The following is a 141,146-nucleotide window of genomic DNA, read 5'->3' as shown; positions in this document are numbered from 1 at the left end:
AGGTTGTCCACACAGACACACGCACACATGGATGCACGCGAACGTATGCACGCACGCACGTACGCACACACACACACACACACACACACACACACACACACACACACACACACACACACACACACACACACACACACACACACACACACACACACACACACACACACACACACACACACGACCTCCCCATGATCAACTGGCTCCACCTCCCAATGATCAACCACCACGACCCCTATTATTAACCAGCATGACCACCCCATGATCAACCACCACGACCCCATTACCTCGTACTGTACGGGGTGAGGGGGGTAATTGGAGTTGGTGCACCACACACTGATGCTTGGACCTCTGTCCACCCTGCCCACCAATGACATCAGTGTGAATACTAACACACACCCCACCCCTTCATAGACCTTCTCAAGTAAAGTGTGTGTGTGTGTGTGTGTGTGTGTGTGTGAGAGAGAGAGAGAGAGAGAGAGAGAGAGAGAGAGAGAGAGAGAGAGAGAGAGAGAGAGAGAGAGAGAGAGAGAGAGAGAGAGAGAGAGAGAGAGAGAGAGAGAGAGAAGATGCAGCTGGTTGGGTGAGCCCCGTGTGGTGGTGTGAAATGCAGATGAGTAGAAGAAGAAGGAGAGAGATAAGTGCAATTGTCTGTGGTGGGTTTTTAAACCACAATAAATTGCAATAGCCCCCAATTTCATCACGTCAGCTAGATAAGTGAGAGTTGCCTCAATGTACTATTTTCATATTCATAGAATATTCATTCATTTTGTAAATCAAGCATACTCATTCCTCAGTGCTGGGCTCCTCAGCTCACTATGGGATATGCTATATTTAGTATGCTTTAGTATGATGCTGTGCTATGTTGTTTTGATCTGTGTTGGAAAAATAAGTAAGTATAAGTACAAATATGGGCCAATGTTGGTGCCTTGTTGACAAAGGACAGCTCCAGAAAAAAACTGAGACACAAAAAGAGGACATGCATTGTTGAGGAAACTGCTGCAATGTTCTGTTGGCACTTTGAGATTCACACATCAAATAAAGCTCTCTATTCTTCTTCTTGTCATTATCAACATCATAACATTATTCCCATGTCATGCACAGAATCGGAGGAGCCACACATGGTGGAGGAGCCCATAACGCATCGAAAACCACTGAGATTGGATAACAACGGCAGTGGGAGACAGCAGACCGCCAGGGGCCACAGTGTGAGAACGAGCTGTGGGATGATGTCATCAATAAACTAGACCAGCGACTGCTGGTTTCAGCCCACTACAGTGAGGGGCGGCGGCGGGGTGGATCTATCGCATGTAATTTAAGGATTCAGCCGGTTCGGTCCTACAAGAGGGATGCAATGGGTATTCAAAATAAAAGGAAATTATTTGGTTGTTCGTCGAATCAATGCCAGAATTGCTCGTTAATCGATTGATTTGATTACGAAGAACTTACATTGAGTGCCGACCGTGTTTGTTAAGCACCATAGCTTTTATTTGTATTTCGCTTCAGGCAAAAAGAAAGCATCCAGCTGAATAGAGTTAAGATAATCAAGTTGATTAAAAATAAAAATGTAAAATCAATACCTGTATTCATAAAGGCATATGCTTATTGCGTTAACCCATAGGCTAATTAATGGTTAGACATCTGATTCCGGGGTTGAAATCAAGTGCTTACAGTCTTAGGTAACAACCTACATTAAAATAGCATCTTCCTAAAATAAACCCTAATTCTACAATCTTTTGACGTCAGCGTCACTCGGTGGCCATGCAGAGTATTACAACAACACCAAGGTACACTTAAAGGTGCCATTACATGCCACGTGTGATTAGCCGTTACAAGCCGTTTTGGAAATCAGCCCCTGAAGACATCACAGGTGTGCGTGTCCACCTAGATGTAACGTCTTGTAACGTCTAATCACACCACTACTGGTGGCATGTCATGGCACCTTTAACCACTCAGGGTGTCCCATATAGTGTAGGGGACTGATGGCTCCCCAGGGAGAAAACAACTAACTGTTTTGAGACACACGTTTTTACTCAACAGCAAGACGTTGTGTCCCAATCTGTCGAAATGTAGGCTACCATTAAAACGAACACAAATGCTCAGAATAAACTACAAACTCTGTTAAAAAGTTGTTACTGTTTATTTACTAGAACTATGGTGCATACGTAGCATGTATCGTACATACAAATACAATTTTGGAATCTGCTCAGTAGCCTATATGCCATACAAGCCGTGAAGTAAAATGATAATGTTTTTAAATAGGCCTAAATCTTGCATTAGGCAATACTCATAATATATTTAAGAGCATCTTAAGGTTAAATATTTGATAAGTTTGATGTTTTTGTCTAAAATAATTGTGGTTGCCAATCAAAACTATTTCAAAACATAATAACACAGAACTTAAGGACTCTGGCAACCATTTACTGCAATTGGAATAATGAAATAGCATTCACATAAAACATTACAGAAAGGCAATTGTATTTTATTCAAATAGTGAACCAGATACAGTATGTATAGTATAATAATTGATGATGTCCTTTAACTAAGGATCTCTTAAGCATGCTATTAGAGTCCAAATGTAATCAGTATGTTGGCATGCATTCGGGGAAAAAAGACCCCAAATCTTTCACTGAAATCCATAACAATAGTTCAACAGAATGCAAAATCATGCTCACATCACAGGTGACCATTGAACCTGCCCGTGTCTTCAACGAGTGCATGGGGAGATAAGCTAAAGGTAACGTAGGTAGTCTTAAACAATACAATTACAGTTTGCTGTAACAGATATGGCACACTTGCCCAATGTTGGTGTTGGTTGGGGCCAAAATGGACGGACCCACCGGAGCAATCTTGTCTTTTTAAATTCGTCCCCATGAACAGAAGAGCACAGGATGCAAACTTTAGCTTTAACGTAAAAGTTTTTTACATATGTATATATGTCAACTGAGGTAGCCTTTTTATTATAACATGGACAGTTTTGCAGAATATTTTTGGATAAATCACGGCTTATTTGTGGTAACATTGCGACTTATTGAGTTTCTCAACAAAATACCATAATCCTTTAACTCTTTGTGACCGAGACCTTAAAACGCCTCAGAAAATGCAATGTTAACAAAAATAATCATTCTTTATCACGGTAGCTCGTTAATACTGCGGTGTTTAGTCGATGCTTCAAATAAAATGTTGAACAAAAAATACATTTGAATTGGTCTTGACAGTGCACATCAGCCTCTCCTCTGACTGTGCACATTCGTTTATATGGCAGGTCTACAGGGCACACACTCGTACCGTACAGAGAAAGAGACAGTTCATAAAATGCATAGTAATATTTAAAAAAAACACACAAAACGTAAAGTAAAGAGTGACAGGCAACGAGACAAGGGACAACATCCCAGCTAGTCCGCTAAAGTGCTGACATGGCCAATGTGTGGAAGCATTCGCTGTATAAATGCATGTCATAGTACAAATAAATAATGTGATGGTGTTCTTACAGAAAAAATAAGATAAATGATGAATCAAAACAATTGACTGAATGAGATTTAACAGATGTAGGGCTCAATCAATAAAACTGATGATGGTCAACAGATTTATCCAGTTGGAAATAATTGCAGAGTGTATTCATACTAGATTTTGATTATTTTAACATTACTAGAGATGTCATGCATAGATTATTATTATTTTTTACAAAAGGTTCTGCAGCTTCACAAAGGCCTTCTCAAAATCTATATTGGAGTCAGGCCAACTGTTTACGAAATACATTTAAAAAAGGGTTTAATAGATTAAAGGTCTTAAAAGTTACTACTCTTTACAAAATACAGTTGAACATACTTTGATGTCTTTTCTTTTGGTTTGTTTAAAAACATCCGTCATTTACATATTACATAACGAAAACACGTCTTTCAAAACACAAGATAGAAAGCAGTGAAATATTTTTCCCTTTTCCTTCCTTTGCAGCATCATTTAAAAGGAAGAGCAGCTTTTGATAGCTGTCCGTGATGTAATATACACAGCGGTCGCTATACCCTCCTCATCTTAATACCACTGGCATCAAATACTGCCTACATCAAACACAGTACAGAACCAACATGTGCCTTCCAACCCGATCTCACATCATGCCACAGCACACAGACTGAGTCAAGCTCAGTCAAATGGCAAAACAATCACCGGCCCGTGTGTGTATTGGCATGACGTGCTAGTGCTTAGCTTGGCACTAAACGTCAGTAACAGTTGACTGTTACTGTAGGATTCATGACAGGTGACGTTTGGCTGCAGATGACGCAAAATTCCTTGACTCAACTTTAGCACCAGAATTTCTAAACAAAAATACGAATCTTGCGTGTTGGTTGCGTTTGCAAATTACATATTTTTTTATAATTTGATGTTAATTCTGAATTGTAGATGATAACCCTTTAATTATTTTGCAAGTGAATCACATAATTGGACATTTGTGTTGAGGTGGTTTTAAGTCGGGTTAATCAGAACTCATGACTTTAGAGGAAAGGGGAATCTTACTTGGTATGCAATGCTGCCATGGTGATTAGCAAAGTCTTTAGTATTTAGTCAAATTTAGACAATAAATAAATCCATGTTATTATTTTGAAGAGTCTTCAACAAGCTTATTAAGAAGATCATCGAAAAATATTAACTCGTTAAATATTAAATCGGTAATTCGGTAACTATAAACGTTCAGTTAATACTAGAGTAAAGGGTGGCCTACCATCACTTAAATTAAATAAACTGTACAATCCCTTCACACCTCCCTCAACATATATATATATATATATATATATATGTCACAAAACCTGGCCAGAATGGCAATCAGTAGGAGACTGTGGATCGGACAATCACTGTCAGTGAACCTGGGCTCAGTCTTTCGTTACAACGGGAAGAGTTTTGTGTGGTTGCTGTAGTTCTCCTACTCCTTAGCTGTAAAAGAAATCCACTAAAACACCACAGAGGGCGGCGTATGAGGTTAAAGATCACGAAATGGAGCCATCCACGAGTGGTGCGGATCTACAATACAAACACGACCACAGGACCGCTGATACCAACCGGGGGCGGGACTACAGAGGCATGCAGTGAGGAGAGAGGAAGAGAGGAAGAGAGGAGGGAGAGCAGAGAGCAGAGAGAAGAGGGCCACAACTTCCTCATCGGAATTCCTCCAAAAGACAAAATGGGAATCCAACCTCAAACCCTTCCTTTTAAGGAATATCGGTCCCACACTTGTTTCCAACTGTTAACTGCTACTGTGAATCTCGCATCGCCCCTTCTGCTGTGGTATGGCACGCTCCAGCCCAAAGAGGAGCCGTTCCGTGGGTTGGTGAACGTGAAGAAAAAAGGGGATGCTGGGTGGTGTTGTCGTCTGCTGGCAGGGAGGGGGACACGCCTCCTCAGAGCCTCAGGAGAGAGCCACGTCCTGGCCTACGAAGGGCAGGTCCATACTCATCACACCATCCTCCTGTTTCCTAGGAGACAAACACGAGTAAAGGGGGTTTGGTGTAGTGTCGTTATGGTTACTTGCCAGGTTGCTATTTCTCAGCGCAATCTCAGAGCAAGCAGTAAAAAACGATTGAAAAATGGTCACATCGGTGTGTGACCAATTATCAATCGATCAAACAATCACAGGGAAACTACAGCTCCACAGAACCCTGGGGAAATCAGGTTTCCTGGGCCTTGTCACATACTGTGATATGCCTGCCTTGACACATTTTGTATCAAAGCTTTACAGGCAGATTGGGAGCAGGGTTAGAGACCATATTACCGCCAGGTCCAGCAAACAGCTAGAGCCATGAAACCTCTGATAGAGACATCCAAAGAAAGTGAGTAAAGAGTAAAGAAAGTGTGAATGATCAATTATAAATGATCAATGATCCATGATTGGTTATCTGTGATTGAGCTCTGTCTGACGGGGGATCTCCTTACGACAGCACGGGGCCCGGGGCGGGCTGGCTCCCGCGGTCCTCCCTGCGGCCCCAGTCGAAGGGGTTCCCGAAGGAGCGCTTCCTCAGCATGGTCCGCACCAGGATCTGAGGGCGACACGGAGACACAAGCAGCACCAGCAGGTCGTTACACCTCCAGCTACGGCAGCCCTGTTACACATGGTGGACTGTCTTCATGCATTCATCCTTTCAAATCCTTCAGATGACAGCGAGCGAAGATCTGCTGTGGTTGAGGGTAATAACACGGTTTCAGCTGCACATGATTCTAATACATGTCCTCACTGATGTTTGTGTGTTTTTTTGTTGTAAACAGCAATGCCAGGGCTTCACGTTTCAGAAGCAAAAGGGTAAAACGAGACGAGACCAGAACTGTTGGGAGTTGGGAAAGCCCGCCCCTGTTAGATTTACACATTTAAACTCCAGTTTAGTGTCTATGTGGGTCCATAGTCATAAATGTATGGCTGCATGAGCTCCATGTATACAGCTACACACCACTCCCACCCGGCCATGCTGTAAACATTGAGGTTGTGAGTCATCATTGACAGATGCAAGTCGTAAGGTCTGTTATTTATTGTGATGTCGTGACGACGCAGTGTTGTGGCGTTGTGATGTCACGATGACGTCACGCAGCAGCAGCCGATCGGTTGGAAGGCGGAGATTTACCGTCCTACAATAACTCTTTCAGCCCCGCCCCCAAACATCTCAGTCCACCCGTGACAGAGGACAAGCAGAAGACTCAGGCACACAAACGACGTGGTTCAGTGGAGGACTCACCACCGTGGCCAGACTGGGGATGTGCTTCACCGAGTTCTCCACCTCCTCCTCCGTCACCTCGATCAGCAGGCAGCAGTGGTCGTCGTCCAGAGGGAGGGGCTCTGTGCCGTGCCTGGTCACCCACGGGTGCACCTGGACACACACACACACACACACACGCTCTACTGATGGGCCCTGCAGAGGTTCACCGTGCCGTGCAAAGACAGCCCACAGCCCAACCCATAGCAAAGCAGCTGGGAGTGAGAGAGAGAGAGAGAGAGAGAGGGAGAACCTTGATCTGAGGAACGGAGATCCTGGATTCCGGGTTCTTGTCCAGCATCTTCAGGAGCAGGTCCTTCACGTCCTCCGATATCTCAGTGCTGACAGGGAAAGACAAATGGAAAACCAAAACGCAGCCCGAGTTACCTTAAACTTCAAACCACTGAAGGCATGAAACGTCGTTGACGTCTATGTTTTAAGGCTTTAATGGCCTTACTGGGAACCGACACTGCATACTGATTTAGCTACGTGTGTATCCCACGGGGGTAACATTGCCTTGCCTGCATAGGCTGTAAAATTGTATTTTTCCGAAATACGCTTCCGTAAAATCATTCCAAAATTTACTTTTAGCACATTTCTAAACTTTGTCACCAGACGCCGTTCTGACGAAACTCAATCGGACAGAAATGTTCCCTGTCGCATAATGGAATAACCACTCCAGCATATTGTGTCCTCGCTTTGGTTTGAGTGTTTGGTTTGGTTCAGTAACAACGTGTTGCTTCAATCTACGTATGGAAATATGCAGCTGGGAGAGGAGGGTCATAGCCAGATACATATTCTAGTGGATCTCTTCCGGTGGGAGCTCACACGCATGGGAAGGTCTACAGAAATGTCACGCGTGTGGTTAAGTCTACACAAATCTCACGGGACATCAATTCCCCGGGCGCTCTGAGCACTCACTGTGGTGGAAGCTCCACCGGCTGGCTCTTGATCTTCTGGTGGAGACTCAGGATGCGCTCGTCCATGAATGGACACTGGGAAGAGAATGAATAGGAATTGTTGTTTTTTAAGTTGCTGTCAGCCATTTTTGCTCAGCCCACTTTGTTTTGATTCACTTGTGGTTTGATTGAGTCTCCCGGTTGTCATGCGGTAGGATTCGTAGCGATGAGAAACGATTGCTAATTGCAGCTTTAATCAGTTCAGGCTTTAAAAATAAAATATGAAAGTAACATTGATATTTATTTGAGTTCATAGTATAACTTTCCTCAAATGTTTTGTTTCATGGTGGTGCTCTCATTGAAAATAATTTTTTTGTCAAGATTTATAATGTGAATTTAAGAATTGGCATATAAGTGATACATAATTCACAAGATAGATGAAGTGAACGTGTGAACCGGGTTCCGACTTACCACTCCAAAGAGGAAACAATAAAGAGTCACTCCCATGGCCCAGATGTCCAGGGCCTTCATTATGCATTAATGAGGGAGGAAAAACATTTGCATTAACAATAGTCATTTCATGTAACGCAAATTATTTAAGTGGAGGATTCATATCGATTTCTATAAATGTTTTTACATATCGGTTTACATCTAGATAGGAAGAAATCGTACATGTGGGGCTTTAACTACATTTTGAAACGTAAATCACGGTCAAAGCGTTAAAAATGTCTGCTACCTATCCAAAACTTCATTCATCGTTTTTGCATGCCGCACCCTGCAATCCACAACACCACCACTAGGGGGCGCCAGCGACTCGGCCACATATCTACCTTGCCGGAGAAGTTCTTTCTGGTCTCCGACAGGGTCTCGGGGGCGAGGAAGGCGGGGGTCCCCACCGTGCTGGTCAGCAGAGCGTCAGCCCCCTCAAACTGGTTACTGACCCCGAAGTCAGCGATCTTGATGTGGCCGTCTTCCCCCACCAGCAGGTTGGAGGGCTTGATGTCGCGATGGATGATCTTCTGGTAATGCACTGCCGATGCAGATATAAATATAATATATTATTATGTAATAATATATCACATTATTATATTATATACATATAGTATTGTAGAAATGTATATTAAATATATATATATTATTTTGACACATATATATAGGCTAGCCGCTATATATATATATATATATATATATATATATATACACTTTTTTATTTTATAAAAATGCATTTTTGCTGGTTAAAGCGGTTTAAAATACCATCGTGGACAATTGTGGATGCGCTTGCAAGAACAAAATACTAAAAACAATACGGAACAATGCATCCTCCAGGTTTGCTGCAGCGGCCTAGTGGACAGGGACTCCTGATCCCCGCCTGCCACCACAGTAAACAGGTGGAGACATAGCGTGTGTAGCATATGAACAGGTATGATAGTATGATAACAGGAGGAGGGCTTGGAGCATAATGTGGTTTCCCTCCGCACGGGGAACAGCATGCGCTGACATCGGTCATTGCATCTGATTTGACTAAAAATAGACTTTAATCTATGAAACCCAATGGCGCCAGTCTCCCTGGAGACGGCTTATTATTTTATTACTTTTCAATAACAGAGCAGCTAGTTGTCGGCAAGACAGTAGACAGTGCAGCCCGTGATTTATCCTTCAACTACAGATGTAAAATCACTAGTGTCACTAGTGAGAACGCTTAGAGTTTGAGTGTGTGTGTGTGTGTGTGTGTGTGTGTGTGTGTGTGTGTGTGTGTGTGTGTGTGTGTGTGTGTGTGGAGAAGACAGGAGATTGAACTCACGGAACTCCATTCCCCGGAGAAGGTCCTTGAAGTAGAAGCGGGCTTGGTCCTCGTTGAAAGGCTTTTCAGCCGGAACTTCCATCACAGCCCTGGAAGCACACACACACGCACGCACGCACGCACGCACACACACACACACACAATCAGATACACACACACACACAATGTTTTATTTACTGGAGGTGGATCGTATATCGAACTTGACCATGGGTGTAATAAGAGCACCTACCCTTTCTTCACCAGCTCAAACACTGTAAAAGAACAGAACATGGTCTTAACATCACTTCACCAAGGCACCCAATATCCATTACTTCCAAAAGCTGTGAAGAGATCTATGTGTAATAGTGATTTTCTTGTGTGTGTGTGTGTGTGTGTGTGTGTGTGTGTGTGTGTGTGTGTGTGTGTGTGTGTGTGTGTGTGTGTGTGTGTGTGTGTGTGTGTGTGTGTGTGCGAGCGTGTTCAAATTACCCATGTACAGATGGTCCTCACCGGGGTCATCCAAAACCTGGGAGGAAAACAAACCAGAAGTACTGAGTGGAAATATCTCTCTGCCATTCATTAACAAACACACACACACACACACACACACACACACACACACACACACACACACACACACACACACACACACACACACACACACACACACACACACACACACACACACACACACACACACACACACACAATCTGGTATCCGGGATTCGAACATTAACATCCTTGATTGTTGATGTATATCTTCACTGTTTGTTCCACCACACTCTCTGCAGTCTCTCTGGTAAGTGAGCTGTTTGAGGTGGTTCAGGCTGGCCTCTACAACCTCTACAGGGAAACTCTCAACTACTACATCTGCATATGAAGTGTGCTCTTAAGTCAGTGTTGATTAACAACACATTTAATTAAATTTCCCTTCTTCTGTATCCTTATGTCATAACCATGGGAACACTATATGTCTTTCTGAATATTTTTCGCTCGTTATATTATATTATCGATATATTACATTTTGAGCTGCAAAATAATAAGACACGGGGCCCTGTTCATTTATGCTACTAACAAGTACGCCCAAATACATCTACATTTACATTTAGCAGACACTTTTATCCAAGGCGACTTACAATAAGTACATTTGTCATAAGAAGTGAAACAATATATCGCGGTCGGTACAGTAAAGATGTTCATAGAACCAAGTGCAAGTACTGACAATTGCCAGGCTAACCCCATTCCTTGTATACAGCAGTGATAGCTATCTGCTGCAGATGCTACACAATTAAGTACAGTCAATGAATACAACGTGCATTAAGTGCGTTCATTAAGTGCCAGGACGTACAACAGACAATAGTACAGACTTCTTTTTAACCTCACCTCCACTAGCTTGACCACGTTAGGGTGGTCCAGCTTTTTAAGGATGGCAATCTCCTGGTATACCCTCTCCAGGGGTCCTTTGGGTTGAGGTGTTCCCTCAGGGATTTTAGCTCCTCGCGGCGGAGGTCTTCCTGTTGGGATGGAGAAGAGAGGAGGATGAGAGGAGAGGAGGACAGCAAATGAGGAGAGGAGAGGAGAGGAGTGGGGAGGGGGAAAGAAAATGAGGAGAGGAGAGGAGAGGAGAGGGGAGGAGAGGAGAGGAGAGGAGAGGAGAGGAGAGGAGAGGAGAGGAGTGGGGAGGAGCGGGGAGGAGAGGAGGACAGAAGATAAGAGAGGAGAGGACAGGACAGGGCAGGACAGGACAGGAGAGGAGACGAAAGTAGAGAGGACAGGAGGGGAGCGGGGAGAAGAGGGGACAGGAGAGGGGGGCTTCATGCATCAGAGGAGCATCCTTCCTGTCTAGTGCGTTAACCATCTGCCTCTGGCTCAGGACTTACGTGGGAACCCGGCCTGTCTCATCAGCTTCTTCTTGGAAAGCACTTTCATCGCCTACAGAGCGGAGGGCAAGTGGTGCAAACACAAAAATACAGATTAAAATAGGCTTTGATACAGCGACGTTAGATGCCCTATATGTACGGATAATATTGTTTTCTGAACAATTTCCTACAACAAAAGTACTAGATGCTTTGCAGTGTTTTGGCCCATTACATACAAAATAAGGGAAAATCATACTGTATAATGGTAATTCAACTTTCTGTTTGATAGTTTATGCTCAGCTCCTGAGTGTATCTTGGGCCTTACAGCATGGAGTATATCGGCTATATTATTGTCTGCTTAATCCTGTGCTGTTAAAATTGGTGGCAGTAGATACAGAGACAATAGACTGAAAAGCTTGACTTAATGAGCTATCGGAATAGGAACTGCATGCACAATTAACACGTTGTACACATCCATAATGTGTGAGAGAGGCTGACTCACATAGTACGTGTTGTCATCTTCGTTGTAGGCCAGCTTGACAACACCATAGGAACCCTATTAGAGAAGAAGAACCAAAGATGTTCACATCCAAGTACACACACTCAAAAAAAGAAAACACCCACACACACACAGGCTCCTTCACTATCCTGAGCTGATATGAAGGCAGAATATCTGTGGTGATTTCCAGCTCATGAGAGAACGTGAATTCAGACTCTCTTCCCACACATACAGGACACTTCGGAAAGATAGACAAACAACAAATCAGACCAAAATGGGCAGAGAGGAAACCCGACCCGGTGTGCTTGTGGGAGGAGGATGCTGCTGCATTTTGGATGCAGAAACACCTCTAGGATCATGAACCATTAGCCGCACATGAAGAGGAGGAGCCAGGTGAGTGAGGGAGTGAGGGAGGGGGAAAAAAATCAGAATTGTCGTAAAAGTTTAGGAAAAACTGATACCTTGGGTTCCCTAGGTGAACATTGGAGGGCCGCTGTCAAAACCAACGTCACACTCTCTCGAGCTAGGGTCTGCAGCCAATAGAAAACTAACACTCTGTAAAAGCGTTTTTAGCCAGAAGTAGCTGACTTCTTGTACTTGACAATTTCAATTTCTCCCATTTAGACGATTTATTCTTTTCACTCACACTTTGCATGACCTCATGGAACCATAACTGGAAAAAGCTGAATTTGAGCAGTAAGAGTTAGAGTTAGTCTCTCTCTCTCTCTCTCTCTCTCTCTTCTCTCTCTCTCTCTCTCTCTCTCCTCTCTCTCTCTCTCTCTCTCTCTCTCTCTCTCTCTCTCTCTCTCTCTCTCTCTCTCTCTCTCTCTCTCTCTCTCTCTCTCTCTCTCTCTCTCTCTCTCTCTCTCTCTCTCTCTCTCTCCTCATGCACGGACGCACGCACACAGCCAGCCTGATGAACACCTTGGAGACATCTATTTTTACAGGCTCTCGTCCTGCTTCCAGCTCTGCCATCACGTCCGGGTGGCTTATAAAGACCCTGGGAAATGAGGGCAGGAACCAAACCAGAGACACTGAGGCCCATCCATGGTGCACACTGTGTGTGTGTGTGTGTGTGTGTTAGGGCTGTCAAAATTGCTCAAAAATGACGTTTGAATATTCCCTCTAAAAAAAACACATATATTCGAACTATTTGAATATCTATATTTGCGCATTATGTCAATGACGCACATTACGTCAATAACAGGACAAACTAATACAACGAGACATAACTACTTGTATAGGTAGTTTATTTAAGTTTAAACATATTTGATAATATATTACCTACACAAAAATAAGACCGTAGACCTCGCTCTTGCTCGCTCACTCGCTCTCTTTTTCTCTCTCTCTCTCCCGCTCCCCCTCACTCTCTACTGGTTTAAATAAACAACAACAATAAACGAATGCTGAGTGCTGATCAAGAGTTTTGTGCAAGCAATTTAAGGTCCTGACTCAAATATAACATTAATTGAAGTGCAGTGCACCCACTCGCAAAGCAGACAGCTGCGCCGCGTGTGTTGTGTTTTTCCACATTTTAATATTAATTTTCACCTTTGAATGTCTGTTTTTAAAAACTATTTGAATATATATTCAAATTTAGAATATTCATTGACAGCCCTAGTGTGTGTGTGTGTGTGTGTGTGTGTGTGCGTGTGTGTGCATAGTCAGTGTGTGTGTATTTTTGAGCACATGCATGTGTGTGTGTGTGTGTGTGTGTGTGTGTGTGTGTGTGTGTGTGTGTGTGTGTGTGTACATGTGGGTATAGTCGGTGTGTGTGTGTGTGTTGTATGAGGGTACCTTTCCGATCTCATCTTTCAGCTTGTACTGGTTGAGTTGCACACAGTCCTTGGCAGGAAAGAAATCATGGGAAGAAATCACATTTAAAATGTGCAATGCACCATTAATATTCTTTCCAGCATTATCATTGTTATCTTTTTTAGCATTATCTTTTAGCATTTTTATCCTTTTTCCCATTAGCCTTTCACATTGTCATCCCTTTTAGCATTAGCATTGTTATACCATAATGTTATTCACCTCGGCATTAGCCTTCAGCGCTAAAGGCTAATGCCGAGGTGGATAACAAATGTTTGTTAATTCCGAAAAAGATGACAGCAGATCACCCAAGATCACCCAAACCACAGACACAAAAGTGCTTCTCGGGTGATGAGATTAAAAAAAACCAGCACACGAATCAAATGTGTTCATCATAGCTCTCTAACATGCTGAGTATTTGAGGATTTAGATATGGTTTTGTTTTGCAACAGCACTCTTGGAAGCCAGACAGCTCACACATACCCACACACCAATTAATTAATGCGGTTTTCATTCAACTGTGTAATATTATGCTTGATTTGCTTGCAGTGCTGCCAGAATGTTTCCTAAATATCAGTTGGCTTATGCAGAGACTTAAGAGACTTAACGAGAGCAATACAACCTCTAATGATGTTACTGAGGGGTATATGTATTTCATGGTCCGTGGGGTACTTCCATCTATTCATAAATTAAACTTTTTTCGGCTGAGATAAGATTTCTTATTTATCACAGATTGAATGTCATATATATATATATATAAATATATAACCAAGCAAAATAATTAGATGGCAGGCTTAGAGGTTTGGTAAAGGTTTGGAAAGTGACATTTAGATTTAGAAGCAGACGTTGAACGGTAAAACGTAGCGTGCTAATCTTAAGACTGGACAGCATCGTAGCAAGCGTCCGGCAAAGAGCAAACACATAAAAAAAACATCCTGATGGATAATTTTACCGCCTGCCGGCTGGTTAGATGAAGAGCTACCAGCTGTTTGAGGAGCTAACCCTAAGCCTAACTGCCGAATATGACATGATATGACAGATCTATCAGTCACATCTCACTGCCTTCCTATCAGATTTGCTTAAAATAAGCTGAAAAAGAAGAAGAGAAAAATAAGATAGGAACTTATAATAATAACTATTATTGTTATTATTTATAATTTTAGTGGTACTACATGTTACTGAAACAATGGACACAGGGTACTTTTGTAAATAATGTATATGAGATGATTCTTCTTCATGGTTTGCTTTATGGTGGGTCAGCTGCTTTTAACCCTGGAGACCTGAGGAGACAGTCTGCTTCTTGATGCTCATCAAGAGTGGGAAACTCTGCCCTCCAAATGCCACGTGCTAATAGGAGCGTAATGTTCAACCATAACAATTGAGCGCTCTTTTTAAAGTATGTGGATAGGTCCAAATGGACTGTTGTCTATTTAAAAAAATCGAAACCATGGTATGACTTCTCTCGCAAGCTCATGTTTCAGTTGCTTCTGCAGATAAGGTCTGGCTCCCCTCCCGTACTAAAAGACTTCAGCGCGGTGCGCGTAGGAGCCAGGGATGGTGTCATTGTAACACTACAAGGCGTGAGATGGTTATTGTGTGTGGTCCAGGTAGCGCCGGCGTACCTGGAGGTCGGTGATGGAGACGCGGTGCGACTCCACGGTGGGCCGGCGGGGGAGCCGCGGGGAGGAGTGGGGGGAGGTGACGGGGGAGTAGGGCAGCGAGGGGTAGATGTAGCGCCCGTCGAGGCCCGGGGAGCCGCAGGGGGAGATGGCGGTCTGCGAGCGCTCCTGGAGGGACAGCTTCCTGTCCGACAGGTTGAGCCGTCCCCTCGGGGGTGCGGCCAGCAGGGCCCCCCCGACGCTGTGGGACAGCAGGAGGTCGCAGGAGTCAGGGGCCAGCAGCGGCCGGGCGGGGTCCGGGGTCTCAGAGCTGTCCATGTCCTCCACCTTGGGGGGAACACAGAGAATACAACGCCACATTATGAATGAGGGATCCCATCAGCTCATACAACTAGCTGACATTTTGCTAATATATCACAGATATAACATACAGATCGGTTTAAAAGATCAGGTTATTGCTGTAATGGTTTGATTTTTGGCATTCAAATGGTAATAATGTAAATTATTCAATGTCAATAACAGCAGATGTTGTAACTACGCGTAGCAACATCTGTTATTAGTGTTTCCAAACGTGTGTGTGTTGATTGGTTCTTATCCATCTTATACATCAGTGTCTTTTGATTAAGCCTGAAGCTAATGACATGCAATGCTGTTTGCACATGCATGACTATCGTTTCTCTCTTTCTATCAGCACTGGTAAAATGAGTAAGCTTAAATAACAAGTTAATATATTCCTAAAGCCACAGCTACAGCCACAGTGCTATATGTCAAACAGTTGAAGACATAATCCACACATTTTATATTATCATTTCTGTATCAAGGCATGACAATTGTTCACGACCCCAAAAGACAAACGGCAGAGAGTTACGCACAACCTCACAGCTGCTGAGAAAGTGTAAGAATGCTGAGGGCAAAACCTTTCCCTCTAGATTTAATATCATATCATATCTTGTCAGGGTTGTCAAGACAATGACTTCAGACAAAATAGCAAAGGTTAAATACTGTAGCCTCTGTAGCCCCCGTTTTTTGATTGAAAGGGATGCTGGAAAACTAGTCTGGGGAAATCGTTTGCAGAATCTTTGGAAGAAAAACAATATTTAATAATTTAACTACGACAACATGACGTGAAAGATGAAGCATTTCAAGAGCCAACAACAAATGGGATCCCATCCTTCATCAGTCTTTCCTCCCCTGCGAGTAGTTCAATAAACAAACAAATTGAGGCACAATCCCAAACACTACAACATTGTATCCTTAAATATTTATTTTCAAAATAAGTCTAGTTAAGTCTAGAATAAGTCTAGAAAGCAGCACCAGAAAACGATGGTACTCCATTGAGTCCCTCCCCATCTCACCTCCTCGTCCTCGGCATGGGGGTCCGGCAGGCTGGGCTCGTACTCCGTGATGACGATCAGGGACTCCATGGGGTCGGGGTGGGACGGAGAGCCGGAGAGCACACTGGTCAGGGCGGGCGCCGGGCAGCTGCACAGCAGGTCAGGCAGGGGCTGAGTCGGGGTCTGCTGGGCGGGTGGAGGGGGCTGGCTGGGGCCGCAGGGCACCGGGCGCTGGGTGGAAGACCAGGAGGACGTGCGGCAGGGGAACATGGTGCTTCGTTAGCCCGAGGTGTGGAAGCTCTGCTCCATCAGCAGGGCGGCCTCGGGGGACAGGGCGAAGGAGCTGATGCAAATGGGAGATCCGATGAATTAACAGCTTGCTTTGTATTCAAATGGGATTCTACACAGGCATGTGTGTTGCATGTGAATGTGAATTCAATGGCTACATGAGAAGTGTATTTGTTAAACAAGAAACGGTTCTGCTTGTAATGTGTGTTATACAACCTGGTTAATTACAATCTCCACAATTCTTAATCAATGTATTCACATAGTTTCCTGAAGGACGTTTCCAGAGAGAGCGAGAGCGAGAGAGAGAGAGAGAGAGAGAGAGAGAGAGAGAGAGAGAGAGATAGATAGATAGATAGATAGATAGATAGATAGATAGATAGATAGATAGATAGATAGATAGATAGATAGATAGATAGATAGATAGATAGATAGATAGATAGATAGATAGATAGATAGATAGATAGATAGATAGATAGATAGATAGATAGATAGAGAGAGAGAGAGAGAGAGAGAGAGAGAGAAACAAGAACATGGTGGCTCCAGTTAAATACAGAATGACAAGGCCAAGCGTGGGAAATACACCTACGGCAGCTCTTATTTTATCTAAAGCCCACAGAGAACGCTGTTGCTGATTAGTCCAAAGTCGCCTAGCCCATAATCTCGGATCCAGCAGTCCTTAAGTCTGATTTGTGAGACTACCGTGCATCATTGTTGACAAGAAAAGCTAGATCTCAAGAACACTTCCATACCTTAGTTTCTTTAGGCAGTAATGTCACAATTGCTACAAAGAATTTTCCTTCATTTTCTTATTTTCAAAAAGGTATATGTAACAATTATACCATATGTATGTTCCTGGGAAATGAATAGCATTAGGCACATTTTGAATATGTAATTAACTTTATTGCCTATGATAATATGCATCTGAAATGAATCTTTTAAACAAAAGGCCAACATAAGCAAAGTGCAAACAAAGTGCAAAAAAAAAGAAAAACCCCAAACATCACTGGATGCCAACATATTGCCACATCAGAATTTTGAACAACAACCAATCGGAATTTGTAGATTGTATTGAATCGAATGTAGCGTATATCACCTCCGGAGGTAGTTATGACAACCGTTCCTGCCTGTTAAGAAAAGTCAATTTTTCCATTCTGATTTCACAACCGTTTTCAATTCACAGTTTGAATAGGGATTCAAAACACTCAAGGTCATTTAAGTGAGAAAAACTACAAATCCACAAGAACTCTGTATTGTGCCAAACTGCAATTATAATAATAAAAAAATTTTTTTTAAAGAAGATGCCCTTTGATGTAGGCTACAGCAAAGTTTCCTCGATGTAACTTAGCAACTATCTCTTCAACATCAATGTACGGTAATGCTACTGCAATAGCCAATGTTTGCTATCATTATGTAGAATCCAGATAACATGCCTTCATGTCTTATCACTAGCCTAAGCCACTGTGATCAATAAGTGAGTCGAGAGAGAGAGAGAGAGAGAGAGAGAGAGAGAGAGAGAGAGAGAGAGAGAGAGAGAGAGAGAGAGAGAGAGAGAGAGAGAGAGAGATGTGACTCTCCATTTCAGTGACCTCCACTGGCTCCCTGTAGTAGCTTGCATCAGATGCAAGACAATGGTACTGGCCGACAAGGCGGTCCACAGAACTGCCCGTGCCTAACCCTAACACCCCTATTCAAGTGCTCCGCTCAACTACCTCAGCTGGATGCCTGGTACCGCCATCGCCAAGAGCAAGCAAAGGTCGAACAACAAAGTCACAACTCTTCTCTGTTTTCACACCGTAGTGTTGGAATGAGCTCCCTGCCGATGTCACGACCGCAGAGTCACTCACCAGTTTCAGCGAGAGACTCAAGACTTGTTCAGAGGTCACCTGGACTCTGCATAGCCTCCCCCCTTACCCCCAACCGCCCCTCCTCCTCCCTTACTTTCCTATTAGTTTATATTACGTTTAGGTAAAAATTGTAATTAGCATCTTATCCTGGCTATCTTTGTTAGGGAATGGGTTAACAAAGTAGTTGGCACTAACTGGACCATCAGCAATGTATTGTTGTTTGTCTTTCTTCTGACAAATGTACTTATTGTAAGCTGTTTTGGATAAAGGCATCTGCTAAAAACCCTAAGAGAGAGAGAGAGAGAGAGAGAGAGAGAGAGAGAGAGAGAGAGAGAGAGAGAGAGAGAGAGCATAAAGAAATAGTAGGCTACAACATAAAATGTCTAACTGCAATCGAAATCCCTGGATCTCCCTGATCCGACTGAGTAGCATTGGAGCATTTGAGCTCTGGGAAACGCAAGCAGAAGCTGCTTTACTCCAGATGCTGTCCTGCGCCTCTTACCATAACAACAGTCACATGACCCAATGCTGCTCGCCATTCAGAAAGTATCAAGGGGTTGTGGCTATTTGGGTTCCAGTAATAACAAGCACAACCAATCCTACAAGCACATGGTCATCTGGAGCACGGAAGTATTGTCAGGCTCATTCAAAGGTCAACCGATAACACTAGCTGATTTGCATAGCTAAGCAGAGATAAGCTGTGAATGCACTGATGAGTTTCCGTATTCACGCAGAGTAAAATTGGGACAGTGTTTAATTAGTGTGATTCAGGGAACCAAATTATTTCGGTTGGTCGGAGTTGTCTGCCAATATCAATATCACTAGATCAGTGGACATGCTAAAGCTAAAAATACATTTAGTTCATTAATGTGATTGCGTGGATTTCTCATCTGTCCCTGGCTTCACCCTAAACCATTACAGTCAGTAATGGTTTAGCCTAAAAATCTTTAAATACATTTGCACATTGTGAATGTGAATGATGGATATGTTGCCGTTGCGGATACAGCTGTTCCATATTCAGTCAGATGGACTCGCTTCCCTTTTAGGCAAACGAAACTCATTTCCTACAAATCATTTACATTATTAACTAATCCGATAAACCACTGCAACGACGGAACCAAACGTTCCGTTACACTGGGTTAAATGTGTATTTCATACCACAGCCTCCTATATTCAAAAGACGGATCGTATAACTATTCGCTTCAACTTTGTAAAGGTATCCAAAATTATATTTTATATCGCCGTAGAACATGACCTTTAAAACACATTAGGCTAGAGGTAATACGTCTTCACACGACTTCTGTCAGCGTCGTGAGAGATCAAACGTCATATTTGTCCAGGTTAACACATCCTAGTGATCGGTCAGGGGACCAGAGACCTCTGACAGCGAGGGGCTAGCAGGCTGCCAGATGTCAGCAGCACACAGATGTGGTCGGGATGGGGATGAGGATTCAGAAAATCATCCACAAGACTAACTGTGCAAGTAACTGTCATGCATTACAGATCGAGGAGCCATTAGATGTAAGGAAGATCGAAAGGGTACCTTTTCGTAGACCCACAGTAGATCTTAAGAATTTTCCAAGCGAGGCTGTATCGATGGTGCTGTAGCTTACTAGCTAGCAGGCTGCTGGTTCATGAGGAGGGAGACCGCCAGCGCTGTGCTGATGGACCAATCAGCGCAGACGCGCCCTGGTAGCGATGGAGTCACGGCACGCCGCTTTTAAAACCAATTCCACAACTAAATTCTGAACAGAAATAGCATTGGACGAGTCAATCTCGGAAAGTCCCCTTTGGTTTCGGAATAGAACGAAAGGCCTGAGGCAGTTTCGGGGGTGACAAATGTCGTGTCGACGCCCCCGTGTGGCACAGAATTGATTCGGTCGAACGTTCGAATTTACTTTAAGGTCATTTTTGGCCAATTTAAGTGTTTTTGGTATGCAATTCTTGATCCACTGTGAGAAATAAAACTTGTGCACCGCAGAAATGACAAATCTTGACCAATCCTCTGGATCTTGATAATTAGACAAGCACCATGAATTAAATAGTTTTATTGGAGAGATAGGTGGGCTAGTGAGGAGGCTTCTATATGGGTCAATAGCCCCCTGGGGCGGGGGGGGGGGTCCTAATCCAGCCTGATTGGGACTCTGAAACTGAAGTTCTGGATATCATGACAACTGTTTATCATTGCAAATAACTTTTTGATATTGATCAGTTTGCTGGTTGTGATTGACTACTGCAAACAGAGCATGTCCCTGATACAGTCACTCATTTTTAATCCCTGGGGAGGTACCTGCATGACAGAAATGAAATATCTGGGGATGTTTTAATGAAGAAAAAAAAAGTGTACAAGTTAAAAGTTTTATTTAAAAAAAGAAAAATGCAGAAATCTGCAAAGCACGTTGTTACATTGACAAAGAAAAACCAAAAGTATGACAATTGTTTCCAACGTCGAAGGACAACAAAAGAAACGTCTGTACAATGCAAAAATCCTCAGTTGACCGCTGCAGCAGTTATCGCCTTTTCTGGAAGATGTTGCCTCTTCCCATTCCTCCACGACCCCGACCTCTGGCCGCCACTGTACAGAAAATAAGCATTAGCACATGAATATGTGCAATAAGCAAACACTGACATGAAATCAAACCCCAATAATACACCATCCATGTGGTCTGACTATCGAAAGCAGAGATCCAAATACTGGACAGTCTGTGGCACTCCACTTCTACAACACATCCATTTCGGTCAGAACAAGACAAACCACAGTAGAAGCAGCCACACACACCTTGAGCTTTGAGAATGGCTGCCTTGCCCCTCCCGGCCCCTGATCCCTGGTTCTTGTTCTTCATGCTCTTTAACATAGGAGCATTCTTTAACATGTCTGGTAGGATGAGGAAGCGGATCTTGCTGCCACGGATGTAGACCTGCTCCAGCTGGGCTACTCTCCCATCACGGTAAGTCACAGTGATGTTGGACATCTGAGTGGGAGATAAAGGTCATGTTATTAGAATGAGGGAATAATAATGAATGCAATGTTAATTTTCCACTTAAACAATTAGCCAATGACAAAAGTAACCCAACATCATTAGAATAAAATAAATGTTTTAGCAGTAAAGGTCCTGGAGTTTTGGCCATACTTACAAAAATCATTCCATAAAACACTGAAAAACAAATGTATCAAATAGTGCCGCTACATATGGTGTACGACCATGTTATACTCCACTGCAATGACTACATGTAAAGTTACAATGCATCCTTTACACCGCAGTAGAGTAACTTATTATTATTTTTTTAAGATTTATTTTTTGCATTTTTCAGCTTTATTATAGAGAGAGACAGAGAGGAAAGTGTGGAAGACAGAGGGGAATACATGCAGTAAATGACCCAGGTCGGATTCGATCCTGGGTCTCTGCGATTAGGACTGTGCATAATATATGATATGCGCCTTAGCCCAGTGCTCCACCGGGGCGCGCCCAAGAGACTAACTTATTTTATATTCACCAGGTATAGGGTGAAATGGAATTCATGGGAAAGCTATAATTAAGCATCAGCATGTCAAACAGAAATGTAGATAATAGCTTCACACATTCAATTTTAAAGCTACAACTATTTCACTTTAACGATGACCTGCATCATCACATCTAGAGTCAGTCAATAGTAGTCGAAAAACAATAAGCTTGCCCGATTTAGTTTGATTAAAAACATTGCTTTTGATTCTGTTTTATGATACATTACAAGTCTACCTGAACAACAACTATTGCACTCCTAGACGTCCCTGGAAGGAGGGCTCTTTTCCCTGGTTTCCTCCCTTGGATTCAGAGGTATTCCCTCTCCTTTAGATGCTTTGGGGCTGATGAAAATTACCTTCGAGTGGGTACTTGTGATAGAGGGCTAAAGAAAGAAAACATACCTATATTCTAAGTGTATGGTCTCAAGTATGGGTCTTGAAAAGATGCTAAATCAATACCATGCATCAGCATGTTGTAATATCCCCTACATTATAAGCACATCTATAGAACTTTAAATAAAGCACAAAAAAGCAAAACATTAACCTCCACCACTATGTAATGTTAAGACAGCCACCATATTGAGTCCACATCATTTGAAATTATGATTCTTATAGAATTAACCCCACCCACATCCATCATTTGGGTTGTGGGATGCTTTTCATTCCAACTTTGTCAAACATCGCATACCATCAGAGGTGACTTGATGGGAAGCAACCATGAACAGTTTGAAAGGATGGCTCAATTTGGTACGGGTCAGCCTTGGTAGAATAATACAACCAATATATTGAGCAACACAATGCAGATGTATATAACGTACTTGGCAGTTCATGTTGTCTTCGGCTTCAATGAGCTTGCCCCTGTACACCTCCCCAGTGTTCGTCTCACAGGTCACGATGTGTCCCTCCGCTTCATGGAGAACCTTGATGGGCACGCCGATAGACATGTTGTCGGTCCTGTGGGGGGAAAATCAAAATACATGGGTTACTTTGTTAGATTTCCTTTGCTTTTTACTTAAATGAGCCCATTTCAGTGGCGAGCTTGAACGTAACCAATATTAAAGTTAAATCCTTAGATACGTCTTCATGTTCAGTGCTGCAGCTTGATCACAGAATGGTTTATTTCAGCTGGATAGATGACGGGTTAGGCCAGCATATAGTGAAAACACAGTACGACGTAGGCTACACAAACTACACTAGTTCGTATTCTTTCTAAATATATGTATATATGCACGGACACCGATATACGAACAGGGCACAAAGACGTACTACTAGATACGGGTGCTTATCATGTGGAAGAGTTAATAATTTAATTCATTTGCATCTTGTAGTGAAACGTTAGCGACACTGAGCTACTCGGCTACACCTCCAGAATGAATGATAGCTGAACCACGTAAATATCTACCCTTGATAAGAAAAATAGTTAGAAGACAATTTATAATATATACAATCACACAAATAAACATAACACATACCTGTTTTACGTATTTGGAAGCGTTTTCTTTGTTTTTCGGTGAAGTCGTCTACACTGCGGCAACGTGCAGACGTCGATTTCACAAACGCTTTTGAGCTTTTTCCGCCTTCCCAGAATGCCCGACGAATGTAACCACTTCCGGGTGACACACCGAGCTGGCTACTTGGGACTTGTAGTTTTTAAAAGTTGCGGCCATTGATAAACAATGCAAACATAATATAAATTGGTATTACAATGTATACAGAAAATCGACGCCAAAACTATGATATAGGTGAAGCTATTCTAGTTTCAATGTATTTTATTCTGGATAAGAGCAACAGCTACTCAGCTGACGAGTGTAGGTATACTATGTACACAATTAGTTCCCCATGAGGAACATAGATATATCTATGAGGAACACCAACGCCTCTAGTCCAAATCATACGCGATTTGCCCAATAGGTGGCACTAAATCCCAACATAACAGCTCCACACATGCGCGCACACACACAACACACCCCAATTAAACAAAAATACTAAAAACACAATTCAAGTCAGATGGTGACTAGAGACGATGGTGTGATTAGACTAGTAGGTCTACTCACCAGAGTATCCATCGTTATTCAGCCTCCACTGACCAGGCTGGCCACATCAAAGCCTTCCAGTCAACACACAGTCGAACAGCTCAGTCTTAACAGAATCTTGGGAGCATGTCATTGGAATGTTATTTTGCTGGTGGTAATGGTGTTATTATCATTGTTTAGTAATTAATCGTTTAATTATTTGTCATCATGGGAAGACATTGTTGTGTTTAGAAACAGAACAACATAAGAATCAGCCACATAATTTCTCATTTCAGACGTGGCAAAACAATGTTTTCATTAGCCTAGGTTAAGGTATATGTATGTTAATTTAAGTTTTTACTCTCAAAATGGCTGTGTATCTCCAAAAAATATCCCATGATGCATTTCTATGCACAATCCCTTTAGCCTGGTGGTGGTTGCTTTTTACAATTTAAGGTTGTGAATATATCCTTTAGGCCTATAATATTCAAATAGAACAACTTAAACAAGTAGAAATGTTGGAACACCAAATTGAAAGACTATTTTATTTTTGATTTCAATGAAAGAAAGGCTGTATATTGTCTACTTTTCCTTTTTTTTCTATTATCTACTTAACACACACGACAGTCACGTGAGTGACATCATCCTCAACAAACTCATCCAACTCAGACAATACACAAATCCCGTGACACAGTAGCTTCTCTATTTGCATTCTGCCTCAACCACGAGTCGGTAACAGGAGGAGAATGGTGTGACTACGAGTAGAGGAAGCGGAGGGTGGCATCGCATTATACATCTTATGACAGCTAATGACACAAAGTCTACGCTATGAAAGGTAACCACTGCACTGTGTTTCCATTATACTTAAACCAGTGTCATCTTTCTGCAACTGAATGAATAGCTCAATAGTAGTGTATATAAAATAGTCACCTTGTGATTGAACAGATTTTGACTTGTAGTGAGATCAAGAAGTCCCTTTCATGTAATTTTTAGGACAGACGTTTAAAATACATTTATAATATACATTATAATGACTCATTATCATTTCTCCTGATAAATGAAAGCACTATTACAGTACTCCTTATATCACAGTACTCTTCTTCACAGCATTTTACATAATCCTCTGTCTGTACGAGCATTTATGCCTTGATGGCGTCGTCACTAAGTCCAGGAGGCTCTCTCCAGAGTCAGGGCCGTTAGATTCAAATCCTTCAGCTCATTTGACACTGTAGGATTTAGAAAATACTGACTGTTACTATTGACTTCTAGTTTGTTTCATTAAACCAAGCAGATAGGAATACATGATAAATACAATACTTTTTAAAGGGGACATATTATACCACCAGGTGTGAGTGTGATTAGCCATTACAAGCCGTTTTGAAAATGTGATCTATCCAGCACACATCTATGTGGACACGCCCATCTGTGATGTCAGAAGCGGCACATTTTCAAAACGGCTTGTAATGGCTAATCACACCTGGTGGTATAATATGTCCCCTTTACTAATAAAAACTTAGGCTAACACCATTTGGCTCCGTTGAGAACATAACCTGTATTTACAACACTCAAGCAAGACAAATTAAAAAAATAAAACCCTAGCTGGATGATCTAGACTCTCAGTTATCTGTTCAGTAAAGTTATCATGAATATAATAATTGAAAAAGTAGGATGGAAGAGACCGTTTGCTTTGCTATTAAGCAGCTTAGCATCGAGGGACGCGTACACCGTGCGACTATAAGTGGGGTGCACATGTCGAAAGTTGTTGTAGAGAGGCGTGGCGTCAGCTTCATCCTCCTCACTGGCATAGATCCCGGAGTTCAACCGCTCCAGCTGAATGGAAACAGAGTCGCTAACGCATTACATACAATCCAAGAGCGAGTGAATAGCAGAGAAAAATGCATGCAATTGCTAAATCCATCAGGGGACCACGATGAAGTTGAGGTGTGGTGGACCTACCTGGGACCAGGAGATTTGGATGGGCACCTCAAAGAGAGTCCAAACCACTGCTTGAGAACATGGAGGTGTGGTGAGGCTACCATGGTAACGGTAGTACTGGCTCATGTGTTGCTGAGGCAAAAGGCCAATCAGCGGAAAGGGTTTGATTGAAGTGGTTTGACCTAAGACGAGGATACAGACCCGAGTTCAGAAGACATCATATGCAACGTACAAAGAGAGAGAGAGAGAGAGAGAGAGAGTGCACGAATTTCGTTTTTTTTTCGAACCTTTGTAAGCAACCGATGACAGTTTTTTGGCAATATGTCCAAATTGCTCATGGTCTGCATACGCCACCTGGTGAACAAAACATAAACCAGCACAATTACAGCATCAAAAAAAGTAATAGCCTCAATAGATCACCTTCACAGAGTCAACGCATTTCAGCTCACATCAACGAAGACTCCGAGAACCGCCAGGCCGGTGGGGTCTCCCAAAGCCACCGACACGTTGGGGTGGGTGGACTTCATGTTGACGATGTGCATCTAGAAAGCCAAAAGGAGTGAGCGGGTCATTCGCCACGTCGCACAGGAGGACAGCGTCTCTCCGCCGGGAGCGTTGCAGTGTGCCGTACCTCCATAGGGTATCTGTGTCCGTCCACCATGTGTTCAGATCCGTTGCTGGAGGGGCTACCCCAGTGGAAGTGCAGCTGAATGGTGTGGTACACCCCAGGGAGACCCCCGCCGCTCACAGACAGGCCCCCGCCCACATCCAACACCACTGGGGGGGCCGACACGTGTACACAAGATATACACACAGACACACACACACACACACAGGCATGCAAACAAAAAAGAAGCATGATATAAACGTATACACACACACAGACCCACACACATAGATGCACACAAACACGCACAGGCATGCACACACAGAAGCATGATATACACACACAAATAAGCATGCACACACATGCAGAGAGACATGTGCGCACATGCACGCACACACACACACACACACACACACACACACAACACAGCCCAATTACACAAAAATACACAATTCAAGTCAATGGTGTATAGAGACTACATGGGACTAGTACCTACCAGAGTGTCCATCGTTATTCAGCCTCCACTGACCAGGCTGGGCTACATCGAACCCTTCCAGGAGGAATTCTCCCAGTGAGTAGCTCCTGGTCATCTGAGAGTCCAGGTTGATCGGAGAGTGATGCGTTTCCAGAAGCGGGTGACAAGAAGGGAACAGGTCTCCCCATGCGTACGGATCTAACCACGAGAACCACAAGAACAGCTCAGTCTTAACAACAGGACTGTCTGAATAACGGCTCTGTCTTAATAGAAGCTCAGTCTCAATAACAGCACAGGCTTAGTAACATGAGGTCTTCACCACAGAACTGTCTAAATAACAGCTCAGTCTTAATAATATGGGGTCTTAACCACAGAACTGTCTTAATACCAGCTCAGTCCAGACAACAGAACTGTCTTAATAGCAGCTCAGCCTTAATAACAGTACAGTCTTAATAAGGTGAGGTCTTATTAACAGCTTAGGTCTTATTAACAGCTCAGTCATTTTAACAGCTCGGTCTTCATTTCTGCTATAATTTGGATGTTGAATATAGTAATACTATTTGCATTTGGGACTTTTAAAGCTCTTGTTTCTTGTAATTTAGTTAAACAGAAGAAAAAGACTCACCACAATGGCCTTCATCGTAACAATATTCCTCTACTATAAACAAGAAGGATTGAAGATTAAATTAGTTGATTGTGATGAAAGAACTTTTTGATTTCTTCAGGAATCTATGTTTATGTGTAACAGAAACAATGACCAACATGGAATATTCTTTTTACAGAAAGACAAGAAGTTGAATATGGTTTTTGGGATACCTGTGACGATAAGGAACGATTCTTACCCGAGTCGGAATAGCCAATCAGAATCATTAGCACGGCTATGGTCACAATCATCTTAGGTGTCCTTGGCTCATCAACCCTTAGACGTGTCACACTAGGAGGGTCTGTGAGCCCCATCTAAGCACCTGTCTGTGAGCTCCGTCTAAACTCACAGCCTTAAATAGGAACCAAGGGTAAAAAACGTTGAGGATTCGGATCCGTCTGATCAGTGGAGTGTGTCACTGACGGGCAAGTGTCTCGTCTCTTCAACAGACCCATTGATGCCAAGAATACGCCCCCCCCCCCCCCCCCCATTACAGACACACACACCCACACCCACCCTAACACTAACTCATTACGGATGCCCCCATCCTGTGCAGCAGGCTACTCGAGCAGCCATTCATCTCCCTTGAGAAGTCAGATGTTCTGCAGCACAGTGTATTCAAATAAGTCCAATCCAAACTAGGAAGGATTATTCATGTATTGTTTTACCATTTGTGACGTGTGACATTTTGGGGTTTCATGAATGGAAGTATATTGTGATTGATTCAAACAGAGTTACTCCTCTATCCTCATTTTTTCGTTTTTTTTTCTGTTACTTTTTAAAAGAGAAATGGTGTTGTAAGTGGTATTCAATGTGATAAAATAAATGGTTTCATCATTTACTTAGAGGATGTGTGGAACATGCTTAAGTAGTACATAAAAGACAAGCTCCTCATTTTAGAAGAGGAATTTTGGCATTCATGATGCAAGCAGGCCGCACACTAATGTAACTCAGGTGAGTTACATATGCTTTGCGGCCTACAGCACTACATGGATCACTATATCATTTCATCACTGCAGCTATAGGTTAAGCTCAAAATATGTATCATTCTTACAAGTATATATGAAGATATTTGTAAGTATGAGGGTCTAACTAATTAAACCCATCCACCCGTGGCTCAATGAAAGCCAGGATAGATTTCTCTTTAAATCAATCTGGCTTTACTGGCGGGCGAGAAAGAGTGGTCAAGAATGTGGCACAAACATGATGACTGTGCAGAACAGGTAGCTCGGGCCTGGTCATAAAACCTATCGATTCACTGGGGAACTTCCCCTCCACTAAATTAAAGTTGGCCTACATCTGCAATAATGCCCTGTTTAATTTGATAATTAATCTTCACTGTAAAATAACACTGGGACACAGGGCAGCGGCCGAGCCTGTTTACTGCCTGCCTCGGAGCCATGAATGAGTCGATTCTGTCAGCGGCACACACGCGGCACGCACAGAGCCCCGCTATTATTAAGGAACTATTGTTCCCAGCAGGGTAGCAGGGTTCCCCGGGTCACGAGTCAGAGTAAGGTATATCGGCCGGCTATAAATAACTTCAATCTGTCTATTGTTGTAGCTGGAAGTGATCGAACACGACGGAGACCCCAAACAGAGGGGGGGGGGGTTCCTGCTCCCCAGGTTAATCCCTGGGACACTTGGTCGCTGGCTGACTGAGGGACTTCCTCCACGGGTGGTGCACCTTGGGGCCACTAGATACGGCGAGAGGAGAGACACGCCAGGGCACGCCAGGGTCTCACCTCCGCAGGTTGAGTCAATTGAAGTCCCGGCCACACAGAAAGTTGTCCTTCATGGTGCAATTTATTTGGCATTTGATTAGATGTACATCGACCTCAGGAAAAGTACAAGACCAAGACCAATCTCCTCCCCCCCCCCACACCCCACGCATTGAACACTTTGCCGTTTAAAAGCTTTGAAAGGAAGGACAGTTAGGATGTATCATTGGAGGAACCGTACATAAAGCGTTTCAAATCAAATCAGGTACTTCTGACACCACCATAGCCTATCACAGGAAAACTAATGAAAATAAAACTAGTGTGAATACCGTTTAGTTGTTTTTTGGGGGGAGGGGGTGCGATTGGACTGCACACAAACAATAAACCATGGGCAAACATCTTGATTCATGATTTAACCTAGATGAGTTTTACTTACAATGCTTTCAAAAGAAAAATCCCCCAGCATGCCTTAAGATAATCACATGCTCCATATAGAACATAAGCCCCTGAAAGACCCAATCTGAAACAATACACCTTCTCCTGTACACACATGCAACCCCTTCCACAATTCATGAAGCTCACTGATAATCCTCTGTGGATTGTCGATGCCAAAACATATTTTAAATAAACTTATAAGACGAACAGAAAAGACGCAACAAGATGAGCATACATTCAGAAATGAGAGTGTCACACCCAAACACAGGCACTCTTTTCTCTCTGTCTCTTAGGGGCCTCAGAAATACACGCACACAGAATGGCAAGCCACGTTTAGAAAGGCATAGCGTTGCTGGTGGTTATGTATTCTGTCTATGGCCAGGCCATGAAATCCCTGAATTTGGCTGCTGAATGACAAACCTCAGAGAGGCGATTTTGTTTTTGTGCTTTTGCGTTTTTTGTATTAACGGGCCGGGCCTTAGTGCCGTTCGGCAACAGGAGTATAAAAACACAACTGCAAAGCATCGGGGGCCTAGAAAATATAAATTCACCTGTTCAATTAATGCATTGTGATAACACAGCATTAAAAGGGGCATTCCAATGTAGATCATGTCCACTTCGGTTTTTTTCAGCATTTCTTTCTTATTTTTGTTTAAATAATAAGCAGAAATAATATGACCAGGAGAGATAACATAGCCACCAATGCTTAACAGAACTACAATATCAGGTATTAGGTAATCAGGTACAATATTCAACATATACCCATGACCATTAGGCAGCCTAAGTAAACTTGCAAAAAAAAAACTAAGATGTACCGCTTAAAAATAATATACATGAAAACCACATACAAAATTTTTTAAACAAGACAATAATTGTTCTGTTTTTGGTGGTGGCTTACACATCCTTTGTTCAGCAAACTTGTTGGCCAAAATGTAGTAGTAGTATTGTAGTGACGGTATGAGTGCAAAGAAAAATAAGCTATATTCCGAAAAAAGATTGACATATCAACATTTTTTGATAAACACTGTGGACGCAGCTAAAGCCAACTGTACCCAGTTTCTCAAGAGGTACAAAAACATCCGCTCGCGACTACAAAACTCACGTATTACCCCCCTCCCCCCCTGACTCCAAATGCACACTTATAAACCTGGATGACCTCTCGCTGTATGTGGAAATGCTTTTCTACTTCTCATCAGGTAGCAATCAGGGATGTGTTAAACAGTGGCGGGACACTAAAGGAGCAGGAGCAGGGGCCGATGTCCGGTCCGCAGGCCAAGACTCCAAACATGTCTACTTTCACAGCGTTGGGAGACAAAGAGGCAGAGAAGAGAGAAACACCCGCAGGACCCGACTCTTCCTCCTTCATTCTTTCACCGTGTGTCAGTTTCTGACCAACGAGCGGAACATAAAGTCGACAGGCACAGAACTGAAAAGGGAAGGGGGGGGGGGGGGGGGAACTTGATATCAACAGTTCTTAACATGGCGCCTAAATCTCTAAATCTCACATTGCAAAAGCTTCGTCCGGTAGAAATTCAGGAGTCGAAGCTCGCACACACAGCAACTGCAGCATCTTCTGGACTGCACAAGAAAGAAAGAAAGAAAAAAAACGTCTTCTTGGGATCCTCTTCTGGATGACGGGGTCCCGGTTAGAGAGGACCCACACACCGGCGGCTCCTCACAAACCACCACGAATGAAAACTGCGACTGCATTATGACTCTCCTACACCTGAAATAATAGTTTTTGTTCGAACCTCACCCACCGACTGTACAAACTCCATTCTTTTTTTCTTCATCATCTTTGTTGCCGTTGACCCCTCGCCTAAATATTAGACCAGGCCAGTCTGCTTTCGCACTGAGCCGGCTCGCTGGCTCCCCCTGCCGGCCAGTCCAGGGTACGGCCGCCGGCGCCCGCCTCACACCACCGTGCTGAGGGACAGGCCGGCGCCGCAGTCCACGGCCACGGTGGTGTGGGAGGGGGCGTGGCCGTCGGTGGGCGTGTCGGGCCCCACCAGGAGCGTGTTGCTGTCGATGGAGTCCTCCCGGTGGCCGGCGGGGGGCCCCAGGGCCTGCTGCGGCGGGGCCGGGGGGACCTGGGGGATGGCCACCTGCAGACAGCGGGCCATGGTGTTGGGCTGCCGAGCCACCACGGGGACAGCGTTGCGCACTGGAGGGGGGATGGAGGTGAGCAGGACGGGACAGGAGCGGGGAAAAACGAAGAGATAGAGATTAGCTCAAAAGATACATGTATATATATTTGTAAGAATGAGTGTCTAACTAATTCAACCGAAAGCCATTTTCGAATTCTCTTTAAATCAATCTTGCCTGAGGAGAGAAAGAGTGGAGAGAATGTGGAATGAGTGGTAAAATGTTTTCTAAAAACCCAAATCATGCTTCACGAATGGCCATTTAACACTTGGTTTAATCCAAAGCAAATTTGTGATCATTTCTTTTAGATGGCACAAGGAGCAGGTAAGGGTTTAGGGGGGGGCATCCTGCTCAAGACTGCCTACAGCTCAGGTCGACCGCGGTCATCGGGGGTCTGGAACCCAGAGCCTCGGCGCCACTGGCCCCTCCTGGACCAGAGCTCCCCCACCAGCCGTCCTTACCGAGCTCCATGTAGAGCAGGCTGTCGGGGTCGATGGAGGCCTCGTAGGGGGGCGGGGGGTCATCCGGGTGGTGGAGGTCCGGGTACTTGTAGGCGGCGTAGGGGGGCGGGGGATCCTGGAAATGGAAAGCGCCGCCCTCGCCGTCGTCCGACAGGTGCAGCGGCGTGAGCCCCGTGCCGAAGGCGTCCGGGCCGCAGTCGAAGCCGGGCACGCGGCGGCCCAGGTTGAAGTGGTGCACTGGGGCAGACGAGGAGAGAGCCCGCCGTCAGACATTCAACCCCGCCTACGACCCCGCGACATTTGTGGATCATTTTGTCATTGTACTACGATATTTTTTATAACTTATTAATTAAAGTTACGTTTTTTTTTACGACAGAAATGTACGAAAAATGTGTGTCGCTGTGCCCCTCTCTTATTATTTATATGCTTTCCGATTTACTATCGTAAAATAAGTAACAATGGCTCAAAAGTAGCGGAAAAGGTGAATCCATATTATGTAGTTCTCGGGGCGTACATGCTGAAAGGCTTCACTACGGGACGCCAAACCCCTGAAGTGTCCGAGGTTCCTTACGGTTTCCTCCGATGAGAGTCTCGATGCGTTCGCGGCGGCGCTGGCGGAGCCGGTGCACCATGAAGAGCAGCAGGGAGAGGATGAGGAAGGAGGAGATGCAGCTGACGATGAGCCTCATGCCACTGGCCATGGAGTCAAACAGACTACTGCCGTCTGGGACCGCAAGAGAGGACAGGGTGAAGCAATGATGCATTTTAACCCTGTAAACAGTCACAGGTGAACTATATTCTGAATTACAACTGGGCTGTATAATCGTAATAACATCATACGCTTTGTCACCGTTGTTATGAGAAGGAGCATCAAATAGTGGACTGGTAGTTTGAAAGAACTTAAAAATAAAATGCTGATTACCACTCAATCAATTCATAGCACAAGGTGTGTAAGGTCTTACAAAAAAAAAGAACAAATAAATACAAATCGAATATACAAAAAGACAGATACATTAACAGAACCTAGTACACAACAATATATAAAAGGAAGAAAAAAAGATAGAGATGCAAGAAAAAATTGAAATATCCCAACAGAATCTAGCTTATACTAATGCCACCGCATAATCAAAAGTCGGCTACATAAAAATGTAAAACGCCATATCACCAAAGGTTCAGCACTGACCCGTCCACCAGCAGTGAGGTGTGTGCAGTGCCTGAACCGTCCACTAGTAGTCAGCATTGTGCAGTATACCTGGTGTGCTACCCAATGCGGTGTGTGTGTGTGTGTGCCATACCTGGGTCTAGGCACGTGAACTTGCAGCACTCCTTGGGGTCCTTGCGGAAGTTCTGGCAGCTCTGCGGCCGCTCGCACAGCGCCGCCACGCACATCTCCGGCTCGCCGTCGTGACACGTGCAGCTCAGGCACGGGTCGTCGCCCTTGGGCGTGAAGTAGTAGCCCTCATTCACCACGTTGTCCTTGATGTCCACGCACGTCTGCCCTGTGGCCGGGGAGAGGACAAGAAGGAATTTATTTTCTGATTCTTTGTAATGTTAATATTTTTGTGTGGCCATTGTCAAATACTTGAAATGTTATAGCTGAAATGTTGGATATATTTAAAGGTGACATATTATACCCCCAGGTGTGAGTTTGATGTATGATGTATGCTGGATAGATCAGTCTACCAGCCTACCCAGTGGACTGTAGCAAACGTTGCTCACCTATCCAGCACACATCTAGGTGGACACGGAAGGTTAACACTATTGGTTGACTCTAAGGAGGGTAGGTCCATAGAGAAGGGAAGGTGGGACCGCTGACCACAGCACAAGGGCATTGATTCTAAGGAGGAAGGTGGGACAGCTGACCAGAGCACATGGGATAACATTTTGACGACATCGCTCACTTGTGAGGTGGCTGAATCAAGCACAAAGGTCAATGAATAGTCGACTCTGGGGAAAGGCAGGATGGCAAGATAATACGCGAAGGAAAGAACAAGGCCTAAGTTATAAAATGAAACATGTCGATTTTTCCATCACAGCACCCATTCCCAGTATCCCCAGTATCCCTTTTGCATTGGGGGTTCTGCCAGGAAGCAGAACGCTACGTAAACCTCCCCGAGTCCACCAATCGGTGCACGACGTACTTCTCTTGCACAGGAAGGGGAACTTCTTGTAGCAGTTCTCGGCGTTCCAGCTGTGCAGGCCCCGCTCGTTCATGCTCTTGCTCTGGAAGCGTTGCAGCTGGCCGCAGAACACGTTGTCCTGCTTGGGCGCGCCCTCCTGGGAGAAGCTGGGCAGGCTGTCGGGGGGCAGGAAGGCCTGCATCAGCCCTGGGGAGGGAAACACACCCGCACCACCCGCGGTGGTCAGCACAACTGGGGGGCAACAGGGAGCCGGCCGGGCCGAGAGGAGGACAGTAGATGCTAAACGACACGTCTGCATGTTGAATAACATGAATAAATGAATAATGTAAATGTAGATCTTTGTCATTGTTGTTAAGGTCAGCCAGTCAGAGCCGATTTGGATTTTCTTTAAAAGGTTTACCTTTATAGGCCACTTCCCAGTGCCCAACCAGGGAGTGGTTTTGAGTGGTGATAACATACTGGTAGCCGACCCAAAACCTACGAAAGAAAAGTTAGATCCACGTTTCAGTAAAACACTAATATATTAATTGTTTGATCTAAAATATGCAGATGAGTTGTGGTTCTCGTGCGCACCACTAGATGGGAGTACAGGGGCCAGTGAGGTGCCAAATCCCTAGCCTGGGTTTTGGATACATGCAGACCTGGGGCAGGTCCAGAGGGGCCTGGGGTCTGGATATACATGCAGACCTGGAGCAGGTCCAGAGGGGTCTGGATATACATGCAGACCTGGGGCAGGTCCAGAGGGGCCTGGGGTCTGGATACATGCAGAGCTAGGGCAGGTCGTTGGGGGTCCCCCCAGGTCATGCGGACCTGGGGTGGGGGGATGGTAGCCCTTGAGAACATTAACAGGTTTCCGCTTGATGGCTTCCCTACAAGAACCTACTATGCGCTAAACGAAACCTAAACATCCCATAATCCATGTCACACATTCTTGTTTTCACATGATTTCTGTTCAACGTCAACATGTCTTATGTAACTCGACTCAAATGGTAGCTATTGTTGTTGCCGGGGACATTCAAACTTTGAACCAGTAAACGGTTCCTTATGAACCCAACTACTCACTTCTGCAAGTATTCACACAAAAGGCAGAAATGAAACACAAACACGAGACTGCAAACTCAACCTTTTTTCACAACACTCACTTGCACTGATCTCTGGTCTGCTCGCAGACCTTGTCGTCAAACTCCACGTCGATCTTGAGGATGAACTGCAGCTCCTCGTCGGTGACGAAGGTGGCCAGCGAGCCGTTGACCTTCTGGCAGGTGTCCACGGCCTGCCAGTAGTTCTCCTTTCGCAGGAACACCTTGTAGCAGCTGGCCGTCTTCTCGTAGTGGTGCCAACCGCTAGGGCACTTCTCTGCAGAAAGGCGTATTTTTGGATGAAGAAAGTTAATAAAAGCGAGTCTAAGGGGTTGAAGGCTTTAAAAAGGTGCTGTAGCCAAGATTCAAGAGGTATAATTGGAGTGGTGATTTGTTAAGAAATGGATAAGCAATTCGTCAGCTATGAGTGAGTGAAATGTGCTGGGATAATATCAGCTTCAGGTCGACCGCGCCTGCCTCTGCTCTCGTCTTATTTCTGACCCTTCAGGGCATCTCTCCCCTGACCCGAACCACGATTCAGGGAAGCGGTCCCTCACAGGTGTGTGAAATGCAACACTTCTTAATGGCCAAGAAACATCTGGAAGGAGGCGGCTTTAATGGGGTTGTGTCTCTACAAAATCCTGCCGTTCTCTGCTCTCTCTCTCTCCCGCTGTCCAACGGTCCCTACAGCAGCTTCACCAGGGTCCTGATGTGTGAGAGAGCGGACGGTAACTCTTACTGTTGAAGCGCGCCGGCTGGGCCACGCCCATGACATCCTCCACCTGGTCCACGCTGCTGCCGAAGCCAAACCGCTCCTCCTTTATCGCTGGGGGAGAAGGTTACTTGTGTTAAAACAAGGTGTATATTGGGATGGGTAGATTAATTGGGCCGTATACAATTCCAACCTAGGAAGTGTGTTTTTGAGGTGATATTTCAACGCAATTGGTTCGGTATTGTATAACAAGCAGTAAAAAGTTGTTATTCTATTTGATGTCATCAATAAAATCCCAATCTCCAACTGATATATTCTACAAATAACAAATGCTGGCCTTTCTCTTTGTTTACAAGAATCTCACTATTGACGCTCCCAAAACCCGTCCCACTCACACCACCAACAGAGCTAGGGTAGTTCATGTCACACATCCAGTTAGAGTGGACAGAACACTGTCGGTGAGTTTGATACGCCTACTGACTGGGTGGGGCTTAATCTTACACATTGCGACATTCACAGTAACGTGCTGCTTTCACATTGCATCAAAATGTGTTGCTTCTAAATGGTAAAAACAGGTTTTAAACCGTATTATTATTATTATGTAGCAACAGCTTTATATATATATATATATATATATAAATTAAATCACATAAATGTATTAACAATTAATCAAATGAACATTTACATTAAGGGTATTTAGCAGACGCTTTTATCCAAAGCGACTTACAATAAGTACATTTGTCAGAAGAAAGAGAAACAATATCTCGCTGTCGGTACAGTAAGGATGTTCATAGAAACAAGTGCCAAGTACTTACAATTGCTAGGTCCACCCATTCCCTGTATACAACAAAGTAGCTAGGATAAGATGCTACACAATGCTAGGTACTATTTTTAAGTCCCAGGATGTACAAAATACAATTAGTGCACATCGGGGTGTTTTTAGGAAAGTAAGGGAGGAGAAGGGGCAGGGGGGAGGCTATGCAGAGTCCAGGTGACCTCTGATTAAGTCTTGAGTCTCTCGCTGAAGCTGGTGAGCGACTCTGCGGTCCTGACATCGGCAGGGAGCTCATTCCACCATTGCGGTGCCAAAACAGAGATGTGACTTTTTTGTTCGACCTTTGCTTGCTCTTAGCGATGGCGGTACCAGGCGTCCAGCTGAGGTAGTTGAGCAGAGCGCTCTAACAATTTCTAAATACAAAAATACTCCACCATATTCAAAGTACTCAACAGGGTTGTAGTACTGTGAAATCGACTAAATAAAACCGTAAATTTACCATAAACTAGTCTAATCAAAACGTTTTCTTACCACGGCTTACTTGAGAAACGCTGTGGCAGTTTCTAAACACAACAATGAACAAACAACAACAATGTTGTCATCATGTGATGACAAATCCTGTCACGATTAATTACTATACATGACCAAAACACCATAACTACCAATAACATTCCTATGCTCCTATACTTCTAAAATGGCAGCAGTCTTGTAAATAGAATGATGGTTTGGTGGCCTTGTGTCCACAGTTAGTCATCGCCCTCTGCATATTAATAATGTTATGATTGAATGACACTTCTGTTCATCTGTTCATCTTTCAGTTGAAATGACAGTAGAGAGCAGAATAAAAAACAGTCAGAGTGTACACGAACACATAGACAGCAGCTACAGCCTGAAGCTTACATGCTGGGCTCAATCCTGCACTATTTCCTCGTTCAGACGATAATGCTATGGCAGGCTGGGTTTAAGACAGGGAAACAAACAAACAATGGGATTTCCGTCAACAGCTTAACACTGCTATCTATCCATCTATTTGGAGACATAAATACCCTCCCCCACAGAGACAGGCAGCTGGTGTCTGAATTATCTGTGCCTTTTGCTCCTTCCTGGTTATTTTAACCCTGACCAACCATTTGAGGGATGAGGAATGTGGAGCTTTGCATCACTTATAGTGATCACCCTAAGTGAATACAGAGACTGAGGCATTTAAAGGAGCGGATTTTGGTATTTTGCTCACAAGGACTATCACAGGTAGAATAAGAACAGCAGGGATTGAACCTAGAACCTTTGTCTGCCGAGTCACCCTAGGCACTCGACTACCCTTCCCCTTATGATGGCTTAATCACATGATCACAACAACATAGATTCGATTTACCTACATAGTCCTACAAGTACAAGCATGCAATAGTGAGGCAGTCAGCATCAGGATTTTCCTGCATTGAACCCTTGAGCATAATATTAATATTCAATAAACATGGTCCATTCCATTTCTCCTTACATCATTTTCCAGAGGTCAACATAGTTAGCCTCGAATTGACCTATTTTAAAAACAAAAACATGACCGTTGGAAGGTATGCAGAAGATGATTCTGACGGCAAAATGGACGTATCAAAATAGTGACTCACGGTGACAATCCAGCTCATCGCTCTTGTCGTCACAGGCGGTCCAGCCATCGCACTGCCAGTCCAGCGGGATGCATTGAGTCTTCCCACTGCGACAGGCAAACTGGCCCGCGTTGCAGCGATGCTCTGAAACACAGGCACACAAGCGTTACAGACAATCCCCTAGTCTGAGGCAAGATTAAAAACACCAGCTAGTGCGTGTGTATGTTTGTTTTTGTGTGGGATGTGGTTATGGATATTGGATAGTTGGTTGCATTCCCATTCAAAGAAGTAGAGACACTAAACTCATGAATGATGTGATGTAAACCAAAACCGGCACACAATGTTATCCATTTCGAAATATATATTTTAGTGCATAATATACTTGCTCATTATGTTGACGAATTGTGAGTCGGGGATCAGAGGACTAGTGTGTTATTAATTTACCACTGTGTTGCCATGGCAACAGTAATGGTCATGGCGTCCCCTAGACCTATATAGCCCCTCTCTTGACCACGTGTTAACGTATCCCTTAGTAACAGGGGGTTCATAAGTGGGCCAGTGGTTCAACAACATGGGGGGTTCACATGAGACATATTACTGCAGCAGTCTCCCGCAGCAGGCTGGTAACATGGGATCAAACCACTGATCAAGCAAGTCCAAATAAAATGTTATATTATATATCATGTTGCTATGAAGTTATTGTTTGTTTTGAAATCTGAAATTAATTCCTTGTTAGACTGTAACAGGGATTTATTTTCCCAGATGCTTGTCTCAAACATCGGGGAAAGATTAATTAATTTCAGTTGCACAACTTCACACAATTAAATTCTTGCTTGATTCAAACCGTTATTATTCAGCACTGTTTTAGATCGCCACTTAATGGTGTTGACAAACAGCTAGCCTGTTACGTACAATAGTCAAGATGGACTTTTGCATATTAATATATTATAATTAATTTATTCAAATGAGGCAGCAAAGGCAACCAACTTCTACTTTAGTATTACATATGCACAGCTTACCTGCCAATAATCTGGCTACAGCAAGCTGCGGACCTGAAACAAATCAAATTAAAATAAATAGAATGCTACCATCCTTTATTTAAATCTGTTCACCTTCAGTGGTGCTTATTTATACACTAATCTGTATTGAAGCAAACCATAAAAAGGCAAGGAGCTTGTCTGAGTCCCCCACTGACTGTCTTGTTTTTATTTAACAGTGTGGAAATCCTGTTGTTTTTTTACCACCCCATTTAACAAAATGGGCCTGCCTTCAACACCCATGTCTTTGTTTCAGAATTCCTGCTTCTTCTGTGTTTTTAAAACCAGCCAAAACTATTTAAGGGTAATGGTTGTTGTTTCAGCAGCCTGGTTGACCTAAACTATGCTAGCTTGGATGCGCCAAGAGTACAGCAGAACTTGGACAACACTACCCACTTTATCTAGCGGTATACGCCTAGCTGTTGTTGATCCATGAGGCTTATACAGTTTGACATGACCAAATTATGTTAAATTCAGCAAGGGGTGGTGTTTAACTTCATTATGGTGCAAGATATGGTTTGTGAAAGGACTGATGGTAGGATAAGGCCTCATTTATAGGAGATGTCCAGCTCGAGTCCTGGAAACTAATTAGATGGATGATGATGGATGATTTTAGCTTTGTAGATTCTACATTTGTAACTTCTGTATGAAAAGGTACATAACCCAACACTGCATGTGAAAATGTATACAACTAGGCATTGACATTATGTGCTTTTGGGGAAAGTGATACGTTATATGTGCAAAGTCACAATGTAATGTCATCAGAAAAAAATGCTTGTTTAGCAAGTTTTTAGCAGAGCCCGCAGCATCGCTCCTAAAGCTGAACATTAAAAAGTGATTGAGTTAATTAACTCCTTAGTCATTTTCAGGTTAACTGACAGCCAACTGCCATGTTTGTTTTGTAGTTGTTGGGGAATATATGACACACAACATGTCGAATGGAAACAGGAAAAACCTCTGAAACACAGGGCAATGCTTCCAGCCGTCCTGCAGGGAATTAAACATCATCTTCTATTCATAGCATAAAGATACAAGTCTATTTGAAGTTTTTAGTACAGACCACTACCTCTCTACTACAGTGAACGCATCAAAAATTCTTTGCTATGTTTGCCCATGTTCTGAATTAGATCAATACATGCATCCAAAGTTGACAAAGTATGGTGGGCACTCTGTACAATGTTTGGGTACATGGCTATTCTGCAAATGTTCTGAAAAATACATCAACTGGTTTGTTTCCAGGACCTCAAGGGTATTGATCAAAGCCTTGCGTAATGGACTCATGAAGTATGCAACAGCATCCATCCATCAGTTAATGCAGGCACAAAGAGAGACGGTCACGGTAGTCTTTCCAATAGATCTGCACCAGGATCATAAATCATCTGCTGATGACTATGACAGCTCAACAACCGCATTGGTAAAGTAGCTGTTCTTTCTGGTGAACCATGTCTGTCCATCAAGTTTTTATTGTGTTCATACTACAAACAGAAGAGCAGTCATGGTAACAAGACAATGCCTCTAGCTATTCTTGTGTCGTCTGAATCTCCTTTGACGGTCGCAAAGCATCTCCATGTTGTAGAAAACAAAGATGTGTTGTAATTCTATTGCTACACACCCTCATTGCGTCACGAATTGAAATTAAACTGAAAAACAAGGACATTTGGTGTTTTGCCCTGACCTACTGTGGTGCATCCCCTTCAACTTTGCTAGGGGACATGATATAACACCATATTACTTTGTTATTGACCAAACGAGTTGGCATATCAATCCAATGTCAAAGTTATTGGCTTTTGGTCTACAAATGCTCAAAGGTAAACCCCAAACAAAACTTCAGAAATGATAGAATCTGAAAGGCTGCCTCCTATATAACTACCATATTTTCACGCTGGGGTCCAGTCATGTTATCATCCGATCACCATTATTTATCCCCTGTTCTACACCGAGGGATTAATGGCTTAAAAGAGGACGGATGAAACGACAATGAAAACAATCATTAGTTCCGGCCCTCAACATTTGTATCCCGCAGGGCAATAAAGAGAGATTGTAAAGTACGACACACAGCTGCAACAGCATGCAGAGGTCAGCCAGATACCATCCATCAGCTGAGCATGTAACCCCTCTGGGTGATCCCCGGATATTGGGGATAACCGTCCATATGATTATTGAACTGAAGGTCCTGCCCTAAACATGTGCTTTAAATAGGTAGATAAACCCATGAGCATGCAAAAGCAGGAGCCGTGGGGAGTATTAACGTCGCTTGCAACCCCATGGGATGGAGATGCTTGCCTGTTTCATCAGTAACCCCTTCTTGGGTCTTGAAATATGTGCACTGTGAAACTACATGAGATTGTTTGACTATCGTGTGCTTTAAAAGACAGGTGATTTTGGATTGGTAAACTGCTGCTACCTTGCCCAAATAAGCACTTTTACTGACATTCAAGACACAACATGTAGTCATTATACGGACAGCTTGATCTTCTGGCATGTATGCATATTTGCTTTTAAGCCAAAGGAATAACATCACGTGCTTATCTTTTTGTTTCTAGATGATCTAGGATTTTTTGTAAGCGTGATATGGTTGTCCAATCTCTGTCTTTCTTCCGAGGCTTCACACATCTAGATAATACCTCATATTTCCATCATAAATTATTTTCTATTATTGCATGTTTTATTTTCTGACAACTGATATTATCATGCAGACATAGCTGTATGATGCATGTCAATACACAGCTCATATGCATCATAACAAAAGCACCATCTTTAACCTTTGGTACAGTCTTGGCAACACGCGCCCTGCTCTGCAGACGCACACCGCGGCATGAGGAGAACCTCGAGTCCGCTGCTCTCCGGAGGAGGCCGCGCTCCTCATGCACACCGCTGAGCCGCAGTTCGTTTTCCCTTTTCGTGCATGTTGACGTCAAGCACGTGAAAGCCAGCGTGTGCGTTAGGCGTTAAATTACCTGTCTTCGGTGGATCCGTTTGCGCGAGGGCGAAGAGAAGAGAGAAGAAGACGAAACAGCTGCTGTCAGCCTTCGGCAACATTTATCCTCCATTCATAGTAGCTCGTCTACTCAGAAATAAAACACCCGAAAGATCCGCACAGTGGCCGCCCACCTTCAACCTGTTAGCGCCCAAATAATAATACAATTAATGACCGTGTATCCATTTGAGGTCCGTTAAAGCAGCAATGCGATGTAGTCGGGTCTTCCTGCAACACGCTCAACAGACACTCGTAGATTAAAGTTAATCTACAGAGGCGGCTATGGCTAGCTTGCTAGTGTACGCCTACCGTCCTCCCTACTGAACCAAGATGGCGGCGTCCTCCCATCACAACAACCCGACGTCGAGGAGCCCAACGCGCAGCAGAGCGAGTCATCTGGGGGAGGCCTGGGCGGAGTTCATCGCACACAATCGCTGTGATTCAGGGAATGCATAGGGGAATGCATTTCCATTGGGGATGTGGTGTATGAGCGTTACATAAAATCTGGGTCTGTCGGCCTTGCGTTTACACCCACGAGTGAGTCATGTAAATGTTTTTGCTGGCCATTTTTAAAAGGAGGATTTGCTGAGGCACGTAGAAATCACATATAAACACTAAGAGATAAATCCCTCCCTGAAACTAGCGGTTCAAATATTGAGTTTGAAACCTTCATAAATGTTTTCGTGGGTTTCAGGGGTACAACAGTATTCTCATACATGCCATCCAAAGACTTCCATAAACTCAAATTTATGGAATAAATAATAAACTAAGTGCATCATTCTACACACATGAGCGTGACCCCCGAATCGTTCTAACTATTGGCTGAAGGCCTGTTATAATGGTATATGCACAGTATTTGAAGTCACCATGTATTGTAAAGCAAAGCTTTTACAACTAATTAAACGTTTGTGGATAAAGGTGCTCTAATATGCACTCATACATATCCTGAAATACTTAAAATTAGGTCACATTGTAGATAACTAAAACAAAAAAACTTTATTATTCACACAAGGTGTAACGTTTCCATATGAATAATTGCATATTTTGAAAAACATCAATGAAATGTCTTTAATTGGGGCCTCATATTTAATCTTTAAGGAAAAATGGCAGTGGGGATGTCATTTGATGTGTGTAAAAACACATTTCTGAATGTTTACGAATATTGTTGCAGATGGGGTAGGGTTGTTTGTTGTAACTCAACTGATTGTGGTTTGTGCTACAGCTACGACACAGAACCATTATATTCTGAACCACTCCACAGCACTTTTATTTGAAAGAATAATAACTTATGAAACAATAATAAGCATGCCTAATGTAAGCAGGACATATATTATTTTGTTGTGACACTAACATCTACAAAGGAGGCCTAGGCAGATGGAAAAATGCAGGTGGAAAAATGCATTCATATTAAAGAATTGAGTGTTCAAAAGGTTCAGTTAACAAAATCACGTAAGCGAGTAAAAGATGTACAAATGATTCACCGTATTCAAGTTTCTCCACGGCAGAATATCGCTTAGATTGGCATGATCCGAGCGCAAAACGAGGTCTCGAGCCCTGCAGCGGTATTCCTGCGGAAGTCGTTCCCGTTAGAAAAAGTCGGCCGCTTTCCGTCGCTTGGGCAGCTGCAGCAAATCGTCTGTGAGTGAGGACGTGTCCTGTGAGCTGGGGGTCTTGCCCTTGGTGGGCGTGGCTATGGGGGTGGAAGGGCCGCTCAGGGGGGTTTTGCAGCCGCTGGCACTGTGTGACGGGGACGGTGTGTAGCTCGCCCTCAGTGCTTTGTCCGTGTACTTGCTGGAGGTGCGGTTGACGAGTCTCTGGAGGGCTGGCGTGAGAGCCGGGCTGAGGCCTTTGGGAGTTAAACTGTGAGGAAGAAAAAACAGGAAGAATAGGGTGAGATGATATTAATATGTCACCGTGCGTTTCAGTGTGGTTATTGCCACACACAAGGGGATTAGCCTACGCAAAGCTTCAACCGAAAAACATTACACGCCGGGTGTTCTCCGGGTCATCATGTTCCTCATTTGGGGAACATGTATACATGTATGCTTGTGTTCCAAATGATAAATCACCTGATCACCACACTCTGATAAACACTGTCGGATGTTAATTTACCATTCTTACATTTTCAGCTTGATGTTCAAAACCATTGGTTAAGCACATGGCATAAATAACTATGTATGACACAACAATATCTTATGTATGTGTTTTTTATTTAAACTGTCAAAATCTCACAGTGTTGATTTTTATGTGTCCAGTGTATGAGCTGTGTTATTCAACTGTATGGTTCACTTGGCAACAAACAAATGTTACGTTTGCGCAGAAACAAAATCTCAGTGGCTCAGTACTTTAGGTCCTGTCAAAATGCCAGCGTGATTTATCACAGTCATCCATCTACCGTCATTGATTTATGTTCTGCAGAGTGCTGTCATGTCAAATCAGATTTGTGTACAGCAGGGCACGGCAACGGCACAACAGTGAACATTTTTCGTTTGATGAAGTGCCGATGGTTTTTACCTTGCGAGGTTCTCTGACACTTTCCTCAAGGCCTCCTGCTTCTTGGCACGGGTTTTGGCAGCGGCCTCGTTAGCCATCTTTAAACCCAAGCGCTCCCTTCTCCCCGGCTCTGGAATCTGACGGAATACAACACAGAGACAGGGTTGGCGTCTGAAAAACCTTTCAATCAATTAAGAACTCTGATTCAAGTAATCATTCTGTGAGACTTCCTGTGCACCTTAAAGGAGGGGCCGTGGTTTCTTTCTGCGTACGGGGTGTCTGATCCGTCCAGGCGGAAGGGGGTGCTCTCGATCTCTCCCCAGGTCATCAGTGGGGAGTCGGCTACACCTTAACCGATGACATAGTTCGGTAAAGTTAGTGTCATTTGACAAAAGGTACGACTATTGTGTTAGCCACTGGCGTTTTCGGATGCAACTCAAAGCGTCATTTCGGCAGCCCCTTACCAGGTGCTGGGGAGGGAGATCCTTCAAAGCCGTATCCGTTGACCATCGGGGAGTCATTGCGGATGAGATCTTTCCCATCTGGTCCCACTTTACCCTGTTTAAACTGGGGGGGGCAAAAGATTACATTAGCTGCAGCCGGGCGGGATGCTTTTTCGCCATCTTGTGCATTCCTTCTAACAGTGCATTTTTTATTAACAAGCGCATTCACGTAAATAACCCCGTTATTGGACATAAACAGTTCATGGTAATAGACCATCTGACATGCATACAGGTCTTAGACCGTGGGTATGGAAGACAGAAAAGCCTTGTATATAATAAATGCAATATATGCAGTAATCTGATTGCTTGAACTTGGTATTTTTTCCTTTTCTTAAACAGTCGATTTTTTTCCGGTTTATCTACAACAAACCTCTGCACTTTTCATGAAAACACATTTGCGCGTACCTGTGCATTGAGGGCCGCAGCCTGCTGAATCTGGGTTTTGTTGAGGGCTTTGCTGAACGGGTCTCCGACAAAGCGAGTGTTCAGGTGAACCACCTCCCGTGGCTTTTTGAACAGAGTGTCATCTTTAACCCCTGGTTAAACCAAAATTATATATAGATATATATGCAGAATTACATACAATAAATAATGTATTATCTTTTTCTCAGTACTTAAATTCCTCAACAGTTTTTCTCACCTTCAGGGTAGTACATTAGGGCATTCTTTGCTTTGTACTCCCAGGTCTCCAAGCCAGCTTTTACACAATCGATGGCCATCTTCTCTGCTGAGGGTAAGGCCAGGTTTTCTTCCCGGCGCTAGAGAAAGGATCGTCCCATTTCGGAGTTATACAACATGTATCATGAGCATTCAACTATGCATTTTGTTCTAATTAATATTTAAGAAATACTTGGAATGCACATACCTGTTTGTACTCAGCCTCTGCATCGTATAACCATGAATGTCTCAGCTTCTCCTTGTCTTCTGCCAGCTCCATGATCTGCTCAAATGACGCATTGTCCTCGCTGGTGTTCTTGGCGAGGAAACGATCCAAGCAGGGCAGTTCTTTTTTCTCGTTGCCTTCTGCGGAAATAAAGGCAGTGGCAAGAAGTCTGTTGTTAACTATGTGGAGCATTTAGAGTGTATTGTGTCTCAACTGGTAGCAAATAATAACAGGGAAATACAATAATTTTACATGTTATATCACATCCTAGAAAACTCCTCTTTTACCATTAAAATAAGTACTGACTGATCAAATGGTTTGAGTGAATTTACGGTCCTCTTTTAGGTCTAGCATGTTAGTGTCCCATCACCATATGGACAAAACGTTTTTATAAAGGAAAAGTGAGAGTTCCACTCCCACTTTCTCATCGCCATCCAATCACACCTGGTCCTCAGATCTCTGTGTTTATGGTGTGTTAATCTTTACTGGCATAATAGCATGCATAATAGCATGCATCTCAACATCCGATAAACCATCTCACCACCACCAACATCACCAACTATGAACAACCACATCAACATGGACTGTATGAGCCCTCTACTCACCTCCGTCTCCACTCTTGATGCTTGGGGCAGTCCTGCCACTAATAGAGGATGGAGATCCAGCATGTCCTAACGGAGTGTCAAAACTAGCGGGTGTGACATCTTGACAACATAAAAGAGACAAAGAAACAATAAAATTGTTAAATACACCCCAACACCTTGTCAGAGAGGTCCATGTGTAAAGAACAAGGACTCCACACATACTCCCTACACCTAACCCTTAAGCCTTATTCTCTTGTTAGGTACAATAGTAAGTAGTAGTAACGATTCTTACATGGGGTGGTGGACCGTGGTGTCGACTTGTTTAAAGATGAGCCGTAACGGATGGAGATCTCTCTCATCCGTCCCAGGTCGCCACATTCCTCTGCGTCCAGGTAGTCCCTCTGGGCTTGGAGTCTAGTGACGTCTGGGAAGAAGTCCCTCTGGATAATCTTCTCTAAACTCTGCGAATGACAAAGCAAAAGGTTGTTTGGAACCTTGACACAACATCGACCTACAAAACGACTATATTTATCAACCCATCTTACAGCCTGATCTTAGCAAACACATTTAACCAGGAGCAGACAACGCCAAAATACTGACACCACCGGGTGAACCCTGTCCATGAATACATGTTGTGAATAACAATAAATGTGTACTTTAAGGGTTAAATTTTAATACTTGATTGGCCAAAGCAGGGCGCTAAACTAGAATGTGTGACGTTATGCAAGACCTGCTTCATATAACGTTCAACAAGATGGACCAATCAGAAATGGCGTCAGTCATATCCGCTCAACAATAAATCCACTAAATCCACCACAGTTACCTCAATGTATTCCTCTTCTTCCAGAACTTTCCGATTGTATATCCCCTGCTCTTCGGGCTGCTGTCGCAGGGCCACCGTGTTCAGATTAGCAGCGACCAGTGTCCCACACAGTGCTCTTCTAACACTTGCGCTGCCCTCCATTGTTGTCGCTGTTTTTGGCCTGTTGGCAGGTCAATACACTACTCGAACGCAACGCGATCTGATATAATAAACGCGGATTCAACTGTCAATCGACTAACAAAAAACAGAAGGATATTAGTGTCCGACTACACGCACTCAACAGCTCGCTTTAACTAAAGGTACCTTAAGCTAAAAACAAGCAGCTACCGTGTTGCTCGTGTTCAAATGACGCACACGTCTACATCTGCTGTCGTCACCGGAAGTTTTGGAAAGTCTTAAAGGAACAGATCACGTTTTACTTATATTCAACTTATAACATAATAATAACTCTGCCACCACATTTATATTATATATTATGCCATATTATATTACACTATAGCCTACTACAGCAGCACAAAAACAACAGGCGAAATGTAAGAATCATTTTATTAGCATTTCATGACATAGCTAATTAACATAATTATAGATGAGATCCACCTTCAATCGGAATTGTTTTCGACCTATATATCAAATCTCAAATTTGAACCAGCATGTGTGTGTGTGTGTGTGTGTGTGTGTATGTGTGTGTGTGTGTGTGTGTGTGTGTGTGTGTGTGTGTGTGTGTGTGTGTGTGTGTGTGCGTCTTCTTTAGTGTTATTACAACTTTATACACTGTTTTGTTTTTGTCTAACATTCTGAGTGTAATTCAGAAACAGTTTAGTTATAGATATGTCAGTTATAGATATACACTGTGTATCAAAACAAAAACGTCTATATGATTACATTAACTGCACACATTTAGGATCTACTGAATATCGAAAATCATGAATATATTTAATAATGACTTTGTTTATGTAAATGTCCCTGTCCAGTGTTTGTGGTATTTTCTTTGCACAATTTGGCAGGATTCTTTTTCTCTTCTTTTTAACATGGGGTTGGAGGTATGCACACGCACACACACGCGCACATGCACACGCACACATTTCAGTTTTCAGTTTTTCCCACACGAAAAGTCAATCTTTTCTGGCGCCGCCACTTTGCCCTTCGGTTTTTAAACCATACCTGTTGGGAGAAACAGAGGCAATGTTATGTGCTGATGTATAATAAATTCACATTCACCTGTATTTACTATTAAATGGTAGAATTGTATCACATTGCTGCAAATCCCACTAAAAAATTCTGGAGTAAGATCAAACTGTACTCATACATTTCCAAAACCTCTCCGCCCCCCCCCCCCCACAAATATAAAAGAAGACGCATGTGTAGATACAATAGACTCAGCACCTCCACCCGCTCCTCTCGTAGCAGTGCCCGCTGGGCCAGCCTCTCCCTGGTGTGGACGTCTGGGTACTGGTTCTGCAGGAACAGCTGCTCCAGAGCCTCCAGCTGGTCCTCTGTGAAGATGGTGCGGTGCCGTCTGGTGCGTCTTGGACCGTGCGTGAGCAGCAGCCCTTCTCTGTGAGCGTCTGGCAACGACCCCACGGACCAGCCATACTGACACGCTGTGGGCAGGGAGAGCGGGTTCAAAAGGAGCTCATTATAGGCACTGTTTTACACAGCCTCCCAAACAGCATTGACTCTGCAATTCACTAGTATTTATTCACTAATAGATATAGACACATAATGTGGTGGAATCTGCTAGACAACAATAGGGCAGGATTATATGGTTTGACTCTCCATTGGATTTGAGCCAAAAACCAAAAACCAGACACAAGAGTTTCTTGACTTACTCTCATGAATGAAATCCGAGTGGAAAACCTCCCCACAGTGGAAACAGCAGCAGCAACTCAGGCAGCAGGTGTGATGGACCGTCTCGGTCGGTCTGCCAGCGGTGCTTCCGTCTGCCTTCTCCTTCAGTCCAAGGGCAGCAGAGTCCAACCGATTCATCTCCTCGTTACTCTTGTCAGGGAACTTGTTGAGAATATTTTCTATTGTGAATGGAAACTTCTGACGTGCCATGCCGAATAATCCTTTCATCTCCCAGACAAGAACAGAAAAAGAAAATATCCCAAAAGAAGAAAATGTGATGTTTGAATGTTTGAATACGACGCTTGTATTTTGGCGATGCTTAAAGCTCAGCTTCTCGGTCTGTCTCCACTTTGGTCAAGAGTGTGTCTGTCCCTTATAGTGAAATGTGGGGGAGGTGGGCTGGTGGGGTGACCATAATCCTCCCCATGGACAGGACAAATTGAATGTTTGAAACCTAATTCCTGGCTAATCTGGGCAGTTTTGTGAAGAGGTTATGGAGGACGGCAGATCCAACTAATCTCGCTCCTTTCCTTTCTCTGAAAGAAATCAGATTTCACTGCATAAAATGAGAAGTGGAGAGCTTCTTAGATCCGTATTGTTGTGGGTGGGTTTAGAGGAAAGGCGATTGCCTGGTATTAGAAACCTGCAGGGTTTAAAGATGAATGCTCGGCGGGGCCCAATAATTGTATCTTCTGAATTAGAGGATTAGTGATTCAATGTATTTCCTAATTGCACTTCCCTAGTCAGCTTTATCATGTGTAAATTAGAACCAGGTCCAATCCACGTCCACGTCCAATCCAGCCAACTATGATCATAGTGCGTGATAAAATACATTGACCTGTTTTGTTTGAGTCTCGAAGAACCTCACGATTTGTGTTGTACCACACAATCATCTTTTATATGCTTTATCATTCAAGAGTGAGATCATAAATGAACTGACATAGTATTGAACATAAATTCTTAGTCTTTGATATCACTCGTCCACTTGTCCATGTCTTATCTGTGCCATGCAGTCTGCTGGACAACATGCACGGCCGAGGCAAAGCTCACACAGGTTACATCAGCCAATCCTGTGATTTCATATGAGATGATAGACCTTTCTTCCTCTTCTTCTGGAGTATTAATGGATTTTCACAATCTGTCTTAAGCTCCTCTTATAAGGTGCTGGAGAACAGATAACAATAAACACCACCTCCCCATCCTTTTCTGTTGGGTTTAATAGCGAGCAGATTGTTGATGTATAGTTTGCTGAGAATTTGAGATCACTATCTGTAGTTTATTGTGATTCTCAATAGAGCGAATTGTAGCACATCCACTTGGGGTCAAATGGTGCAGAATTCATTACAGGGGGATTAATATGATAAAGGCTTGTTTTGTTGTTGTCACTGCATTAGTTGGCACACACAATACATCCTTGAAAACCACATCAGGGGCCATCCAAAGTGTGGGATGTTAAATGATACTTTCAAAACAATTTTTAGGGGGTTGTCTGAGTAAGGCTTTGCTTTATTTCACATGTATGACCATATTGCATTTAACAAATGGCATCTATTTTAGTCTTTGGTTGTTGGTTGGCAAATAAATCATTGTCGTGTAATTAAGACAAATAAAACAGGGAGATAATAACAGACTCATAATCATATTTATATTCCTCTGGCCTATGTTGGATTGGGAATGTAGAAACTAAAAGTTGTTGCAATCAGGCACACAAGAGCAGCCTGATGTAGGCCTAGTTCACTCAAGCAATACATATTATGCTGCTGGAAACAGTACAAATGTATTTGTGATGTTTTAGCTTGGGACAATTTATGAAACATAGAAAGCCGGCAAATAATGAACATGATATTGGAAGCAACAGGACCTGAATGCAAATAGCTGTGTTTATGAATTGCGACCCCATGTTGCGCCCCCAGCCGACTCAAATGCGAACTGCCGCGAGCGGCAGCTTGCGCTCGCGATAACGTGCAGCTGAGCAGAAACTGGGCGGAAAAGGCGGGAGAAGATTACCGCTTCCGCGCGCGCGCAGCACGGCACAGCCACAACAACACGGCAGACGGCAGGACGGCAAAATGGACGATAAGTTGATATTGTCTGTATTTAATTTCCCCGAGCTCTATAACGTAACTTTACCGACTTACCGCTGCACAGAAACTCGAATAAATGCCTGGAGAAGCATCAGCACCCTGGTGGGGGTCCCATGTGAGTGTTTAAGTGTCTCTCAAGTAACTAATAGTTGTTATTTTGCCTAGCCAAATTCTAGAGTGCACGAGTTAATATAACTGATTCAGAAAACAGGCGCTTAAGTTGGCGCTTTGATTCTATTCAATGGCTTAGATGTGCATGTTGCCTGGTGGTTGTTTTATCTGTGCGAGCAGCAAAGCGGTGGATGGTACGCGCATGCCGTGCTAGCGGTAGCCAGGCGGCTCCGCGCGGTAGGCCGCGCTCCGCCAACACGGATATTCCGGTTCTACCGCGCGGCGGTCCGCGTGTGAAGCAGCACGCCGCTCTGCTAGACTTTGTATTCTAAGAAGTGTCAAACGTTGAACAATCGATTTTGGTAAATATTATCGCATATGAGTCGTATGGGAACTATGCTGATTATTTTAGTTTGTCAAAGTAACTAAACGATGTTAGTTTTGGTTACTTTTTGATGTAACTTGAGGCCCCACATGTCCCCAACGAGGCGCATGTAATCAGTAATCATGTACTTGCCCAGGACATAGTATGATTTGAGAAAGGATGGATACCGGAGTAACGACGCTACACATTCTAACTCGAAGGAAAGATAAATCGTGACAATTAAATCAATATTTTGTCATTGTCATAGTATCCTACTTGATAAGCAGTATACATGGATAAAGAGCAACTAGTATTACAAATTCTTGGATTGTATAACAGTATTCACAGACCTGACCATCTACTAAAGTTTCCTGTTTCCCAATTTCCTAAAGGCGTATCACAAAGTTTGTCCTGGATAATAATATTGTTTTGCTTCTGACCCTCCCAGCTGATGAATGCAAAAGAAGATGGAAGAATTTGAGGGACCGTTATTTAAAGGAGGTTCGAACGGAGCTCAAAAGCAAGCAGCAAGGGGAGCTGGTTCCCAGTCGATGGAAATATAGACAGCGGCTTAACTTCCTTGCCCCTTTTACCGGCACAAGGAACGGCATATCAGAGAACTTCATCAACAACAACGGGGAAGACCACTCCCCTCCTGACCTCGACTCCCTGGCCGCAGACAGCCCCATGTCCCCTGCCCCAACGAGGAGGACCCGGGCCATCGCAAAGGCCCCCGCGACTCAGCCAGAGTCACAGTCCCAGGCAGCGTTTGCGACGCCGTCCTCCTCACCTGAGTCGCAGACCAACCAGTGGGGGACGCTTGGAGGTACTGGGAAAAAGAGAAAGGACTTGGCGAAAGAAACATTGGCCTCTGCTGACGGCGTGTCACCTTTGAAAAAGTCAGTTGGCAGGACACAGGATGAGGACGAGCTGTTTCTGCTCAGTTTTGTTCCCACCTTGAAGCGCCTTGCGCCTCAAAAAAGATGCGAGACCAAAATGAAGATCCAGCAGATCCTGTATGAGGCTGAATTCAGCCTACCAGAGCCTGCTCTAAAGAGAGAGTCAAACAAGAAAATGACATGAGAAGGACAGTTGGATGGGATTTTTGTTCGGTATTTGCTCTTTGAGTTCTTTCAAAGAATGTTTATTTTGTCTTATTTTGGCTTGTTGTTGATTTTAGTAATGATCATTTGAAATCCCAACGCATCATCTCATATTAAACTAGGCGCAATGTTGGGATTTGGTTTCAGGATTAAACAAAACTTCCCATGCACAAATCGCATATTTCCTTCATTTTTATTCAGCGCACATTGCTTTTGAAAGAATCAGACATGTTCATTTGTCAAGCAACTTTTCAACAATTGAACTGTATTTTCAACTGTATTACTTTATACATCAGTGACTGTTAAAGCGACATTACACCGAATACTGTTAAAACATACTGTTACACTTTCAGTTTTCATTAACCCATCTTACGTTTTTGGTTTAAATCAACTAAATAAGTGAATCTGTAGGCCTATATGCTTATCATTTATTAATGGGACTTTTTGGAAAACTGAACCCCAATAGTGGACAATATTTACATTTTGCTAACAAAGGTTGTGATTTAAAGTCCATATTTTTATAGAAATCCAAATAAGCTTATTGCTATATTAAAATGTGTGAGGCATATGTGAATGGCTCCGATATCCTTTGTCATCTTTAAATACAGTTAATACAACAAAGTTAAGTTATCAGAACATTAATATTTTAAATAGGTGTTGATCAAGAGGATAGCTGAGTTAAAAACGCGCATACTTGAATAAATAATTCAAGCATACCACATTGCTAAATGACTACTGTTGTTTAATAATACATACCATATTCCAGACCTGCTTTCTAGTTTTTAAATTGGGATAATAAATAGTCAATGTAACAATTTTCCTTTATGCCCAACTCTTCCCCTTAGGATATGTAGCACTTATTTTGTACCAGATTAGACCAAAACATGGAAAGTAAATTGTAGGCCTCTGTAAAAAAAATACATCAACTGATATACCAAGGAGTTTTTATTTCGATTTTATGTTCTGACCTAGTTATCAGCCATTGTTATACAGTCCTGTTTTACTCAAGTAAAACCTGAAACATGAACAAATATCCCCTGGTTTACAGTCTGGCACTAGATATTAATAGTGACTGATTTCCTTCAATTTGGCAGTTAAAGGTTGTTTGTGACTATGTTGAGACTACATTAAGTTGAGGTTCCATAAAGAAATCTGCTGTATCAATGTATAAGACTCAACTGAAAACTCTTTAGTGCAAATTATTAAAACGTTTGTTTTACAATAAAATTCATTTACAGAATTGGCTTGCTCTTATCTGTCCCGTTTCATTTTATTACCTCACATTCGTTGAGAAATTGATTCTACAGTTCATTGAAATGTAAAAGTCAAAATCAATCTGGACTGAGGCACGTTGAGAAAACTCAACTAAATTCTAAACAATGAGCAGCCAAATAATCTACAGTTTCAGGTAGTGGTTAGACAAGCAACATATTGCACCCTTTTCACAGGAAAGAATTCAATACGGTGACCTCATACATAAATTGAAATCCACACAATGAATGCATGGTATGTTTTTTCCTTCCAGTGGATCTTGTTTTTGCTGTTTGTCCAACACAATGATGTGTATTTGGTATGCAGTCCATTAGGCAATGAGCAGCCAAAACATAATCACCAGTGCCACAAAGAGGAAGAGTCTCGACAGAAACTGCTCATCCGTGTGTTGTGGTGTCCCTGGGGCCGCTATAGGGTAGAATCACACATTTAAATTTGGTTATTTGGTATCTTAACACAGTATGAAATGTAACATTTAACCTATTTTTGATTAATGTGCAAAACATCCTTTGAGGTGAAAAAGAACACTTAATATTATGTATAAAATAATTTGTATTATTGTGAAAAACTCAACTACCTGGTGGGGGTCTGCCATCATTAATGTTAAAAGCAGTGGCGAAAATACCAAACGGGAAGGCACCGATCCCAAACGACATCTGAAATCCTCCATCTCCAAATCCGAAACCCTGAAAACCCTACAAAACAATGATTCAACATTAACATCAACATTAGGTCATCATTTCATTTTCCATCAACATGTTCACAGTTTTCATGTTTAACAAGGAGAGATCTGATGCAATAGCCAATGCTATTTTCCGTTACTCTCAGGGCAGGCTTTAGCACCTCAGCAGGATCTAATAGGTCCCAATGGGAAAGACATTTCTTTTGCTAATGAATTAAACGTCACTTTACACAGCAGCAAGTGCATTATCCAATGCGGCCAAACAGTTTCATCACTGGGCCCGCAATTAGATGGTTGAAATATACATGCTGCAGCTATTTAAGCAATAAGCCATGAGAGGCTGTGATTTAAGAGCAGCTAGGGGAGTCGGAGATACTTCCGCGTTACGGTCATGCTCGCGGTTCCATTCGAGGGTCTGCGTCGGTCTAGCATCCTACCCATGCGTTTCCGAGGAGAGGAAGCGCATTAGGAAAGAAACTTGAATTTTCATCTCTCCCAAGCGTTCTCGCCTGGAGTTCAATGATTAAACAGTTTCATAGAAGAATTATATATATGTGGGTAATGGGGGATCTCTTCGGACAATCATGCATCCATTTTGTTAACTGGAGAATGCTGTACACATAGCACTTGCTATGTGTACAGTCCGCAAGGTCAGGGATTTTGGTCATCCGCATAGGGGTACGCACGGGACAGGGTCACGATTCAGTAGGAACGTCAGCAACAACATTGTCAGAAAGAAGCCCCTGCTGTCATTTCTTTCTGCCATGATCTCAGAATCAACAAGATAGTTACCTCCTTGAGTGTCGCCTTGTTTTATATATATGTAATATTATATTGTATACATTATATCTCTGGCTTGAAAAAGTGTAAGTCTGGTACAACTGCAGGTTACTAAGACTGTATCTATCTACTGAGTAAGATTTCACTACATAAACAAAAAGCAACATAAAATGTGATAATTTATTGAAAATCCCAAGTATTTTCCCTCAATACTGGAATATGGTTTCAAACAACAAAGGTAAGCATACTTTGAGCGGCGCATTAATACTAATAATGAATGGATATGCGGGCCACAAGTGTGTGTTTATAGAGTTTACGAGCCAATCAGAATCAAGGACCGGAACCTTTCGTTTAATAAATGTATTTTATTAATTTTTTGGTAAGTTAATGTGGTGGTTTATACTTAATCGTAGGAAACTTACGCCACGGTTTTCAGGCTCTGGCCTCTGTCCTTGTGGTCGCGGAGGTGTTCGTTCCCTACAACAGAAGAACATTTGGTTGAGGGGACGCCCACAGGAACGTCAACACACACACACACACACACACACACACACACACACACACACACACACCATAATGATGTAACCTATTTCTTACTTATGTTGATAATACAAAAAACAAGTGCAACTGCGATTGAAGATATGAAAAAGCTTTAACAGGGTGAACTCTACCCACCTCGGGTCCTGCTGGGCAGTGCTTCCTCGCCCATACAAGGGGATTACTTTGTCTCTGCTGATGCCAGCTTTGCACACTGGACACACTTGTCTGTTTGGCCTGGTTTCCAACCACTAAACAAATACAGTGAATATTAGATTATATTAGGAAAAATGGTTAGGACAGTTTTCTGCTAGAATACATACCTTCATAATAACAATTGAGGTCAACTTACCTGATGCAAGCATGGCCAACTGATTGAAGAGATGAGAAGGATTGGGAAAAGAGAAAAATTAAAATGAAATTCCAAACAAAACATTCTTCAAACGTAATTTAGGAACGAATCGGTGTTGTTAACGAAACTAGTCATTACAATTGTACCGACTATGTTTGTCTGTTGTCGGTTTTGATAAGTTTGCAGAATCATGTATACTTTGCATTAGGCCTATAACGTACACACTACACAGGAATATAAAGTATCGCATGGGTTCTGTTCTTAAAGTGTGCACTATTACTGTGTTCAGTGAAAGGCACTGATGATGACGATAATAAAGTAACTGTACGCCTACCAGAAAAGATGCCCACAAAGGCTGATCACTGCATCTTTAGACGTGTCCAGGCAAATATTACACTCGAAGGTGCTGTCCTGGCTGCCACTGTCATTATTCACGTTGGCCCCGCTGGTGCTCGGGTTCGGCGCTTCGGTGGGAGCGGCGCCGGGAGGTGGTGGGGCAGCAGTCGCCATGAGATCCAAGGTCCAGTTACACGTATGTGGGGGTGTTGTGATCTGTCCCTAGACCTTTAAAGCATGTCAATACGACTGGTGTCCGATACTGGTGCTAATAGCTTGACAGAAGCGGATAAGTTAAAAGTATGGTGTTCCTCCAGACGGGCCGAACAGTCAGTGAAGTGTACCTGTTAACATAAACTTGGCTAGCGTTAAGTTAGATACAAGATACACCAATTATTGGTGGTTGCTAGCGTGCTAACTGAAGCTAAAGTGAGCAAACCAAGGTGTTAAAATTCCCGTTTGGCTGATAAAAAAGAAAACGTATCACGGTAAAATCCAAGCGTCCGTATAACGCGAAGCGACACCTCAAACATAACCATTGATCAATGTTATGGACATAAAGTTAAATTCTTGCGACAGATTGCATCACAGTTCCGCTGCATCGCCACGGAGATAGCAGTGCTGCGTTCATGTACCAGCGGACCGATTGTCATTTTCCCAAACCAGTTTAGCTGAATATTCCAGTTAGTTATGTTAAACGGAAATATAATTGTTCCTCATGATTTGTTTCTAGATGTAAATGTACTGGTATTTCAAAGCTTTGTTTGGAATCGAATAATGTCAGAAGTTAACATGTATGAATCAATGAAAGTCAATATATTCGAAATGACGTAACTATACATCTTTTTTTAAAAGCATGTCTTAAATATGCTTTGAGCTCTGACATAAAAAAAAAGTGATATTGTCTTCCAGGGAATACTGGCATCGATATCAATGCCGTGGTTTATAACGTTGTTTTTGGACTTGAACGCAACATTCGTATGTAGTCTAGTCACCGAGCCGCAGCGCGTGTCTTGTAAAAATAATAATAATGTCGAAGGACCGAGTTTGTGAAGGGTTATCACGGCTGGTATTTACTGAAATAGTCTTAGATGTTTCATAAGCCATAGTCACAAAGATTGACATAAAACGTTTAAATGTTGCATGAGGAATAAACCCCATTATTTAAAAAAAGAATGTTGACATATTTCCAAGAGGGTCTTAATGCAATCGACTTTTGGAAGCCTACTTCCGACACTACATAAAAAGAAAGTTAACTAACTGCCATTAACAGGAATTATTTGCCTGGTTAATTATTTATAAACATTTTATTGGAGTAATAACAATAACAACAACGTAAAAATAAAACATTGTTTTGGTATTGATAGCTCGCTGGAAAATGACATTATTGGTAACACAATTACTAAATGTATACAGACTTTTATAAACGTAGGCTATAAATAATAATAACGTATCTCAGTAAATATGGAATTCGAGTTAGGCCTACTCCTAAAGACCTAGCAGTTGTCTTCGATGCAATACCTTCTGCTCTTTTGAGGACTTTATGTAATCTTATGTAAGATGGTGTAAGGATCACAGAAATAAAAAAATACTAAAAGTCATCGTGGTCGTACACAAATTGTACTGAGGTCAATGTGGGGACATTTTTGAATTGTTTCCGTTTACATAAGAGCCTAAATATTATATTTTACATTGTCCCATGTAGTACCCTAAAGTACCCCTAGGGTTTCCAGTAACCTTCAAAATAAGCCCCTCCCTTCGCTCCCTGTGTCGTTGACTAGGCTGAGCGCATGACCGGTGCAGACCAACACAAGAAGCCGATCGAGCCAGTCGAAGCCACTAATCGTTCCAGTGTTTTTCTTAGTGCGTCATTAACTTCAAGAACATGGCGGGTGTTCTCGCCAAGAAGTGCATCAGCCCACTGATGCTACTCAACAGGACGCTTTCAGCCCCCGAGTTCAGAGCCCAGTGCTTCTACCACGAGAAGGTAACGTTTCCTCTGAAGCATGGCGTGTTTTGTAACAGCGGGTCCAATCTAGTAGTGAAAATGGGCTGTCATAGTAATGGTTGAAATGTTGTTATTCTGGAACGCGTTGGTTTGTTTGGCTACATGAGTACCAACACGATAGGGAACAAGACTCCCTGCCATTGGGAACAAGCTTTTTATATGGTTAATAATAAATATAACCCTAAGCCTCTCTGCCTTAGAGAGGGGTCAACCTATAAATTGATGTAGCTTGAAGCTGTTGATCTAATCAGATTAGTCCACGTTAATCAATGTGGCGTAGGTAATAAATGTATTGTTTTGTGCGTCAGGGGACATATTAAATACCAGTTTCCGTTTTCTGCAAACTTTTAAAGTAATGACTGGACTTAATTGTACAACTATTAGATCTATATTCACATGTGCATCGATAAATGACTAGGTTCTAGTATCTCACGTTTTCATATACATGTTAAAAAACATTAACAACCTAAAACATGCTGTTTTAGGTTGTAAAAGTTATAGATTAGACATTTTTAGTAGTAGAACTGTAGACCAGCAATCTTAACCCCCTACTCGTTCAATTCTGAACGGTGTAAGTAAGTTAAACCTAACAGAAAAGGCCTACATGTGTATTGTTCAAATCGAGAAATCAAATTCAAAATCAATATTCATAACAGAAGTATTTATATTCTAAAATATGAAACCTCGTTGTCACTATGACTTGGCAGAAAATTGGGGCGATTTAGTGGAGGGGAGAGGATGTGCATAATGGAGCCTTATCTTTGTTTATTTAATTTACTTTATGTAATGTGGTTGCATGCCAAGGCTACAACGAACCCTGGTGCTGTATTATTTGGATGTACCGGTATGTCCATAACTATGTATGCGTTTTAGTTTCTTGAAACTAGACTAGTCCGGTTTATGTTGGGGTTTACTATGTGTGCTATATACTGAAACAGAACTCTCCCCTTCACGTATCAAGGTGGTGGACCATTACGAGAACCCAAGAAATGTCGGATCCTTGGACAAGAAATCCAAGAATGTGGGAACAGGTTTGGTGGGTGCCCCAGCTTGTGGAGATGTGATGAAACTTCAGGTATACTGCAAAATCCAATTTTCCTTTTTATATATATACAGAATTACCGTTTTCCAAAGACATTATTTTACATATACCCATTTGTTAGTACAGAATTTGAAAAAATTGACAATGATTCAACAAAACCTGTACATTTTCCTGGTGAAGTATTTGTTTGTTATGGTTTGTTAACCTGGATCTCTATGTGACAGATTGAGGTTGATGATCAGGGGAAGATTGTGGACGCCAAATTCAAGACCTTTGGCTGTGGCTCTGCTATTGCATCAAGCTCCCTGGTCACAGAGTGGGTGAAGGGCAAGTCTGTAAGTATGGGATATGGGACTGTTATTGGGTTGATGTTGGGATCAGTATTTATTATTCGCTATAACTAGATTGTTAAGTTAGTTTTACAATAATTTCCTTGTTAAGAATTTGATATAACATTCATCATTACATTTTTTCAATGTTTATATATTCAGTAAATAACAAACAAAATCAAGTGTCTATAAAATTTATATTCATGCTTTTCTTCATGGCTTAGCTTGATGATGCGTCGATGATAAAGAACACAGACATTGCCAAAGAGCTCAGTCTTCCCCCGGTGAAACTGCACTGCTCTAGTAAGTATTCCTGTCCCTCTTCCACCATGTTGTCTACCCTGCCTTCCCATATTCTACCATCTTATGCAGTCTATCTCCTTTCGTAATCCTCCTCAGTGCTGGCCGAAGATGCCATCAGGGCTGCCCTGGCTGACTACCGGCTCAAGCAAGAATCAAACCAGCAGATGGCAGCAGAGGCCACTAACTAAGCGTATTCCCCACCCAGGACGCCCCTTCTCCTCACCCAGGGAAACCTAGCAGTCCTGCCTCCTTTTTTTCCACTAGAACACGACATTATAGGGAGTAGTTACCTTTCAAATTATACCAGCGTCAAGAGTTATTCAAGTTCTTTGTGGCATTCCTACCATCCGTAATCTTTAGCCTGTCACGTAAACGCACAATGTAAACACAGATGGGGTTAATGGTTCAAAAGTCAAGCCTTACTTGAAAAAAGCGGTTGGATGTCAAGAACGAATAGCACGCTAGCAAACATTTGCAAAATTGTTTTGCTTTTAATTTGTGATGCAATGTTGAAGGTGTTAAAAAGAGTGGAAGAGTAACATGGTGACACCCAGAGTACTTCCTTCCTGCATTGTCATATCTAACCCCTATAGCAAATTCAATGTTCAATAAAATACGAAACATTTATATTCTTGTGTATCTTATACTTTTAGAGCAAATGTGTTATTACTATGTATATATTAAGATAAATGCTAAGACCTGATAAAAGATTAAAAGGCTGACTCAGTTGTGTTTCAGAACGGGTCACATACAAAATAAAAACTGACATTGAAAATTTGCATTGACGCAACACAGGAGGAAGTGAAGAAATCATGAAGAAATCATAACAATATATTTTGAAGCATCTATCACGGTATACCTCTTTGAAATTGAATTTTTCTTTTACTATTTAGTTCAATATTCTGCAGTTTGATCTCTTACACATGAATAATACATTCAAACATAGCTATGAATGTTGTTTATTTTTGGTGCATGCATATAAAAGCCCTCTTAAGGAAAATTTACCAATTCAGTATTTTCTCAGACGTAAACTTGGATGGACGTCAAATATAGTAGGCCCTGGTAGAATGCTCCCTCATAGAAAATGTTCAACTGAAATAGTTTGATTCATCATTCAATTTGGTTATTTAAAATCAAGAAAAAAAAGATGCTCTATTTGTTTGAGTATTTTCTTTATCAACAAGCTCATGGCTGTCTTTCATATTAATACGTTTGGGACGGTTATTTATGGAGAGCCGTTGGCGTCCCATTTCAACAAAAAACTTATTCACAATTGTAACGTGTACTAAAAGTACCAGAATGAACAGATCAAAGAACATTGTGAACAAACACTTTTGAATTCTGGCCGTAATTAGACATTGACTTGGATCCTGGGATAATACTTGCTGTCCGACCGTCCTCGGCCATCGCATACTCCATTCTCCCTATTAGTGATTTCCTCAGGGTTTGTTTAAATTCCTTACCAATAAACACGTACAAAAAGGGATTGATGAGGCTATTCACAGCAGCTAAAGTAACTGCCACAACCATTCCTGTTTGGACTACATACACATTGTGCTTATGCATGTTTAATTCAAGAAGAACAAATGTATGAAAGGGAATCCAACAGATGAAAAAGGTCAAGATGAGTATGACCATGACCTTATAGGGCTTAGTGGTTTTGATGGTTAATCTTCTCAGCTTTATACACAAGATGATGCTGCAGCTTACAATGATCACAAAAGGAATAAGGAACCCGAAGATGAATCGGGTGAGCACCACTACTTTGCTTACAGAGAAGGACTCATAATGGACATAGCACTTTGTGACATTACCGAGGACTCTGATGTTTCTGTGGAGCAGTGAAGGCAAAGTCAGGGTAGCAGAAAGGATCCATGTGAGGACTAGCATTCCGGATGCCATCTTGATTGTCCTGTGGTTCTGGGACCACGTTGGAAACATTGCTATCACACAGCGGTCAATGCTGATCAGCATCAGTACAAAGACGCTGCTGAACATGTTGAAAAACAGTGCGGAGGAGGTGAGCTTACATAACGCCAGTCCAAAGGGCCAATTCGAGGTCATCACATAGAATATATCCATCGGCAGACAGGCACAGAACAAGAAATCTGAAATGGCCAGGCTTAGATAGAAGGTAGTATTAACAGATCTTTTCATTTTCCAGCCCGAAATCCAAATGACCACAGCATTTCCACTGAGGCCGACCAGGGCAATGATGATGTTGATTGTCAAACTACTGTATTTCCAAAAGGATGTGTTGTCTTCTAAAGTTACTATAGGCTCTGAAGTTTCATTGCCTGGAGTGTAATCCGAGTAGTCGACATAGTCCTCCAATACTTCCATTGTGTCTTTCAACAAAGTCTTGTTGTTTAAAATAAGAGCCAACTCCCTTATAATATGGTATGGAAGGATTTCACAAGTGCGGCAAGTGGCGAGTCAGTTCCTGGATGTAGTTTCAGTTCCTCCAGGCATCTTTCATGAAACAGCAATTTCTATCCCCTTAGTTCCCCTAGGTTGAGGTAATTTGGTTGTCTCTGACGTTAAAGAGTGTGACAGTTATTTCAAACAGCTTCAATTAGACCTTTATGCAGTTGAACTATTTGAACAGACTCTCCATTCTAAAGATTATCAGAGTTCAGAGATCAGAGTAAGCCCCCCCCCCCAACAGGCCTTCTAGCTTTAGCATAGGTCAGCCTAGCTTTGTGGAAGATTCTGGTCATTTGAAATCAGTACACAGGAAGGTGTAGGAGGTAGGGAGACAGACAGGTATGACAACAAGTATGACTAAAAATGCTTCTAAAATACATTGCCTGCCCGAGCTTTAACTGAGTATGTTGTTTAAGAAAGATACTGTGTTCTCAAGTGTGATGACCCTCTTTCTCTGTCTGCTGGTTCTCCTGTTTGCTGTTCTCTTGTTTACTGGCTCTCCTGTTTGCCTATCGGTGCAGGGAGCCAGTAGCCGTGGCTCAAAGGGTTGTCAGCTGATGTGGTGCAGTCAGCATTCTACGAGGAACAACATGATACAACAGGATACAGTCATAGACAGATGGTTTATCCAATCACCGGCCAAGTACTTTATGAAAGTGCCTGCCCCTATCCACCAGTTTCCATGGATGTGTTCAAAGCCTCTTGTGAATCAGGTAATTATTATTTTTTTGTTTTGATTATCTTTGACAACAATGCAAACTCAATTCGTTGTTTTTGGTTCTGCATTCTATTTCAATTTAGTTAAGATTCAGTTTCGTGTTTATCCAGGCTCACTTATTGTTCTCAAGATTTCTTGTAAATATTGTTGTCTTGTTTAGATGTTTCCTTTAAGTGCCCTGCAATTAGGTGAACTTGAATTACATGAGTGAGCTGTATGTTTGCATATTTATGTGTACACACATCATAGACTCACAAATAAAGTACAAAATGAAAATACAAACTATTATGGCAATACCAGTTATATATATTTTTAATTTTACATAAAAGCCTAAATAATGCTTTTGAACGTAGGTTTATGTTTATAGAAATGCTAAGACTTAATACAATATTAAAAAGTTGTATTGAAAGGCTAACTCATTTGCATTTGGGTAGTGGTCACGTTTACTAAAAATACCAGCACCTCTGAAAATCTGGAAGAAACAGTAGGTAGGTAAGAAGTGGATTAGTAATCATCACACAATGTAATTGTGGTGAAGCAAGCGTCTTGTCTAGTAGGCATATATCTTTTAAAAATGGAATTCATAGTTTGACTATAGGCATTTATTTATTTAAAGATTCTGCAGTGTGGTCTCTTTCACATGAATAAACATGAATAAACGAACAAACACATCGTTATATTTGGGGAGTGTAAAAGCAATCTTTAGAAAAATAGAACAATTCTGTGTTTCCCAGAGGCAAACTGTTGGGTGGACATAAAATTGAGTAGGACCTGGTGGCATTCCCCCTCATAGAAAATATCAAACTGAAATAGTTTGACGCATGAAGTCCATTAGTAATGCAGGTCAGTAAACAACGGTACAGTCACGTCTATTTATGGAGAGCCAGTGACGTGCGGTGACGTCACATTAAAAAAGAGCAACAATTGATATAATTCACTATTGCAAAAAATGTGTACTAAATTACCAATATGAACACATTTAGTATTTCACATTGTAAAATAAAATATATGATAGATTAATGAATGGCTTTTTTTTTTTTAGCTCATCATAATTGTAATCCTGACTTAATTTGAGTGGAATATTGCAGAGTAGGCCCCTGAACCCACGTGACTGGAAAACACGTGCTTTGACACTGATGGATTCGACACAAAACCAAAGCTTATATACAGTCATATGATTGACGCACGACATCATTAAAATGAAGTTTTCTCCCCATTGATCAATTGGAGTGTAGGAGAGTCACATTGAATGAGCGGTGATGCGGGTCTGTTGTCTGGCTGGACTGGTGAGGGGTCTGCACCAGACCGAGGTGAGTCCTCTGGATAAACCCCCGGTTGCCCAGTCTGTTTCGGAGCGATCTCCTGTTCACGCGTCTCTTCATCGCTGGCTTCAGTTTCCGAGGGCCGACTCGTCTCGGCTTCTTCCGGTGCCTTTTCTACCAGACGGTCGCCATCTGTTGTTTCGATACTGGAGTTCGCCTGCGTGGCTTCTCCTCCCTGGGGAGCTTGTTGTTTGTTGGGTGTCCGGAGACCCTTGACCGCCCTCATGATGTCCTGCTGGAGCCGCTGGCCGGAGTCCACAGGCTCACTCTGCTGCCCTCTAGAGGCCTTCTGTGGCACCTGGTCGAAGCGTTTCACCCCTCCGTCCTTGTCCCTCTCCTCCACGTACATCTTCGAGGGGAAAGAGCACGGGTAGTATGCATTGATCCTCAACTTCCGCTTTAAGGTCATCGCGATGCAGACGATGAGGAGCACAAAGACGGCGACCGAGGCTCCAGCGACGATATAGAGCAGGTTGCTGTGGAGGAATTCCACGACCTGATCCAGAGCGGTGGTCTCCCCGTCCGTCTGGCCAGGGGTGGGCGTAGTGCGGTAGTCTGGGAGCGGGCTGCTTCTGGTGGTCAGCTGTGAAGGACCTGGGGCCGAGGCGCCGTTCTCTTCCTCTGTGGCGCTCCCCTCTGCTAGGATCTGGAGAGGGAATGGCGACAGGCCGATCCCGTGTGGAGCCATCGGATGCATCATCAGGCTCTGTAAAACCAGAAGGTGATAGCATCACTAAATGCTTTGCAGCGGAAATGCTTTAAGAAAAAACTATATTTTTTCTGCACTTATTGATGATGAAGTTGACTTTATTTGAAATTCGTGAGGGATCAGACAGAGCCCCACATTTGCAACATGTCACAGTGAATGCAACATTCATGGCGGCAACGTGGCTATGTAGGTGTATATTATGTTGAGTGATAATAAAAAATGTGTTACAGCAAAGGTTTATCTATAATTATAATCAACGTCATTATAGGGCAGATTCCACATAAAATCGTGTCATATCTTTCTCAAACTAATGAATCGACCAGCAAAAAATGTAAGCAGCCCTCCAACTATTCCTGCTGATCCCAGCAACTTCCAGAAAAAGTGTGGGGGGAAAAAGAACGATAGTCAACAGTAAACGTATAGAATCTTCAGCGATGCAACATCTGTTCATCAAAACCCCTCCCCACCGCTGTAGTCACCGCCGCCCGGTCAGACTCCACTGTGAACCCTCAGTCATCATGGGTCCTTTTGGACTACACTGTGAACCCTCAGTCATCATAGGTCATTTTGGACTCCATCTGTCTGCAAGCTGCTTCCTGAGGTGCAACTCTACACTCATCAGGACGGCAGGGCTGGAGTCACTCATACAAAGCATCCTGCCTCCACAGACGTTCCCCATTCACACCGGGCCTTATGGAACCCTTCCTCTCCGCCGAGAAACTGCACACACACAGACATTAGATTACAAACAGACACGAGCAGGTCTACACTGCAGTGATGTTCCCCATGTTGAATCATTTAATCATTGTCCAACATTTATTTTGGTATTAACGGTTGTAAATTAATAAAGAAATGAAAATATCCTTTGAAACTAAAAATAAAAACTATATATATATATACAGTATATAAACAACTTTCCCACTTTGTTCTATGTTCTTTGTCCTACTTTGTGGTCCACCAGTCATGTAAAACCATGGGATTAAGCCTGGATGGCTCTCCTCCACCCTGGGGCCACATGCCTGAACCACTCAGCCTCAGGGCCCCAGTCCCGCCACCCTAGAGCCTGACTCGCTTCTTAGCCATCATCTGAGGTGGTATCAAGACCTCCAGCACAGACCACCAACACACAAACACGCTGGGCTTTGAACACATCACCCAATACAATAGAGGGAAAAACACTATAACCCAGTGTATTTAAAAAGTATAGTGTACTCACCCACCAACAGAGCCTGTTTCTGCTACGGCAAAGAAGGAGTGGGTATAATACAAAGCGTCTTTGAGAAACACACACTCACACACACACACACACACACAAAAGATGTCCGCCTGCTGCAGCAGTGGCACACAGCTTCGGGTTTCACAGGGGAGTCTGCATCTGGATCCTGGAGGAGAAGCCGTCGAGGAGTTACAGATCCCTCCTTCCCCCTCTGCTCGCAGGCCTCTCCTCCCCCCTCCCTCTGGCCGGCTGCCTTGTGATTCTCCCGGAGTGGAGGGACTGGCTGAGGACCGGTCGGCCGACAGATTGTTCCTGTTAGGTAGGAGGTGAGAGTATGCTGTGTGGGTGCTGGGTGCTTGGGGGGGGGGGGGGGGGGGGGGCTGGCTTGAGCTGCCCCAGGCACTGAACCTTGGGAGGGCCAGAGAAAATAAATACAGAAGACAGAAGACTGAGCACAAATGACAATAGGACTCTTGACTCAGGAAACACGTTAAAAAAGACATAGGAAATATTGACGTGGAACTAATTCTTAAAATATGTAGTAGTAGCTGTGGATGAGATCGCCCTCTAAATTACCAAATAGTTGTAATAGAAGTGCAATATGTCTGCAATATGTTCCACCATCAGTTATTTTCCACTACATCATGGATGACTCAAATTATTGTGAGATTACACACACAGTCACAGACAGTGTTCTGGACTTCCCCGTCCTGGTAATTCTCTTAATAGGGGTTTGTCTTTGCTTCTGCAATAGAGACAGGCTAGTTTTGACTTAGAACATACCTGCTTTTGAGAGAGAGAGAAAGAGACACAGACAGACAAACACACACACTCTGGCAGCTCATAATAGGGTTAGCTATTAAGAGCTGCAGTATAGTTTTGAGCTGCCGTAATCCAGCTAATACAGGAAGGGGTTAATGTTTCCTGTGTGGACATACCTCCGGTAATAGCCCAGAGACAGAATTGGCGAGGACACTAGTTGAAGACTTTTCTAAAAACAACACAGAGGGTTTCTGTGGAGGCCCAGCCAGTTTGTGTGACCACTTTAGGGAAAAGAAACGACTACGGATGTTTGTTTACACTAACTAACTGCAATATCCGAGCGTGTGTGTTTGGGAAGTTAATTAATCAAAGTTAAGTCAAACTTTATATGGTTACCAACCATCTGAGATGTACTATTGATACTCAGTAGACTGTGTACACCAGTGAGCATAAAAGGCTTCATTTGTTTTACAAGAAACATACCATTAAGGTTTACTCAGATTGGGTATATGTTTGACAGGCTGTGTAACTGACAATATTCACAACACAAGTTTTTTTTACAAGGCTGTATTATAAGCCGCATGCGTTTATTTCTGTGAAAGGAAGTGGATTTCAGTTAAGCTCAGGGTCAAAATAAAACCTTTGATGAAGTCAGACATTGAGGAAGCCTGGCAGGATATTGAGCTCATACTTATGACCTCTACAGCTGCTACAGTGTTGCTCTTAGCGACTTGATTCAAAGGAAAGCAAACTTTGTGATACATGTCAAATTGAAGTTGAACATAATAGAACAGAATACCTTATAATACTAGATACACTTAATACAATACAGTAATATAATACACACATGCACAGCATTGTATAGTTAATGTTTTTGGTAAATAACTTAATATATGTAAATGCTGTGCATGGTTAGTTCTGTGCTTGTGGTTTCCTGCCTCTTCCTCTACAGGGAACACATGTGCAAGAGCATTTAACCGCAAAACATCGACTATGAAGCATAGGGACCTTATTAACACACTACTTTTTTTTTCTGAAACAGAGATGGCTTATCTTAGTTTTGGTGTCACTTAAGTTAACAGTTGACATGATTCAGTAACAGTTACAAATACAAATAATAACAACTATAACTATAATATATAGCTATAAACATCAATATAATGGGAGAGCGAGTCTATCCGTTGACCCTAGGACACGCCGCTCTGAACGAGGCGCGAGAGTCGCCAGCGCCTCGCTCCGCCTCCCTAACCTAAACCATGCGGTCGCCGTCCGGCAGAAAGCTATTGAGAGTCAGGTTGTCCCCGCTGTCCTCGTCGCTGTCTTCCGGACCCGTCAGCAGCGTCCGGTGGCCCTCCAGGTTTGCGTCGGTGCGGCCGTTGGTGTGGTTGTGGCCGATCATCATGGAGGAGAGGCACACCATCTCCGTCCCGTGCTGGCGATCCAAGCGGTACCTCCGGGACAGCTTGGTGCAGAGCACCACTGTGGACACGACGAAGACGGTCAGCAGGGCGGCCAGCAGGGCGATGACGACGAGACACTGGCTGGCCACGCCGCTCGGGCTGCGGGGGCATTCCAGGTCCCCGGGCCGAAGGGGCGCCGTCCTGTTGGTGGTGGAGGAGGGAGTAGGACAGGGTTGCTTGGTTACTGGTACCGGAGTCGCTGTCGACTTCACGGTTGTGGTGGGTGATGAATTGATAGAGAGGGGTGGGATGATGGACAATGTGGCGTTTCTCCTCGTACCGTTGGTAGAGTGGGCCCCCGTGGTGGAGGGCTCTCCTGGTGTGGTAGAGGGTGGGATGGTGGTTCTCGTTCCATTGGTAGAGTGGGCCCCCGTGGTGGAGGGCTCTCCTGGTGTGGTAGAGGGTGGGATGGTGGTTCTCGTTCCATTGGTAGAGTGGGCCCCTGTGGTGGAGGGCTCTCCTGGTGTGGTAGGGGGTTGGAGGGTGATTCTCGTTCCATTGGTTGAGTGGGCCCCCGTGGTGGAGGGCTCTCCTGGTGTGGTAGGGGGTGGTAGACTGAGGATGTCCTTTGATGAGGTAGAAAACAGGGTCTTTGTAGGAGGGGGCTCTGTGGAGTTGGGTGTGGTGGTGGTGATGTTTGGCCCCTGCGTTTTCGCAGGAAGGAATGTGGAAGTATGACCTGATGGGGGACCAGGGGTGGAGAACGTCGGGTGGATAGTTGCTATGGTGGTCTTGATCGCCCCTCCATCCGTAGGAAGGATCGGGTCAGAGCTTTGGTTGTCGGGGCTGCTGGCGGTGTAGTGATACTCCACTGCGAGCAAGAGGAAGACGCTCCAAACGGCGAGCCGAAGCATCCTTATGTTGAATGACTCCATGGCTCAGTGAGAAGTCTGCCGAAGAACGAAGCCACAAGTATTTGAAGTCAACATATACACACTAAAAGAGTTTTGATTGCACAGTTCTCATCTCAATGCTGAAAATGTGTGAGATTTCATTGAGACATGTCACTTCCAGTAACAGTATCATCTCATAATGAAGTCCATAGATTTGTCATAGGTATGTCTAAATATGTCCCGCTTAGAACACAAGATTCTGAAGTTTCAATATCAAATAAAAAGACTTCAGCCACATTCTCGTTGGTATTAGTTCCATAATGCATAGCTTGGCATATTGTTATGCAAACAAAATAAAAAATAGGGGAATCTAATTTGGACACCCATTAAACCCCTTGAATTGTAATAGCCCCCATTTGGGAAAACCATGAAGTGAAACACTCACCATTATGAGGAAGGACCATAAGGTAGCTTGACAACAGCAGACTGGTTTCAGATATCCAGAGACGTCCTGTTTTTGGTGGCAGTTGATTGTTGAGAACTGCCTGGTATAGGAAATAGGAAGTGTTGAGTTAAGCAGTATTATGTGATGGGCAGAGTCATAGAGAGAACACACACACACACTTAAAGTAGCTATTTGAAAAAGTGTGCAGATTAACTTAAACCAGCCAACAAATAAACAAGACTTAAACGCTGCTGTTTAATTTATCAACCCTTCATCATTGGACTAAATAAAACCACCACATAAAAAGATAAACAGACAACAATGCACTCAACTCATAGCTACACTCATGTAATAACAGTTGATTAAAGAGGATTCAAATGTTGCTTACCTGAATCTGTGACAGTTAGCAGAGCACTGATGGCATACACCGGCTAGAATAATCAAGCTCCATTTCAAGAAGTCTGCTACGCATGTTGTGAGCGGAGTCTGTGCCTTCCTATAGCGAGCAGGAAGCAGTCACACACTGGTTTCAACGTACTCGTGTTGAAACCGTCAACACAAGAGTTGAAATACACAAGTGAAAACCCGGTGTTGTTATCGCACTTCCTGAAAGCTTTTCGTGATCTCGTGCCATGCCACTCTTGCCATGCAGTGGATGTTTGTGGGGCGGGGAAAGAACAAAAGCCATTTTTTTTCCCAGGTGTACAATCTTTATTGTGTGAACAGAATATCATCAGGGAGTCAGGGGATGAAACAAGAGCTGAGGGAGTGCATCCTTCCAACACTGAGGAGGATTGACAAGAGGCTCCACCAATACGTAGACGTTAACATTTACACCAGAGAGAGGGAGAGAGATGCAGTGCTATAAGGCTGTCACGCCCCCCCACCCGCCCTCTCCCCTCCAACCCAGAACTCAATAATAAAAATAAAAAAAATCCTACAAGAGCTAAATTGTTTCAGAAACACTTTTTTCCCCCAGGGACCTCATATTTAAAAACACAAGTGGGCAAAAAGGGGACATTTTAAAATCTATCGTCGTGTAAATGGTTCTGTGTTAGGAAAGGAATGTACAACGGGAGAAACAAAAATAAGTAAAAGCAGTGCATTTAAACCACATACAATTCAAATTTGGCAACGCAAAGAAAAAACAAAAGTATGGTAATACTGATGTCTACATGATAATACATACTAGCACCAGAATCTTCTGTAATCGCACAAAAAAAAAAAAATACACATACACAGAAACAGCAACTCTTCAAATGTGTTCATCCATAGTAAAAAGTGGACCTGAATCAAACAGTTTTATCTCCCGTGTTGGAGGACAAATGAGGAAGTGTGACGTGTCATGGGAAAGAAACGAAAAAAAAAACTAACGATAGACGCCATCTTGGAATGAGAGCTTGGTCTGACCCCAGGGGGGGGGGGGGGGGGCGGGGGGGGGGAATGAAGCCCAATTGATTTCACCCTTTCGGCCCTGGCTCGGCCGACCTCGTCTCGTCTCTCCACGCCGACTCCCCCGTGGCCACGGCGTGGCCCCCCAGGGGAGGGGGGGGGGTGGGGGGGGGGGGGGGGCTGATCACATGGCCACCTTGGCGATCTGCTCCTCCAGCTTGGCGATACGCCGGTCCTGCAGGATCACGCGGTCCCTGAGCGACTTGAACTCCCGCAGCACCTCCTCCAGCTTGTCCTCCCCCTTCTGCGGCACGGGACACAGCAACGGGACAGAGGGTGAGTGTTACGGGCCTATGGCTGCGTGGAGGATACGGTCGCTCTTAAAAAAGGGGTGAGGAAACCCCCTTGTTTGGGCAGGAGAACTCCTGCCTCAAAGAGTATAGGAGCCGTCCTTAAAGGTCCCATGACATGCCACCAGGTGTGAGTGGGATTAACCGTTAAAAGACGTTTTGGAAATCTGCCCCTTATGACATCACAGGTGGGCGTGTCCACCTAGATGTGTGACGGATAGCTGAGTAACTTTTGCTACAGTCCACTGGGGTAGGCTGGTAGACTGATCTATCCTGCACACATCTCGGTGGACACGCCCACCTGTGATGTCATAAGGGGCAGATTTCCAAAACGGCTTGTAACGGCTAATCACACCACACCTGGTGGCATGTCATGGGACCTTTAAGGTTTGAGAGGAAAACAGGGGTTCATTAGTAGCAGGTAGGCGGTTCGATTCCTTTGGATTAAGAGCCTGAAACAAATTTGTAATCTGATTGGACGCCATTCGAAGGAGAGCAGAGCCACGTTTTATGTCCACGTTTCTGTGGCTATACCAAGGTCAGCCTCAACAATAGGTTGGGCTTCAGCACTGTATACAACCTCATCACAAAGAAAGAAAACATATTTTTACATGAATGATTTGTTTCAGTGAAAAAAGCGCTTTTGTATCGTTTAAATGTTTGTATTCAGTATGAAGCTGTAACAAAGGTATTCATCATTGTAGGGTGCACCTTCTGCTGGGGGATTTCCAACTTCAAGCAACTCGTGGCTAGTGGGGTTCACTTAGAGTATCAACTCTTTAACTAGTGTAACCAATAAACTTGCTGATTTTTGTGTAAACTGAGCAATAAAACTGAAAACAAGCCTACTAGATCTCCCCTATGAAAGATGGGGATAGAGTACAGTAGAGAGTTGATTGTATAGCTGTGAATGGGAAACATAGCAAGGTTAAATGAGAGATCGGACCGAGCTTACTTGGGTCTCTTACTCTGGACTTTATTAACCAGAGACTGAAAGCCATCGTAGGAGGGAACAAGAGTAATAGCCCTATCATAGAAAACTCTTGGATCACCCAACAGCCCCAGACGCCATAGGAATACATGGGCACTGAGTGCTCATCACGCGCTGACCACTGTAGCCGTTACGATGCTCAGTGACCTCATGTCTTGGCCCTCATCAATGCTGTATGAACCACACATCATCCATATGATTATGAACTCACTATGGGGGCGGGCTGCGGGGCCTGGGGTCCGGGGGTCTTCTGGGGAGCGGGAGGGTTTGGCGACACCTTCAGCTCCCGGTTCTTAGTGGCGACGTAGCCGTTCTTCAGCGAGATCAGGATGGGGTTGCCGTTCTTCCCGGCCCACCACTCCTCCGCCTCCACGGCGGGGTCCGGGCCGGCCGTGTCCGGGTACAGGTCGTCCTGGAACAGGTCAGACTGGGGACCAAAGCCACAGCAGCCAGAAGGGAACAGGCAGGATATCCCGTTATAGAAGAAGGCCGAATAATTGTCAATTCAGTGCAGGATGTGAAAAGTATAAATAAATGGCGTCGTTACCTTCCGGGGCACAGTCATGATGATGGGCTCACACTTCCTCTCATGCAATTTATAAAACCTGAGAGAAGCGGATTTTGATGAAAATAAAAAACATCCAAAATGCATCAGAAACAGATTCAATGTTATCAGTAATACAATTCAAATTTCCTCTTGAATGTTATTTATAAAACCTGAAGACGTAAATTTTTATATAGATATATATAGCATCTCAGATTAATCGACAATCAAATAAAGAAAAAATGGATGCAAATATGGCGAGAAGCATGAGCTGCACGCCCAGATGAGCGTGACTGCCCTCTGCTGGCGAGGCCAGCGCCATGTCACCCTGAGCGTACCTAGCAATTTCACATTTGTTGACGTCGAGGCCTCTCTTGGGCATGTAGCCCATCCCACGCTGAGGCTCCTTGGACGAGAAGGTGTTGAGGTAGTGCACGTACGGCGACTCGTCCGTGATCTCAAAGTACCGAATACTGCTGTCCCCCTGGTGGAACAGGATTGGCACATACACAAACAGCATATCAATTAGATGCAAAAACCCTGGAATTGTGGATGCCTTGCTCTAATGGAGTCAATCGGGACCATCAGAGAGCTGCATTACACGGTTGGAAATGTTTTTGTTTTTTTTGCTCACCTTTCCGCACAAGTACACGATATTGGTGTCCGGGTCGTAAAATGGCAGAAGAATGCCGTTGCTGGAGTCCATCTCCTGGACGTTTATGGGCTCATCCATGTTATCCTGAGGACCAGGGGTTTGGGAAAGGTTAGGAATGCTGTGGGTCCGTTTGTACCATTTAGCAGACCCTTTCAGCCAGAGCGCTGTGTGGTTCATCGTTATCAATGAGCAGAAATGAGTGATGCTGCTGGATCATGGATGCATACCGTTAACACTGGACAGCAGCGTTCAAACCTGCCGTCCATATACAATTTTCAGGCCCACCTGTACCCTCCTTCAGACGCCCGCTCACACACATACACACAAATTCTTTGAGAAGCAACCTACGGTTCTCCAGAGAGCCAGCTGGCGCTCGCTCATGCGGCTGAATCCAGTGGTGAAGATGCTGCCGTCTGCCAGGAAGATGGCTCTCATTGGTCGAGCTCCCTCGTGGGCCTTTTCCTTTTCCTGGAACCGAATGGTTGAACACGTCAGGGGTAGGACTGATTTAAGGGGAAATTATTAATTAATGGATCTTTTACTTTAGAAAAAAAGGCCCAATATGAGATCAGATTTAATAATTATTATTTGTAGCGATATACTAAATACTCGAGACACCTTACATGAATATAAAAGTAAGTCATTTGCTAAAAATGGCATTGTTAAAAAAAAAAAGCGATAATAATTTCACTTTTACAATGATTCATTTTTAAAGTTGACTGATCGCATACAAAACAGGGTTAGTGAAACAATGCCCCATTCATAAATGTACACAGTTGAAAAGAAAAAGGTGACACTTAAACCGCTGCCAGCGAGATCAGACCTCAGTCCAACTCCCCGTCGGCACTCGCCAGACTCACCACGATGATCTTCCCCTTGCGCGGGTCGATGACGCGCACCGTCTTGTCCTTGCAGGCGGTGCAGATCAGGCTGCCGCTGCGGCTCCAGCAGGCGCTGAAGATGACGTCGGGGTGCATGTCGTCCAGACGCACCAGGGCCTCGCCCGTCCCCACGTTCCAGATCACCACCTGGTTGTCACAGCCTGGGAGGGGCAGCGTGTGTTAGTTAGTTAGCTACCGGTCAACAAAGTTAAAGGTGCAGTGTAGTGAGTGGCCTCTAGTGGTGAGGGTGCAGAATGCAACCGACTAAATACATTGAAATAAACACTATACTATTACTGTAACTATACACATATAAGCACTGACTAGCTCTGTGGGAAAATTAAACCAACTAGTGTGACAATACAAACTGATTTGTTTTCCACCAGTTATCTGGGAATGGATGAAGGGACTTTTTATTGACTGATGGAAACCATAAGAAACCATTTTGTTCAGTCCGAGGCCTTTAGATGGGCTGGGGTTGGGGGGCTTTGTTGCGTGTCATGACGTACCTGCGCTAAGGAGGACGTTACGAGCCGTGGGGTGCCAGGTCACAATGCCCACCCTCTTGGAGTGGCCCTCCAGGACCACAGCCGGCTGCGACAGAGGTTCCTCCAAGCCGTTCTCGGGTATCTGCCACACCTGGGGAACGGGGAGGCGGTTACCATGAGGACTACCCCAAAGACTGAAGTGACCCACCCAAACATTGAGGAAAGAAGATGACTGCATAATTTATTGGGGGGGAATAGTATCCAAGATGGTAGTTCCCAGGTAAAGTAGCATTCAACGCAGTAGAGTAATTTAAGTAAATGTAGGAGTTTCTAAAGATAAAAAGGAACCCAATCCAGGAACTGCCGCCTTACCATGACCTTGCAGTCTTCAGAGCCGCTGGCGATGACCAGGTCGTTGTGAGGACACCAGTCGATGTCCAGCACGGGGCCCGTGTGACCGCACACGGTGGGGTAGGTCTTGTCTATGCGACCCGTCTGAAACACAGCACACAGGGCTTAGACCGAGCCAGTCAACGTACAAATGGAGGATTTGGATTCCTTCAAAGAGAGGAACCCAAATCACATCCTTCTCTAGTAACATAATGCATTAGTTTTCTGGCGTTTAGGTTATTCGGTCCGGTTGTCATTTGACAGATGAAACATTTATTTGTCTACAACATAGACACATACATAACAATGACACTATGGGTTGACAGAACACGACACCCCAGTTATGAGTTAGGATCAATGAGTGAAATCAGAGGAGCATCTGTCTAACAAGACTATATGCTCTCCTTCGTTTGGCCTTCATTGATAATCAATGGAAATTCCCCACAATCAATTTCTGCAGAGATGTCGGCTGTGTCCGTGTCGGCTGACATGGCGGGTATTGAATTCTAACACCAAGCAAACGGTCATTCCAATGGACGACGCATAGCAGCAAAGGTTATGAAAAAAGGAAACATGACTTATTTTCCCCACCATCCTTCACTATGATGGCTGACAGTCTTTCACTTTGCATTAGTCCAGCTCCCCTGGTCTAAGGCAAGGTCTTCTTTCAGCCACGGGTACATCACATGGTTAGAGAGGCTACCGCCTTGTCACTTTGGCTTATCTCAGCAGTTAACTCAACGTTTTCACAATTTGTATTCACAGATCCTAACCTTGGGTAGCATGGCACATACAAGTTACGTTGAAATGGCCTCCAGACACCATAGAGATGAATGAAGCCCTTTATTCAACACAAGTAATGCCATTTCGATTTGACGGGTTGGGCTATTTCAACGTCAGGGCCACGACATGGCCAACGTTGTTTTACGTTCCGATCTTTTCTTCCGAAAGCTCACCTTCTGTAGCGGGAGCACCAGGAAGGCTCCGCCCCCGCTCGCATCGATGATGATGGCCACGAAGTTGGGGTTGACGGCGCAGAAGGAGGAGTCCCACGTCACCCGGGAGACGCGGATGTCGTCGTAGATCTGGTCGTTCCGCACTGCCTGGCCGAACACATGCCGGAACTTGCTCTGTCGCACAACGCGCCTCAACATATCTGAAGGAGCAGAGGGATGATGTTCTCCGTTAGGAGGAGTGGTCTCATGACCCCGTTCTGCTAGGGGTTGTGTTTATCTGTGGCTGAAGAATGACCTCATGGTCACTGAAAAGTAACATGAGGAAGGGGACTGAAAAAGGTTATCAAGTGGTTTACTGTAGGACAATATTACATCAGCGACATGCAAACTTTACTGGACAATCCCTCTTGGGCTTTTAAAGTTAGATTGGTAGAGTGTGATTATAGATTGATTATAGATTGTTTGATTTTTATTCTGCTTGCATTACATCTATTAAGTAAGGTCTCTTGGTTCTTTTTTAAAATATGAAGAGTAATTTAGTATCTGAAATTTTACTTACACATTTAAAATAAAGTGCATGTTATCACCCCATGGATGTTAGGGTATGGGTTTAGACTAGACTACTAAATAGACTACTAAAGTAGGATGGATTGATACACAAATAAACAGTGAAGGTAATTAACCATGCAATGTGAACCTTTTCCCCCCTCTTTTAGGAGGCTATGAACATGCCACTAAGGGGCAGAACATCTGAGATTCAAGTCAGGCTGCACAACACAAGATCAGATTACGACCGACCGCATGAATCACAGACATGTGGAAAAATGTGCACAGCCTCAAATACGAAAACACAAAACAAAAAGTCGAGCTTATTCAACTCATGAATTGCTCTTTTTGCATAACCCGATGATGTGCTCCAAGACGCAAAACGTCTGGAGAGTTTCACACCTCTGGTTGTTGATATGTATATCCCATGATGTAGTTCTATTGACATTTGATGGGGGGGGGGGTGACCTCATATCCTCACATGACAGAAGATGGCCGAACACAATGTTCTATGCAGCTTCCTACAGTAGAAGCTCTGCCTCTACAGCCAAAACACTAGAAAAAAAAAAGCTTCTCCACTAGACCCTGTAGTCCTACCACACTGACCCACTTTCTCTACCTCAATCACACGACTGGTTTGCAATAGGCCTACCACCTGGTATCCAGCGTGAACATCATAATGGCCATGATGGCCAAAGTTAAATGGCCTTCTGACCCTTAATTGTGAGACACTACACTATGTTACTCCTCTCGGTATGAAGGAGTTTGTAGGGCAAACATTGTTGTACGTGATGGGCCAAAGTCTACACAAGCCGACTGTAGCCTTTGTTATTAATACAAGACGTCCCCATTCCATTAACATATAGACTGTTTTCGTTCATGTTTTGGTGATGAAATGCAGCCCGTTGCATCCCTTGCAGAACAGGATGCTGGAAACCATTGGGAGTATGGTCGTAGATAAACACTTGGTTTACAATATATCCACGACCATAATCAAGCAAAGGTTAGTATGCATTCTAGTCAATCAGATAAAGAAATGTGGACACCATTCATATCTCCATTCCGCTGCATTGCTTTGCATCGCCTACCAGGGTGCCGGAGAGTGGCAATGCAATGTGCAGTCGATTGTAACACAGATAAAGGAGAAAGCCGGGTCGTAACGGAGGGGGTGCGTTTTCTAAAAGCAAAAACTACACGTACGGCTGTTGGATTATGCAATATTTTCTTACAGAAAGTTGCATTGGTAAATGTGCCAAAGTACAGCATGCATGCATTTCATAATGGGGATGGGTGGGCACGATTTTAAAAAGATGTGATGCCACGAGTTAGCAAAGCTATCGCAGCGCTAGCCGTGGACCACCAGCAGCTGCGATCTATTATGACGCAAGGGTCGGTCTCTTCATCCATGGTTTCGGGACGACGTCCAGTGACAGTGGTGAAATGCTGCTGGCGCTGCGGGAATAGGTGCGAAATACTGAGTGCAAAAATAAAACCATCGAGAGGATTCTTACCTTCTAAATCTATGCACCGTTTTCTTAACGAACGAAACAATCAATCAGAACACATGAATATGTTTGTTAAGGCGCGCCCTTCTTCAGGATGTCTCCCTTGTTTTCCCCAAGACGTCCGAGCTGCTCCGTTTCTTTCCTTTCTCCCTGCAAATGTATGAACCGGAAGCTGCGGGTGAATCGGGTGATGATTCGTGGGGCCAATGATCTTAAAAAAGCATGCCTTTCACCGCTGAGTCGTTAGCAATCCTGGCCGATGCTCAACGTTATTATACATCCAGTCCTATACGTTGCCGCCTGGGCTCAACACATGCGCAAACGAGACACCCCCCTATTGGCATTGGAAAGAAAGGATTGGATGAAATACTCCTTTAGTGACTGATGTTGTCTGGTTGTAGTAAATGAACCAACGCGATTGGCTGTCCGGGCCCATTCTCTGCTTTAGAGTTAAATGCACGTTTTCCCTGTAGATCTCCCATCTCAAAATATATATGTGTACACATAACATTTGATGACCATTTAGGTTCTGTAGGACGCAAATTAATATACCATATATAAATAATATTTTTACAAATAATATTATGAACCTATACCAATCAGAATGAAATAAGCATTCAAATAATATGAATATTATCTAATAGAAATAGTTTTTTAATCGGCTGCTAATTTAGACAATGCATTGTTTGAAAGGGATCCAGCCATCTGTCCTCCATGAATCACAGACTTTGAAGCAACCCTGATGGGAAACATAAACAAGTCTACCGTAAAGTCTCTGCACAACAATGAAATTCACTCACTTGTGAGGGATGGTAAGGGAACCAAGCTGTAAGGAATCACCTTCTACTCAAACCCGAGTAGTAATAGTTTCTTTCTCTGTTGGACATCAAGCTTCGTAAGATGCAGAGAGCTTTTGTGCTGTTGTAGACTACTGCTCATTAATTTTACAGGAGGCTGACTGGAATGGTTACCCATCATCAGTCATTGCTGAACATTAATTGGTTACTGAATATTCATAATTATAAGTTAATTCAATGTTTGCCCTGTGTGTGTGTGTGTGTGTGTGTGTGTGTGTGTGTGTGTGAGGGAGATAGAGAGGGTGTTAATGAGAGAGAGTGGAAGTAGTGAGAGAGAGAGAGAGCTTGGTAGTGAGAGAAGACCGACGGAGGGTGGGATAGTGAGAGATATAGGTAGGGAGATAGAGAGACAGAGAGAGAGAGAAGGAGGGAGAGGTAGTGAGAGAGAGCGGTAGGGAGAGAGAGACAGAGAGAGCGTGAGATAGAGAGGGCGTGAGAGAATAAGTATAAGATCGATAGAGAGAGGGAGAGAGGGTGATAATGAGAGAGAGTGGAGGTAGTGAGAGAGAGCGGGACCGAAGAAGGGTGGGATAGTGAGAGAGAGAGGTAGGGAGAGAGAAAGATAGTCAAAGAGAGAAAGTCAGGGAAAGAAGTAGCGAGACAGAAAGACAGAAGCAGGTAAAGGTAGTGAGAGAGAGAGGTAGGGAGAGAAAGACAGAGCGAGCGAGAGAGTGAGAGAGAGAGAGAGAGAGTGCAAGAGAGAGAGAGAGAGAGAGAGAGAGAGAGGGCGTGAGAGAATAATATATACAAGATCAAGTCAAGCATTACCCTTCTTCTGCGGTGGGTTCACTTCTGACGGCCTCTCCACGGGTCTCTTAGGTTTCTTGGGCACATCGAAGGTGTCCTTCATCTGGGACACCTTGGTGCTCTGGCTGTGCTCCACCACGGCCGGCTGAGCCCGCCCGCCCCCGTCCGGCCTCGACACTCCCGGACGCCGGCGTCCTTGGTGCAGCTGGTTGGTCTCCTTGATGAGCTCCGCCACGGGCTTGTAGGAGCTCCCCTTGTCCTCGGGTTCTGCCTCCGCCGGCGTCGCGATGCGGTCAGCGGTCCGGCGGCGGTCTCTGGACCTCTGGACCGGCGCAGCGTCACGCCCAGGCTCAGGCCGCACGCCCCGCCCGCCCGAGACCACGGGCGGCCGCGGTGGCGGTGCTCCTTTGTCTTCGGTAGTCTCACGGAGCACGGAGCTTTGCCACCTGTCTGCCAACGCCTCCTCTTGCAGCATGTCGATGTTCCTCAGCTCGCAGTCCGGGGACAGCTTCTCCATACGACTGCAGTAGTCGAAATCGATCATGTCTCTGAACTTATCGTTGATGTTCCGCGGCCTTTGGCGTCTCCTGGGTTCATGTTGATAGTCTGCGGACTGGCGTCGGGCGTTTGACGGCATGGTGTACGTGCCCATGTCATCCCAAAACAAGGCCATGTCCTGATTGGTCACAACGTCTTGTGGAACCATGCCTGTGTTGAAATCAACCGTGTGCCGCCGCTTCACCTTCTCGTCCTTATCCGCGTGGCTCCTGCCTCTCCTCTTGACCTCGCCGGTGTTCAGCTGGGCCATTCGGAGCTTGATAAGGGAATTCTTTGGTTTTTTGGGGACGGGTGGCGGCGGGCCTTTCGCTTTGGCCTTCTCGCTTATCTCGTCTTGTGAGTCAAGTGAGGTGTCTGTAACCCCTGGCGTTATCAGTGAGCTGTTCTTATCAACGCCTGGACGCAGCTCGTGAACGGAAGGCGGCTCGGTCACCATTGCGGAGAATACCACAATGTGGCCCTCCTTCTTCAAGCAGGCCGTCTGTATCTGCTCGGTCCAGTTCCCCTCACAGTGCTCTGGTAGTGGACCCACAGTGAGATGGCCTTGTTTGGATGAGGATGTAGGAGGGCCTGATGCTTGTGATACAGAACAGCTATTGCACTGAGCCAGAGGAGAGTGAGTGTCGGATCCACACGGCGGAGGCTCCTCGTCTGCCTCCTCTCTTTCCCTCCCACGCGAACTCATGCTCCCCTGAACGTCCTCTTTGGCCCGCCTCGAGACGGCATCTGCAAACGTACTCCTCACGCATCGATCGCTTCCCTCGTGTTGTTGCCTGGTTCTACCGTACGACTGATGACTGTTGTCTCTTTTTTGCTGAGCCTTGCATAAAGAACCCTCCAAACTTTCTGGGTGGCCTCTAGACTCCTCTTTGGATGCGTGTCTAATTTCCCCGTCCTGATCCGAGGAGGCAGTGTTTTTTAACTGAGCTAAAGTGTTTTCCATATCTTTGGAACACTTTATGTTGGTTCTGGCCGCCCCCCCTTGCATCTCTGTTGATGGGCATTTCAGAACCGTCTTCCCAGAAGCTAGTCCCTGGCTCTTGATGGTGGGGCCCTCCTGCGTGCTGCATGGTGTATCTCCTCCACCACTATGTTTCTGAACATGGCCAGCTCTAGTATTATTGGCCCTCTCTGGCTGACACCCGATGCCTGTCACTTCAGACGAATTTAGCTCCATTACCGACCGTGAGGTCAGGCTTGTTACATTTTCTGCCATACAGTTGACCGCGGTCGAAATAGTGACAGGTCCCAGACTTTTACTTCCGTCGCTTTTACCCATTCTGTGTAGTCTGCTTTCGTTGGATTTTTCAGCCCACCTCTGGGAATGACCGGATTTTAATCCACCTGCTTGTGGAAATCCATTCTGGTCAACTTTTGAGGCAACCGACTCAGTTTGTAAATCGTCTTGGTGACTCTCCGGTCCGCTGTCATCACTGAAATCACTCTCACATTTCCCATCAGATGTAAACCGAATATCATCCTTTTCCAAAACCACAAAGTCCTCCTCGTGAGCAGGGTCAGTGGAAGCGCTTGGCTCTTTCTTGTGCATCCTGCTGGTCAGACCCCTTGCTGCCGGGCCATGATGGGTTTCACCCAGCTCCTCCATTTCAATGCTGGTGGTCCCCGCTCTGGCAATGGCCAAATCCACAGTGGTCCGCACTTTCCTTCCTGCAGTCCGCCCCGATTGTTGTGCTGTATCGGCAGGACAGAAAACAGTCTTGCGTGCTGCTGGTGACAGGGAAGGACCTTCTCTGACCCCACCCTCATGAACTCCTCTAGTTTTGAAAGAAGGGTTCTCCCCGTGAGCTGGAATAGATTTCATTGGCTCCCTGCTTTGGGGGTCTATTCTTGCAGTAGGGACTATGAACTCTGCCTGCTCAGTGGCTGGGTTACTGACACTGATCCTGCAAGTGTGGACCGGAGACGCCCCATAACTGTTGTTGCCCTCTGCCTGACATTTGGCCTCTTCTCCTCCTCCTTCTTCGTCTACATACAACGATGGTTCTGTTCCCCCCAACTGCTCCAGACAGTTTGAATCAGGACCGGGCCGCTCCTCTCTCTCCAGCCCCTTGTCCAGTTTCTGGCCCATTGAGCTTGTCGATGCGGCTGCTGCGACGTTCTCTGCTCACTATTAGAAAAGAAGAAAGACAAGTGGCAGAATTAACATTAGTATTTTTCATAAAACATTTATATCAACAGTGGGATATCGAGAATATGTTCTTTACCACAACCCTTATTATCGACTTTACTTTGATATATCTTTTAATATTCTTTTTTTTTTTAAAGGTTAAATTGGTCAAACTCGTTTAATTTACTCCTTTATAGGTCTCCCACTTTCCCTCTCCACACCATCCTCTTTATCTCTTCCCATTCTGTCCGAGTGGAATGTGGTGGCGGCTAAAATTAACGCTGGTCTGATGACCCACCACCAGTGAGTCACACTGCCAAAACAGAAACACGACAAGGGGAAAATAATAGACCAATCCTCAGGTCCCAAGGTCATATTTAATCCTGATGTGCATCCCCACATATACCGCTAGACCAAACAACTCCAAATAACGCGTCCTTTTAAGGGTTCAAAAGTGAATACGTTTCACAACTCGTATCTAAACTCATCCGGTAACATCATCAGAGCTGGTCTGGTCCAGCAGGGCATCATGCAATCCCAATTACTGCTTTGAGGATCAGGGAGTGAATGTCCTGCGTCCGACTCTTTTAATTGGCTGTGGCTGAGTGCTTGTGATTGTTTTGTTTACTGGCGACTGAAGAAAGTTTGCCTGGAATACTGAATCCGAGTCACAAGATAGGTCTCATTTGGCCGGATTGTCCTCTGGTCTCACACTTGATGATGAGAGGATAGAGTCTCTTGCAACATGATTCATGGTTGACGAGTGATCATAGAGGAAAAAAAGATTCCCAGGCTTAAGACTGGTATGGAGTAGATTAAACCCCTAGGTACTAAATGTTCTAATGTTAGTTGTATGGAGCATCGCAACCGCGTTTCCAAATAAACAGTCAACAGTTATGGTGACTTCAAACTACCCCCTGTTTGAGACAAACAGTGATCAGGAAACCAGGGCTCAACCTTATTTTATGATTTCCAAGGTAAGATGATTGAGAATTGATCTTGTATGTTCGTGGGTCTTTTTTGATCCAGAAAATCAATAACAAAAAATCCTTGAAAATCCATGTGCCATTTTCTGAACAACCCTCTATCTCAAAGTTAAGTTTAATCGTGTTTAAGATTAGAAGCCGGGTTTTATAGTCAGAAGGTCAGAAGGTCAGATGTTAACTTCTATTTTTATTGATTCAGCTTTCTTTATTTCAATTGGACGGCCAGGGTCGTAAATAGTGAACACCCTCCGACTAAAAATAGATCAAGTGTTTGCATCTGGTATCCCGATGACATCGTTACAGTATGACACGTGCAATGCAGGCCGGACTCGCACTGCACCCTATCAAACTGTTATTTTCGGATGGATCTCTTCAGGCTTACAATGGGCACAGCTGTGCATTTGGGAGGCAATGGCATTTCTGGTCATTCTCTCTCTCTCTCTCTCTCTCTCTCTCTCTCTCTCTCTCTCTCTCTCTCTCTCTCTCTCTCTCTCTTTTAACCCTCCCCTCTTCACTCCCTCAACCATCATGTGCAAATTTATAGGAGACTTGTGACTTAGTGCATGAACTATTAGCTACGCCAAGGTTATCTTTCTTCAGAGGCTAAAAACAACAACACAGCCATAGCTTTGGAGGGGGACTTGTTAGGTCTGAGTACAGCTCACAGGCAAATTACAGGGACTGAAGAGGAGATATGCAGATGCTGGGTTCAGCTGGGCATTAAAATGGTTACACAACATTGTGTGCCCTGAGATATTGATGCAAATCAGTGTGCTGGGAGGCACTTGAGTTTGAGAACATCAAATAAGAGAAAGAGTAGGACCGCACTGCAATGTATATTCACAAAAATATATTGAAATATATTGTATCACTGTGTTTTGCATTATATTCTATTTTGGATTAAGCAGAAGAGAGAAAAAAAGTTGGATATCGTCTCTCTGAAGATCAAAACTTTAAAACATAAAGCGACAGTAGAGAACTAATTTAGAAAGATGCAAAACAACCTCAATATCAACACAGTTAAGGATGCTATGTTAAAGCTCATTAGAGTCTAATTGAGTTGAAAAATGTTTTTCCAAGTCACTAATTGTATTGCTATTGCTAAATATTGCTTCACATAAAACTCAAGCATATAACTTGTATCCTTATCCCACAGAGGTAAAATACACCTTCTTAACCTTCCATCATGTTTGCAATTTAACCGACAGATAACCATAACTATGTAAAATCCCTCTATACATTTGGCACAATATCCTTATGTCTTCCATTGTGACAGAAAGTTTAGAATCCTATATTCCTAATGGTACATTTAATCACTGTTTGTATTGATTTAAAGCTGCTTACCTGTGTGGAAGGTGTGGCTGCGTTGTTCCTCTGGCCCTGCTGTGTTCTTCCACTCCTGCTACCCTGCGTTGCCATGTTTAAAACTGCCCCGTGATGTCAGCACGACTTCATTTGACTAACTCAATAAAAGAAGCCACATGTAATCCAGCAAACACTCAGAAACAGACACAGTCAGGTCCCGAGTGAGTGAGTGAGTGTGTTTGTGAGTGATTGTGTTGTGTGTGTGTGTGTGTGTGTGTGTGTGTGTGTGTGTGTGTGTGTGTGTGTGTGTGTGTGTGTGTGTGTGTGTGTGTGTGTGTTTGTGTTTGTGAGTGATTGTGTTTGTGAGTGAGTGTGTTTGTGAGTACTTGTTTGTGAGTGAGTGTGTTTGTGAGTGAGTGTGTTTGAATACCTTTAAAAGAGTCATTATCCGTTTCATAGGACGTATATACTTTAGACTTCATGTGTTATCTTTACTTTAAAACAGTTTATGTTGACACTTCATAGCAAAAGGTAACGTTTATTAAAATGTTAAACTTTATCCTTCACTCGTCCAGTTCAAAGGTCAAATAGTAACCAATGTTGTGCAGCTAATTAAATTACTGATGTCTAAATTTGTTCTCCTTCAATAATTTTTATTAACATTTGCATTAACTGTATTTTAAAATAAACAAAAACACGTACTTGAACAAGGAACAGCACAGTGCACATATAAACAAACGTAATAAAAACCCTTTCTTCAACGCATGACATATTCCACTCTAAATAAATCAAACCAAAGCATTATCGGTGGAAAGAAGACCGTTTGCGCCCTAGCGCTGCACAGTCAATATCCTGCCTCCTCACATGTCCCTCAAAGTACCTTTGACCTCTGGCTTTTAATAGGATTGTCAGTTAAACGCATTTCTTCCCAGTAAAGATCTATGAAGGACTATAATTAGGGACATTCTGAATGAGGCCTAAAGTACTCATCTCCCCGCTCAAGATCTGCACCACATGATGAACACAGATTTAATTAATGCTCTTTAATTAATTAAAAACTTGCTTGACGACCATAGCTTTTCAACCAATCTTTCTGACTTCTGAGGCCATGTGCCATCAATGTAATCGTTGTAATTACAAACCAATGTAATGCTCGGGCCAGAACAGTGCATCACAATTTTTTTTTTTACAATATCAAACAGATACAATACTGATAGAGGCTATTCATAAATTGCAAGTGTTCCAAATACATGTGCGTACGGTTATATGATCCAGGGTTGTGTTTGCATACAGCAGTCGAGATGAACACTGTGAGGAGGACGTAGCGGGGGGTCTTGTGGGGTTGAGAGAGCAAGAGAAGGACAGCCACAGCATTCACAACGACTCTAGGAAGCCTGCGGTGCAACGTAATAGCATTAAGGTCAAGGTTAAGGCACTTAAATACTAACCCAACACAAAAACCATGTCTTTAACGGAACACACAAAACAGCAGCAGCCCGTGAACAACCCTTCACTCAGGAGAAAGGTTTAGATAACCCATTCATAAATATGAATTAAATTAAGTGGCAGGAGAGAAGGCCTATAGCTTACAGCTCTGCATAATTACATGGATGGTCAGAGGATAGGGTCGAAAGTATAAAACCTGACCCCCAAATAGGTGACTTATTCAACTAATTTCATTCAAGTCACATCGATACATTGTCGCAGTGGCAGGGGTATTAAACCCAAACGATAAGTATCAGGCCATAACTTATACTTAGAAACTGTGCTTTCAGTAAACCTTCTTACTGTGCATGGATACCCTGTCCCATGGACCCCCAGAGAGCTCAGGCATTACATCTTCTGTTTTGATTCAAACTGCTCCTTTAAAAATAGAAGGGATCATGTGTTTTGATTTGATTTCCTTTGGCCATCTTGTTTCAACACTTCTCCTGCTTGTGGTTAATGAGTTGCCTATTGCATGTTTCATTATGTAGTGTTTGACAATATCTCAAAATAATCATGGTATATAGTTTCTAGAAATATTAAAAAGAGACATTCTTTTTAAACCCCTTGTCTAATAATGTACATCTGAAGTACATTATATGAGTACAGGTAAATCAAATTTGACAATAAGTGAAAATGATTAAGTAGAAATTTACATTCCCTTCAACAAAGAGCATAAAAAAGGAAATAAAGTTAAATACTTAAATAATCGCATTCATTCATCACCTTCATCATCCTCTCCAAAGACCACAGCATGCATAAGATGCAAGGATATAAGTGAATTATTAAGGTGTACAAAAGAAACGGGCATGATGAGGATCATCATGGCGTGCTCTCTACTGAATTAACATCTGGGATATGGCGACATGACAATAGTCAATATTTCAATTAGGAAAAAAATCCACTTCAACGTGAAGTGAAGCCAACTTTCTCAAGCAGCTTTCCCCTATAAGTATATCCTACTTAGGAAAGGTAACACGACGCGTGGTATTCAAGAGTCCCAACATTCTTCAAACTCAAGGGCTTCGCCATGACAAAATGGCCGCTTTGCGACCAAAGTGTAGCACAGCATCGAGCTTCCATCGCCTCAGGGTGTGCAGCGTGCTCAGCCGAACCAGCCCAACGTCTCCCACACCATCCCACAATGCACCACTGCCTGCAACCAGTCGATAATACAACGTGAATGACTGAGTCCTGTTTTCCTCCAGCCTGGGCCCCACAAGTGTGTTCGATAGCCCTGCGAACGCGCCAATTTTGATTTAGTTTCAAGTTTATCGTGGCGTTGACGCACCACGCGGTCACAGTTGATACATCGACGGGAGGAGCCACCTAAGAGCCACACAGAAAGCTTAGACACGAGATGACCTTTGTTGAATGGTTGACATCTTATGGAGAAGGATGAGAGCGTCCGTTAGGGAATGACTAGATGATCACAGTTCACTGGAGATGCTGGGATGGACCCGCAGTTCAACGCCACTCCTTCAGCTCCGACGCAGAATTTGGACTTCTTTTTTCAACGTTTTTCTACACAGTATACTGTGTATACGGTGCACAGCCAGAAACACTCAGCTTCTTTGTCGTCGTCGGGTGGCCAAGGAAACGCCCCCCCCCATCCGCTGTCAAAGTTTGGTCAAAAAGTGTCTCGTCAAGGTGGCAACACGCACACCCACACACTCACACCCAGCGGGCTCTACTTGACGAGGGAACAGGACAGGGAGCCGTCCTGGAGGGCGGCGTGCGCCGCTGACCCCACACAAACCAGCCCCTCGTCAACCAGCTCCACGCGGGCTGCACCTCCCTCCTCCTCGTCGTACTGGATCTCCTGTGCTCCGTCGGGGACCTCCGCACTAGACGATGCGTCTGGGGCTGCTGCTGCTGCTGCTGCTGCTGCCGCCGCCGCCGTTGCCGGGGAAACGCAGACCCCCTGAATGCACGAGGCGCATCGGCAGCGATGGCCGCACGGCAGGGTGCAGCTGACGGAGATGGGCACGGCGGCGGTGGAGGAGGAGGTGGTGGTGGCGGTTGCGGTCCTGGGGGGGTCCAGTGTGATGGAGGGCAAGGCGCCGTGGCGGGAGGTGTAGAGGCGGTGGGTGCGCCCCGCGCCGGGCCGGTCGCACAGCCAGCCCTGGGGGAGACGCAGGCACTCGGCGCACGACTGGTAGGACGGCTTCACCTTGAAGGGGTTCTGGGAGCCCAGGCTGTCCTGCAGGGGGGTGGGGGGGAGAACATGGTGAGACACAGGGTGACTTCAAGCTGTCGCTGTTTGCACTTTAACCGTTTTCTATTTTGGCTCATTACAATAATCGCTAACCCATGATGCGTTTGAATAAAAATAATAAATAATAATAAAACATTAGACTTATGCCGCGTTCCAGGGACACTTTTTAGCCCGTAAGTTACGAGCTGGAACTGGGAGTACATCGATCTGGTACGAGTTCACTGGTAGTGAGTTGCGGGTTTGCGTTCCATGGCACTTTCACAGGTAGAAGGGAACGCACCATTATATAGTGCTTTTCTAAATACTTGTTTTACAGAGTGAACACATATTACAATCATTATATAAGAACGTAAAATAAGTAAAAAGTTAAAAATAATTATATTAAAGATAGAATAGGGTAAAATAAAATAGGTAGCAAAAAAGCTAGGAAGGGTAGGGGAGACAAGGGAAGGAGGTTATGTGGTGAAAGCAATCTTGAAAAGGTGGGTTTTGAGGGCCTGTTTAAATGGGAGTGTGGGAGTGTGAAGGCCCATATTAAGGCCATATAACTAGTACACATAGAACCACACAGAACCAGGACTAGATCCGCAGTACTCACGTCAAAGGCGGCGGGGCAGCTGCGCTTGCCGGCCAGACGGTTGCTATTATTGGTGTTGAGGTTGGCCAGGCCCAGCCGGCCCTCAGACTCCTCCCCCACCGCCGCCGCCGCCCCGCCGGACCCCCGGGCCAGGGCGGCCATCTCCTCCTCCTCCTTCTGCGCCTCCTCCTCGTCCTCCTCCTCCAGGGTGCTGAACTCCAGCCGCAGCCGCACGTCCTCCATGGGGTCCAGGCGGCCGCAGGACGTCTGCGCCGCCGTGCCCTCGCCGCCCGGCGCCAGGTGGGCCACGGGGAAGCCCTCGTCCTCCAGCAGGGCGTCCCGCTCCACGTCCTCGATCTCAATGAAGATGCGCTCCATGCCCAGCAGGGGGGGCCCGCGCACCGGCGTGGAGGGGCCGCTCTCCAGCGCCGAGTCCGACAGCCGCCGGAAGTAGTAGTTGTAGTTGAGCGGGTCCAGGGGCTCCACCTCCAGGCTCATGCCGCTGGAGCAGCCCCACGCCTCCTCCTCCTCCTGGGAGGAGCTGGTGAGCACCGGGGTCTCCTCGCCCGAGACCTCCAGGGCGTCCCCGCCCGACGCCTGCCCGTCGTCGGAGGTCTCCGGGTCCGTCTCCGACCGCCAGCCCTTGTTGCGCCGCTGTTTGCTTTCGAGCGGGAAAAAAAACAGGATTAGTGGATTCATTTCTGATCCTGGGAGGAGAGATGTTGCGGTTTTGGTGAAACAAACATCTGGCTGAGGAGGTTGATTCCGGTCTAGTCAAACCGGGTGTCGATGAAGGTGTGTTTACACAGGAAGTGGGCTTTGTTCGATTATAAAGGAGCTTTCTTGAAAAGTAAACCTCATGACTACGCCAGGTTCATTTAACATGTTGGCGTTGAGGTCCATGTTGAGGAACATCTAGACCACAACGACGGTACACCCGCAGACTAAGAGTCGGGACCACTAAAGATTACAACACTAGCTTTTGCCAGGAACTTTGTATGTGGAATCCTTCTGGGCTTTGAGAAGGGCAAGAAAAATTATGGTAGACCCCTCACATCCAGGTATTGCCATGTTTAACATACTCCCTTCCGGAAGAAGGCTTCGGCTCCCGAGAACGGCAAAATCCCGGCATCGCCTGAGCTTTTTCCCCACGACCGCTAGGCTGCTCAACGATAGCTAAATACCCCACACGGACTGAATGCACTGTTTGCACTTTTTCTGCTATTTATATTACTATCATCATCATTATCAGTATTACTACTTACAGCACCTATCATTCCCATTGCACTGTTGTCTTCTCATATCATGTCTTGCCCTAAATGTCTTGTCTGTCAACCACATCCATGCATAACTGGCTGTAAAAAATTCCAATTGTGTTTACACTATATGGCAATAAAATGTACCTTGAACCTTGAACCTTGGAAAATCACCAGTTACAGAGATCACAAATTGGATAGCTTCACCACATGCACGTGTACAGTCATTTGAAACACCCCTACATTCAAACAAGAACACAATCATCTCCTCGAAAAACTTTTACAGTAAATAACAAGTCAATAAAAGTCGAACGGTGCAGTGAGTCATTTGGTAAAAGGCAGCGTGAGCAGGTTGGGTTCCTATCCCACAGCGGGGCGTCAGCGCACTCACCTGGGGTTGAGGATCCCCTCGTACTCGGCCAGCTGCCTCATGAAGCCGGCGTTGGGCTGGGCGGCGGCGCGCTTCTGCTTGACGTAGTTGAAGGCCTCGTCCAGGGCCCAGCCGTACTCCTTCATGGCGTAGGCCACCACCGTGGCCACCGAGCGGCTCACCCCCATCTTGCAGTGCACCAGGCACTTGGAATGGTTCTTCCTGCGGGGGAGGAAGAGGGGTGTGAGATTCTGTGGGTTCACTCTGCGTAACGGTGTTGGGTCGATCCCGGTGTTACGCTTCCAGCAAAAGCAGTTAGGGGATAACTGCTTTTTTGCTTTGAGGTTGTATCGTGCTCTGTGAATAAGATGTGTAAGAATGTACATTGACGAAAGTCTACAGATGAATGAAGGGAGTATGCCATGAAAACAATACACACACACAGGATGAAACTGATATCGAAGCAAATGAATAGATTTGCTTCGATATTTTTACCATAAATTTATTTTTCATTTGTTAATTAATTTCTTAATTACCAAATAAGGATAAAGGATAAAAAATAAAAAGCAGCATTGAGTGCTGGAGACTCATGTCCCCTGGGGGACCATGATGTGAGCTCTCACTTGGCCTTGGCGATGAAGCTGTAGGTGTCGTTCCAGTGCGCCAGCAGGTCCGTGGACTCCTCGTCATAGACCAGCACGTTGTGGTAGGACAGCGTCCCTGGGAAGAAGTTGTCAATCTCCTGGGCCATGTTTAAGATGTACCCCACCCTGCGGAAACACACACAGGCACGCACACACTTAGTCAATGCTCTTTTATATTCAATCTTTACACTCCTGGCAGCTGTGTTGGCTTTGCTTTCATAAGATCATTTGGTGATTTTGACCTTAATCTAAATCTAAAACTATTAATGATGACTATGAATCATGAAGGTCCTTACACGTGTATGTAAAGACAGATCTCTGAATGTGAAACCACTTGCTTACCCACAATCTTGAAGTTCTTCTAGGTTGGAGGCGTTCCACTCTGATCCCTGTAAAAAGGGAAGAAGCTTGTTCAGAATAATGGTTGTGGTGAAACATGTTAGCTTTCCTGGTTACGGATGCATAGCGCTGGACAAACTTAACATAAGGCTAACAGTGGCACCTCGACAAACTAGCATAACTATGGCCTTTAGCTTTGGATGATGCAGCCAGTAGGGTTCTCACCAAGTAGAGGTGGTCAAAGATGAGCGTGGCCTTGTCCAGCTGGCCCAAGACCAACAGCATCTCCTTATCCATGAACTCCTTGTACTCCTTCAGGCTGCAGCTCATGTGCTGCTCCAGCAGGCTGCGGATCTGAATCACAACACCACACATGCAGAGTGGAGGCCATTTTCACAAGGTTTCATAGAGCAGAATTTATGCATCATGTAATTTATGGATCATATGTATACACCTACAGTTATACAGTACAGTAATTATATTTTTAACTACTACTGCAAATTGAGAGGATTTTTTAAATTAAGTGAAAACTATTTTGTTAATTTAATGTTATTTATTGATGATTATTTTATGATTGATGATGATTTTTTTATATACAGTTTGAGGGCTCTACATTTCAGTGGTAAGAAACAAGTGGACCCATTTACAACACGCAGGTCATTATGTGCCCCTAAAATGACTTTTTGTTCATTAACTTCAGACTTCAGAGCACAGTGCTCCAGTCAAGTGAAGTCAGCTTGGATCCCTGTGGATACATGGTGCGACCCCATCAATTACTACAACACTAAAAGACTAGGACAATGTTATGTCTTAGTGTGTGTATCATTTGAACCATCGCAATGACACTACCACAATGACACCTCATCCGTTGCGTACCTCTTTAGACGTCACGTTCTCCAGGTCTTGGTCCATCATGATGCTACGTAGCTTAGCTTTTATCAAACACTCCGTTCTCTCCCTCTCGGTGGGCCTGTGGTGAGCATCACGGTGCAACACACAAGGAGAGTTTGAAATGAAAGTTAGCATGATAGTGTGGACCAAAATAACCCAATGTGAATTATACATTAGTTAACAAAGCATTACATCTTCATTTCAACCAGTCCCATTTGAACACAAACACTCCAGTGGCAGTAATCCCTGGGCTCCTCAAACCACCTCAACTGTACTATGCTACAGCTCATTTGACCTCACATCCCCAGCAGTAAAGCTGGTCATCATCCATCTTAAAAACAGCACACTTACAGCACACTCACAGCTAGCTTGTCAAGACAGTTGGTCTACTGTGTTTGTCTAGTCCACATGCCAAGTAGTCCAATGAGTCAATGCAATAATTCTGGAATGAAGGTTTAAATGCTATCGGCCTACTATGATCTGCTAGATGTGATCAGCGATCAGCTCATTGAAAATTCAATAACAGTCAAATGTTTGCCTTGTGAGGTGAGCATATGGTGTGTGTGTGTGTGTGTGTGTGTGTGTGTGTGTGTGTGTGTGTGTGTGTGTGTGTGTGTGTGTGTGTGGTATGTGTGAGTGTCTTACTGGTCCACAGCCATGGCGGGTGAGTCCGGCCGTATGGACTCCAGATCCGTCATGGCATTCCACTCGTTGACACAGCTCTGCTCCGAGGACACGCGGCTGTCGTAGAAGCCGGTCCAGGTGAGGGCCCCGCTGCCCGGGTAGTGGTGGTAGCGGCAGGCCGCCTCTTGGGCCTTGTGGAGGACCTGCAGGGCGGACCTGGGGGTCGCAGAGACACAAGGTCCTCATGGGGGGGGCTGGATGGCTGATATTCAAAACTTCAGGATTGTTTAACAAAGGGATGTTCCATAAGTGCACGTGGATGTAGAAAACATTGGAAAAAGGTTCTGTTGGACATCAGTATGAAAGGAGCAGCCTCTATATGTCTGTATCTGTTTGTGAGAAGCTGTGTGGCTGTGTGGGATGCCAGCCACATCTTTACTCTAGGTACATTTACTTATTTAATGGATATTTACTAAAACACGAGTCAGATTGCTGGATCCCTGGCACAACCCGCTCTAAAACATGACTTCAGATTGGTTTCCATTGGTTTCCTGCAATCTGATAACACTTCCTGGACAATTCAGTCTGACTACCAGACTACCAGATTGAAAGAAAGAGTTGGAAAATATTTGAGATGAACTGTAAACTCTCACCTTTGTGTCATGGCTTGTCCCAAGTTTAGTTCCACAAACATTACTTAAAAATGTCCGCCCCTCTTCTACACCTCTTGCCAGTGTGGGCAGAGCTGGAAAACACCGTAGAAAACACCAGAAGGAGGTGTACACAAAGAGGGACAGCCATTTTAGGCAAAGAAACTAGACGGACAAGCCACACAGCAATAGGATGTTTATTTCAACCAATTGGTTTAAAGTGTAAGAATTCACCAGGTTCAACACAAACGATCAGGATTCCTTTACCACCTGATGTTTAAATCAAGAAAACATTTAGCGTGTTTCCAACATCCCACAAAGTGGACTGTGAAGCACAAACATGGATGATCATTTACTTCGGAAACCAACTTATATAAAAAATCCACTGCAAATGCCATCCAACTGCAGTTTGATATGTGCACGGTTGTGAGAACAACGCTGGAAATTGCTAGAGAACAGTATAGAAGGATACAACAAGGACAGACAGGCAGAGCCTTTCATTCGTGTTCTCTCTGTGTACACACCACACCAGTCAGGTTCAACACCATGAGACACACGGGTATCAAAGTCAACCACAAGAGAAGGACTTCCAGGAGAGACATCCACAACTCACCACATGGCTTGGACAGACACAGGCTTGAACAGGTGCGACCGCCCCCCTGCAGTGTTTACACTGAATCCTCTGGGGGGGGGGAGCAGAGACAGGGGCAGAGGTTAGGGGCTGTCTGTCTCTCCATTGGGCGAGGTGCAAGGTTATTATAAACGAAAAGTAACGGAATTACGAAAACTAGGTGTGAAAAGACATTGGCGATATCTGAAATAAAGTTAAAAGTTGAGGCTTTACAAAAAAGAAAAAAGAGTGAAACTGTATCCTGTGTTTTCAAAAGCTTTTTGTGTACATTGATATTCTGTGGATGGCAGTTCATCTCTATCATATTCTGTGGAGTTTTTATGACCTTTTTGAATCATTCACTAAACGAATCTAGCAAGCCTGCTTTAAAAATGTGTAAACTTGTAAAACTTAAAGTCAAAATGAACTAGAAATAAAGCTGAGTCAGAGGCTAGTTCACCAGCATGGGCTTCCATTCACATCACCAGCGACTAGAACATTCCTCCAGCCCCCCCCCCCCCCACACACACACACACACACACACACTTTCCACCAGCTCAGCAAGAACTAAACTGACACACACACACACACACACACACACACACACACACACACACACACACACACACACACACACACACACACACACACACACACACACACACACACACACACACACACACACACACTTTACTCCGCTGCTTTCAAACTGAAGGAAAACTAAAAACTCAAAACAGCCCGGTACTCCTAATCCTTGTTTATTTAATGGCATGCGATAAAGAAATGTTAAAGCATCCTCGCCAAAAAAGTATTATTATTAGTATTGAAAAGTATAAAAAGTATTATATATAATTATATACGTTTTATTATGGAAATAAAACAAAGGTAGCCTTTTTTTGCTCAAAGTAATAAATAATTGTTCTTAGTTCATAGTTTTAAAAGTAAATGCGTAGCCACAAGTCCCAGTGACGCCTGTCTCCAGTCAGCAAGGAGCCACGTACCCCTCTCCCTCCAGGCGGACGGCCGTGTCACTCCACAGCGGCAGCACCAGCCCCACGGAGCACGTCTTACTGTCAGGGAACAACGGCAAACACACACAATGTCCCTTTGGATCAATCCAAACACACACAATGTCCCTTTGGATCAATCCAAACACACACAATGTCCCTTTGGATCAGTCCAAACACACACAATGTCCCTTTGGATCAGTCCAAACACACACAATGTCCCTTTGGATCAGTCCAAACACACACAATGCAGCGATCAGGAAATCCTTCAGAAAGTTGAATTCAGAAGACGGGCATTGTGTGGGGGCGGGGCGGGGGGAGGGGGGGGGGGTCACCCACCTGTCTGTATCAGACAGGAAGTCCATGCCCAGCAGCATGTTCTCCTCTGCGTCCTGACAGCCGTGCGTGTAGACCACCACCAGGTAGCGCACGCGGTCCGTCCAGCTGCTCTCCAGGCGAACGGCCTGCAACGGCAACGCAGCGTTAACCCGGAGGGGGAACCCCGCAGACGAGAGGCGCCTGAACGTCACGACGTTAACGTCCGCCTGGGACCCGGGTACAAGGAACATAGCACGGCACGAGAGAGATGTGGTTTATCGAGGTGTGAGGGCACGTCATACTGACCAGTCTGACGCAGTCTTCAGACCGAAGCGTCTTCATCATGACTTCCAGGTGTTGAATTAAGTCGCCTGAAAATTAAGCAAAGCGGGAAGTTACAGAAGTCCCAGAATATCCTGCAACACTTCCATTTCTCCAGGCCGGGATGTGAGACTCCGATCGTTTGAAGACAGGTTGAAGAGTCAATACCTACTGTAGTGTTTCTATGTACTGTATGTCGTATTTAGGTATAGTACTTAGGTATGTAGCATCTTATCCTAGCTATCTCTGTTGTATATGGGGAATGGGTTTACCTAGCAATTGTTATTGCTTTGCACTTGGTTCTATGAACATCCTTACTGTACCGATATATTGTTTCACTTTCTTCTGACAAATGTACTTATTGTAAGTCACTTTGGATAAAAGCGTCTGCTAAATGCCCCAAATGTAAATGTAGTGTTTCAGTGGGAGGCCTAGGGGGGCCGTACCTGTGAAGGAGTGCTGTGTTGAGGTCAGAGGTCGGTTCCCACAGCCCTCCTGCCGCAGGAACAGAGCAGCTCCTTTGACCATGACAAAGCTGGTCTGGAGGAGGCTGAGGAACACATGCAGGTGGGGTTCCCTGTCAGAGCGGCTGGCTCAACAGGGCTTTGGCTTTGCCCGCTACAGAAACAACCTGAGCGTGGTGTGGACTGGACTAGACTCAGAACATCGGTCATTGGCTCAGCAAAAAAGGCACATTACTAAAAAATTGCATTCTCCTTGAAGTGCAACGGATCTCTCTCAACAAACTATTCATTGTTGTTTTGGGAAATTGTTATAGCTATCACCTTCGTTCTAATTAGTTTTCTAGAGATTGCATTTGTGCAATCTAAAAAACTGTTTGGAAAACAAACACATCCAATACAAATTAGTTTACAAAACACTTAAGGAGTGGGAGGGTGAAAAGTCCACCCACTCATTTGACCAGCTACTTAACCCTAACCCTTTTGGCCTAACAGGCAAGTAAAGGCAGATACAGACACTTGCATCATAAAGTATTGCTCTAGTCTATTGAAAATCTATCAATTCCTTTGAAAAACGTTGCCCTCAGTGTTAAAGGTGGAAAACCCTAAATTATGTCATAAAGTAAAAAAATTGAAACTGAACTAAGGCAATCTTCTCTTATTATCTGCTCTGAATGCTACCCACAGACAGCAGCTTATCTCTCCTTCCCAGCTCGTGCTCGGCCAATCAGCTGCCCCGCTACCTCCTACTCCACAATGGGCCTTATTCACCTAGCGGCCATCTTGGTTCTACAGACTGGTTGTGTGGGAGGAAAATGAATGCCGAAGTCCACAATCATGAACCCCACACTTGACTGTAAGTTTAAACATTCTGCCTCTGGCTTGGGAGATTTTAAACAACTAAACTTCAACTAAAATATCACAGAATTCAATTAAATTAAATTCAAGCTTACCTCTGATTATTTGTCTGGTCGTCATCATTCCCGAAACCCTAAAGAGGCCAGAGATATTGAAATAGTAATCATGAGGGAGAGAACCACCATTTTATCATAATGTTTAGTCCACGTCGATGGTTCATATGAGGTCACCAACAGCCCGGCGGCACGCTAGCACACCTAGGAAGTAAGTAAGAAGGACCTACAAACTCTGTGGGGTGTTGTTGAAATGTGCGCTTGTATAGCTAATTGTATCTTCAATTATGGTTAAAAAAGAGTGGTAAAAACATTGTATTACACTGTAATACAATGTGATTAAAGAAAAAAACATTTCATAAATCTTGAATTTGTGTGGATAATTATCAACTACTTATCTATTCGCCACTGTGCTGTTTAGAAAAAAGTTTCAAACAGAATCTTATCCTACCCTATAAGCATTCATTACCATATTCCCTACCTGTTATCTCCATGAAATAGACAATAAAACCCAATATGTTTACAGTTTAATTTACTTTTCTTCTTTTTTGAATAAAATGTTAGGGCAGATGGAAAATGCATCCAATATGAATACCATTCACCATAAACCCTTTAATGTAACATTACAAAACCAAGATAGACGAATCACAACTTAAATCAAAATACAATTTTGTAGATAGTCGATTGGTGGTGCAAACTCTATTAGTTGATGCAAATTCTATTAGAAATGGATGTGATGTAGGCCTACACAAGGCGAATGCATGGGCGCCACCTAGTGGCTATAAATGGTCAGTGTCCGAGCTTCTTTCTGCTACACGGGGCCACGTGACGCAGAAACTTGAACCCGTCACCTGCAGATGGCTACTCAGCAGAACGCTCGTGTAGCCCACACATCATGACATCACCTGGGCGCACTTCACTGGACATTGCAGCTTACTACTTATTTCAACAGTGACGTAAACGTTGCATTGACTGGGGTAACACAACGAGGACGAGATTTTTTTTTTCTGTACTTTTGGTCTTTTAATTCAGGCAGCTCACCCACTGTCGCAGATGGTAATTCCCACTTTGTTTTGGTAGTTCCTCTCTTAGTATAATTCTGTTTAAAAGCCACAATATAATTGTCCTTCTGCCAAATTTGAGCAAAATTCGCCTTTTTTTTCTGTGTTATGTGTGCGCCCTACTCTAGTATCAAACTCTATTGACATGGGTCTGTCACATTAACCCGTCAACGCAACAGAACGATATTTTCAAATGGGATGTTTATTCCCTGCTAGTAACGGAGTCACGACTTGCGCCGATGACTTGGCGCTTGAGCGGTCCACTCACCTCCCCCGTGTTACTGGTGCTGATGCCAGCCGAGGATGCTGCGTTAGAGACGGGGGTGCGCTGCAGCGTCACCAGGGCCATGGTAGGGAAGCGAGGGCCAGTGAAGATGTGCGGAGATTGTCTCTGTCACCGGGGAGAAAATCCCAACCCAGGAACGCATCAAGTAGTACCTGAAGAGAAATCCCTTATTTTTGGTTCCAGTACGGTAGGCGCGGTGGTTACAAGGTAGTCCTGATCAACGCATACTTGTGTAGGCTTTCGATAATTTCTCCATTTGGATCCCGATGCTTTCAAATAGAGAAACAAAACATTGCGGGTTGCATGCGGCGCATAAATGACATGCAGCTTTGAGGAACGCCTGCGATTGGCTGGCCGAAAGTGCGCGTGGGCTGTCATTGGGCCAATGTCGTCAAGGTGACTGTGGACAGACTAGATACCAGATAAATAATAATAACGCTACAGAGGGATGAAAAGTCACTTAAAACATGTTTAAAACAATGCGCACTTGTATCGCCAAATGCATTTATGGTCTATATTCAAAATGAAGCGTCACAATTTCTATCCATCTTCTATAACGAATCCTTTAAGAAAGCCTTAATGCAGATATCGGAGACAGGCCCGTCAATAATATATTGATAATTAAAAAGTATTTTATATAAAAATCTTTTATTGATGACATTTTTTTATTTCAGATTGTTTTAAATATATTGGTTTCAGATAATAATAAATATATAAAATCCAGTTTGTGTCCAAGTCCTCTCCAGGACTCACAGGAAACCATTCAATATCCTAATGAGGAATTACAAAATTTAACCAAATATGTTATTGTCCCATATTCAATCTAATATGTTAGGATGCTGTGGGCTCCCTGATTTTTTCAGTGGTCAGTGGAGCCAAAGCTGTGGTGTGGCATTGCTTGTCATGTGTTAGTGTGTGTTTTTTGCATCAGTTTGTGGGTCCACGCTGGTCGTGTCATGCTCTGCCGGGTCCTGGGGAGACTCCTGCAGAGTCAGACCCCGGCCGGTGGTCCCGACGGGCAGACACACGGACGGCCCAGACCGCCAGTAGGGTTAGGTGTGAAGATGTGCTGATCAGCACCTACAAGAGCCAACGCATTCAATGGTCCCATATCCTTTCTACCAGTTTTTCTCTATGTATATATTTCTATATTTTCTATAAATCAATAGGGCTCCTATACCCCTTCTTCAACACAAACCAGAAACTACCCCCTGGATCCTTGCTCACGTCTTGATAGCTCAGGAGAGCTAGGTGGTGGAAACAGACTTGAAATACCTGTTGGTCGGTCACTAGCTTCTTCAACAGCTGGTGCACATCTGTAACAGCCCTGCAACAGTGCAGCTCTCCACCAAGGTATCATCAGGGATGTATATTTAATGTTAAGTGCTACAGAAAGCACTTTATTCTACTGTCATTGTTACTTCTTCAAAAGAAATGTAACATATTTAGGTGAGGTTTTGATTGTATCAGGACAATGATTCATCCATCCAAGTGAATATAGTATCAAAATATCAAACACATCAACTACTTTACTCATCATAATCTATTAAAAGACAACATGCAGAGCCCATTGGTAATCATCAGGAAAATGGCTCTGTGTACAATTTAAAATGATGGGGTGGTACTTATTACATTGTTCATCTGCATGCAACCATTGTTTGTCAACTGAAACAACACCATCTTTTTCTTTTGTGGTTTTGGTTCAGCATGCAACAATACAATTGAAAGAAGGTGTACTTTGGGTTGTATGTGTGTGGTGCTAACAAAGCAGAAGGCGATGTAGAGCACAAAGGGTTCGGTGGACAGCCCAAGGAGCCATCGCCAGCCCAAAGTGGCCATGATCAACAGGGCCAGAACCACCCTACCAATTCAGAATACAAGGTCACTCTGAAAGTAGGGTTCTGAAAGTAGGGTTCCATAACTCATTGAACACAAGCAAAAATACAGAATATCAGTAAAATCCTGTATTGGTGGGTTTCCCTACTCGTAAGACTGAATGAGTCTGACTCGTAAGACTGGACGAGGAAGTTATGTTACCATTTAAGTCACTATAAACCTTAAATCTTAATCATAAATCTTATTAATCAGCCTATTTAGGTATAGTTTCAACATGGCAGAGCCAAGTCCTCAAACTCCTAACACCTGGAGCGTAGTTATATGATAGTCAGTTCAATGTTGTGAGTGCGTTGTGCATGCGTTGCCAGGGGTTACAGACACCAGGCCCACCAGGCCTTGCAGAACCAGAATCCAGTTGTACGTCGGTGCTAAAGCACTGAGCAGTCTAAAGTAGAAGGTCCATACCATACTCATCATCAGACCTCATAGAAAAGGGAAAAGAAACATGACGCAATCGTAGCCCCCTTATGGCCACGGTACAATGATGCACCGAATTTACACTCATAGTAAATCAATATAAAAATATCCTTAACCGGGAGCCGTTCTTGGACACAGGTTGTATCAACTCTACTCTTGAACGGTAGGTAGTTAGAGGCAGAGTCTGGAAATCTATGCTTAACAGAAGGGCAACCAAAAGTCTTTTGGAATGAAAGATCTGGTGTTAATATTGGTCTGTATATCAAAACAGAAAACACTTGCTGAACATCATAGTATCAACATTAGCATACCCATCCATCCAAGCAACCTGCTGAACCAGCAAAACGACCCGATAGGCTGGCAGCCAAGGCCCTCTGGAAGTGACACATGATCTGGTTAAGGACCATTTAGGTTGTTCTGCTAGTTCACCAGGTGGGGCCGTGCAGTCAAGATTAGGCTCCAGCTTCTTCCTCATCAGGATATTCATTTTATTGATTTGCGTTTCCGAATGAAATCACGAAATGCAGAGGGAAACGTTGTGTGAACTAGCGGGATGAAGATGGTCTCACGTGGAACAAGAACAATTGGAAAAAGAGAATGTAATTCAGGATTTAACATAATTGACAGTTGATATTTCCAAACACTGGAACACACAGTGTGAACTTAAGCCCTCGATGCAGTGCTATATTTAGTACAACATGTTTCATCCATCATGGAATTACTCTATCACTAAGAGCAACCAAAGGTCGATCAGCTAAATCACAACTCTTCTCTATCTTGGGACCACAGTGGTCGAACGAGCTCCCTGCTGATGTCAGGACTGCAGAGTTGCTCACCAGCTTCTGCAAACGACTCAAAACCCACCTGTTCAGAGTTCACCTAGACTCTACATAGCCATTCAGTCTCTTATTTGTCTGTTGCACTATTGTTTGTTGTACGTCCTGGCACTTAATGAACGCACTTAATGCAGGTTGTATTCAGTCATTGTACTTAATTGTGTAGCATGTACTTAATTGTGTTGTGCATGCATGTTGTGTAGCATGTACTTAATTGTGTAGCATCTGCAGTAGCTAGCTATCACTGCTGTATACGGGGAATGGGGTTAGCCTGGCAATTGTTAGTACTTGCACTTTGTTCTATGAACATCTTTACTGTACCGACGGCGATATATTGTTTCACTTCTTATAACAAATGTACTTATTGTAAGTCGCTTTGGATAAAAGCATCTGCTAAATGCCCTAAATGTAAATGTAAATGTAATTATTTCCAAAGTACAGTACGTACATGGGTTATAAGACTCACAATCATGACTGCTGGCTCCAAATCTGGACAAGATAACCTAAAACCAGTCAGTCACCTGTTTGTGGAGATCAGGTGTATGTTGTGTCTTTGTCTGTTACACTCTAGGTCTCCTTTGCACCCCTGCAACAAGAAATGAGGTTAACCTTAGAAAAAAACTGAAAACGAGGACACCATGACGGCATGCAGGGGCAGTTACATTATGGGATGGTCATGATGCAGGTGTCCTGAATGGTAACTCCCCCCTCTATCTCTCTGCTCTCTTTCTATCCTTTCTCTCTCACCCATGTCCCCTACTCTCTTATCTCCCTCCATTTCTAAGGTCTCTTTCCTATATCTCCATCTTTTATCCCCCTCTCTCCATCTCCCCACTATCCTTCCCTTCTCTCTCTCCCACTCTTTCTCTCATTCTCTGTCCCTCTCTCTCTGTCTCTGTCTCTCTCTCTCGTTCTCTGTCTCTGTCTCTGTCTCTGTCTCTCTCTCTCTCTGTCTCTCTCTCTCTCTGTCTCTCTCTTGTTCTCTGTCTCTGTCTCTGTCTCTGTCTCTGTCTCTCTCTCTCTCTGTCTCTCTCTCTCTCTTGCAAACCACCTCTTCAATGCTACACCCTGGTGGGGTCTGCCGTCTCTGACTCAGACCCCCGCTCCATGGTCCCACCCTGGTCCCACCTTGGTCCCACCCTGGTCCCACCCTGGTCCCAGGACGACTGGTCGACATTGAGCATGACACAGTGGTTGTAAAACCTTTTACAAACCAGCATCGCCAACATGTACAGGCTGTACTCAGAGGTACGTTTTCATTATTATTATTATTTATAAAACAAAATTATTGTGATGAGTATTAGAAATGCTATTTATTCAAATGAAATGGTATTATTATTTATTTATTTAATATTTTATTTATAGCAAAGTACATCTATACAGGTCATGGGCCTCAGGGACATTATTGTTGGTTTGATTTGTCCGCATGAATGAATAAACTATTAGTGGTTTGAGATAAGATAAGGGGAGATAAGATATGATGTCATGTCTTGAGTGTTACTAACAAAACAACACAGGCCCTTTAAGGGGTGAGATTAAACTGACCATACAACCATTTAATTGTGTGTGTGTGTGTGTGTGTGTGTGTGTGTGTGTGTGTGTGTGTGTGTGTGTGTGTGCGTGTGTGTATGTACTGTATGTTGATCGCTGCAGCAATGATGCTCTATTATCTTGATTGGTGTTTTTTAAAAGGATCGTGGGTTTGATTTCACGAGTAGCAGATACAGATAGCAGCGTGCGTTGAATCTAAGACAACGGCACTCCATCCTAGATGAGTTCTGTGTTTGTAATTAGTTAGAAATGCATCCGCCTAATCAAAGATCAGTAATACAACACCTCCGGCTGTAATGCTGTGCAGAGGAGATGGTGGAGGCCGGGGGTACGTGTGAGGAGGGTCTGCGGGCAGATTGGGTTACCGCATCCTTGTGTTACATGCAAACACACACGCATAGGGACACACACACACACACACACACACACACACACACACACACACACAAACTGTATAATGAATGCACATACGGACACAGGTGGGCGTGCACGCACCTGTATGCAAATCCGACACACGCACGCACACACGCGCACACACGCGCACACACACGCACACAGACACATATACACACACACACACACACACACACATACACCCCTCCTTAAACGGTACAGGCCGGTTGACTAAGGTGGATTGCTGGAACAGCCTCCACTGCCGGCCGGTCATGAATGTTTAACCACTGCCGTGCTCCCAAAGCCAGATACGGCCTCACCTGCTCATTACCGGCGATGTGGGAACCCGTTCCGGAGGTCCCGTCCCACTCCTCCCCTCCTACTCTCACCTCCGTCCACACGGACAGACCTCGGCACGCTAGAGAGTCGGTGACACTACTGATACGAGAGGTGAAGTGCGACGCAGGATACCCCGGAGCTGAAAGCCCGGCGGTGAAGGGAAGGGGGACGGGTGCTAGCATGGGAACGGTGTCTTTCTACTGAAACCAGCCCTGAGGACTGCTGTCTACACAGCTGGGATCTATAAAGTTGGGATTTATAAAGTTGGACACAGCAGAGTTTCCCCCAAGATGCATCAGCCGTTGGAAAGGAAAGAGGTAGGCCTTGTATGGTCTCTTTATGTTTTTTATTGATACAAAAATGTGTTTGTAAAATTGCTGTAGTATTTAGATGTTGAATAGAGGCTATGCCGACGTTAACGGTTTGACTGGGAAACCGTTTTTTTTGGCCTTCTCGCGCTTCATTTCTACGCACACAGCTGCCTCGCAACCATTACAGGGCCACCCTCTTGACCCCAAGCAATCCCGTGTGCTGCGGATCCCGGGTGTTGCGGTTCCCGGGTGCTGCGGTTCCCGGGTGCTGCGGTTCCCGGGTGCTGCGGTTCTCCGTGTGGTTCCTCTCTTCTCCTCCACCGGGGGGCCACAGAGGAACTGTTCTGCCGCCCGCTGCCGGGGCCTCGCTCCGGTTGCCCCAGACACCAGGAGCCCCCTAAACGCGCGTGTTGCCCGGGGTGACGTGGTGACAGTCGGAGGCCCCCGAGGAGCGCTATCTCTTTCAGGATCCCGACGGCCACTTTGTGGTGGAGTAACAGGATCTGAGCGCCATAGTGGAGCCATGGGTGGGGGGGGTAGGGGTGGTGGTTGGGGGCGGGGGGGGGGACAATGAGGGGACCGCTCGGGTGATGGGCCCTCGCCTCAGATAGATTGTCCTGTTTCCGTTTCTTTCGGCCCTCCTGATTATTTGTTTTGTGGGTGTTTTGTGTCTTATGGACCAGGTTGGCGTGTCTTGGCGTTGCCTCTGCCTGTTTGGTTCCCGTCCCGTCTCATATCTGTGGTCTGGTTTTCTGCTGTTGGCTTGTACATTGCAATGACCACCATTTTGGAAGTATAGTAGCATAGGAATGTTGGTGGTAGTTATAATGTTGTTTTTGGTCATTGTTTAGTTAATAATCATGAATGAATTTGATGTCATTGGGAGTTATGGATGCTGTTTGAAACAGCCACAGCGTTTCTCATTCGAGACGTGGCGAAACAAAGATTAGCCTAGGTTACGGTATATTTAAGTTTATTAAGGATTTTTCATTACTATTTTTCTCTCGATTCATCACAAAGGAGGAGTATTGTCGTTTTGCGTTCCTTAATGCACTCTGAAGTACAACCCCTGCAGCTGCTGGAGTATTTTAGTCCTATTAACCATTTAGCAGACAACTTAGATACACATCACAGTTTGACTGGGAAACCGTTTTTTTTGGCCTTCTGGTGCTCATGTTACCCTCACGTCGAATACTCTCACACCTGGCGTGAGAGTATTCGACGTGAGGTTGTATCACATCACATTTGCATTTACAATTTGGGCATTTAGCAGACGCTTTTATCCAAAGTGACTTACAATAAGTACATTTGTCATAGGAAAGTGAAAATAGATATCGCTGTCGGTACAGTACAGTGTCGGTACAATGTCACATGCCTCACGCTCTGCTGTCAGGTTAAGGTCAGACGTACAGGTTGGCAGGAAGAGTCTCCTCTCTTGTCCTTCTGACCCGGAGCCAAACTGTCCATTACATCGGGCCACATCACTTCCTTCCTGGTCCGTCCATCATTGGGATGAGGTCATGTTTCCCCTGGACGTGGACCACGGAATCTGTGCCCTGCTCTCGGGTGCCCTGCCAGCCAACTGCCCCGCAGAGTCCCTGGCACTGAGGGGTGAGTGGTAAACCAAACCCCCTGCTCCACATCGGCCACTATCCACTATATTTTATAAAGCACTGGGGAACTTTTTTTTTCATTTTTATGTTTCTATTCAGGAATTTCGCTGTTTCCTCTTAGGCTAGCGCAATACCATTGAAGAAAAATGGATATATTGAACGAAATAGCCTCCATTAGGACTCAAAACATTAATACTTGATGATTATCTCCCTAAATATCTTAAGTATTGCCAAGAAGGCTTATTTCCAAAAAAGGAATTCTCTTACCTATATGATTATACATTCATTGTTTTTGTTATATTGTTGTCAATGCATATTTTAAATGGAACTGGCGATTCAAAGTAGCATTTCTTTATAATATTCCACTCTCTGTATTTACTTCTGATCTTGGAGATGGACGTTACCATGGTAACCCAAAACAGACAGTGACAGTTCACTCATGCAATAGCACGCATTCAGCCATAGAGGGCGATTTGAGTCCATTTTCACGTAGAGGATGTCATCTTTTCTCTCGTGGACACCAAAAGAAAATCCTCTCTGTCACCTCCAGGGCTCCGTACATAGCACACGTTTCACCTACAATGAGTTGTTTTAGGGTAGGGGTTCCTTGAAGCTAAGATTCCATCCTCTAAATGCTCTCCTCAAATCTACTGTCCTTTTCAGGGTTTAAAACCCATCATTGATTAATTAAATGCAAGCAGAACAGCAGTCCTGAGTTCATGATTAGAAAATGATGCTTCTTCTGAAACATAATTTAACACAATATGATTAAAAATGTATTCCATCTTTTCCAATAGGATTTCACAAATGACCCAAAAAAAGACACATGCTCATCTGATAGTTCTGGATGTAGGCCTGAACACAAACACACACAAACACACACACGCACACACACACACACACACACACACACACACACACACACACACACACACACACACACACACACACACACACACACACACACACACACACACACACACACACACACAGAGCATACCTTCAGATTATTTCCAGTCACCATTATCCACAGAGTTATTTTGGAGGAAATGGTATGGATATCAATGTTTCCTGTCAAAAAGACCCTCCTTTCCCCTCAATATAAGCAGATGTTCAGTTTTTAGTAGGAACTTGGACATCTAGCTGCAGCCGAAGGTATGGAATGTATTTCTGAAACTAATTCTCAAATTTTTCCAACTGCATGTTGATTATCTGTTATTATTACCGTACTCGTCTTCTCCCATTTTTATGTTTATGTGATGATAATTTTGGGTTGTCAAGAGGTGAACGTTGCCGTTACTCAAAAGCACTCTGAGATTCACTGCGAGCGATCCTCTCTGAGCATTTGGTGTCGCTCTTTTGTTCTCTCTGCCAACTTGGCAGCGGAGCTCCTGCTGCTGAGGCACGCTGTTGAGTGGCGCTTCCATAGCACTGTAATTAAAGTGCAAAGAGTCGGCCGATGATTTGACCTAATACATATTCAATAGCGCGCTGCCAGCTGCACAAAGAGGGACGACACATGCCTTGTGACTAAACACATCACTGCCACGTATTTCCATGTTGTGCGTTTTATTGTATTTTGTGCATTATTAATATTTTTTTTAAACTTTTGTTGACATTCTTTTTAATAGGCCGAGCAATGAAGGGAGGTTGTATTTCAGAACGTTTCAGTCCCTGATTGTGAATTGAAAGATGGATCGCTATACAATGTGGAGGATGGGGAAACAGATGAGATAGTGCTGAGTGACATTAGATCGGTGATGTGGAGGATGTGAGCAAGGACGTACAGGGAGATAGACTCGTGGGAAGGAAACTGCTTGACGACTGGGAATGAATGACTTGTATTGGTGTGTAGGGGTGTGGACAAACAATCACACACGCACGCACGCACGCACGCACACATGCACACACACACACACACACACACACACACACACACACACACACATACACAAACACACTGCATGTCAGCATGTCAACTAAAAAATGCCTAAACAGATAACCAAGCAGAAAACAGGACAGAGAGAGAGAGATTTGTTCTTTCTCACAGACATGAAGCCAGATAAGCCATGCACTTAAATAGATTCCTCTTTAATTTCGGACGACAGCGTGTGTACCAAACAACAATGGCACGAGCAGTAACCCACACTGTTGTTCTGACCAGCTGCAGACTTTACCGGACATTTCTCATTACCTCGTCGTGTCACCGGGCCAAGTTGACCTTTGACCCCCGCCCCTTGTTTGTTCCAGAGTCTGGAGGAGCGGTGCAACCGGATCCTGCGGAACATGGAGGGCGCGCTGACGGCCCGGGACCGCGTGGGCGTCCAGGACCTGGTTCTGCTGGACGCCCACACCAGCGAGACCGCCTTCCTGGACAACCTGAGGAAGCGCTTTCACGAGAAGCTCATCTACGTGAGAGTCCAGTCCGCTCTTTACCCGAGGGACACTTAGCGGCTGTCCCTGCTGCGTCGGTGTCTATGTCCTTCTGTCGTTCTCCTTCTCTTTCCCTTTGTTTGTGTCTGCGTTGTTCACACCGTCTGTTTCACTTCCTATCCAGTCTTGTATAAAACTTTATCATGATTTTAATGTTTTTACTCCAATTGTGTTGTTGCTGGTTTCACGTCTTGATGTAACACACTTTGTTACTTGTTGAAAAGTGCTTTACAAATCAATGTATCATTATTCTGATGCTCTCATACCAACATCAACATAAACAGAAAATAAGGTGACCACCCCAGAACAAATTTTACTCCCCGTGAAACAAGCTTCAACTTAACTTTCTTGCAGAAGTTCTTCTTGACCTGCCCTTTGAAGAGACATGGGGACAGCTATTACACGTCTCTTATGTGTTCTCAGAAATATTTGCATAAAATATAGTTGTGATTTTCTATAGTTTGTTCTAAATGTGTGCAGTGCACATGGGTTGTGTTATCCTGTATCTTGTATCGTCCCACACAGACCTACATTGGAACGCTGCTGGTCTCACTCAACCCTTATAAGGAGCTGGACATCTATAGCAAGAAACACATGGACACCTACATGGGGGTCAACTTCTTTGAGCTTCCACCTCACATGTGAGACACTGGAGAAAATGGATTATGATAATTATTTGTTGACCTATCGACATAAATGTGACTCTGAATTTCCGGTCTACAGCACATCTTATCAAAAAAAAAAATTTGAATTTGAAATGTTTCTTTGAAGAGTTTAAATTATTACCATTCAACCTTTTTTGAGAAGATATTCATCTCATTGCAAATAACACATTTAGACTATTTAGGGTTGCAGGAATAATACTTTGTCGTATTCGCTTTTCTGGCATTTTATTATACTGTAGTCTACTCTTCTTATTATACTGTAATCTACTCTGATGCCCTATTATGCTAAACAGATACAATTACCCTAGCTTGCTGACTGATTTAATTGATGTAAAACAAGCTATTTCCAGCCTTGGTTGTCAGCCACATTTAATCACTGAACGAGTGATGGCTGGCCATGATGAAGTATGTCTGTGAGGCTGCATAGGTTGCTGACCCCTGCCCTGTCCCCACTCTGTGTGTTGCCTCCAGCTACGCTCTGGCCGACAACGTGTTCCGCACCATGCTGAGTGAGTTCAACAACCACTTCATCCTCATCTCGGGGGAGAGCGGCGCAGGCAAGACGGAGACCTCCAAGAAGGTCCTCCAGTACTACGCCGTCAGCTGCCCCAACACCAGCCTCCTGGACAACGTCCGCGACCGCCTGCTGTTGTCCAACCCCGTGCTGGAGGTCAGAGAGGTCATCAGTAATAGAATGTTTACTGGCTCCCCTGTCAGGGGCTGAGTAGCCGCCTCCTCAAAGCAGGAAGCTCAGTCCTGAGTTCGAGGGTGACCACTGCCCACTATTGGTGGAGGCTCTGGGTCTGAGGGTGACCACTGCCCACTAAGGGTGGAGGTTCTGGGTTTGAGAGGCTTTTTCACCTCTGGTTGTTCTGTGTGGAGTTGGCTTGTTCTCCTCGTGTCCACGTGGGTTTACTGTGGGTGCTCTGGTTTCCACCACACTACCAAACGTGATAGCCGTTGTGATAACACTCCTGCCCTGCCCAAAGCAAGGCAAGGGCACTACAACTGGTTCCCGGGTGTTACACAGTGTGGCAGCCAACTATACATAGGATGAGTAAGATACAGAGAAGGAATTTCACCACTAGGATTAACAAAGGGCGTTGTCCTGTTCTTTATAGACCATTGGTTACACAAAAGGCCATTTCTTATACACTTCTGTTTCTTGAGTTTTGAGTCATAACAATTGCAACCATAAATGTATGGTTGCTTCTTTTCTTTCATTCTTTTGTGAACTTGTTCAGGCTTTTGGAAACGCCAAAACCCTGAAGAACGACAACTCAAGCCGGTTTGGAAAGTACATGGACATCCAGTTTGACCATCAGGTAGGTTTAAATACACCACGTAAACACAATATACAACTTGTTGCCCGATTTGGGTATAGAAAACAAAAGTATTGCTGACAGGGAGGAGCCGTGGGGGGCCACATCCTGAGCTACCTGCTGGAGAAGTCGCGGGTGGTGCATCAGAACCACGGAGAGAGGAACTTCCACATATTTTACCAGCTGGTGGCCGGAGGAGAGGACGAGCTCCTCCTCTGGCTGGGCCTGGAGAGGAACTGCCAGAACTACAGCTACCTGGTACAGGTAAAAAAAACTACAATCGCCATGGTTCCCCTCCAGCCTCCAATGTGGTTTTCCCTTTCTGTTGCTTAAAAAAAGCAACTGACTAAGCTGTCAGACAGGCATTTTATCAGTAGAGGGTGTCTTATTTATTCCTTATGTATTTACTACTGTTTTAAAGGCTGGTTCTTTTCTTTTTACTATTGTATTTTGTTCAGTGATTTTGGTGTTATGCTCCCCTTCTGATAAGCACTTTGTAATTTTTTGCTTGAAAAAGTGCATTTCTTCCCTATGTTCTAATCCCTAGATCCCAAAAATTACAGCATTCACTTTCACCACCCAGATAATGTTTAGAAGTTATGATGTTCGCCAAGTGAATAAGCCTTTTGTGTCCATACCCTACCTGCCTGCATTATTGGACAGTACTGCTTTCCTGTTTTAACTGCAGGGGGATTGTGCCAAAGTTACCTCCATCAACGACAAGAGCGACTGGAAGATAGTCAGGAGCGCCCTCTCCATCATAGAGTTCAGTGAGAAGGACGTGGAGGTGATGTTTTGCTTTAAATTAATCACTTATTATGTATTATTATGTATTATGTAGTCAAAGGTAAAATACCCCCAATGCATGCTTTATCAAAAAAGCTCAAATTAGCCATGACATGAATGAGTTGTAATGTACTTGATATTACTCTTCACTCCTAATACAGCAACTGTTCGCTATAATTGCAAGCGTGCTTCATCTGGGGAACGTGAAGTTTGCTACTGACACTCTGGGATATGCTGTTCTCAAAAACGTCCCAGAGCTATACTGGCTGTCAAAGGTGAGACTAAGACTAAATATCCAGTTGTTCATGGTGCTGTAGGTAAGATTCGAGAGTTGTACAGAGAGAGGACAGAATTGAGTAGAAGACCTAGGGACTCTGAAACCTAACAACTCCCTACGTTTCTCTGCCATTCAGAAGTGTTGTATTTCACTTACTTGCGATTGACAGGCAAGATGGATTTCCTGAACCAATCGGGGATGAGATGCCCTGATTGCTCAGAAATTAGCTGGGAGCGGTCCAAAATCGTAATTGTCTCATACAGAGGCAGGCACAGTCAACTAGAAATATTTTCACTCCCTAATAGCTGGCTAAGTCATTTATCACAAATTACACTCAAATAATATCACTTGAATCTTCCCTACAGCCCCTTTAAGAACGTCCATTAGTTTGTACTTATGCATGTGTTGTTGTGTTCCACTTGGCAGTTGCTGGGGATTCCTTCACAGGTGCTGCAGCAGGGATTAACTCACAAGAAGATCGAAGCCAAAATGGAGGAGGTGATACAACGACAACAACAAGATTGTCTTCAATAACAATCACCGCTAGACGTGAACATCCTTCACTGAGGAACCGTTGTTTACAGGTGTACAGTCCTTTCGCTGTGGACCATGCATTGTACGCCAGGGACGCCCTCGCCAAAGCCATCTATGGCCGAACCTTCAACTGGCTGGTGAACAAGGTCAACGAGTCGTTAGCTAACAAGGTGTGTGTGTGCTACAGTACGTAACTGCCGAGACAGCATTACTGATCATAAATCAGGACATGCATAAGGATCAATGAAAGCATACAACTATATCTAAATGTTTCTAGCTCCACTACTCCAGTTTATGCTTTGCTTGTCCTCTGCTCCATTCGCATGTCGCTTTGTATCGAAGCGTAGACTGCTGGATGTAAACAAAGGTGTAAACTTTTAAGTTTAATTCTTCCGCAGGACTCATCTAGGAAGACAGTGATCGGCCTCTTAGACATTTACGGGTTTGAGGTTTTCCACGTGAACAGGTAAGCACCGACACAGAGGAATCTCACCAGTAACGAGAGGAAGAACTGACCATAGCACTTTCGCCTGTATCTGTATTTGCGTTTAGCTTTGAGCAGTTTTGCATTAACTACTGCAACGAGAAGCTGCAGCAGTTATTCATCCAGCTGACGTTGAAGTCCGAGCAGGAAGAGTACCAGATGGAGGGAATCGAGGTAAACAATACCCTGTCTCTTCCATCTTATCCACCGCAAATGAAGACCCTGTAATAGTCCATGGCTCTTTACACTCTTTATTTTTGCTCTTTCTCATCTCCAGTGGGAACCTGTGCCATATTTCAACAACAAGATAATCTGTGACTTGGTGGAGGAGAAGCACAGGGGGATAATCTCTGTATTGGTGAATTGATCGTCAGAAGTCACACATAACGCAATAATGCAACACCAAACCCAAAATAGGTTGAATGGCTCAGTGATCGTGTTTGATTCCCGCTGTGAACCAGGACGAGGAGTGTCTGCGTCCTGGGGAGGCCACGGACCTCACCTTTCTGGAGAAGCTGGAGGAGAAGATGGGAGGCCATCCTCACTTTGTGACGTGAGTTCCTCTGCAGACGCTCTGTATCCCGGTACAGACGCTCTGTACTGGTCTCCTCCCTGTCATACTGGGCTCGTCGCCTAACGGCCAGTGAGGCAATGGATGTTGGCTCAAATGTGAGAACATGACAGTTGTTATGTTATTATTTATTGTAGACATAAACTGGCCGATCAGAAGACCAGGAAAACCATGCAACGAGGGGACTTCCGCCTCCTGCACTACGCAGGGGAAGTGACTTACTGTGTGGTTGGTGAGAGATCCATTCTAGTACTGTGATACTGTTCCGACTGTACCAAAGTTTTCTTTCTTCACGTGATTTTATTATGATTTGTTGATTCATTGTATTTCCAGGATTCCTGGACAAAAACAATGACCTGTTGTACAGGAATGTTAAAGAGGTAAGTTTGCCTATGATTTTGCTTATGACACAATAATCATATATGATCATATATCATATATATAATCATATAATAATCAAATAATGATATATTCCCTATACAAATCGACCAATTTTGAATGAAAAGATTCAAAAGACAGGATCACATATATGTATGACATTTGATTGGATGTTTTTTTCCAACATGTCTTACACCTTGAGTGCTAACAGTCCTAGCATTCTCCCCATTAGGAACCAAAGCCTTAGCCGTGGTACTCTGTATAATGACCGGCTCTACCAGTGGAGTGAGACAGGCTCACATACTCCATTACACTAGGGCGTCACTGACTGGATGGATGGTTGACAGACAGGTACCCGGTACCATCTATCCGTCAACCATCCATCTATTCAGTGATCCATCTCTGTCATGTCCCTTCAGGTCATGCGGCAGTCCAAGAACGCCATCATCAAACACTGTTTCCCTTACACGGAGCCGGACAGCAAGAAAAGACCAGAAACGGTAAGATTGAGAGCCAGTTGACAGCTCCCAGAATATCATGCTTTATTATGGGATGTGCTGGTGAGCTCATAGTCACGGTACGCTGATGCCACTCCATCAGGTGGTGACCCAGTTCAAGAGCAGCCTGGCGGGCCTGACCGACGTCCTCATGTGTAAAGAGCCGTGGTACGTCCGCTGCATCAAACCCAACGACGGCAAACAACCAGGTGAGACCCTGTAGGACCCTCAACCTTCAAGTGATGGACCACATACATCCCTAATGTACTCATAATGGTGTTATCAGGGGTTATCAAGGGGTTGCATAAAGCACCCACAGATGATGCTCTATGAAACCACAAACTCATGTAATTTCAGTCTCTTCCTTTCCGTCTACCACCAAATTTTCAAAACAGCTTGTAACGGCTAATCACACTCACATCAGGTGGTATAATATGTCACCTTTAAAGACAATGCTATGAGCAGAGTATGTTTTCCCTCCTGGCTACGTAGCCAAGCTGGGTGACCAATTACAGTGAATTCTGGTGGTTAAGGCAGTGTAATTACCGTACACTCGAATGACGGTGCAGCTGAACAAAGCTCTTTGAGCTTCGTTCTTTGAGGAAGTACAAAACAAATAATCAAATAATATAATCATACAAATCTATTGTTATGTTTATTAGCTCTTGTTTTCCTTCACTTTTCGCTATAAAAACCAAACTGCGTTACGTTCATCATGAGAGTAAAGGCCGTTTAGCTAATGAAAATTTGACGTCCTCTGGACAAAACCCTGGGTGGTTTGACCTATTCCTGCTCAGAATGTATTGTTCCGGCGGCTTCATGAATACTGCAGATTGACGCTTTGTCCGTGGCGGTGTCCCTTGTCCAGGCCGCTTCGACGACGTGTTGGTGAGGCATCAGGTCAAGTATCTGGGCCTCATGGAGCACCTCCGGGTCAGGAGGGCCGGCTTTGCTTACCGCCGCAAATACGACATCTTCCTCGCCAGGTGACCAAGCTCAGTGTTTTTTGTCTGAACTTCCATGACTTCCATGACTGTACTAAATGAAGACGTAGTTGTCGTGTTGTCAACCGTTTGTTTACACACAACCGTTATCAAGCACTCGATATCACTTCATGGGAGCCGCAAAGGCCCATTGAGGGCTGGGGTTCAAAGGCCAAATCTCAGTTAACTTAAATAAATTGAATCAGAGAATTATATCACAACTTTCCCCATCGACTTAGAATGGCGACCGGCCTTTCTGCATCCTAGCACCCTGAGCCACCTATCTGATTTAAAAGGAACTTAACAACTTCACACACGTCATGGCTTGGTGTGAACACAGCTAGACCACACACTGTACTGTTTCTCTACCGTCCCTTCACATTAAACTCATATTCATGTTTCAAACCAGAAATGTGTGTGTGTGTGTGTGTGTGTGTGCTTGTGTGTGTGTGTGTGTGTGTATGTCTTCAGGTACAAGCCCCTGTGTCCGGACACTTGGCCCAAATGGAAGGGTTCGGCTGCTGAAGGCGTGCTCTGTCTGGTCAAACACCTGGGCTACAAACCCAATGAATACAAGATGGGCCGGTAAGCACTTATATTTGCCCTTGTAGGTCTATTGGTTGGGGAAGATTTGCCTCACACACCCGATTATGACTCTCCATGTATACATGCTGAGCTTTGTTCTCAACCCGTTTAGGACCAAGATTTTCATCCGCCACCCCAAAACGCTGTTCGCTACAGAGGATGCGTTTGAGCTCTGCAAGCATGACCTGGGTGGGCTCTCATTTTGTTTGTTTATCAAAGCGATCAATACCGATTTTGATAGATACAAAACTGTTTTTGAAATATGGGTTAAAATATGATTCACTGCTACAGCGACACGGATCCAGGCCAAGTACAAAGGTTACCGGGCTAAAGGTGACTACCTAAAGCAGCGAGAAGCCGGTGAGTATCGTTTTTATTCAAATGACGGCTATTTAAAGAAAGCTGTGGACCAGGAGGATAACCACTGCTGCCGGCTGCTAGTCACCTCCTGTAGCCTCACTGCTAAAGGAGGTCATGCCACTCAGGCACGGTACTGCAGTCTTTTCTTGTTTTAGCGGCCAACGGGCGTGTCACAGCTCTCTCTCTGTCATCAGATGCTACCAATTGAATTGTTCTCTATGATACCCATTGACACAGTAGAGTATAGTGACCGAGATTTTCCGAGACTCTCAGCAAAACGGTTCTGAACCCAATATCCTCAGTGGTACCTGGAGGCCTTCTTGAGAAGGACACCCAACTGTATCATCTGTAAGTCGCTTGGGTTCAAAAAGCATCTATAGTACATTTTGTGTTGTTTTGTGTCTCCTAAAAAAGCCACAAAAATTGAGACCTGCTGGAGAGGGCTGAAGGCCAGGAAAGAGAGGGACAAACGGGCATGGGCTGTCAAGGTGATCAAACGGTAGGTGGAGCAATGCAGACCAAGACAGGATGGAGAACCACCCCGTCCACATAGTAAGGCCCTGCCGCCTCTGTGACACGCTGCAGGTTCATCAAGGGTTTCATGATGAGGAACCAGCCGGTTTGCAGTGACAACACTGAGTACCTGGCGTTTGTCAGACAGAACTACCTCACAAGGCTGAAGGGCAACCTGCCCAAAACCCTGTTGGACAAAAACAGCTGGCCGACTCCTCCTCCCATCATGCAAGAGGTACGCGGTACATTGGCCCATCTACATCCATGGTTTTAAGAAACAGTTTGCTTGTTGTGGAGGGTTCACATAGTTATGCGGAGGATGTAATTTTCAAGGCATCGATGAAAACAGGCAGGGTACAAATTGATATTTGCTTAATTATTTTTTTATATACAGGCCGCAAAACTGTTGCAAATGCTGTACATTCGCCACATGGTACGGAAGTACGTTCACAGTATCCCTGCTCAAAGAAAAACTCAGGTATTGTTTCACGATACACAACTAAAATTACATCATGTGAATTTTCCCATTAGCAATCTCTACTGGCTGGAGGTATAGCTACAGTTATAGCTGTACAATATTATTAGTAAGAATAAAACAAATGAAAGAGAAAAATGTGGATGGGCGCATTTCATTTACATTTTCTGGTTTCTAAGCTTCAATTTAAAGCACTCACCAGCTCCATGTTCAAAGGGAAGAAGGAAAACTATCCTTTCAGTGTGTGTCAACCATTTCTGGACACCAGGATCAGTAAGTAGGCATATAGTTATGTTTATATTCGATTATCACAATCCACAGATAACATTTTTGGGAAACTGGTCATTATGATTCACAAGCTAAATCAATGCTTAGCAATAACCATTTCCCTGCACAATATTCTGCAGTATTTAAAATTGTTGTCAACATCACCACCATCCAATAATTGAGTAACCCTTCTTGATTTCCTTCAGGTGAGGAAGACATCAACCTAAAGGTGCTGCAGACCATTCGCCACGAGGGCATCAAGGTAGACGGTCGGCCACGGCTTAACATAGACCTGTGTTATGTAGCGGAGGTGATCTGTGTAATGTAGCGCTGACCTGGGTAATGTAGCGGAGGTGATCTGTGTAATGTAGCGCTGACCTGGGTAATGTAACGGAGGTGACCTATGTAATGTACCGCTGACCTGGGTAATGTAACGGAGGTGACCTGTGTAATGTAGTGCTGACCTGGGTAATGTCGCGCTGACCTGTTTAATGTAACAGTATTGACCTGTGTAATGTACCTCTGATCTGGGTAATGTAATGGAGGTGACCTGGGTAATGTAGAGGAGCTGACCTGTGTAATGTAGTGCTGACCTGTTTATGAAATGGTGGTGACCTGTGTCATATAGCAGTAGTGACCTGTGTGATGTTATAGTGTTCTGTTTAATCTGTGTGTGGTGGTGGCGTGTGTAATGTAACGGTGGTGACTTGTGCAATGTAACAGTGGTGACTTGTGTAATGTGATGTTGGTGACCTGTGTAACGTAACAGTGATCTGTGTAATATTACCGTGGTTACCTGTTTACTGTAGCCTTCGAACAAAGGCTCAGTCCACATCACCGATTGACCCCGCTTATCCAATCCCCATGGCAACCCTCTGGCTCCCTACAGTACAGCGTGCCCTTGGTGAAGTACGACAGGAACGGCTTCAGGCCTCGTCTGAGGCAGCTCGTTCTGACGCAGGCCGCTGTCTACCTGGTGGAGGAGGCCAAGATCAAACAGAGGATAGACTTCAACTCCCTTAAAGGTGAAATGGGCAGAGTGGAGATGAAACGGGGACATCAACAGTGGTCAGCCTGTGTGTGTGTGTGTGTGTGTGTGTGTGTGTGTGTGTGTGTGTGTGTGTGTGTGTGTGTCTGTGTGGGATTAATCCATTACACACCAACCTAACACCTTACGTCGCCTCAATGGAAGTTTGCCAGAATGTATTTACTGTCACATACAAGACATACATAAATATATATATATATATATACACATATATATATATACAGTATGCATATATATACAGCATATGCCCTATAATCAAGCAAAGCCTTTTACTCAGGTGTGTCAGTCAGCAACCTGAGTGACAACTTCCTGATTGTCCATGTGGCGTACGATGAAACCAAGCAAAAGGTAAATCAAATCCTGACTTTAATGCACAAAGTCTTCTGAGCAGTCAGGGTGTACTGTTCTGTTTGTGTGTACGTTTATCATGGTGTGTAGGCGTACCAATAGCAAAGATAGGAATTAGTATTAAAACTCAATGCTTTGAAAATCTGAGCAAAGCATCTCCAAGAGCGTAAGAAAACAAAAGCCCCATGTTGAAGTGACAAAATGGCCAGAATGACCTATGACCTATTGGATTTAGATCAACTTTGATTTGGCCTGGTCAATGAAAATGGAGCATAGATGGATGGAAAAGTAAAGTAACAGTTGATAACAAACGTTTAAGGTTCTGGACTGTACCAAAATAAATAAATAAGAAACATAATGACAATGATGCTGCACTGTGATTCTAAATAGCTAACAGAGCTCTACTTGTGTTCAGGGGGATCTGATTCTACAGTGTGACTTCCTGTTCGAAGCGTTGACTAAGTTGGCTCACATTAGCAACAAACAAAGCTGTATCAAAGTGGTCCAGGGCAGGTACAAGCTAACGTTTCTATTACATTGTTAATATGGCACATGTTTAATGATTACTATACACTGTAATTGTTTCCATTTTACTAATTGTGTGTGAACTCTTGTCTCTTGTAGTGTGCGTTTTGATATCCAGCCCGGCAGAGAGGGGTTCATTGACTTCAAGAGCGGTCAAGAATCTATGATTTACAGGTCGAAGAACGGCCATTTGATGGTGGTGCGTACGAATGTCGAAATCACATCATGCAAGTTGTACACCAATAGGACAGGGCATTTAAAAACTCCTGAATTCTCCCGTGTCTCAGGAATCAACCAGAACCAAGTCCAGATGATCTCCATGAGAACAGAGGGATGGCGCTGCTCTTCTCCTAAGGCCACCACCAACTTCAGAAACAGCCATGTTCACTCTGCCATTCTGCCCAATAGCTTGTACTGCTACGTATGTAAATCCCAAACATGTAAACAAAGTAAACACCAGTGTAAATATTACCACCAGTAGCTTAGCTATAGATGGGCAGAGAAGACTTCAATAGGTCAGTCTGATCTGACAATATTACTCTTCACTGTATCCTATATGCTTCTAGACCAGAAAGTATACCCACGTTATTAGGACCAATAGTAGCCACTCACTCACGCATCACTACCACTCGGTCGTGTACAGGCCTCATTGGAAGCAGAGTATTTTGTTTTTTACTTTGGTGAGAAATAATGAGCACACTCACAGCAGTGATATCAATGTAGAGATACACAACTGTGTTTCAAACTTCTTTAGAACGTTTTGATGTAATTTTATTATTTTATAGGACTATAGGAAAGTAATGCTGGATAATGTTAAAAAGTGTGAAGCCACATTCGACAATGTTAAAACTTTTGTAACTGCATATTAATCTTTACATTAAACAACACTAATACCTATACATTAGCACCTATGTGAGTTGTATATTACGTACTTCTAGGGAATTTGATTAGTTTTTTTATAATGGTATTGGACATACTGTAGAGAGCAACAGTGTTGGGGCTCTCAGATTTGTTTTTTATGTTGTAACGAGTAATATAGCGTGTTAGCTTTGCAATTCAAGTAATCAGCTATGTAGCACCCTGTTCAATCAAGCAATCCCAGACGCATTTGCACTGTTACCGACTGTTTTTTTCAGACTCCTGGGTTGATGGCTGCGTACGGTGCATGTGTAGTGCCGTACCATTTCATAAAGCAGTACAAATACAACCATGTTGCACTTAATGTTTTTTATTGGTGATGTGTGAGGTTAGGGTCCATGGTGCAGTAGGGTGCGTTGGAGTTAGGGTCTGTGAGATGAGTCTGTGCAGCAGGGTGGGTTGGGGTCTGTGAGCAGGGTGGGAGGGTATCCAGCAGGCCTCAGGCTCTTACCATCCCCCTAGGGGTGATCGTCCTGCCTGGGGTGGGGGTCCCCCAGTGCCTTTCACCTCTGAGGGTGAAGGAGGCGGAAGGGAACTGTCTGGGTTCAGGAACGAGTGGGCCTACTTGGGCAGTGGGCCAGCGTAGGACCTGACGAAGCCCTGAACAGCCAGCACCCGATGCACTCCCCCATACGCTCCGATTATCTGAGTCTATGTGATCCCGGCGTGACCCCAATGAGGGACTCTCCTGGTGTCGGGTCCTGATTTGCCGCCCGACAACTAGGGGTGTTGAACCAGTGAAGGGAAGATCGGGGCTCAAACTCCCTGAAACATGGCTAAACCCACCCACACCATGTCTTTCCAAGCCTCCGCTGGTTTGCACCATGCGAACGCCTTCAGCCAGCAGACCTAGCTTGAACAGCGCGGCGGGCTTGGGCTCCAGGGGGGCCATGAATAAGAAAGGCTCCCCCTTCTCCTCAGCCCCAGCTTCCCACACAACCCCACACACACGTCTTAGGTTGAAAAGAAATGCAGATCTGCAGTTGCTAAGACATCCAGTGGATGGCAGTGGTATGCGCAACCCTTGGAGCAGCCAGGTTCTCTTCCAGATCTTGGCTGGTCTGGGCTCTTGTTTTTCAGCCCTGACCTTCACCCCACGTACATTGCTGTCTTCTACACCTATGACGGGAACTCCTGTGAGGTTTCCAGGGTTTTCCTCTGGCTCGGGGCAAAGTATGTGAGCAGGTGGACCACGCTTGAAGAGTGTGGCTGGTGCGGAGCCCAGGGGTGGAAGGCACCAGGCAGGAACCTTCTCCCTTTCCGCCCCAGAAGAACCACCCACCAGCCGGGCACGCTTGAAGAACATTTTGACCTGGGCTGGTCTTGGCTTCTGGGGCGGAAGGAAGCGAGGAGGCGCTGTCTTCACCACCGCTGGCTGCTCCTCTCTCTGCTTTGCTGGGCCAGCAGCTAGAGGCGTGATGGTCATGGGCCAAACTCCTGGGGCTTGTGGTCCATCTGGGAATGCCTCAGCTGCTGCTCGGAGCCTCCTCGTGTTCCTGTCAGTCCAAGGGCTTTTAGTTAGAAACACAACCTTACCAAGTGCAGCATCATTCATGTAACTTTATTACATTTATTGGTAATATTAATTTGATTTAACTTGGGTTGTTGCCTACTTTATATACTACGTCACATATTGCATAAAGAAAACACAAACTAACTTATTTAACTGTTAATCTTAATTAACTTATTGTTCAATGCAAATGGAAAAATATCACAGTAAAATAGTTATTTTAGAGTTATTTCTATACAAAATATCTGACTTCTTAATGCAGAAGACGCCTATTAAAGGGAGGATTACCACTGCTTACCAGCCGCCCGTCATGTCGTGTTGTCGTCAGTGCTGGTGGGTCTGCTCTAAAAAGGAGGTCAAATAACATCTAACAAATGTTTACGTGCAAATAATTGTTTATGCACAAAAACCCGTGGATTGATTGTTGTTATGTGAACAGTATACTGTTCAAATAACAACAATTGTTATTGTTATTATTATATATTATATATATATATATTATTATGATTTTTATAGCCCATTCACAGCGAGTCTTTTGTGCTTTTGTCAGCTTTGTGCTGAATAATCTTTAGACGCATTTTGTCTGTTTTCGCGAAAAGTAGTGCCAGAGCCGCGGACCGTAAACGTGACAGGAAAAGGACTGCAGTACCACGCTGGAGGGCCGGGACAGAGTGCACGGGCCACTCGCTGCTGATGTGATAATGAATGGTTATTGAAATGACACTGCAACATATTTATTGGATATCGCACCGCTGTTCGACCTGTTCCCTTCCTCTGTTGGAGGTCTGGTGGGGTCGCCGCTGTATCCTTGGAGGTCATGGCCTATAGCCTACTTTTTGGATACGTTTCGATCTGAGTCTGGCCAGTGAAAAAGTAGCATAATGTCGATTGAACACATAAAGATTAGATCGACGGCAGAGATGTCTTGTAAACTATGAGGTTGCTTATTGCACAGAATTGTCATAACATAACATGCCTTCATACACTAACTCATAGACAAACGTAATACGAAACATAAGTGAAACATCCGATTATGTTACATTCGATTAGCCTGTTATCCTTGGCCGGCAAGTCATGCAAAGGTATTATGATCTCATATAATCACAATATATTTTTGTTTGACAGGAAACGCAAAGGACAACCACTAAATTAAACAAATGAGTCACCAGAGACAGAGAAATAGTGTCACAGTTGCTTTAATAGGTCCTTCATATATACACACTTCCACAGCAAGAATCAAAAGTGAGAACTTAACTTAACTTAAGCACCTACCGGTAGGCTACTCTAACATCCCATATATTCACATAAGATCACACACACACACACACACACACACACACACACACACACACACACACACACACACACACACACACAGTATATACATGTTTGGGTGTGTGTGTGTGTATGTATATATATATATATATATATATATATATATATATATATATATATATATATGGGGCTTATGTGATAGTACAAGAACATTTCACTAGCCTACAGATCCATTATGCAGATACTGCAGATAAATTAAAGAAAAAACATTAGACATCTTCCAATGACCACTGCAGTTTCACAGTACCTCCAGAGGGGGGCACTGTAGTCCACTGAATAGCCTGATCACTGACCCGTAATGCTCACAGGCCAAGAGGTCGCAGTGTCTGTTGTGGCAGTGGGCTAAAAGTCACGAGACCCCAGCTTACCCGAGGTAAAGCAACACCTGTCTTGGTCAATCAATACACAATAGTCCTTCGGACGTCCTCCATGCTTATAATTATTTTGGGTGACACCTTCACCCCGCAAAGGTTGGACGTCACGCATACACATACACACGCACTGGCGCACACGCAAACACATACCACGCTGGAGCACCAGGGTCAGAGTGCATGGGCTGATCGCTGCTGCTTTAATAGCGAATGGTTAATACTGCAACATATTTCTTGGATATCGTGCCACCTTTCCACCTGTTCGCTTTCCTCTCAGACAGGAGAGGAACGTCCTCTGTTGGAGGTCTGGTGGGGTCGCCGCTGTATCCTTGGAGGTCATGTACTTTCCGGGATACGCTTCGATCTGAGTCTGGCCAGTGAAAAAGAAGCATAACATTGATGAAACACATAAAGCAACAGTAGATGAAACAACAATATTGAGATGAGATAAACGTTCAGCTCATGGAGAGGTAGGGATGCCCAATCAGAGAGGGGGTATGAATTCTATCCCTCATATTATTACATACATATGATTATATATAAACTCAATGTAAACATATTGAGATGAGATCGACTGCAGAGATTTCTAGTAAACTATGAGGATGCCTATTGCACAGAATTGTCATAACAAAACTTCATACACTAACTCATGAACAAACTTAATACTAAACATAAGTGAAACATCAGATTAATTTACATTAGATTAGCCTGTTATCCTTGGCCAGCAAATCATGCAAAGGTATTATGATCTGATACAATAACAATATATTTTTGGTTGACAGGAAACGCAAAGGAAACACTCCCATTTCAGCAATTATCAATTCCGATATAGACAACCACTAAATTAAACAAATGAGTCATCAGAGACAGAGAAATAGTGTCACAGTTGCTTTAATAGGTCCTTCATATATACACACTTCCACAGCAAGAATCAAAAGTGAGAACTTAAGCACCTACTCTAACATCCCAACATCCCATATATTTATATACAGTATATACATGTTTGGGTGTGTGTGTATGTATATATATATATATATATATATATATATATACGATATCGATATCGTATATACGATATCCAATGTTGTTTTTTCTTTACTTTATCTGCAGTATCTGCATAATGGATCTGTAGGCTAGTGAAATGTTTTTGTACTATCACATAAGCCCCATATATATATATATATAGTACAAAAACATTTCACTAGCCTACAGATCCATTATGCAGATACTGCAGATAAAGTAAAGAAAAAACAACATTGGATATCGTCCAATGACCACTGCAGTTTCACAGTACCTCCAGAGGGGGGCACTGTAGTCCACTGAATAGCCTAATCACTGACCCGTAATGCTCCCAGGCCAAGAGGTCGCAGTCTGTTATGGCAGTGGGCAAAAAGTCACGAGACCCCAACTGACCAGAAGCAAAGCAACACCTGTCGTGTTCAATCAACACTCAATGGTCACACGGACGCCCACCATGCTTACAATTATTTTGGGTGACACCTTCACCCCGCAAAGGTTGTAAGTCATGTCACACATACACAAACACAACCACACACACTCGCACACCCACACACACGCACGCACGCACCACGCTGGAGCCCGAGGTCAGAGTGCATGAGCTGCTCGGTGCTGCTGTGATAATGAATGTTTACCGATTGAAATGACAGTTAGCCTGTTATCCTTGGCCGGCAAATCATGCAAATGTTTTATGATCTGATACAATAACAATATAAAGTTGATCATTTGAAAATTTAATTGCTGATAATTTCAGCAATTATCAATAATTGTATTAAGATATAAACAACCACTAAATTATGCAAAGGAGTCATTAGAGACAGACAAATAGTGCCACAGGTCCTTCATATATAGGCCTACACACTTCCACCGCAAGAATCAAAAGTGAGAACTTAAGCACCTACTCTAACAGTCCCATATATTCATGAGATTGCACACACACACACACACACACACACACACACACACACACACACACACACACATATATATATGATATGTGTATATATGTGTGTATATAGGGCTTATGGGATAGTACACGAACATTTCACTAGCCTACAGATCCATTATGTCTTAGGTTTGACTGCAGATAAAGTAAAGAAAAAACATTGGCTAGGGTTAGGGCTAACCCTAACCCTAACCCTTCCACTGACCACTGCAGTTTCACAGTACCTCCAGAGGGGGGCACTGTAGTCCACTGAATAGCCTGATCACTGAACCGTAATGCTCCAACGCCAAGAGGTGGCAGTGTCTGTTGTGGCAGTGGGCTAAAAGACCGTCACGAAACCCCAACTGACCAGAAGCAAAGCAACACCTGTCTTGGTCAATCAATACAGAATAGTCACGCGGACGCCCTCCATGCTTACAATTAGCCTACTTTGGGTGACACCTTCACCCCCCAAAGGTTGGACGTCACACACACACACACACACACACACACACACACACACACACACACACACACACACACACACACACACACACACACACACACACACACACACACAAACACGAGGTCTGTATGACAGGTTTACTCAAAATAATATATAGGCCTATGAATAGCCTTTATAATATATGAATAGGCCTAGGCCTATAGGACCTGTCCCTTGTGCAAGCTGATTTTATTGTTGTTTAAAGTTGCGACGTTTGCCTTACGTTTCTGTGATTTAGTCTAGTAAAAAAGTTTGTGCGCTCCATAGCCCAATGCATCTCATAATCTGCAGATTGAAAGCGACCACTAGATGACACCACACACAGCGATAAGTAACTGCGGCTATTTAGGGTGACGTTTCAATTTTCGACCGTGCAACTGCTCACATTTAATTACCATGTCTTTGGTTGCGTGGAAATAGGTGTGTAAAGTGGCTTACATTCACCACTAATAACTTTAGTACGGGACAGGCTGCAAAGTCCAACAGGACGTTTCTGTCATAGTTGACGGTCAACACCTCCTACCACTTGCCATCCAGGGTCGACCGTCAATCTATTTTGTACGAGCGTATTGCTATCTCAGCTGGCGGCCCCCCCGCATTCCGCTGGGGTTCTAGCCGCGTGTGAACTGTTTACTGCGTGTTATTATTAGACGTGCCCAAATTGGCAAGCTTCTGCAGGCATCAAAACACTGCGGAGGCTGAAGCGTTCAAAGACGAAATATAGTTCTCCACCTTTGTTTCACCCCCTTAGATGTAAGATATTGACCGGAATTATCAGGCTACGAAAAGTTTAACTTTTTTAAAACTTAAAAAAAAAATGTAGGCCTATTTGATTTTATTTGTTAAAAATACGTAAGCATCCATAATATTAATAAAATATATAAGCCTATGCATTTAAACATAATTCACAGTAGCCTATAATACACCAGAACTAACCCCATAAATATCCTTGTTTGTCATTTGCTTATTCACTCATTTATTTGTTCCTCCATGCCATCCTTAGGTGTAACAACAGCGAGGTGTGCATTGATGCATGGCAGATTCCCATGGGTTTCTGTGCACTCTCTCTTCTCCACGTGACCTTTGTCCCATAGCTTAATAGTGTTGGTAAGCGCTAGTAATAAACAACGGGTCAAGGTTTGTGAAGTGCTGAGTCCTCGCCTCGGGCTCATACGCTGAACACACATCCAAGTGAATGCCACAAGTTTGATTCGGCTCTGATTATCCAGCTGCACCAGCTCACCATGGGCCCACATGCCAGCCACGCAGTGACTTTTATTCTCCTGTCGTCATGTGTTGTCACAGCTCTGGGTATGTATTCTCCACTTCCTACTGGGGATCGAACAAACCAGGAATGAGCGAAGAATACCTGGTTCAAATATCACAAGATACGGACAAAACAAAACAAGGTTTTTTCTTTGTTAACACAAGGTCGTGGGGTTGTTTGAACAGGCCAGTCCTGTGAAGGCCGGTGTGGCGAAAGGTTGGAGTCCTGCTCTTGCCATCCAACGTGTGGGTCTCTGAAGACATGCTGTGGAGACTATAAAGTGTACTGTGTGGAAACCCAGCCTTATTCAGGCTCCAGTTTTGGTGGGACAGATTTCACTATCCTGCATGCAACTTTTAATCAAACTTCACAGATTGTATGCCGGTATGTTATTTTCTTTCCCCTCACCTCGTCCAAAGTCCTGTTCTTACCAGAAGTGTTCTTTACTCGCTGTGTTTTGTGGGTTGCAGGTTCAACGATGCCGTCAACACGGTTGGATTTGTGGATGAACACAGACATGCTCATTGCATTTCGCCCTTATTGTACCAAACAGGATGGGTTCCGTTGCATATCTCTACAGATAACGGCACAACCTTCACCAGAACTGGGGCCTGGCTGTTGGGTACAACACACACACACACACACACGTACACATACACACACACACATGCACAGACACACACAAGCAAATGTACATATGATGACATCCCAAAAACACACACCACATCATACATGCTTATTCTAACCCTAAGTAACCCTGCATATCACATTATAGTCCTGGGATAGTATTGTAGCTATTAATGAACATTTGCAAACAAATGATGTGTGAAACAAAGTAGGTATGTGGTGTGTATATGTATAAATTCATTGACTGGTTCCTACAGTACATACCGGCAAGTTAGATGCTGGATTTAAAGCTGTGTTGGAGAACGCAACCCAGTGGCAGTACTATGGGACCCCAAATGTAGGAGGCCCCCTGAAGATGGAATGGAACTCATCGCTGGTCAAGGCAGAAATGGTCAACATAGAGCTATGGGGCTACAGCGAGACAGGTGAGCGGATCGGCAGCACACCCCTATCTATACAGTTAATTTCTAGATGTAATAGATGACCCTGTGTTGGTGTTTTTTGGTAGGTGAGCCGTACTCTGAGGCCTGGCAGGGGAAGTGGGAGTACCTGTACTCCCTGGCCACGCGCCAGCCCAACAACGGCGCGTTTAGCTTTGTGCCTCAGCCGGCACAACATGGCTTCTCTGCCTGGGAGCTGGGCAGCGTACGCATCAGTCCCAGCACCTACTCTGACGGCATGTGGTGAGTGTGACCACACACCCAAACACACACACACACTTTTGGCGCTGTGTTCCCGTCAAAGCCGGCCACAGCTATTATATATTTAGTTTTATGTTGTTTTTACTGGCTTGCCTGGTAGTAACCGGGACACATGTCAGCAAGCATATCGAATTTTAAACAGCATGTGTTAGGAATACATGTTCCATGTCAACAGCGGGGGGGGAATGGATATCTCCACTAGCACAGAGGTATTTAGCCTGCTGTAGTCAGGTCAGCAGTTACTTCATGTACCAAGGTGTCCGAAACCCCATCACCTCGTTAGTATTGCTTAGTGTTCAGCTGCAGCCACCTAAAGGTCAACGGTTGCTGAAGAGTGTCTGGATGGTTCCGTGACCCAGGAACGTGCACGCCTTGTGGACCGAGGACCACGCTCTGGCCTGGCACCTGGGCCAGGAGTTCAGACAGAACTCAGCCGCCTGGGCCCTGGAGAAGTGTCTGGCGTGGGACACGCTGGAGGGCCGGCTGCCTAACTTCCTGGAGGAGACCATTGACTGCCCCTGCACTCTGGCGCAAGCCAGGGCCGACACGGGCCGCTTTCATGTAAGTATGGGGAAGACCGAGAACCGTAGACTGAGAAGGAGGGGAAGAGATGTGCTTTAATAATCCCTGTGTTGCACAAGGGCCTTCAAAAGCTCCAGGCATGATGATTGAAAAAAATCCATGTAAGGTTCTTCCTGCTCTATGTATTGCCTGGTGCATCCCTTGCACAGTGCTTTATGCGTGGACTATGTAATGTTATGCACGGTAGTTATGTTATGTCTCAGAAGGCTGTTAACCATCAGCTGTTATTCCATTCCTTTACATTCATGCCAGTAAATGCAGGAGTTTCTAGTTCATGGCAAGGCTGTAAAAATACATTTTACACTTTGTAACCTTTGTTTAATCACCCTGTTGTATACATTGGTATTGCATACTTTACCCTGTGTTAAACTGTGTTGTGTGTGTTTCTGCACGTGCTATTCTTTTATAAAATCTTTTATAAATCTTTTAAAAATTTTATAAATGAACACTGGTACTTTATAACGTGTCATTTTCTCAGACCGACTATGGCTGTGATATGGAAAAAGGAAGTGTGTGCACTTACCATCCAGGAAGTGTCCACTGTGTCAGGGCTATAAATGCGAGGTGGGTTCTATAGTTTAACTAAACACAAAAAATCATATTTACCTGCTTAGTGTGATCTGACAAGTTAACATACTCATATTTACTTGCTTAGTGTGATCTGACAAGTTAACATACTCATATTTACTTGCTTAGTGTGATCTGACAAGTTAACATACTCATAATAACCTGCTTAGTGTGTCCACACAAATTAACATACTCATATACTGTACTCATTTGCTTACAGGTTTTAATATCGCTTTCACAAATCAATTTTTTCGGGTAAAAAACTCAAGTTAAGCTTGTGCATAACTTATTTTATTAATCTGTCTCTTTACACTAGTCTATGTCTTTATGTCTTAGCGATAGTATATATCTTATTATTATTATTATACTACTCTAAGTAGTCTAATTCGTGTGTTGTAATGTGTGTTTCTGATAGTCCAAAGTATGGAGCGGGCCAGCAGTGCTGCTACGACCAATCAGGTGCCCAGGTCCTTACAGCCGACTCCATCGGGGGGAGCACCCCGGACAGGGCCCACGACTGGGGCTCGCCCCCCTACCGGAGGCCCCCCCGGGTCCCGGGCGTGTCCCACTGGGTCTATGATGTCCTGACCTTCTACTACTGCTGCCTGTGGTCGGACCACTGCCATTACTACTTCAAACACCGGCCCTCCAGCGACTGCAGGACCTACCGGTCGCCCCGATCAGGTGACGGCCCCGCTCTGTAGGACCCTGTATACATGACCCTGGTCTGGGGGTCACCCTTGTCATAACGTCCCAAGGGTGCGCATTATTTTGGAGTATCGGTACAGGGCTTTCAACGGTTCCAAATAAATTTGCTTCTGATAGCACTATCGACCAGATGTTTCTTTGACAAACCTAAATAAACAATAAAAGTGCAGGCAGTATTTTCTGATCACCATTGAAATGCATTTATTGACATACTAATTTAACCCTAGGTTTATTATTTGTTTGATATACTGTTTACGAAGGTGTGTTTATATTGTAGTTATTACCATTCCATGTAGTTTCCATTCTTTATTGTATTCTTATATTATTTTGTATTCTTATATTCTCAACAAAGCAAAAACAATATGTCCAATAATAAGTAGATGAAAGTAGCTCATAACTAATCACAGTGGGTAACTGTGACATATGTCTGTGCTCTCCTGTTATTGGGATGTAGCCTGCAACACGGGTGGTGTTCCTTCAATCCCCCACAGGGGTATTCCTTACATATTATCGCCATGGATATTAATCTTGTTGCTGTGTCCCATGGATGTGCCCAGGCGTTGTGTTCGGAGACCCCCACTTCATAACCTTTGACGGGGTGACATACTCCTTCAACGGCAAGGGGGAGTATTCCCTGGTGGTCTCGGAGACCAGGGGGCTGGTGATCCAGGGTAGGACCGCGCCCGTCTCGCTCCCGGACGGTAAGGCTGCACAGCACACTGAGCCGGTAACCAGTAACCAGGAACTATGAACCAGTAGCCAGTACTATGAACCTGTAGCCAGGAACCATGAACCATTAGCCAGAAACCAGTAGCCAGGAACCATGAACCATTAGCCATAAACCAGTAGCCAGGAACCATGAACCAGTAGCCAGGAACCATGAACCAGTAGCCAGGAACTATGAACCAGTAGCCAGGAACCATGAACCATGAACCAGTACTATGAACCTGTAGCCAGGAACCATTTACCAGTAGTCAGAACCAGAAGCCAGGAACCATGAACCATTAGCCATAAACCAGTAGCCAGGAACCATGAACCAGTAGCCAGGAACCATGAACCAGTAGCCAGGAACTATGAACCAGTAGCCAGGAACCATGAACCAGTAACCAGTACTATGAACCTGTAGCCAGGAACCATTTACCAGTAGTCAGATCCAGAAGCCAGGAACCATGAACCAGTAGCCAGGAACCAGTAGCCAGGAACCATGAACCAGTAACCAGGATCCCGGCTGGATGGGAGCTACAAGCGAAACAAGAATACAAAACGTATCATAGCATAAGACCTCCTTAATAAACAATTGCATATTCATGTTCATGTTCTGCATATTCACATGAACGCATGGATTTGAAACCCTCATTCACACCAGGTGGTGGTTTATTATTTGATTTGATATATTGTTTATGAAGAAAAAAATTTTTAATTAATAAAAAAAAAATGAAGGTGTATTTATATGGTAGTTATTACCACTTATATTCTTTATTGTATTCTTATATTGTCTTGTTTATGCCGCTGTAAGGAACTACTGTGAACGCGACAAAGCTGTCAGCTGTGGCCATGAGGGAGGGCTCCTCCGATGTGATCGAGGTGCGCCTAGGGGGGGCCGGGGCCCGGCTGGAGGTCCTGCAGAACCAGAGGGCCCTGTCCTTCACCGAGCAGAGCTGGATGGACCTGAACGGTGAGAGGCCCCGGGCTCTGGCTCTGTCTCCCTCTGTGTCAAGCTCATCTTTCACTATCTGATGCTGTGGTGAGGGAAGGCAGTATTTATTCGTGGCTAGCCGCAACATCACGCTTCAATAGTTATAAGAAGGGAATCTGCCGTTGTCAGTGTAGACTCAACACTTTTGGGTTATTGTGGGGAAATGTCAAATGAGCTTGTCTGATCAGGTGATGGTCATGGTTGGTCAGGCTCACATCAAATGGCACCCCAGGCAAGATTGTCAATAGCGCCCCCAAAATATGTGCCTTTATTCTGAAGTGTCCGACTACCTGGTTTAACATTTATCTCCAATTAAGATTAAGAACGTATAATTGTCACTGTAGTGAGTGCATCAGACCCTGAGGAACTGATTGAGTCGACATTCAAACAGAGCAGTGAAGTTCCCATTCCAGATCCAATCGTTAATCATTCACTGTTTAATGCAATTGTGAAATGTGGCAAATGATGTGGAGATAAGCACCACTTTAAGAGGACATTTGATAATCTTCATTTCAATTGGCACCATTAACCTTTGGATCATCGGTGACTCATCAAGGTTGTGGGGGATATCAGAGAACAACAAACATACACACACTCTCAAAACAGTGCACTTAAACATAACACAAAAATAACTTAAGTTAACTAACAAAGTTAAGCCAAATACAATTTTCAAGGTCACATCACTATGGTCCATTCCACTTCTGGAGAATCAGTTGCCTGACTTACATCACCGAACCATCCCTGAAACGCTGACGTTATCTCTGTTCCAGGAGTGTTTGTGTTTTCTCCCAATGCCAACAACGTGACGGTGATGTTCCCGTCTGGAGCCGGGGTGGAGCTACGCCTCAGACAGGGAACCTTGACGACCACCGTGCTTCTGCCAGAGGACTTCCATGGCGCCACGCTGGGCATGCTGGGAAAAATGAACGGCGACCCTTCCGACGATCTGGCCACCCCCGACGGCCAGACTGTGTCCATCCACGGCACTCCCCAAGAGCTTTTTGAATTTGGACGCCACTGTGAGACACTAGAAGCATATTTCAGATGACTTCTCATGTTCTCACGATGTTGGTGTCGTATTTCACCCTGCGTCGTTGGTCTTTCTCTGCATGTGTTTCCAGGGGCCATTGCCAACGAGTCTTCGTTGTTGACCTACGATTCCAACTATCTTTTGGACACATACTTCCACGCTCCCCGGCATGACCCTAGTTTTATTCCGGCGTTTTCTGCCCCCAATAATGAACACGATCCCCTGAAGGAACAGGCCTCCAAGATATGCTCCGGAGATGGCGATGCATACTGCAGGTATGACATCATTGTCCACCAATCCCTGGGCCTGTCCTTCACATAATCGGTTACAAATGATGTCATGAACGCTATTGTTTCGGCAGTGATAGTAACCACGACATTAGCTTGTGAATATTAACACCTTTCAGTGTCAATCTTTTTCCTTTAAGGCAGATATACATAATATAAACATAATGGTACATAAACATTCATACTGTAGCTTTACAATTGAGTGGTGAAGGGCTCTGTTCTGATCTGTGCTGTAGGTATGATGTTCTGGTGGGCCGCAGCCCAGCCCTGGGTAACGCCACTAAGATGTCCTACCTGAGTCACCTGGCCCTTGTGGAGGACCTGAAGCCAGGTGACTACAAAGTGTTTATGGTGCATTGTGACTGACTGAAGGTCGTTTGAGCCAGTGTGAACTGTATGGAACAGAAGATGAATGTCTGTTGTGCTTGCACTTGATTTTTGTGAGCATCGATAACATTTGTACGTTTTTTTGTTTGTTCCACCCACTGCTGTACTGCCCTATTGGCCAGGTCATACTTGCAAAATAGATTTGGTGATACTGATACTAATAATTTCAGTCATAAATAATTTCTAAGCCTTCAGTTAAGGAGGAATTAATCATTAACAATGCATACACATTTGTAGATGATTAATATGTTCTATGTTAAAGGGTCCCTATTTTACCCCCAGGTTTTATGTTGATTAGCCATTAGCCATTAGCCTCAATCCAAGTGGCAGTGATCACCCAGATGTATGATGGATAGATCAGCCTACCAGCTGGTACAGTACGTTGGATAGGCACTTATTTATCATCTACAAATATATATTGGTGTTTTGTAAATGTGAAGTTCATCATTAACTAAAAGCTTATAAACAAATTATGACTGAATGTTTCTAGTCCACGTTTGCTGGCTTACCAGAGGAACCAATCATCTCGTGTTGTTGGGTAGTGGTTTCCTGTGGGCATCTGTCCCCGCCAGCCAATGGGAAGAAGGTAGGGACCCGCTACCTGGTGGGAGCCACGGTGAGCCTGTCATGTGACGAAGGCTACGGTATGAGGGGCTCCGCACAGCGAACCTGCCAGGAGAACGGACTCTGGTCGGGGGACACCACTACCTGCGTGGTTCCAGGTACCGATGTCTTCTACACTATAAGTAGTCATTCTATGAGGAGAGGCAGGGAGCAGGGTGAGGTTTTGGACTGTTGAATGGGAAAGCCGTTTCCGCTATACATAAGTGTATTTTAACGCTGACATACCAAGATTAGAATACATTTTTCTGACTTGTGTCGAAGAGCGGCCAAACCGCCCAATCACAGGTCAAGTGCGACCCGACCAGCCTGCCCAAACTCTCAGGGTTTTCCATCCAACGACAGCACAAACAAGAGAGTCTGAAATCTACTAGCTGAGCAGTGGAAGTAATGACTGAATGACTTTGATTTTTGAAAGAAACAAACTCACACACGAGATGCTATGGATGGTACCAACCAGGAAAATGGTTACAATTCTTCTTCATATTTCAGATAACATCACTGGAATTGTGGTTGGATCAGTCGTAGGAGGAATCGCACTGATCCTAATAGTAACAACACTCATACTGAAATACAGAGGGAAAAGGTAAGGTAAACATTATGCTCATAAAATACAGTTATGTTTTGGTAGACAAATAAATACTATTCTGTAAGTTCAAGAAAAAATAAATATATATATTAAAACAGTTAACCAATAATATTATAAAAATATTTTTAAAAAGGCGCAATAACAACAGGTAAAATGTATGGTTCCTCATTGGTTTCTGCTTTTTTCTGGTTCATTCAGTAAGGCAGATCCGGACATGGTTGTGAGTGAGGCCTTCTAAACAAGATGGGAAAATGTTTTTATCTCACACGTGGAAGATGACCAACTATACGCCCATCTAATGTTACATTTAACCAACTTGTTGAGGACTGAAGGGAGTTTCTGGAGATGTATCACTCTGGTTTGCTTGGTCTGATCTACGATTTGAGATTAATTGTAAATGTTTACAATTTACAATATTCTACAAATGGCTAATGTAAGGCTTTTAACTTATAAAAGTGAAATAAAAATATGTTGGATGCTTATGTTTTGTATTCTGACTTTATGTGAAATCAGTGAAATCAAGGGAAATCAACTGATTACACACTGTTCAGAAAGTGTGGAGTGTGTGTTGGAGTAATGCCCAATCGTTAACTCCCATGTCTGAACTCAATGACGCACCTCAAAGCACCTCGATGACCTTTTCTTTACGATGCTTATCTTACTCAGCGATATATCTCACGCTCCATCTTGATCTTCCAGATATAAGAGGCGCCATGCCCAGCTGTTAAAATTACGATTAATACTGACTTTGTGAAGCTGGTATACAGCTGACCGATCCACATTCTGACTGACATATGGCCTTCACTTATAACAGATTTATTATTTGTATTACACTACCCACATTATGACTTTGCATTGTCATCTATTTTAATTTCTATGCAACATAGTGTAATCTGACTATGGACTGCGTCAGGTTTTCATTGTGATTTAAGAAGTCCAGCTTGACACATCACACCACAGCCAAAATAAATGTTTGAAATGAGGCCATACAATGATGAGATCAGCCTTATATAATAAAAAAGAATATCAAGTGTTGTTCGTAGCCATAAGTTTTTAAATTATTTAGTCCATGATGACAGGGAAAAACCCTCAACCTAGTCGTAAAATTCATATTATGAAGACAACATTCAAAACTCACAAGGGTAAAGCACAGACAGCAGTCTCTCCATAAACATTTAAACATTCATTGCCTTATCGCTGTGACAACGAATGACGACAGCATTGTATGAGATCCCTCTCCACCAGATCAGACCGACTTGGATGCACTGGGATGTTTATGCCCTGAGCTACAACTCTCCATAACAAATTCCACACAACCTTTCAACCGCGTCAGCTATCCCGCCTCAATTCTGTCACTCGTCCACGATGTCACCCAGAGGTGCTGTTGTCTGTTTGACCTGAGTACCCCGACCTCTTCTGCAAGATGCCTAGCTGATGTTGGGTGTAAACCGTGTTCAGGGACTCAGGATTAGTATTGTACACAGAAAGGGTCTCTGTTCTTTTCTCGGTTGTGCAGCCGTTAAACTGCAGTGCAGAGGCAGCTCCTTCACAGAGCACACTAGGCCAGGATTGCTATGGCAAAACAACAAAGACCGCCAGTATGTGACCGGACTGCAGAGGACATGCACTGAATGTGGTTCCTGAGTCATTCAGCAACAATTTGCCATGCACACCCTAGGGTAATAAATATAAATAATTAGCATTATCCCATTCTATGTGGTCAATGGAGGAGTAATGTGCGAGTCCATGACATAATACCTTATGCCATAGGTGAGGTTTTCTGCTTCAATTCTACGTGTTAGAGTAGATTGGTTATATAAAGACCATGGTTATCAGCAACAGTGCACAAAGCTGGCCAGAAACCGCTCCATTCATTTTGTGGTAGTTTCAAAGGACTGTTTTTAGCTGCCTGATTTTATAGTGTGAGGGCGTTAATCTACGCGAGGACATTCTGTTGATCAGGGTGGTGCTGGGACATCTAGCAGGTTGTGTGTTGCGCTATCATCCGTCCTCACGCTTGTTCCCTGAACATGGGGGAGCCACAGAACAAGGCGTTATCCCGTCCCATATTTCGCCGTGATGTGGGCTGGGAGCCTTTCCCAAACTGGACACAGCCACACCGCATCTTCAATCAGGACTTTGGCCTGCCGCCGCTGCTGGAACCCAACGACCTGACATGGATTGACTGGGCCAAGAGGAGGCTCTCCACCTTCTCCTGGCCCGGGTACACACAGTCCCCCATGCTGGCCCCGTTCAGTGGCCAGCCTCCACTGCAGGGCCAGCTGTCAGGGGGGGTGTCTGAGATCCGGTCAGGGCAGGACTGCTGGAGGATCAGCCTGGATGTCAATCATTTTTCTCCTGAGGAAATCGCCATCACAACCAAGATGGGATACTTAGAGGTATCAGGTACTGGAAATCACTTCCTTTGTACTTGGATAAGTTTGGTCTGATTCCAAACATAAATTCACATCAATGTGGGCTAATTTCATGCTGTTAATTTCAATGTATCAAGCCTATAGAAAATATTAATAATTGTATATAATCCAATATCAATGACCTAATGTAGAGCTGTTTATGATTTTTATTTTTATCAGGAAAACACGAAGAAAGACAGGATCAGCATGGATCTGTTTCGAGGAATTTCACTCGGAAATATAAGTGAGTTTAAATGAAACAAACGGAAAATCTGAAAAAATTTAAAACAACGGTTTGAAAGCATTGCCTCTTGACGTGTACAATGCATGATGTCAAACTGGCTGTCAAGTCGATGGTTGTTGATCTTCTTTATTTGATGTAATTCCTCAAGGCTACCACTGGGGGTGGACCTGCAACACATCAGTTCCCTGCTCTCTGGAGATGGAGTGCTGTCTGTGGAGGCTCCGGTGCCCGGGATAGCGACCAGTCACCCAACCACGGAGATAGTCATTCCCATACAGACCAGTGAAAGTTGTAGCCAGAATATGTAGCCATAAGCCCACCGCGGAAAACCAAACACACAACTCAACTCACATAGCGGTCCTACAGTACACCACTAAGTGTTGCAGTTGCACTACAACTTTTGAGCCAAAACTAACTCCTACTTCATTATAATAACTTGCTATAATGTTTATTTCATACTATCACCAGTAGTTATTTAGGCTGTAATGCTTTAATTCACAATGGCATTGTAATGCACTTTTACTCATTCATTCAAATTACAACATAAAGACTCAAAACATATTCTTTCTTACAAAACTAAAAATATGTGTTGAATGTGTGGAATGTGTGAAATATGTCCTATAAAAGCTAACCATCACAGATATCTAACCATAAACACTTGTTTATGATAAAGCTCTAGGTTAGGCCACGCAATGACACCAGTCTGACCCATGAATGACTCTTCTAGTTATTACTAAGATTGCGTCCCAATCTTGTTAAATTAGAAGAGATTTATCAATGTGATTGTTTAAATAACACGAGTGACTAAAGCACATAAATAGTCTTAAGATGTTAGGCCTCCTGTACAACATAAAACTTTGTGATTTTTATAGTTTGTGACCGAAAGAAGGTACTATGCAATAAAATAATAATTAATTCAGTTGGCTAAGATATCTGTTTGGCAGCACCCCTGTTCCGATATGGAAACATGTCATCCAATGACTTAACTGTAGCATTGGGTGTTGTTTACTCTGAGCCAAAAAGGACTAACACAAAGGCACCCTCCTTAGCACTAAGTGTTCTCAGCTAATAAAGTATGAAATACATAATGTGCCCGTGTTATCTAGTGCCATGGTGTGAAGGGCTGCCCAGGCGGCCTGGCGTGGGTCCCGTTGGCCCCCGGGCCCAGACAGAAGAGGAGACACATTGGGACGAGGACATTGTCCCCTTCCACAACCCCCCTCCACAACGAGTGTATCAAGTTACAATGGAACATGGCCACCACTGGGGCTGGCCGTGTTCCATTGTAACTAAATACCCTCGTTGTCACCGTCTATCACATCAGATTGTTCATTCTGCCTCTTACATTGACATGAGTCCGCCAAATACTCGGACGGCGTGTCTACCCAGGATATTCTGCCAGCACAGGGCTATAATCATTTATTAGGGGGCAAGCAATTCTGTATATATTTAACTGCTTTGCTTCACAAACTTAAAACCGAGCACCCCTAAATAGTTGCCATCATACTATGGCTAGATATTGAAGACTATTAAATATTTTGTCATAATTATCACAAATGTATGCAGTATGATTTCATAATTAAAGGCACAGCGACACGATGCCTAGCACTGTTAATAAGCTGTATGGAACTGATAGTCCTTACCACGTACTGAGTGAGACTGTTCAGTGGGTGTACAGGAATAGCATGTCTTTCGACTGGCTCTCTCAATGGCAGTAGAGTTGGCAAGTGTCCGGTTACTTAAATAAACAAGCATCTGTCATTGACGTCTTGGTATCTTAGCTATGAGATGCTTAAGACTAGAAGAGAGCAATTGTGTTTTTGCCAAAAAGCAGTTTGAAACCAGAGCAGTATGGTAGTAAGAAGGTTTCATTCAGAATAT

General features: G+C 44.1%; 16 protein-coding genes and 1 pseudogene across 20 annotated transcripts; 5 read left to right on the top strand and 12 right to left on the bottom strand.

Annotated features, from left to right (window-relative positions):
* Positions 1-2,555: 2,555 nt before the first annotated feature.
* Positions 2,556-16,872, bottom strand: camkk2 (calcium/calmodulin-dependent protein kinase kinase 2). Its single transcript, XM_084486133.1, has 16 exons — positions 16,552-16,872; positions 15,200-15,523; positions 13,563-13,610; positions 11,769-11,822; positions 11,288-11,339; positions 10,791-10,921; positions 9,897-9,933; positions 9,658-9,679; positions 9,429-9,517; positions 8,458-8,657; positions 8,099-8,152; positions 7,650-7,723; positions 6,982-7,069; positions 6,711-6,842; positions 5,920-6,023; positions 2,556-5,462 (listed from the first exon to the last, which is right to left on the bottom strand). Exons 1-16 carry the CDS (start codon positions 16,798-16,800, stop codon positions 5,396-5,398), a joined length of 1,725 nt encoding a protein of 574 aa, XP_084342259.1. The 5' UTR covers positions 16,801-16,872; the 3' UTR covers positions 2,556-5,395.
* A 4,134-nt stretch (positions 16,873-21,006) lies between these two features.
* Positions 21,007-23,738, bottom strand: snrpd3l (small nuclear ribonucleoprotein D3 polypeptide, like). The gene is made up of 4 exons (XM_084486307.1): positions 23,637-23,738; positions 22,983-23,118; positions 21,442-21,634; positions 21,007-21,237 (listed from the first exon to the last, which is right to left on the bottom strand). The coding sequence occupies exons 2-4, from the start codon at positions 23,106-23,108 to the stop codon at positions 21,173-21,175; spliced, it is 384 nt and encodes a 127-aa protein (XP_084342433.1). The 5' UTR covers positions 23,109-23,118; positions 23,637-23,738; the 3' UTR covers positions 21,007-21,172.
* Positions 23,739-25,694: 1,956 nt separating this feature from the next.
* car15 (carbonic anhydrase 15) lies at positions 25,695-28,087 on the bottom strand (the record flags this gene model as incomplete). The annotated part of the gene is made up of 9 exons (XM_084486421.1): positions 25,695-25,726; positions 25,856-26,006; positions 26,133-26,293; positions 26,399-26,465; positions 26,561-26,653; positions 26,743-26,888; positions 27,215-27,391; positions 27,819-27,851; positions 28,036-28,087. 9 exons carry the CDS (start codon positions 28,085-28,087, stop codon positions 25,695-25,697), a joined length of 912 nt encoding a protein of 303 aa, XP_084342547.1.
* Positions 28,088-29,646: 1,559 nt separating this feature from the next.
* dgcr2 (DiGeorge syndrome critical region gene 2) lies at positions 29,647-43,258 on the bottom strand. Of its 2 annotated transcripts, XM_084486899.1 has the most exons (11): positions 42,901-43,258; positions 39,926-39,958; positions 38,928-39,050; positions 36,558-36,644; positions 35,882-36,095; positions 35,140-35,216; positions 34,740-34,925; positions 33,894-34,097; positions 33,170-33,322; positions 32,599-32,835; positions 29,647-32,156 (listed from the first exon to the last, which is right to left on the bottom strand). In XM_084486899.1, the coding sequence occupies exons 1-11, from the start codon at positions 42,980-42,982 to the stop codon at positions 31,906-31,908; spliced, it is 1,647 nt and encodes a 548-aa protein (XP_084343025.1). In that variant the 5' UTR covers positions 42,983-43,258; the 3' UTR covers positions 29,647-31,905. The 2 variants fall into 2 exon arrangements, with proteins under 2 accessions (XP_084343025.1, XP_084343026.1); XM_084486900.1 differs by lacking the exon at positions 39,926-39,958.
* Positions 43,259-44,017: 759 nt separating this feature from the next.
* ess2 (ess-2 spliceosome associated protein) lies at positions 44,018-48,537 on the bottom strand. The gene is made up of 10 exons (XM_084486252.1): positions 48,207-48,537; positions 47,676-47,844; positions 47,405-47,503; positions 46,782-46,939; positions 46,557-46,674; positions 46,322-46,452; positions 45,878-45,980; positions 45,652-45,761; positions 45,435-45,550; positions 44,018-44,780 (listed from the first exon to the last, which is right to left on the bottom strand). Exons 1-10 carry the CDS (start codon positions 48,345-48,347, stop codon positions 44,507-44,509), a joined length of 1,419 nt encoding a protein of 472 aa, XP_084342378.1. The 5' UTR covers positions 48,348-48,537; the 3' UTR covers positions 44,018-44,506.
* A 752-nt stretch (positions 48,538-49,289) lies between these two features.
* On the bottom strand, positions 49,290-50,264 carry LOC311367600 (homeobox protein goosecoid; the record flags this gene model as incomplete). The annotated part of the gene is made up of 3 exons (XM_084486420.1): positions 49,290-49,367; positions 49,590-49,807; positions 50,036-50,264. 3 exons carry the CDS (start codon positions 50,262-50,264, stop codon positions 49,290-49,292), a joined length of 525 nt encoding a protein of 174 aa, XP_084342546.1.
* Positions 50,265-52,107: 1,843 nt separating this feature from the next.
* On the top strand, positions 52,108-53,696 carry LOC311368113 (uncharacterized protein; the record flags this gene model as incomplete). Its single annotated transcript, XM_084486999.1, has 2 exons — positions 52,108-52,253; positions 53,062-53,696. The coding sequence occupies exons 1-2, from the start codon at positions 52,124-52,126 to the stop codon at positions 53,694-53,696; spliced, it is 765 nt and encodes a 254-aa protein (XP_084343125.1). The 5' UTR covers positions 52,108-52,123.
* Positions 53,697-53,714: 18 nt separating this feature from the next.
* Positions 53,715-58,420, bottom strand: rnf185 (ring finger protein 185). The gene is made up of 6 exons (XM_084487000.1): positions 57,674-58,420; positions 57,340-57,358; positions 57,126-57,238; positions 56,873-56,927; positions 55,566-55,683; positions 53,715-55,396 (listed from the first exon to the last, which is right to left on the bottom strand). The coding sequence occupies exons 1-6, from the start codon at positions 57,847-57,849 to the stop codon at positions 55,299-55,301; spliced, it is 579 nt and encodes a 192-aa protein (XP_084343126.1). The 5' UTR covers positions 57,850-58,420; the 3' UTR covers positions 53,715-55,298.
* A 1,047-nt stretch (positions 58,421-59,467) lies between these two features.
* Positions 59,468-61,984, top strand: LOC311368116 (uncharacterized protein). Its single transcript, XM_084487001.1, has 5 exons — positions 59,468-59,662; positions 60,645-60,758; positions 60,950-61,060; positions 61,279-61,357; positions 61,454-61,984. Exons 1-5 carry the CDS (start codon positions 59,561-59,563, stop codon positions 61,543-61,545), a joined length of 498 nt encoding a protein of 165 aa, XP_084343127.1. The 5' UTR covers positions 59,468-59,560; the 3' UTR covers positions 61,546-61,984.
* A 134-nt stretch (positions 61,985-62,118) lies between these two features.
* On the bottom strand, positions 62,119-63,700 carry LOC311368112 (chemerin-like receptor 1 pseudogene; annotated as a pseudogene). Its single transcript has one exon. The product of its transcript is annotated as a chemerin-like receptor 1 pseudogene (transcript).
* Positions 63,701-65,633: 1,933 nt separating this feature from the next.
* On the bottom strand, positions 65,634-67,887 carry tmem119b (transmembrane protein 119b). 2 transcript variants are annotated; one of them, XM_084486760.1, is made up of 2 exons: positions 67,750-67,887; positions 65,634-66,530 (listed from the first exon to the last, which is right to left on the bottom strand). In XM_084486760.1, exon 2 carries the CDS (start codon positions 66,522-66,524, stop codon positions 65,697-65,699), a length of 828 nt encoding a protein of 275 aa, XP_084342886.1. In that variant the 5' UTR covers positions 66,525-66,530; positions 67,750-67,887; the 3' UTR covers positions 65,634-65,696. The 2 variants fall into 2 exon arrangements, with proteins under 2 accessions (XP_084342886.1, XP_084342887.1); XM_084486761.1 differs by having other exon boundaries at positions 67,754-67,881.
* Positions 67,888-69,100: 1,213 nt separating this feature from the next.
* Positions 69,101-71,755, bottom strand: selplg (selectin P ligand). Its single transcript, XM_084486257.1, has 3 exons — positions 71,638-71,755; positions 71,250-71,349; positions 69,101-70,861 (listed from the first exon to the last, which is right to left on the bottom strand). Exon 3 carries the CDS (start codon positions 70,844-70,846, stop codon positions 69,761-69,763), a length of 1,086 nt encoding a protein of 361 aa, XP_084342383.1. The 5' UTR covers positions 70,847-70,861; positions 71,250-71,349; positions 71,638-71,755; the 3' UTR covers positions 69,101-69,760.
* A 993-nt stretch (positions 71,756-72,748) lies between these two features.
* On the bottom strand, positions 72,749-84,198 carry LOC311368087 (coronin-1C-A-like; the record flags this gene model as incomplete). Of its 2 annotated transcripts, none has more annotated exons than XM_084486973.1 (11): positions 72,749-72,945; positions 74,194-74,409; positions 74,530-74,587; positions 74,865-75,010; positions 75,161-75,265; positions 75,530-75,649; positions 76,042-76,223; positions 76,572-76,701; positions 76,923-77,045; positions 77,897-78,096; positions 81,573-84,198. In XM_084486973.1, 11 exons carry the CDS (start codon positions 84,196-84,198, stop codon positions 72,826-72,828), a joined length of 4,026 nt encoding a protein of 1,341 aa, XP_084343099.1. In that variant the 3' UTR covers positions 72,749-72,825. The 2 variants fall into 2 exon arrangements, with proteins under 2 accessions (XP_084343099.1, XP_084343100.1); XM_084486974.1 differs by lacking the exon at positions 81,573-84,198 and adding an exon at positions 79,954-80,177.
* A 5,505-nt stretch (positions 84,199-89,703) lies between these two features.
* On the bottom strand, positions 89,704-100,620 carry LOC311368060 (protein phosphatase Slingshot homolog 1-like; the record flags this gene model as incomplete). The annotated part of the gene is made up of 15 exons (XM_084486944.1): positions 89,704-90,216; positions 90,830-91,469; positions 92,456-92,656; positions 93,058-93,204; positions 93,421-93,467; positions 93,643-93,771; positions 94,294-94,387; positions 94,954-95,148; positions 96,196-96,264; positions 97,194-97,262; positions 97,539-97,663; positions 97,824-97,888; positions 98,285-98,388; positions 99,253-99,290; positions 100,540-100,620. The coding sequence occupies 15 exons, from the start codon at positions 100,618-100,620 to the stop codon at positions 89,704-89,706; spliced, it is 2,517 nt and encodes an 838-aa protein (XP_084343070.1).
* An 8,407-nt stretch (positions 100,621-109,027) lies between these two features.
* Positions 109,028-122,165, top strand: myo1hb (myosin IHb). Its single transcript, XM_084486177.1, has 32 exons — positions 109,028-109,068; positions 110,164-110,325; positions 110,872-110,987; positions 111,483-111,681; positions 112,256-112,336; positions 112,418-112,597; positions 113,022-113,120; positions 113,281-113,394; positions 113,823-113,894; positions 113,981-114,100; positions 114,329-114,396; positions 114,483-114,588; positions 114,692-114,772; positions 114,876-114,967; positions 115,123-115,217; positions 115,319-115,365; positions 115,783-115,863; positions 115,964-116,069; positions 116,729-116,846; positions 117,315-117,428; positions 117,541-117,617; positions 117,720-117,788; positions 118,203-118,287; positions 118,374-118,536; positions 118,696-118,779; positions 118,956-119,049; positions 119,250-119,305; positions 119,933-120,068; positions 120,369-120,439; positions 120,855-120,952; positions 121,064-121,163; positions 121,252-122,165. Exons 2-32 carry the CDS (start codon positions 110,200-110,202, stop codon positions 121,276-121,278), a joined length of 3,075 nt encoding a protein of 1,024 aa, XP_084342303.1. The 5' UTR covers positions 109,028-109,068; positions 110,164-110,199; the 3' UTR covers positions 121,279-122,165.
* A 6,624-nt stretch (positions 122,166-128,789) lies between these two features.
* On the top strand, positions 128,790-136,845 carry LOC311367264 (sushi domain-containing protein 2-like; the record flags this gene model as incomplete). Its single annotated transcript, XM_084486077.1, has 16 exons — positions 128,790-128,856; positions 128,998-129,196; positions 129,283-129,434; positions 129,697-129,864; positions 129,948-130,122; positions 130,500-130,701; positions 131,201-131,286; positions 131,705-131,973; positions 132,555-132,698; positions 133,514-133,672; positions 134,464-134,712; positions 134,815-134,998; positions 135,247-135,341; positions 135,940-136,119; positions 136,511-136,604; positions 136,806-136,845. The coding sequence occupies 16 exons, from the start codon at positions 128,790-128,792 to the stop codon at positions 136,843-136,845; spliced, it is 2,463 nt and encodes an 820-aa protein (XP_084342203.1).
* A 1,792-nt stretch (positions 136,846-138,637) lies between these two features.
* LOC311368083 (heat shock protein beta-1-like) lies at positions 138,638-139,573 on the top strand (the record flags this gene model as incomplete). Its single annotated transcript, XM_084486969.1, has 3 exons — positions 138,638-139,013; positions 139,202-139,265; positions 139,414-139,573. The coding sequence occupies 3 exons, from the start codon at positions 138,638-138,640 to the stop codon at positions 139,571-139,573; spliced, it is 600 nt and encodes a 199-aa protein (XP_084343095.1).
* Positions 139,574-141,146: the final 1,573 nt, after the last annotated feature.

The sequence above is a fragment of the Micromesistius poutassou genome, assembly GCF_964030765.1.
Source record: "Micromesistius poutassou genome assembly, chromosome: 22".
NCBI classification, from domain to species: Eukaryota; Metazoa; Chordata; class Actinopteri; order Gadiformes; family Gadidae; genus Micromesistius; species Micromesistius poutassou.
Note: the sequence above shows the minus strand (reverse complement) of the source record. Positions and strands in the feature narration are given on the sequence as shown.

Coding starts and splice junctions, on each gene's coding strand:
- LOC311368116 (XM_084487001.1), top strand. CDS start 59,561: ATGGCGGGTGTTCTCGCCAAGAAGTGCATCAGCCCACTGATGCTACTC. Junction 60,759..60,949: donor GAGATGTGATGAAACTTCAG/GTATACTGCAAA, acceptor TCTATGTGACAG/ATTGAGGTTGATGATCAGGG. Junction 61,358..61,453: donor GGTGAAACTGCACTGCTCTA/GTAAGTATTCCT, acceptor AATCCTCCTCAG/TGCTGGCCGAAGATGCCATC.
- tmem119b (XM_084486760.1), bottom strand. CDS start 66,524: ATGATGCATCCGATGGCTCCACACGGGATCGGCCTGTCGCCATTCCCT.
- dgcr2 (XM_084486899.1), bottom strand. CDS start 42,982: ATGTTGCCGAAGGCTGACAGCAGCTGTTTCGTCTTCTTCTCTCTTCTC. Junction 36,645..38,927: donor CGATGAGCTGGATTGTCACC/GTGAGTCACTAT, acceptor CTTCTCCCCCAG/CGATAAAGGAGGAGCGGTTT. Junction 32,157..32,598: donor CCTGCTCTACATGGAGCTCG/GTAAGGACGGCT, acceptor TCCCCCCTCCAG/TGCGCAACGCTGTCCCCGTG.
- selplg (XM_084486257.1), bottom strand. CDS start 70,846: ATGGAGTCATTCAACATAAGGATGCTTCGGCTCGCCGTTTGGAGCGTC.
- myo1hb (XM_084486177.1), top strand. CDS start 110,200: ATGGAGGGCGCGCTGACGGCCCGGGACCGCGTGGGCGTCCAGGACCTG. Junction 118,780..118,955: donor CTGCTCAAAGAAAAACTCAG/GTATTGTTTCAC, acceptor CTGGTTTCTAAG/CTTCAATTTAAAGCACTCAC. Junction 119,306..119,932: donor TTCGCCACGAGGGCATCAAG/GTAGACGGTCGG, acceptor GGCTCCCTACAG/TACAGCGTGCCCTTGGTGAA.
- camkk2 (XM_084486133.1), bottom strand. CDS start 16,800: ATGTTCCCCTGCCGCACGTCCTCCTGGTCTTCCACCCAGCGCCCGGTG. Junction 11,823..13,562: donor TGAAAGATGAGATCGGAAAG/GTACCCTCATAC, acceptor CTTCTCTAATAG/GGTTCCTATGGTGTTGTCAA. Junction 7,070..7,649: donor CCGGTGGAGCTTCCACCACA/GTGAGTGCTCAG, acceptor TTTCCCTGTCAG/CACTGAGATATCGGAGGACG.
- ess2 (XM_084486252.1), bottom strand. CDS start 48,347: ATGGAGGGCAGCGCAAGTGTTAGAAGAGCACTGTGTGGGACACTGGTC. Junction 47,845..48,206: donor AAGAAGAGGAATACATTGAG/GTAACTGTGGTG, acceptor TGTCATTCGCAG/AGTTTAGAGAAGATTATCCA. Junction 45,551..45,651: donor ACCACGGCCCCTCCTTTAAG/GTGCACAGGAAG, acceptor GTATTCCGTCAG/ATTCCAGAGCCGGGGAGAAG.
- snrpd3l (XM_084486307.1), bottom strand. CDS start 23,108: ATGTCTATCGGCGTGCCCATCAAGGTTCTCCATGAAGCGGAGGGACAC. Junction 21,635..22,982: donor AAGACAACATGAACTGCCAA/GTACGTTATATA, acceptor TCTCCCACTCAG/ATGTCCAACATCACTGTGAC. Junction 21,238..21,441: donor AGCCATTCTCAAAGCTCAAG/GTGTGTGTGGCT, acceptor TTTTCTGTACAG/TGGCGGCCAGAGGTCGGGGT.
- rnf185 (XM_084487000.1), bottom strand. CDS start 57,849: ATGGCGACTGCTGCCCCACCACCTCCCGGCGCCGCTCCCACCGAAGCG. Junction 56,928..57,125: donor ACTGCCCAGCAGGACCCGAG/GTGGGTAGAGTT, acceptor CTTCTGTTGTAG/GGAACGAACACCTCCGCGAC. Junction 55,684..56,872: donor CAGAGCCTGAAAACCGTGGC/GTAAGTTTCCTA, acceptor ATTGTTTTGTAG/GGTTTTCAGGGTTTCGGATT.